Here is a 138,704-nt window from a genome sequence, read left to right on the forward strand (position 1 = left end):
AGTGGGAGCAAAAGGTGAAAGTCTAAAATATATCTTCCCTTGACCCTCATGAGAAATTTAAAAAAGAAAAAAAGAGAAAAACAATCTTGGAGCAAAGGCAGTTCCCATAAACCAAGAGTAAATATTGCATGTCACAGAGAAAATGCTGCAGGGACGTCTTCCAGGCTTGAATTCCTCTCTGTCTCCGATAGGATGGTAGAAGTAACGACAGAGGAATTGCAGTTCCTGTTGACAGCAGACAGTGCGTTTCTGGATATGTAAATATAAATGAATGTCTGCGCCGGACATTAGCCAGATAACTGTGAGTTTCTATCCATAATGTTTACCTAAAAGCCAAAAAGAGCAATGTCTTCCTTGACTACAATCATAATCATATCGAGTTATTAAAATGACTAGATTTGTCCATTATTCTTCCAGTATTTATGTATGCTTGCATGTATCAATATATTTTTAAAGCATTACATTTCTTCTTTGATAATTAAGAAAATTGCATTTAATTAGTATTGTGTCAGTTATGGTTCTAATAATCATATCAGTTTATTTATGTTCTTCCTTTGGCGTGGACTTAAGCATGTATGTCATGGACATTTTAACAATAAACGAACATTTTGAATGAACAACACTTTTTCTAGTGTTACATACATAAGCGCCAATACTAGCTAACAGTCTACGTTTCTTTCGACACTCCTGGTAAATGTACATGCCTTTAACCTGCGTTAATTAACCTAAAATATGGTTGACAGCAACGCATCTCGGTGTCAGCATTAAGGTGCTGCAGTTAACAAGGTGGTCGTTAGGGGGCGGTGTAGCCTTCACATAGACGTCATACGGACGCTCTCCAAAGCGGAAACTGCTTGTCGTTGACTGAAGCAACATGGTGTCACCCTTGAGGCAATGTGAATGTAAACAAGCGGCTCATCTCTGTCACAGTATTTAGTGTTTTATAGTCTACAGTAGGAACGTTTCGGGTTTAGGAGCGTCATGGCTCTTCGGGTGTTCGGCCGTCTGCTCAGAGATGGAGCCGTCATCTCCACGCGGCTGATCGGGTCTGCTCGGCAGGAAAGTGCGTCATGCCTCCTCGCTGCGGGTCAGTGCTAACATTAAGGTTTCTGCTGCTCCTCTATCTGACGCTGTTTAAGTAGGAAGTCATATCTGAGCATTATTAGAGCAAGCCACCAGCTGGAATAATTTGACATTTAGCTAAATAAAAGTACTTTGAGGTTGTTGTTTTTTTTTACGTCGAGTGGGATACTAACACTGTTAGTACCCCAATAATTATATAGGCTAAATATAATTATTAGGGTAATTATATTACTTCTGCTGTTATAAAAATAAAGGCACTATTCTTAAAAATATGTTTTGTGACTATCATGATTATTGCTCGACTAAACTAAGTTTTTTAATGTTAATTTGATTTTATTTTGACCCCAAATGAGCTATTCCTATGTGCAATTGGTTTTTTTTTTTAAAGAGCGGATTTATTGTGATTCAGTTCAAGTGCTTATATATTTATTGGCTTGTTTATTCTTTTCTAAATATTTAAAATATTCACAAATATTTTTTTTTTGTAAAATAAGATGATTTTCTTAAATAATAATAATAATAATAGTAAAATTACTGCAAATTTTCAAAAAGAGTGTTTTTCAATTTCTGTTACACTCTGACCCCACTCTCCCAAGAGAACACAACAAAAATTAGAAAAATTCAGATAAAGTAGAACAATAAAGAAACAATAATATTAAGCTGAGATAAATGCCTTCATGTCAAAGAACCAGTAAAAATGCTTTAAAGTGAAAAAATAAGCATACTAGAGGTAAAAGATATTCCAAAATGTTAAAAAGAAAAAATGTATCGGACCAAACTAGAATTTAAAGACATTAAAATACATTTAAAGGGAAAAAATGTTAAAAACTATATGTTGTTAGACAAAGTTTAGAAAGCTTTTCAACTTTAAAATCCAGACAGATCCCAACTTTTGTCGATGCAAAAATTGGGATCTGTCTGGATTTAATAAACTATCTTGGTTGTTTTTGCTCATTGGATTGCAGCTAAATAATTTTAAAAATGTCAATGTAAAATTTCTCAACTGTCCATTATAGTTTTGCAGTTCTATACATAAGAAATGAACTACCGGTGCTCTTTCTGTAACTGATGCTGAATGAGATGGTGAGGAGGACATATGTGAAGACGGTGCAGGACATTCACCAGGGCAGTGAGACAGTGGTGAGGTGTGCGGTAGGAGTGGCAGATGGCACAAAACTCCTGATCAGTCTTCTTTAAATGGTCAAAGCTAATCCTAACTTTGGGCCAGACATAATAACTGAACTCTAGTGTGGGTCACTTTCACTGGGATAGATGAAAAGTAGCAACTGAAATTCCAAGTGTGCTGAAATGTGGCATTGCTTCTACTGTTTTGTTTTTATTGTAAGCAAACATTGAGTTTCTTCATCTACCTGCTACCCGTAGGATATGGGGGAGTTTTGTAACTAAGCGTGTTTAGAGGGTTGGTGTGACGGAAGAAAATGTCGTGGATAGGATGAAATGGAGGAAGGTGATTCAGAAGACTGATTTTTTTATGCAAAAAGCAACAAAAAAAAAACTGCACGAGACATTGATAACGTCATGTGGTTCCCAGCATCTGCTTCATTAGAATGAGAAGTTTTAGATGAATTTTCAGAGAGACATTTTTGACAAGAACCCTGTGAATAAATCCTAATAATGTTCCAAATCATTCAGCATCCAGGAAGTGCAATCAGTCATCTCGCTCTGGCACGGGCATCAAAGTCACAGAGATGTTGATGTCTTAACAGGAAGCGCTGCCGCCTGCAGCCGAGGCGGGAGGCACGGATTCATCTTCACTCCCGCTTGTTTTATTACATCTGAAGCATTTCTCGGCGGAGTGATGAAAGGCAAAGCAGCGGAGACGGACGGCGACGTTTATCACCTCCCAGCCTCAGTTCCTCCAGACGGCAGTAAGCAGGCCGTTGCCTCGGAGATTTACTGGTCTGACTGTGCAGGCCTGGCGTTATTTTCAAAAAGTGCTGATGATGTCGTCCTGTCACCAATTTGACATGCCGTTGTTTTTCCTCTCTAATTATCTTCCCGTGCGTCATGTCTTTAAAGGTGAACAGGTATCCTTGTTGAAGAGACATCCTGACCAGCCTCCCGACTCAAAGGTGCTGAAGGTGGCTATAATCGGAGCGCCAAACGCCGGGAAGTCCACGCTGTCCAATCAGCTCCTCGGCAGAAAGGTCTTCAACTATCTTTGAAACCTGCTTTAGCTGTCGTTTCATCTTACTGTAGAGGAGGCGATGCTCACAAGTCTTTTATCGTTGCTCAAAGGTGTTTGCTGTATCCAAGAAAGTTCACACAACAAGGTCACGTTCTCTGGGCGTCCTAACAGAGGCCAGCACACAGATTGTAAGAGCTTCACCAGAGATTGAAATAGGGGTGTCTCGATACATCTTGATGATAACGATATCGGATCTTTGAGTATTAGCCGATACCAATATTGGCCCGATACGAAATAAATACTTTTATTATTTATTTTAGAAAAGGCTCGATCAAACAGATCAATAGTCAAGGACAATAAATATGAGAACAACTGACCAATTTATTATTTACCAACCCGTCTGCGTGCGTGAAATACTGGAGCAAATGTTCTTTGGGCATGTTTATATCCCAGATGCTAGATGCAGGCCAATATAATCTGATACACAATTTTTTTTGGCTGTTATCAGACCAATATCCGATATCAATATCGGATCGGGACACCCCTAGATTTAAGCAAATTGTGCAGCTCTAGAGAAAAGACCTGTATCAGTCGGTTTTGTTCTCATTTTGCAGATTTTGCTGGACACCCCCGGCCTCACCACACCGTTGAAGGCTAAAAGGTGCACTTCGTGTTCACTTATTTGTTGCTATTAAATGTCTCTAGTCTGTCTGAGGTCGTAACGGATCCTCTGCTTTCACAGACACCAGCTGGAGAAATCCTTGCTCGTGGATCCCTGGAACACCGTCAAAGAAGCTGACCTGAGTATGAGATGTTCACGTCTAGATCTGAGCTGCGCTTGTGGTTTGAACGTTTCCGAAAGCCGTACGAATCGAACTGTTGTCGATTTCCAGTGGTTGTCATGGTGGACGTGTCAGACAGATGGATGTGCTTCATGCTGGACTTCGAGGTGTTGAAATGTCTAGCCAAGCATCCGCATACCCCAGCAATCCTGGTGCTCAACAAGGTACTCATGTCTCATACTGTCCTCACATTGTGATGCTGCCACCAACACGATGTTCTACTTTTTGTTGATATTGGGGCTGGATCATGTGACTGAAAAACATATCACAACATAAGGGTTTCATATCGGTCGATATCGATAATTATTGATTCGTTTTTTGTTTTAAATATCTGAAATACTGCCAAACTGATGGCGTAACCTTTCCTGTTTTAGTCACAGTTTTCACTCTACGTTGTTGGTTTTTTTAAGCAGTTATAAGGAACTGTGGTAAAACATAAAAATGGTAATGCGAAAGTCACTCAATGGGCTGTTGCTAGGTAACCAAAGAGGGAGTCGGTTAGTTGATGCCACCATCCTAGCTTAGCTGACAGTGACAGGTTGAGCATCTAAAGTCTTTCTTCTGCCTACATCCCCCAGAATGCTTTGTGGTTCTGGATGGGAGTTCAGTGAAATTATTGAATATTTTATCGGACATATTATCCATTGATATTGATCACGTCTATTGCAACATATACATTTTTATTTATTTATTGTTCAGCACTAGTTGTTTAAATTTTGAAATTGTTTTTCATCTCTTGTAATTTTTCAGCTAAAAACAAACAAAGGTTATACAAAACAAGGCTAAAATGACTTAACTACACAAATTTAATAGCAAATGAATATAAATATCCCACAAAAGCATTAAAGTTTGTGGCTGTGGTTCAACAAAATGTGGAAAAGTCAAAGGGAGTGTAGACCTTGTGCTTCAAATTATTAAAGGAAATCTCTTATTATCCATCAAACATCTAAAAGAAGCACTTCCCACTCTCACCACTCTGTGCTTTATGAGCGATGGTAAAAGATCAATCTTTGTCAGTCTGCCATGCTGTCTATTCTAACTTCTCAAATCCAGTTTGTGGCTCTTGGCTTCAAGCCTTTTGGCTCCTGCAGCTCTGCTGCGGTTCCTCTCTCCTCCATTTTCAATCTACATCATATAGAAGAGCCAAGTTTTTCTTGAACATAACCCAAAACTGTAAGGAAAAAAAAAAAAAGCTTGTGCTTCCATGTGCACTTTAAGAAAAGCCTTTTGTGATGTTTTAAGGTGGACCTGTTGAAGGTCAAGAACAGGCTGCTGGACATCACGGCGCAGCTGACGTGTGGCGTGGTGAACGGACGGAGGCTGCGGGTCAGGCCCGTCATCAAGCCTCCCTGGGCTAGAAAGAAACCAGAGAGGAGTTCCGAGTTATCGCCCGACGAGGAAGCGGCAGCGCTTGAGGGCGGTGAAGCGCCAGACTCTGTGCTGAGCAAAGAGAAACTGAAGCAGCTGAAGAGTCAGCAGGGCTGGCCTCACTTTAAGGACGTCTTCATGCTGTCTTCTGTGGACAGAGAGGATGTGGAGACTCTGAAGGTGAGCGGTCACACAAGACAGGGATGCTTGGGGCGTTTAAAACTCGTTACACCGTAGTTACACTCACTGCGCTAACTATCTTGGTAATGTGGAACAAAATTTTTAAAAAGTACGCTAAGGTAATAACATAAAGTTTCCAAAGTATGAGTTATTTGGCTTCTCTTCTAGAATTAAACTAAATAACAAAAGTGGAAAAGCATAATTAATGCTGTAAATATTAGAAGAGTATTTATAAGTAAATTAATATGACAGTTTACATTAAACTTCTGTACTAATGTAGTTGCTGGAGTCAGCAGCAGAAAAAATACATTACCTGCAGAGCCCTGCAAAAGTATTCATGTCTATCTGTCATGACACATTTTGCTGGATGATAAATTGTCATAGTAATTATCGCGATAAAAGATACTATTGTTGTTTTGAGACCATTTTTACATAAATTGATAATGGAATAATAAATCAAGTTTGCCCTCATAAAGAGCAATAAATCTACATATCCCTTAATAAACAGGGTAAGTTTTGAAACTTTGAAAACCATCCCTGCTCCGTCTTCCTCTTCATAAATCTCTTTCGGTTTGTGCCGGTCCGCCACATAAAATCGAAATAAATACGTCAAAGTTTGCGGTTGTCACACGTTCAGACGTGAAAACAACCGCACACGACCGTAAGTTGTGAATGCGTTTTACATACTGTTTGTTCTTGCAGAGCTACTTCCTGGCTGAAGCCAAGCCCGGGCCCTGGAAGTACCACAGCGAGGTTCTGACTGACCAGAGTCCAGAGGACGTCTGCACCAACATCATCAGGGAAAAGCTGCTGGAGTATCTGCCACAGGAAGTGCCCTACTCCATGACCCAGGTGAGGAGAGCCGTCACAGCACTGCGGCCTGTTTAGAGCACAAGTACGCGTTTCATCTTGGCCTGAACCTAATGATTATTTTAGTAATCAATTAATCTGTCAATTATTCTAAAGATTAATCGATTAATAGAAATATTGGTGCACTCTGCAGATTTTTTACTTAACCACTTCAGCCTTTTTCTTTCACACAATATTAGAAATACGTTAAATGATACAATTAAATACATAACTCAGTTCTTTTTCAAAACAACCATTTTAGGCACTTTTTTTGTTGATCTTTTTGCTAAAGCTAAACAAATGCTTCTAACATGAACATGTGAAAAGCTCAGCCTTGCTGCTTTACATACATCAGTGTAGGGCCGGTCTTTTATTTTTATTTTTTGTCTATTAACCAATTAATAATTGGGCAGCAAAAGATGCTTGATAGGATTTTTAACAGAATTTGAACTAAATGAAGCTAAAACCGTTCCACTTGAGGACTTCTGGGTAGAGCATATTTTACAGATAAAGAATTAATCTTAAATGCAAAATGTATATATTATTAGTTCAGTTTTCACTTAATTTCTGCTCCGAACATGTAGTTCTTGTAGGAATTGTTTTAGTTTTTTGTTTTGTTTTAGTCTGAATACTCCAGTTAATTAATCGATTACTAAATTATTTGACAATTATTCAAACAATTGATTAACCACAATTAATCATGATTAATCCAATTAATCGTTTCAGCCCCGGGTTCATTAAAGGAGGTTATTTTCTTCATGTCATCGTAAATTACACTGCCGTTTCTTCTTGTGTTTTGGAATTTTAGTTTCAAAATTTGTTGTGCAAAATTTCTGGTGTACCTTTGACAGCTCAATTCATCTTAAGGGATTTTATTATATAAAAGCAACACGTATGAAATAAGAACTATATTTACAGCCTCTGATCTCCATTCAGGGCTCTTTTCTTAAACTCCCCAGATGTTTATTTGACCTAACATTTAGTTTTGTTAGTAAGTGCAGATAGTTTCTACTCTTAAAATCTGTCTCTGTTTTCAGTCTATTGAACTCTGGCAGGACGGAGAAAACGGGGAGCTGGATATTTCTGTGAAGCTGTACACCAAGAAAGAAACTCACATGGTAAGTACTCCAGCGTTTCTGTCTGGTTGTAAAGCGTCTGGCAGCTTCACGTGCCTGCATGTCCTCTTGATGGTTGGACATTAACGTCCCCTGTGTTTACCTGCAGTTTAGCCCGTATATACACACTGCATCATTTAGCTGCGGCAGCTGTCCAGCAGCTTAACCCAGAAACGTCTCCGCGGAGACAAACGCGCACGTCCCGGTCGGTGTAAACGCCTGAGACTTTGGCTTTCCTCAAGCTCTTCATCCGGTGACATCACGAGGTCAAAATGTGCAGCTGGACGCTGTTTACAGACAAGCGTCACATAAGTATGCTGATGTTAACATTTATCTGCATGTAATCTTTAAGAGAGGCCTCCCAGAGTCATCCTGGTTGACTGTGAATGTGACATTATGTTTAGAATGATTAATTTTATGCTCCATTTTTAGGATAGAAAAGTTAAATTGTTAGTCTGTAACGTGTATTCTGTTTATCTAGCATTCATTGAAACATGAACATTTGACTCGATTTGGATTTTTTTCAACCAAGAAATTTACCCAAAAGAATCCTTTAATATCAAAGTGAAAACTGATTTCTACAAAACAGTGACAATTAAACAAAAATGGGTATCGTAAAATAAGTGACTGCGTAAATATTTACCCCCTTTGAAGCGACTGACCTAATTCAACAGAGGGCCAGCCAAATGGTGCGGTTAGTCTCACAATGAGTGGAGTGGGGCTCCGGGACTGTGTGTCAAGTGATTGTAGCATAAAGACAGCTGGAAGGTCCTTTCAGTCCTCCTGGCTATCACTTATTTTATGTTACTTTTCTTTTTTTTACTTAAATGTCATTATTTTGTAGAAATCAGTTTTCACTTAGATAAAAACGGATTTCTGTTGTATAAAACAAAGCCACATTTTTTTTTATCACGATTGATTTGTAAAAGAACTAAAAGGAGTAAAACACCTTTGTAAAGGCACTGTTTATACATATATTCCCCATTTACCCCTATCTTAAACTTCTTTTCTTTTTTTATCTCATAAATATTTAATCAACCTTTTTGGACTCTGCATATTAGATGAGAAAGAACATTTGTAGATGCCTCTGTGCTGCTGAGTGTTTCGAGGCCACTGCCCTCTTAGAAGAACTTGGTTTTCCAGCTGGGGTAAGGAAAGCAAATTGGAGCTCTGCAAACCGATGACTGACCAACAGCCTCTGAATAATGTTTGCCATTAAGTTATATTTTCTGGCCTTTCTGGTCATTTCATAGAATGGACACAGGGAAATATAGTTTATATGCAGTGTAATTGTTTGTAATTTCCAGCAGGAAAGCAGGTAGTCTTCTAAAACACATCACAAGGTTGGGTCACAGAGAGAGAGGCATCTTTACTCCATCTCTCTTGTCCAGATCATCTGGAGCTCCGGGTCGTCTCTCCTGCTTTAGATCAGTTAGTTTTAGACATGGACTGTATGCAGGTTTTAAAGCATATCCAGGTTTTAAAAAGTCATGGCTTTTCAACCATAACTTGAAAAAGGGCTGAAATGATTTATCGACTTAAGCGTGATATTTGATTGTTGAAATCATCAAAGAATCTAGTAATCGATTCAACGTTAACTGGGATATACAGACTCAAAAACATGCCTTTTACACGCCATCAGAAGAGTAATTGGGCCAAATCTATATTTAAAAATATATTCATTTTGCATTTACGATAAAAAAAACTTCAGTCTGTAAATATGTTCTATCCAGAAACCCTCAGTTTTACCTTCACCTAATTCAAATTTTGAATTATCTTCTATTAAGCACATTTTGCTATCCAGATATTAATCCAAATTGAAGTACTTATTTTTTTATGTATTTCTAATAATGCATAAAATATTCTTAAGTGGTTAAATGAAAAATCTGCAGAATATCCCAATTTTTTTAATCGATTAATCGTCAGAATAATATATTACGTCCGCTGCAGCCTTTGTTACATTTAGGCCAATATGCAATGAAGGTTAAAGATATGGAACAAAATACCAATAATAATAATAATATGTTATGGATCACATATGTCTGGTAATCAAGCCATACCAATTTATCAACCTGAGTAACACAATACACTAAATTGTACTGTAAATAAACCAACATAAAGGAATTTATTTGTTTATTTTACTAAAGCTTTCTGCACATTTTTATACATTCTGCTTTTTTTTCCTGAATCTTATTCTATTTTAAATTCATTTCAGTTCTTTGTCTTCTAACCTGTGTTCCAGTAGTTTTTCCCTCAGATCTGTTTTTATTTTCAGTCATTTAATACCAAGCTCTTCGGTCAAAAATGTATTGTTTTTTTTATCGATAAATCGATCATATCCAGACAGAATGAAACCTGTTGCGTCGCTTCCCGTGTCTGCAGACAATGGTGATCGGCGCGGCCGGCCAGACGGTGGCGCGCATCGCCCGGGAGGCGGGGGAGGACCTCAGCCGGGTCTACCTGAGGGACGTCAGGCTGAAGATCTCTGCTAAGATGAAGAAGAAGAAGTGAAGAAGACCGAGAGCTCCTGGAACCTTTCTGCCTGCTCTATTGTGACTCTTTTTTTTTTTTTCTCTGCCAAAGACAGAACCGGAGCTAAAGAGGTTATGGCCTCATCATGAGTATGACACGGAGCCGGGAGGCAGCATATGCTCCATCTCCAGTCCAAGAACCGCCATGGACCTGGCGCCGGTCTCACAAAAGGACGTTTTACTCCTCCTTTGTTTCATTTCAGGAACCCACTGTGTCTTCGTTTAACCCGTTTGCGGGGACATGTTGCTGTATTTAGAAGTGAGGGTGGGGTGTCCAAACTTTACGCAGACAACAGACGAATCGAAATGTTGCAGCAGAATAAAACCCAGCTTGAAGTGTCGGCGTATTTTTAAGCTCCGGTACCTTTTTGGTAGCAAACATGACACGGCGGCTCATCAAATGGATGTTTTGACACGACTTTGACAGCTCCTTCATGGCTGAGCGGGTTTGGCAGGCTGTGAAAAGGCCGACGTTTTTATCTTTGGCTCTCAGGGCTTTTTCTTCCCTCGGCGGGCACAAACGCTGCGCTGTAGATAAACCGAAGGCGAGAGCTGCACCGTCATGTTCACTCACATGTCCCTGATGTACCGTCCAACCCAGTTCCCTCCACTCCCTTCATCACTTTAGCCGTCTCTGCTGCCCTTTGAAGTGTAGCCATCCATCTCTGCGACCATCACTTTCCCTCTTTTTCTTTTTCTTCTTCTTCTCCTCCGTGTTTTTAACGCTCGCTCCGTTCTTTTGGCTCCTATAAAGCCCATCTCTGCCTCCGAGGGCTACATTGTCTCCCTAATGGATGGGGAAAGTGGAGCACTAACCTGGTGCTAAAGTGGGTCAGATAATGGGGATTAGATTCATTCCCGCTGCCTGTGGGTTAACTCAGCAGTTCAGGGCATCTTGATGAATAACCAGCTAGTAAGTGTCCTGATGTCAGGGAAGGTGGGGGGTGAGAGTTTCCTCACAGACTGAAGCTGTCAGTCCCCGAAGCGCTCCTTGTTCTCTGAACAGCTGCTACCTCCCCTCTTGATTTGACAGAGCAAAAAATCGCTGCCTTAGACAAGCTAACTCCAGCTCAGTCCAGAAAATTAATTTAGATCTAATGCAGGATGTCCGCGCATTCTTAAAAAGCCTACAAGTCATGTAACTGAATTTTTTTAAAACTAAATTAGCCTTAGATAAGTTAATCATAGTGGTAAATTAAAATGTTGTTTCGCCACGTCTATTTAACCCCGTATATTTGTTTTTTTTCTTGCTGAACTTTTCTGTCAGGCAAAAGCTTGAGTCACACTCTTCATTACGATTCTCAAGGCGGTTGAACCTGCCGGTAATTAGCACCAATATGCCCAACACTTGCTATCTGGCTAGCATGTGTTGAATAGTTTTATACAATACTTGTCATGGGGTGGGTGAAAATGTTCTGACGTTTGGACGATATTCATACATTTCACTCATAACTGTCTTAAAAAATATCTTAAACAGTTACAAAGTCTTACATTTGAATTTTTGAAGCCTACAGAAACACAAAACCATTAAGAGCAGATTCTACAAATAAAAGAGGCACTCATGTAAGGGAGACAACCATCATTTTTATTTGACATTATTGGTTTAAATGTGACAATGCTCCAGCTCGTCCTTTCCTTCGTCGTCATTGAGCGAAGGCCGTAGAACCCTTACCATTACTAAAACTCAGTAATGGTAACGGTTTAACTGCCCCCCTCGGCTGTGTGTTCGGCCCCCTGACGTTTCAGTCCGAGTCTCCTCCGGCGCCGGCGGAGGTGGAATGATACCCTGGATAGTACATCATCTATACTGTAGTGTCTCTTTAAAAAACTTACAGTATAAGATGATATCCTGTCCAGGGCACAAGACAGAACAGCCAAGCAGCTCGTCTGGAATCTGCAACAAAAAATTGGGGTGAAAATGACTTAAAAATACAAATAAATTCAGATTAATTGGCCGTAGCCTCCTGTCTGAGCTGTTCTCACCTGTTTGCACCTTGTCATTAGACGTCTTCATTACAAGTGTTCACGTCTGGTCCATGTCTCCTAACTGCTCAGTCTGTTGGGCTCCAGCACTTAAAAGGTTGCCCCCCCTCAGCTCATTAGCATACCGTGATGACTTCTGGGGTGGACCAGAGAGTTGTTTTTTTTTATTTTTCTCCTTATCTTCTCTCAACCTGATTGCCACAGTCCAGTAAAGGTCCACACCCTTGTGCCTCGTCCTGAGGCTGTTACGGAGACGCCACAAATGTGTCCTGACTGCAAGAGTGGCAAGAAGAAAGGGACTGTTGAGAACCCAATGAACCCAGTTAGAAGTTTCCTACATGCCATGAAGGGAGCATGTCGAAGTTGGATTAGACCAAACTGTAATATTTCAGTCTACAGGTGCATTTCCAAATGTAATATTGTCTAAAGGTTCAACAGCTTTTGTCACACATTTCAAAAAGTGAAAATCATACCACGCATAATTACAACACATATAATGAAATGTTTCATTACCTTTCATTTCTTACCATTTTGATGATTATGACTTAAAGATCATGAAAAACCCAAATTGTCTCCGAAAATTTGAACCGCAGTCCAAGAAAGGTTAAAGATTTGGCCAACAAAATAGAAAACGACTGATGACCCCCCAAAAATGTGGCAATTATCTTTTCTGTTTTAATAAGGCACTTTATATTTTGGATCTGTAAAGATTTATATAATCCATTTTTAAATAAATGTGTTTATTATTGAGCAGACTACACTGAAAAAACAAACTATAAACTAATTTTTGCTGTTTAAATTAGCCAAGGGCAAAAGGTTTGGTACTAAAACCTTTAGTACCAAACTAAACAACCTGCTATAGAAGCTGGATGTTCATAGAGTTCATCAAACATATTTGTAGACAGGTGAGTGGAAGGCATGCAGAATAAATTCTGCAAATGTCAATTCTTGTATCGAGTCGCTCCTGAACCGGAAACGATGTCAGAAGCTTGTAGCCGTGGGATAAGGAGAAAAACAGCTGGATTGTTGTTCAGTGGTTAAAATTTCCTCTTTTTATATGAAAGTAAATTCTGCATTTCATCTGGAAGTCAAGGTCCCAGAGTCTGGAGGAAGAGTGAAGACTGAAGTTTAGTTTATTGCTTCATTTAGAGCCATACAAAAAGAAGAAAGAATGCATCTTATGCCTTTTCCTGGGTGTAAAAGGAACAAATAAAATGGCTACTACACTTTAGAGTACATAGGAATCTAACTTGTTTGTTTTCTTGAATTAGAAAAAAGAAAAATGGCTGCATCACTATGCTTCACCAAGAGGGCCTTTAAATTTGACTTCTAAGGCAGGCCACACAGTTCAGACTTTTAGTTTTAAATAATAATAATAGTAATAATTAACTAAATGTTTCCCTTCCATTTCACAGTTATGCACTAATTTGTGTAGGTCTATCATTTAAGGTTTCAGCGTAATACATTGAACTTCGTGGTCGTAATGTTGCTAAATGAATTCCTCTCAGCCACACTGTTTTCCATTTTTCTGTCTTGCTGTGGCCTTTGACCTTTCGTGGCTACACTTTAATCAGAAGAATCCCGACAGTCAGCCAAGACAACGTCCCTTCATAAAGCCACTAAGACCTTTATCTCCCCATGTGGAAATAAATCTAACATTCAGCATCTCTTCGCTCCTCCGGATCTCCTCGCTGCTGGATTTATGCGCAAAGCGTTCACAGTTTGGAATTTAATACCTCTATATGCCAGCTGATGCGGCGTTATCTGACTTATTAAAGCTGCCGTGTTTCTGTCTTTCTTTTTTGTGTGTGTGTGTGTGTGTGTGTGTCCTCAGCCAGGTGGCGGGATGAGGAGGAATGCGTTCTCATCCTCGTCACGTTCGCGGCGTCAAATCACGGCTGAGCTGTGATGGAGTGCGTTTCCTGCTGCGTTTTGTCTTTAATCCCTGACAGTTTGTCCACGTACGTTTAAAAATAAACCGTTTTTTCTTCTTCTTCTTCTTCCTCCTGGAGGAATCAAGTCGTCTGACTTGAAGGTTTTCAGCTCCACTCCGACATCAGGACTCAGGCTGGAGAAAGTTTGTGGAGCTGCTAAAACGGCGTCGGGGCGATTTAGCGGAACAGGGAGGAGGTTTTGTCCAGGTATGCTGACTTTTCAAGCGGCACTGATGAATGCCCCCTCCCCTGAAACCGAGTCATTAATATGGAAATACCCTCCGTATTCTTAATGCGCTCCTCTAAGGTCAGTGTCATTTATCACACTTCCTCTCCTGTACGGTTGAGACAAAAATCCAGTAATTTACTCTGGTAATGATGTGTGTGTTCCTCAGAAAGGGCCCGGGTTAGGTGGGACCCGGTGACTCCTGGTCGGTGTGTGTGTGTGTGTGTGTGTGTGTGTGTTGTCCCTCCTGCTGGGGCCGATAAACACACAGGCCGGATTATCTGGGTGGTTTCCGTGGCGTCCAGAAGCTTTATCTGCAGCAGAGAAGCCGCTGCTCTTCCTGCAGGACAGATAAGTTTTTGCTTGTCTGTGATAATTAGAAGACGCTTTCGTTGAATGCTAAACAACCTTTAAATATGTTAAGTTGAAACTTTTTCCACCAAAGGGTATCAATAATTTTCATTTTTGGAAGTATCAGATCATTAATATCCTCAAACGACCGATTGATATCCAGTCGATAAGTACTTCTTAAAGTGAAATAACACTGAACTTCTTTTCACATTCAAGTAATTTGGCAGTAAATACATAAAAGCTGCTTTGTTTTGATTGGTAAAATAATATATCAGTATCAGCACACAATTGTTGCCTTGAAGATTATATTTATGTAGGTCTAGAAGCTAGTGGGCCTCATAAAAAGCTACGGCAGGCCGGATTTGGCCCCCAACCCTTGAGTTTGACACATATGTACCAACTCAACATAAAACTTAGCAAGCAATACTTTAATTAAACAAATAAAGCAGATTTGTTGTTGGAAAGGGAAGTCATTATAGATGTAAAACATTCATTTCTGAGCAGTAACATTGGGATTTAGGTCAGTCTTTCTTTGAAAACATTAATTTCAAAAGTAGATTTGGATGCAGCACATTCAGCTTCTAAGTATTTGGTCTTTGGAAGAAAAATGCAGAAAATGTGGTTATTTAAAGACAAATAGTTGACGTCTATTGCCAAAAATATTCTATTTTACTGAAGATGCGATAATTTAGTCGTAATCAAACTTCTGATGCAGCCTTAGTTCACCCGTAAAAAGTAAAAACAGCTTTTTGGTGCAAACAGTTTTCCCACACTCATATTGGATCTTTTTTTTTTATTATTATTATTTTAATACAGACTAATTAAGAGTTTGGAGACACATCAACGGATCTCATTAACAAGCAGAGTACCGTCTGAACAGCAGCTGCACACCAGGCTGATGTCCCACGTCAGTTTGTTTCCATACAGAGAGTTTTCACAAGATGAGGTTATTAACTTAAGGCCAGCTCATTACGGTTCTTAAAGCAGATTAGAAAATGTCCTGGACAGTAACAGAAGATTTTTTTTGTGTGTCTGTGCTGAAAAATGAGCTTCTTATCAGCTGAGATAAGACTGAACAGAACTGCGTACAACCAGAGAGGAGGACAGGACATTTTAATCCTGCTCTGAAAGGGAAACTCTGGGTGTTTTCGATATTCCTGGAACAAACGCAAACCGCTTGTGTTTTAAATCCCTGAGTTGGTTTAAAAAAAGGTTCAGTTGAGTAAAACAAACTGTTAGAAAACAGACATTTATTTTATTTTTTTTTATTATTATTTCAAAAAGAGCTCATCCAAGTCAGTGGTTCCCAAGCGTTTCCTCTTCCCAAATTAATATTGTAAAACAGTATTTATTTCACATTTGTTACAGCATCAACAACCAACTTATTGTTTTTAATTCTTTCCAAGTGTAGCCTTTTAATCTGCTGTAAAGCTTATAACATAAATGTTTTAACTGCCATAATTTTTGTCAGCTTGATTTCTGAAGATCTCAAAATATGTTGATTTACGACCCCCAAACTTTGATCTTTTTGTCATTTAGCAGACAGAACAAATTTTCCTGCTTCTAAATTTTCAGAACTATTTCCAGCCTGCACACCTGACCAACAGGCTGAGTAAAAAAATTAAATCCCCACAGTGGTTGGTCTTTTTGCATTTTGTAGTTTTATGATCTTGTCAACATCCACCAGCATGAAATGTGAATATTTTTAATTTCTTCCACAGTTGCTTACTGTACAATGACAATAAATGTAATCTAGAGTTAAGGTTTTAATCCGGAGAGTAATGATGCACACTCTGGTTGGTCCTCAACAAACTGTTAATTTTATAGTTTGATCAAAGTGAAGTTGAGCAACAGTTTATCAAATTTTCAGAACTTTGCTGCTTCATTCTCCTACCATGACACGACTGTTTTGGGTTACATTTATGTTTTCCACCTCAGCGGACAAAACAAAAGTGCCTGATTTCCTTTCTTAGTGTTACAATTATCACAAGAATTGACAATCATAAAACGGCAAAATGCAGCAACAAGATGACTTCAGTTCTAACAAAGGTTTTGGTCAATCCCTCAAAATGCTTGCTTAAAAAGATTCTTTAAGTATTACGTGAGTAAGTTATTAAAGTACATATATATATGATTTTTTTTCTCCACATTTTTGGCTGATGCCACTTTGAGAAATACCAAGTTTGCGTTAAAATTCCATTTCAGTGTGATCCAAGTCTTCTTCTTCTTCTCCAGTAAATTTACTGACGGGGATCGTCTGAGCTCCACTCACATTAAAGTAAGAAGAACTGTCAAAATAAATCGTTTGGTGAGTTAACTTTATAGAAAAAAAACGCGCTTAGAAACTCTTCAAATAGCAGACTAGTGGTTCCATCCTTCCGTTGGCTGGAAAAGTGTTAAAAATGTCCCTGCAGCGACCTCTACTGGCCTGAACTGGCTATGACGGCTCTGTTAGAATCCTGTGAAGGATCAATGTTAGCTTAATCAGCCCATTTTACAAATGATGTAATTCATTTTATTTACGTACATAACAGAAATTGAACACAGAGACGGACTGAAGGTGATATAACTTTATATTAGAGTGACACAACACAGAATAACATGAACACATGCTTCATCCTCCATGCTGCGTGGCTTCTTACAGTCACCGGTACACGAGAAGCCATGAAATAAAACCGAACGAAAACATCAACAGAGAGAAGAGATTGCAACAGACGTGTTTCACACAAAGATGAGAGTTAAGGCATAGGTTGAAAATGTTTTTGGTGGTTTTTTTTTTATTTATTTCTTTCTCAAATGCTAGTCACAAGAAGTTGCATCTGATTAGTCAATAGATTTTGCATTCTTTGGCACAAATATGATGGCCAAAACAACTGATGAGGTCAAAAGTTTCAAAATAAAAACTTTTTACGTATATAGACTTATTTAATAACAATGCAGCTACATATTCAAGTTCATTTTTATCTACAAGATTAGGCGAAAGCACATTTTTAACAAAGATCGTGTCACTACTCTGAGGCGATGACCTGCACAGAGCTCGTTACTTTAACAAAGGCACTAAGGAAATCTAATTTCCCAAATTTAAACAAGTATCACAAAGAGGTTCTGTTTAGTGAAAATGTGCGTCGTTGCTGCACAAAAGTTCAGAATTATGACAAATATAGGTGAGATTATAATATATCTACGTATTTTTTTTTTTTTATACAACCTTTAACATAAAAAGTGTGACTGTTTGAAACCGGTGAGACATAATGTGACCTAAGAATGATAGGGGGAGAGCTGCCAATTATTTAATGAGCAGCCGAGTGACATCAGAGTCTTTGAATGATTCTCACTGACAAGGAAAACGATCTGGTCGGAATGACTCACTTCCTGGGAACGGCTAAAAGTAACCGCACTGGCCGACACAAACGATAGAGGATAACGCGACAAGCTAGCACGCGAATGCAATTCCTGGATCTGTTCAAGAGCATTTTAGAAAACAAATACAAAAGAAAGGGTTTTAAAACTTCACAAAAAATACAAACGGAAAAATTAAAAGTCAGAGGCAGAATGTAAGAAAATGTTTATGGTCACAGACTCGGAAAGTCGTCGTTAAGCTCCTCACAAAGTGGTTTATCAGCTGTTTACTAAAAAAAAAAAATAAACGACAATAATAAAAGGCAGGCCAAACATTCACAGTATGCTGGACAACACAGATGATTACAAAGTTTTAGATTTCTGACATTATGTAACAATTACAAGCAACCCTCCCTTTCAGTTTCAGTCAACCCTTCAGAAAACATCAACCTGACTATAATCTTTACGGTATTAAAACCAGAACATTTATATCACAATCGCTACGGTCCGACATAATAATAAGAACTGGATCGGAGGAGATTCATATTTTGTTTCTTCATACCGAAACTTGTTCTCTACAAATCATTCTTCATAGTTACGGGTCCAGCTGCTCAAACTCTGTCATTCATCAGATCCGTCGAGCAACAAAGCACAGATGTCATGTGAAATATTGCCAAACTGATCACATGCTTGTTTTCCAACTCGTCACATTTCATTTCTGCTTTGTCAGCGTGGACGGAAGAGGATGAGCGCGGGGTTCACGATGTGATTACTCATGATGCAAACGCCGCTTCGAAGCGGGGGGAACAAGGAAGACGAACAGAGAGGAGAAATAAAATGGCAGCCTAACGTTTTGCTACTTGAGGTAATAGAAAAGGTTTCAGCAGCCCCAGCTGAGATCCAGGGTCTCCTTTAAGGCTATGTATGGCTTTCTTCTCGCTTTGCAGGTGCAAATGTGTTCAAACGTGTGATAAAAGTGGAAAAAAAAACCCAAACAAACACCAGATTTACTGTAGCCATTTTTGAAAGAGAATAAACTCCATCCGTGTTCGACAGGCATAAATCCAAATTAGTGCATGAAGGTTTGAACAGGCACTGGACATTGGAAACAGACGGGCAACATGATGAGGAGGATCGTCATACAGCTGATTCTTACAGCTACACTCAGAGGAGGAGGAAGAGATCAGTCAGAGCTAGGAGCTCATCCGTTACGACAGACAGGAAGAGGCAGCAGCTGCATCACTGCACAGCTTCCAGAGGTGAAACAGCGTCACAACGTCCGACTTGGAAAGCCTTTTACTCCAGCAGGAATCTGCCCCTAATCTGGACTGGAATATACAATACATCTCTGGATCTTTAAACAACACACTCTGCTCTGTTTTGGATACCACGTAGAAGTGAATAAACAGCAGCACCTTAGCTGAGGAGAATAAGGACGAACTAAAACCAAGCTTAGGTACAGCTTGATGCGAATATTTCTTTTTCCTATACAAAACTAAAATTCACTTAATAGTTTAAAAAAAAAAAAAAAAAAAACCTCTTGGTTGGTGTCAAGTGTTTCTGGTTGAAGGCAGTTGCAACGAGGGATTATCTGACTGAGAAGCCTCTTCATCCTTGAGGCCTTATTGTCTCATACATCACACAGCCGCTTGGCATTGTGGGCCGGTCATCTTCTGGAGCAGAGGGATCTGTGGGATCAGAAGGATTAATGCAATAAATATGGAGCATGGAAACTGATTTTCTTCTATCATGTCCCACAGTAAAATTCAAGGACTTTGCAAGAATTGTCAAGGTAAGTTTACAAACTTTTTCCAGCACTGCACTTTGGAGATAAAAACCAGGGAATTAACAGTTCCCTATTATACAATATTATTCATTACAGTTATTAATAATGTCTTATTAATGTGAATTGTATTCTATAGTCTAGATAAACAAAGATTTTGAAATGTCTCTCTCACACACCCTATACACCTGACTGGACCGAGGAACAAAATTTAACAAAAATTCCTCACATATAAACTATTATTTCTGTTACACAGATCAATAAGTGATTGAGTCACTAGGAATAATAAATATTTACTAAATTAAAGCAATTCAGAAAAATCCTGTTAAGGTAAATGACTTTCCTGGTCAGATTAAATGATTGAACACAATATACAAAGAATGTTACCAAAGAATCTCTAAAAAAATGTTCTCGCTAAGTTTTCTGGCATTTAGCAAATAGAAACAATTTTGCTAATTCTCCACTGACCTAAAACAAGAGAAATTTAGTCAGATTTAACTTCAGACTGAGCTAAATGTATGTTTATGTGTCTTTTTATTAGGTGTATGAAAATATCTGATTTCATATGTAAATAACATTCTCCAAATTTGGTATTTTAATCAAACATTAGGATTGGACTTTATTACAAAACTGTGCAGTTTGAATATAAAGAGCTCTCTAGGACTTTATACAGAAATCAAGCACTTTCCAAAACTGTAATGTAAATATTTACCAGTTCACGATTTATAGGCTAGAAAGAAATATTCTGAATGGTGCTTAGGATGATTTTGAATAAGAAAACAGAAATTAGATCAATCTGATCAAAGCTTTACAAAAAAAAAAAATATATATCTTGATTTTGAAAATAGGGTCACAAACCTGTATGGCTTTAGCTCATAATGGAACATATTTTCCATAAGAAAAAAAGGTAAATAAATGACTAATCATCAAGACAAACGTTGAGTTAAGGCAGACCTGGCGAAGCGTGAGCTCTGATGGGGAACAGAGGAAGACCGGAGCGCTCACCTTGGTCAGATCTATCCCAGTCAGGGCGTTGACGGAGACGGGGAGTTCAGCTAGAAGTCGATTCACCTCTCCGGTCACGCGGCTGCCTTCGCCACTCAGGATGACGATCTCATTGGTCTTGGCCAGAGGAGCAGCCACCTTACTGGCAATCTGCAAAACACAAGGAAAACATTTAAGCCTCAAGCACTGGACCGGCATCCACTGGATGGTGACTGAATCAGAAGGATATGTTTGAATGGAACAGAATCAGCAACATGTTCCACTCCAATTTAACAAGAAATGCATCCATTCAGGGTCTCATATAATGATTATTTTAGTTACTGATTATTCTGGAGATTATTTTTTTGGATTAACTGATTAATTATTGGACATCAAAAGATGCTTAATGGGATTTTTTTGCTGCAGAATTTGAACAAGGTGAGGCTAAAACTACTTGAGAGCTGGCATTAGTTTGGAATAGAGCTTAATCACAGACAAAAGGCCTTTTTAATCTTAAACTGTATGTATGTTCCAGTTAACGATTAATCGATTAGCAAATTAGTTGATAATTTCTCCAAAATTTAATTGATTATGATTAATTGCTTCAGCCACACATTAAGTGCTGGTTTACATGGCAATCTGTTCGTGCAACATGGAACTGATTGGAGTTCGGATTTAATGCCACATTAGCAGAAATGGCTATGCTATGTGAACAAAACATACTAAACAACAGATTGAGATAAATATAATTTACAAGTCGACTTACTGCAGTGACCAAAAGATACATGAGTAGTACAGAAATGTGGCGAGGGTTAAGACGGACTGAAACCAGACGTGAAAAATCGTGTAGCGCAGACCTTAGGTAGAGCGTCCAGCACCAGCGCCGTCTTGGCAGCTTCTCCGTACTGCTGGTAGGCGTCAGCCTTCAGCCTCATCTTCTCAGCCTCTGCTTTGCCCACAGCTTCAATAGAAGCTGCTTCAGCCTCACCAATGCAGCGGATCTTCTCAGCTTCTGCCTGCGCCGTCAGCACCTTCTTTATCCTGGGATGAGACACCAGAAGCAGAAATGGGTCACGAGTGACTGGTAACGTTGGCAGCCTTCTGCCTTCTGTACATACAACCAAATATAACAGTGTTAGTACAAATGCTTATTCTAGTGTGTAGAGGGAGCCTCCAGTTAGTTTAAGTGTACAAAGATATTAACACTAGAAACTAGACCAAAAAAACTTGGTAAGATTTTGTGTTTTTGCAGTGTAGATGAGCCTAGATCAAGCACAGATTGTTAAACATCATATAAAATTTACATTTTATATGATAAAAAATGATTCCATTAATTTCCGGACTGCATAAAACTAAATGAAACGTACTTCTGTCCCTCGGCCAGCTGTTGCATCTTGTAGGCTTCAGGCCTCTGCAGGTCTCCTCACGGTTGCAATGAGCTCCTTTTCAGTTCGATCGATCTCCTTCTCCTCGATAGTGATCTGCTTCTTCCTCTGCACCACCTCGATCTCAATCTCCTCCAGACGGATCTTCTGCTGCTCCTTGGCCGCCTGCAGCTCATACGCCAGCTGAGCCTCGGCTTTCTGCAAGGAACATTCTTTGTTTTTTGGAACTGCATCTAGAATTTCAGTTGTCCATTTTTGAATTTGACAGAATGTGTCGAACTGGATACCTTTGTGTTCACTTCCTGGTTGAAGGAGGCTTTCTGCATCTCCAGCTCTCGTTTGGAGTCGGCCATCTTTGTGTCTGCGACGAACTTGACGTCCATCATTTCCTTCTTACACTCAGCTTCCTAAAAACAAAAGAATTATTTTAAAAACGGTTAAATTAAGATGATCAGCGGATGGGAAATGCGTCTTCTTCTTGAAGCTCATCTTACCCTGATGCCTGCATCTCTCTCTGCCTCTGCCACACCGATGTCTGCGTCCCTCTGTACTGCAGCTGTCTGCGTTTTCCCCAGGGAGCTCAGGTACTCCACTTTATCGTAAACATCCTGTCAGCAGGGAAAATAAACAGAGAGGTACAAAACGGTAAGTGGTGAAAATATCCTATGGGTATGGCAAGTAGAATTAAAGCCCAACAAAACCAAACAATAAACTTGTTACACACCTTGATGGTGAAGCTGAGGATCTCGATGCCCATTCGGCCAACATCAGGAGCAGCCACCTCCCTCACCAGAGACGCAAACTTGTCTCTGTCCTGGTAAATCTGTTCAACTGTGAGGGTACCTGAAGATTAAAGAGATCGTTAATGTCCTTAATTAAATGCCTTAAAACAAGCTCCGACTTGTAAGTTAGTTTTAATTACTTCAATTGTACTATATTTGCACTAGTAACTAAATCAGAAAACATGTTCTTGCAGCATAAATGATCCTAGATTTAATGTATTTCTTTGTATCTTATTGCCTCTACAGTTGTTTCTTTTTACTATTTTTACTGTGAAACGCTTTGTGACTGCTGTCTGAGAAAGGTCCTATTTAAATAAAATGTACTTACTTACTATTCACCCTTTTACTAGGACATTTAACCATCTGCAATAGAAAGCAGATTATTTCAAGCTAGGAACAAACTGAGTGATGATCTAAAAGACTGAGGAATTTTAAAATATTGCTCCTTCACTCTAACTTAAATGTGATAACTGGCTGGAATCCCCCGTTGAGGGCCTCAATCAGAGAAGCCTCCATTTATCTCCTTTGGTAAACCTCTGTCTACTACAGGTAAGCTATTTACAGCCAATAACTACTGCACAGAACCAAACTTCAAAACTCCAAACTATTCCATTAGCAAAAAATATGACCAAAGATTGTTTTTCTTACTGAACTGCAGAGCCACTGATTCTATTGAGTTTATACACAAAGGAAATGTCAGTGACTATAGCAAATCTTTCTATGTTTTTGCATAGAAGAGTGTAGAGTTTATGCATAAACCCTAAAACAAACATAAAAATACTAATAATTCAACAAACAAAAAAAATCAAAGTAATTTTTTCATTTTTAATTTATTGAATTTTGTGACCTTAAATTAGCGGTCACAGTCCAGATCAAAACCTAATGGAGATTTTGTGACAGTAATCCATCAGATCCTTTTGTCTTTTAATGCGATAAACCGATTAACACACTCCCCAAAAAGTCCTGCAGTCTTTCCTCTGCCTACATTCCCCAGAATGCCGTGCAGTTCTGTGTTGGCCTTCGAAGAATTGATTGAACATTGTATCAGACAATTTATCTTATTATTACTATTATTAATGACGTATCCATCTTCAGCCCTGAGGTACACTACACGTTTTTAACATGTATTTATTAAAAATATATATATATTTTGAAAACCATAAATCATTTTCCATCCATTTCAGAGACAAACATGATTTTGTGCTACCTAACCACGTAAAATCCAGATAAACTACCATGTAGTTTGTGTTTTTAACAGGACTAAACATTAAACAGTTCGGACATTGTCAGCAACAAAACAGAAAACAGCCATCTCAACTTCAGGAAGTACCCACCAAGGATGGCACGCAAGTGACCCTCCAGGGTCTGCAGGATGACGCTCTTGATCTCTATCACGGACTTTCCCAGGAACTGTTCACAGGCGAAACCCAGCAGTTCGTTTTCCGTCATCACCTTCACCTAGTGCCAGCATGGACACAGATTGTCAGCTGAACACACATTCACAAACCCAGGAGCGAGCGGCATGCATGAAAACGTGTTAGCTTTTCTGCTATCTGCGGGCAAACACACGCCGTCCTTCCATATTCACTTTCACATCATCACTGGGGTATTAAAAACAGGTGACTGAACGCAGTGAATCATCACAGAAAAAGTGATAAAACTGGTGACACTATTCAGTTCAGTGACAGGAATGCATAAATGGGGAGTTTTTGAAAGACATTTAAAACTTTTTACAACTGACGGCGGGCTGCAAAAGATCATTCCTCCACATCGTAATGGGTTTGTTAAAAACTATTTTCACATGAATCCCCAAAGTTAATGCATTTTTGGTATATATAAAACCAAACTACATGGCCAGACGTGTAACTTTCTCAATCATAATCCAACTCATTTTTAAATTACGAGCACTTTATAACAAAAATACCATATATAAAGCTACATTTGACTTCAAATCTACTTATCTAATCAATAAAGACAAGAAGAGATTTACTTTAAAATGTCATTTAAATAGGGCATATTTAGTTTTACCTTTGAGTAATAACTGCACTCTGGTCACAAAGCTGCAAACAATGTAAATCATTTAAAAGACAACTAATAAAAAACTGCATTTTGCAACCCGAGATCTACAAAAGGCATTTAAATGTCATCAAAAAGCACTAAGACAATTTTGCCTGATAATGTAGTCCAAAGGAGCTGAAACAATATAAAAGACAGTGAGCTGGGTCCTTAGGCGAGAGGTCTGCACATGGTTTTGCTTTACAACATGCACTCCGCTCCAGAAACGAGGGAAACATAAAGTCAGGAAAGATGGTCGTCATTCCAAGGAAACTGTCTGCAAACAGAGGAGGCCGCAAGCCAACCACATCAACACATACATGCCGGCGCAAACAGACAGCAGGGGGAGCTGTGCCACAACTCAGGCTTACACAAGGACTTGTGAATGATGATGGTGATAGAAACCCTCCTATATGTTGTGCGACAACATCTTTTTGTTCCTCCAACTTATGTCTTATTAAAAACTGACATATTAGGTACTTATTCCCAAACTTAAAATGAACTTCAAAACTGATTTAGGTTATAGGTGAAAATGTCCAATCAGGTGAATATTTGAATTAAAAAAAACACATCTGTAATAAAATAAAAAGTCCAATCTCAACATGAACATTATGTTCTTCTCTGGTTTTATTTGAAAAGCTTCAGCTGAGAGCCACTCCTCAAGTCCAGACATATTTAACTGTGGAGAAACATATGACTTGTTACCATGGAAAAGGCCACAATGGCTCTGGATTAGGCTGGGCCAATCAAATGGTGCCCAGGATGAGCTGCTGGGTTAAACTGTGAGAGTGAGAGGAGTTGTTCAGCAGCAGACAGTGGGCGCATTGTCAGTTACAACTAGGGAAACGGAGAAGGGAACAGTGTCATCGCCGTGGCTAAAACGGAGAACTAATAATCCCACTCTGTCATGCAGACGGGAAAAAAGAAAATGAAACAAAGAGATGGATATCATTTGGAGAAAAAATGCTGCCAACAGTGTTTCACAATTTTAAAGAGAAAATCCACTAGAATCCCTTGGGAAGCTGACAGGTTTGCTTCTTGAACAAAGTAGATTTTTAATCTGTTTCTAAAATCAGAAACCTAGAGCAACAGAGTGGCTATAAAGAATATTTTAGTGCGAATTCAGTTACACATTAACATAATATGTCCTGTTTTAAACGATGCGGTGATGGTTTTCTTCCTGTTTGGCCATGTGGTTTATTTTGACCATTATAGACTAAAGAGAGGCTCTAAGAACAAATCAAAAACATGTCTTTAGTGATGTCACGACATGGATCGCAGGCTCTTGGAAAAAGGAAATTTGATCCTAAACAGAAGTAGTTAAACTGGTTCCTCATAAGCTCAAACACTAAAGATGAGGTTTACCTTTAGATAGTCAAACAGTACGTCTGTCGCCACTGAGATCTTGATGGATTAGACATTTTTTTACAACACACAAAAATAAGGGTGTGCCCACAACATTTCTGAATCTGTCACAGCATGACCTTAAAAAGATAGTGGATTTTGTCTTTGTTTACAAGAACAACAAACATACTTTGGCACTGAACAAGTCTGGGCTGGCGCTGTTTCAAACAAAGTGTGAATGACTTGAGAATCCAATATGAAGACTCAACACAAACTGAATTACAATCCGATATAGTTTAGAGTCTTTATTGCTTTCTGAGCTGGTAAGTAAGTCCTCTGACTGGTTCGTGTTTTAGACTGACAGTGATTTTCCACCACATGGTATGGTTCGACTGTGTTCATAGATCAACATGACAACGATTTCCTGCTTTGCTTCTCACGTATCCTCTTGTTGTTGGCAGGATAAGCTGTTTATTCTCTTAGTGTGCTCAAGGCTTTTTTGTTTTGTTGAGAAAACACACACTTCCCTGAATGTGATAACATTTCACAAACCTCCACTTTGGATGTGCATTTTAAAAATAAGAATTGCGAAGGAGTAGGAAGTAGATACCGAACTGAATCGCTTCGTGAAAAAGCAACAGAGGAGGATTTGAATAACACTTATTAATGTATGACTTTATAAATTAAAAAAGACAAGAGAAAAAAAGTATTTTGGTTGTATAGATGAGGTTTCAATCAAGACATTTTTAAAGGACGAACAGCTGACACTCCTCAGTTGCACTTCCACAAATATATGAAGTTAATTTTTGCACACTGACTGCAAACTTTAACTGATGTAATTTTTTTTATTTTCACCCTCTACAATGATTTTCATAGTGCAATAGAAACTATCCCTGCTGCTGCAGCTTCAGCAGGCATCATGTGACATTCTCTACATGTTACACCCACACTGATGTTGGTGTAGAAAGGAACGCACAGCAAAAAGCAGCAAAAACATAATTTAATTTTATGATGTGCAAAGCAAAGTGCTGCATTTATAAGGAATGAGAAAAATGTTTTTGTAAACTTTCTCCATTAACTGGAATTGAATGAAAATTTTACGAGCTAAATTATCAAACATTGTTCAAGAGTAAAAATGCTAGCAGCATTAGCTCAGCACTTCAGCTAACTGCCTTTGCTCAATAGCAGCTGTATACATCTAATTATCTAGAAACAGAAGATAATCCTGCAGAAACAAATAATACCTGTTGCTACCAAGAAAAACAGAGATTGCAGCACCCATGGCGTCACAGGTGAGTAAATTAAGAACATAATCATAGTACTAACATAGACCACTTAAGGGTGATAAAATGAAGTGTTATCTTTAAGCCTACCGAATTATTAAATGCACTTAATGAGGTGTCGGACTGAATTTCTGTACTGTAAAAGGATTGTGATCGGGGCACACCTGGACATTATAACTGGATTCCTGGTAGGTTTTGCTGGCTACAATAATAAAAAATGGAAGGAAAATAAAAGCTTTTAAAACCTCACAGTTGGTTTTCAGCAGATTACATATAGATTAAAGGCAAACAAAACGGGCCCGTCACAGATTTAGCAAAATGCTTTGAGGGTGCTGTGGTGGCGCAGGTGTTAAGCAGAACCCACATAACCCCCTTAGTCCTCAACGTGGCCGTCGCAGGTTCAAATCCTGGCCCGGTGACCTTTGCTGCATGTTTTCCCTCTTTCTCTTTACCTACTTTCTTGTCTTAGCACTTTATAAAGACTACTAGAGCCAAAAAAATCTTAAAAATAAAAAAAAAGGATTTGTCAAAATGCAGTTGGAGTTTCTAAAACCCTTGCATCTAAAACAGTTGCATCTAAAAAACACTGAACATAATTTAAATTCAGGTAGGTAAGAGTTGTTTGAAGTTCTAGATCTGGACACTGGACTACTGACGACTTATTTCACCAGCTTTGTCTTGACGCATTTTATACTGATGCCCAACAGCCAGCTCACAATAACATGGGCAACGCCACCACATTGCTAAAGAGGAATAATTCAACCGGCAGATGAATTGTGCATTTAAAAGCCGTTAAATGGAAAGATAAAAATGGAATAACAGCATAAAGATGATAAAATGGAGGAAAAAACTGTAAAGTAATTACCGCATTAGTTTTGCTTTATGCTACTTTGGTTTCAATACATAAAGTGTCCACTCTATTTCAAGGTAAAATAGTTGATACCATACCATGTAATGGAAAACTGGCTCATGGCCACACACTGTAGTCAGAAAAATGCTTTTCCTTTGGATGCAAGTTGGGGTGAAAGAAACTTACCAACAATGTGTCTCAGTTTTCTTGCAGCAGCTTATTGATGCAAAGTGTATCACTACCAGATGGCAGAAAAAAACATTGAGAAAAAAGGAAAAGAAACAAAATTCTGCTGCCTCTGTAAGCTTTAAAGCTTTGAATACTTTCACTACGGATCATTTACCTTTGAATAAAACATTACAGCCCTGAAACGAGCAAAACACACAACACTGTCTGCAGCTAATCAGGGGATTTCAGCTCGATGCGTTCTGTTTTAGGATGATACAAAATCATGCAAACAATTTAGCCCAAAGTCTGAGTGAATCTTGAAATCTGTACATAAAACTCCTTGTCTGCTTTGATTTCTGGTTTCTGCCAAAGAAAGGAAGGTATGGGTAGAGGGGTTAGTGGAGTCTGATCTGGCATTCCCAGAAAAGTGTGATGATTTACCTGAGCCACCCCAGTGACAGTTATAGCTACACCCTCCGCTGTCTCTACATCCTCACACTTGGGCTGCAGGGTCATAATCTCAAGCGTTATCCTGTGAAGAATGTGGAAAAATACCAAATAAAAATTGACATGTACGCAGGGAGAGGAAATGAACGGAAGGGACAGATAACACACAACAAAAAAGAACAAAAGTGAAACCATTCACCCAAGGACTCCAGATCACCAGCAGCAGAGCAACAAGACACTTAATCCAGAATTCAGACTCCTTCGAATTCTGATGTAATTCAGGATTACGCATGAGGAAATGCAGCACAACTTTCTTTGGCACTGAACTCCTCAGATCCCCCATTTGTGGCCAAACAGAGATTTTATTGGTTAGTTTGTTAGTGGCACCATTCTCCTTTGCCTGTCTTTGGCCTTTTTGGACCTGTTCAAGTGCGTTACCTGAGCCACCCCTGTCACAGCCAGGGGAACACCCTCCGAGGTTTCGATATTCTCACAGCGACAGAGGATGGTCATAACCTCCAGAGACATTCTATGCAGACAGGCAGGCAGGCAGGCAGGCAGGCAGCGGGAATAGCATAGGCAAAACAGTAAGTTGGACAACAGTTGTTAGGAACGTCAATAACCATCGACAAGTAGAAGAGGAAAGGGAGACGGGGACAAACACACTGCACAACTTTGCCTTTTTCTTACCATATTTAATTCTGATAGTTAAGTTAAAGAGAGCATCATAAATTAAAAATCCAATTTAATATTTCTAGCTGATCCTGTTTTGATTGTATTTTTGTTTAAAGTGTCAGAGCTGGACATAAGAGCCTGTTTGCAGCTCCACCTACAGTGCTTTCCAGAACAGCTGGATCAATGAGTCAAATCCTTGAGCATTAAGATAATTGCTGCATCTGAACAGGAAGTCAGGCTCCCACTGCTTTAGAATGCCGTCTATGTTACTTGTTACAAACAGAACTTTCAGCACATAGTATGGGATGCACATTAAAATAAAATAGAAGCTGTAGACACTGAAGAATCTCTGGGACGGCTTAAATCTGAATGTTGCGTCATCGTTTAGGTTTGGTCTATCCTCAAGTTTCCTAGCAACCACAGACAAGAAGCAGCACTTAATGTGAAACGAGTGACTTCAGGTTTTAATGCTGAGACAGGCTGATCAAAGACAAAGCAAAGCATGTTAGATAAGCACAAACAAGGAGGGAGGCAAAATTATAAAACCAGTTACAACTGGAAACTCCAGAAACATGGAAGATAGAGTCACTTTCATTTTTAGATTATTTCTCAATAGGAAATAAAAGTTTTTTTGTATTTTTTTTATGTAAAAGTAAACTAACTAAGATTAGTTTGTCTTTCCAGTGGAGCTGCACTAAAGGAATAAGATGCTGAGCTGCTCTTTTTACACATGTGAAAAACTCTGGATTTTATGTCTATTCCCTGCTTTGCTAATTTAGCATTTTAGATTAATTTTAGGGAACAAGAATTATAATTCTGATAAGAGCTTATGTTGTTATGACCCCTGATAAAAAAATAAAAAAAAATAAAACCACTCTGAGTGACATTATGTTGGAAAATAATAGTCAATCAAACTATGGCTACATTTCATGGCAATCTTTAAAGAGATTAGAAAATGTTTTGAAATATCTCAAGGCAGGCGGGTTTCTTTTTCAATGGAAAAACTCAAGTAGAAAATGATTAAAGTACAAATTGACAAACCGGTTAAATATCAGATTCCTCTAAAGTCAGCAAATGTTACTAACATCTGTTATAGTTTAGCAATTAAGTCAGCTGGTTTTTCTATAAAACAAAAACATGGCAAACACAGTGCAGAAAAAGGTCTGTTTAATCAAACCAACAATTTACTTCATGTAATAACCAAACCTTCATAAATAAATAAAAATGCAGAGTAGTTCATCCAAATTATGTATTTGCCAACTCCACTGGAGGATTTTTTAATAACGAACTACAAGTTCATGACCCACAACGGCAGCAGTAGATTCATCCTCCCAATGTGCTGCATAAACAGACTCGCCTTTACTCTGATTTTATGTAAATTTAGGAGAATTCAAATAAGAGCGGTCACTGAGAATGGAAAGGTGTAAAGAACACATGTATGGGAGAGAAGAAATCTGATTATTAGAAAACAATTGTGTAATCATATAATCAAATATTTATGTTAATAAAGAGAAAATATAATTTAGCAAAATTTGTAGCACATTATCATAAACCAATACTAAATCAAAATCCATTTGATCTTAAACCTTATTTTTTAGATTTGATGATAAATCTGATTTTACAAGACAAATGATGGTCATTTTAATAAAACCACTTCTCCCAGACATTGATATAAACTAAGTTTTATAATAAAATGACTGAAAGTAGTATGGATACTTCTTTTTACTTGACACCAGAAATAAATAGCCAGTTAAAGCAGTTACTCCTCGTCACAAAACAGGTCTCTGACGTGGACAGTTTATGTCCACCAGCAGGCATCCTGCTCTGACAACACAATTAGGAAATGTGACTCTGTTACGGCCACAGCAGACAGGTTCTTACCTCTGGATGTCAGAGATGAGCCACCAGGCCCAAGCCCAGCCCCCCACGACATACGTCTTCTGATCCGAACCACAGCAGCCACCTTCACACACAGTGAAGAAGGGTCACATGTTATCATAAAAAAAATATCCGAATATGAAACACAGCTGGTATGTTCTAATTTTTTTAGACGGCTACTTCAAAACGATCAAAATTGAAATCCAGAAGAACATTTTTTAAAGAAAAAAGAAAAAATCAGTCAATGCCGTAGGTTTTTTTTCCCCTTTCACTGGAATCAGTTAGCTACTCAAAGAGGAAGTCTGCGTGCAGAAGAGTGTCTCGCGCATCATTCCTTGTTTCGCCCACAGTCCCCACAAGTTCACAAAAGGTAACCATGTTGCCTTTGTTTTTCACAAAGTCGTTTTATCTCGCCTGATGATTTGAGGCTGCACTAGCTGAGGTAAAACAGCCTGCAAAAGTCTTGCACCTTGTGGTTTGATGACAAACATTCCCACGATTGCCTGAGCTTCATGTAATAACCAAACCTTCATAAATAAATTAAAATGCAGTGTAGATCATCCAAATTATGTATTTGCCAACTCCACTGGAGGATTTTTTTTATAACGTTGTTAACAGGAACTACAAGTTCATGACCCACAACGATGCTAAATCAAGACAACATTGACAATAATTGTGGGATCTTTCAAGTTGGGAAACGTGCCAGTAGCAAAACAGGTCACGGCCTTTTAGACTGATTTAATCTGGACTCTTTAGTGCGACATTCCCAGCTGTCACATCTTAACTGACAGGCAAAGGAAAGGGAGATCTATATTTACTGTCTCAAAAAAACACAACCTAACAACTGATAATTGCAGGGCCTACTGACCAACACATCATCAGCTGTCGCACAATGACGAAAGACTCTTAGTAACAGTTCTCGTGACATTTCATGTCTCAAGCGGAAGTGTCACTGTTGGACAAAGGGTCATTTTCAAAAATCTGAACTTTAAAGGCAATTCAGAAATCAAAACTGGCTGTAGTCATAAACATGCAAGGACTCTCTCTTTGACCTTAAATTTTAAGTGTAATGCTAACTGGTCAGGTAACCTATAGAAACACACCGGCTACAGACCGATTTAGACAGCAGCATAGCTGAAATTCCTAAATGCACTCGTTCCACAGACAGGGAAAGGGAGGGTTCCTGGTTAATAACATGGAATTCATAGTGTGATTGACACCACACCAGTGACGTGCGGTCAGGGGAGGCATTCAAATGCTCAGAAGCGCAGCTGGTGAGGCAGCAGCGAGCTGAGCCTCACCTGGGATTGATCAACCTCTCGCTGGCTGCCATTCTATAGAAGCATGCTCCCCCTGTCTGTACGCCGCCAATAAAATGGCTAAAAAACATTTAATGTATGAACTGATTTTCCATAATTTAGCTTATTTATATAATGTAGTGTTTTTTGTCACCGACTGTGTGTGCAACGTGTTTTGTGTGCTGAGGAGCGATCAGAAATGGCAGAGAACAGATTCGAGGTGAGGCAGGCAGTTCTCTTGCCTCATGGCAGGGGGCGCTCATGATCCCTGACATTGTGACTCCACAACTGCAGAGTGAGAGACAGTAACAGCGAGCTAGAAATACAGTAAAGTCAAGTGCAGCGATATATTTATAGTTTTCTCCTCGTACCACAGCAATCACTTAATAATCGCAAAATAAACATTAAGCCTAAAACCACACTACTGCAACAGACTGAATGTTTTGCTTTTTGTGTGGGAAATATTTGAGTGTTTTTTTTTTTGTGGCGTTGTTGTCAGTTGCTATGGGAACGAGTCTTCGCCTAGCTGCGCTGATACAGAGAGCGAGAAAGACGTGGTTTTGAGTTGTACTTTAACGGTTTTTCCCTTTGCTGTGGAGCACAGCAAGAAATTAATAATATCTACATGTCCAAGTTTGATTGAGTTAACGGAATTATTGTACGGCGGCAGCGCGGCTATAGATGCATGTAAAAGAATAGTCTTTTTGCCCTCCAGCAATGTCCGGATGCGCGAAATTTTCTTATGTAAACAATAACCTGCAGGAGGTCTATATTTGTAAATCTGATTATGATTAAGTCGGTGCCTCACCAGCTATAAACATCACCTCACGTCACTGCACCACACATATCTGATATTAAACCATACATCCGCTCCTTTCAAGAAGGTAGAACATTTTTTTAGCTTCTAAATCAACTAGTTCTGGTTTCAAATGTGGAGCTTATGCTGTTACTCAGCTCTGCTCTTAACATTTGCTCCAATGTTTCATGCCGCTCATAAATGTTTTGTTTTCACAATGAAGCTGAAGTGAGTGAGTGAGGAAGAAGCCGTTACAGATTCAGTTAAAGAGGAAGGAAATCTGTACAACAAACCCAAAGATTTCAACAAATCGTGGCTCTGCCACAAGTGTGAAGAAACACAGAGGTATTAAAATATTAGTTTTAAAGATCACAAACTCCCTGATACCCGTTGGTGTTTATACCTTAACGGTAAAATTTTGCTATGAAGAATTTTCTTTCCCACATACATGAATCTAAGACAAGCGCAAGGCAGACTTTAAATTACACCAAACTATTGGCCAATTTTACCACAATACAGAAAGCATTTATTTTCCAATTTACTGAATGCATCAAAACTAAAAGCTCTCTCTATTTCAAGACTATAAAAAGGGTCAATCACCACTATGCACTTTAATGCACGTTTATAAGGATAGCAAATTAGACAAAAATGCAATGCTATGTTTTTTTCCTCTTAAATACTGTATTATAGTCCTTATGGGGGGGAAAAGTCATCAATCAAACTCAGAATTGGTAGTTGAGATCAATTAGAAAAGCGGATATTGGTCTAATTGGTGCACACATTTGTGACATTTTGTTCAGAACAAGTTTTGTGTTTGACTCCAATTTTGTCATGAGCATTTGTGAACATGATACACATATATTTCTCTATAAAGAGAGACATATACAGTATATTGAGCACAATGTCAGGGGTTTAAGAAACATGATCTCTGCAGACCAGAGTCAGTACAGTGTATGTATCCGCCCTTCTAATTTAATTACCTCTGTTTCTTCAGGAGAGCGCCACCATATTCTTTCACCAGTGTTCATGGGAAAACATACAATTATGCTCAACATTTATTGCTCTTAAGTCTACTTGTATGTATACATAGCGTATTAATAAAATAGCTGCTTAATTTTAGCAAAGTAACTCATTCTAAAAGTTAATAATACATATAAAGGAGAATGGCTGCAACCAAACATTATTAAATCTATGAGCCATATACTGTAGGGATGTAATATAGATAAACTTGGTGGTAAAATGAGCTACTTTTTAAACATCTTGAACAGACCACACTGCATAAAAACCAGGCGGGAATATTGCTATGGGAACATACTGTACGTACGCGAAAATATGGCGGATATGATCATTCCAGTCACAAAATTACATTCAAATCATGAGAAAATTAAACCTGCCATTTCTCCTTCAGAGGGAACGGAGGAGAATCTGTCGACTTAAAATAAACCGAAGACATTCATTTGTTGTCATATAATTTATAATACTCGGGATTTTTTTTTTCCCAACAGAAACGCATTTGTTTCTTATTAAAAAATATATAAATAATTTAACTGTTAAGCTTCGATGTTATTTCATAGTTTCTCGCAATGTGCGCTTTAACGAAAGAGTGACGTTCCAGGCATGAAAAACACGGCGTCACAGAAACGTTTACGTTACCTGAAACGACGAGGGCCTCGTTCGGTCCAACGGTGTGGCAATTTCCCATTTTATCGACACAAAAAACGTGAATCCACACCGGCTTAAAACATACAAAAAAAAACCCAAATATTTTTGTTCAGAAACTTCACTCGGTCGCTTAAAGCGCAACCCTCTTCACGCCCCTACCGTAAATTACGGGAGGAGGGGTTTTTTTTTCCCCCCTTCTTACTTTTTTTTCCAAAATGGAGACCGCAGGATACGACTTTCAACACGGAAACACAGTACTTCCGCTGCATACTTTCAAAAATAAAAGTTTTGTAGGTAGCGCTGGTTTGAGGTAGCTTATTCTGAACACCTCAATGTTGTGTTTTTTTGTTTGGTTTCGCGACAACTTGACTGACTGAAACAGCCACCACTCCCCCTCTTCCTCCCTTAGCCCCCCACTCAGGATTACTGGATCGACCAATGTAGGCGTGGTAGTGTAAATATCCGCACAAGGAATTCTAAACAGGATCTCTGTTACTTTACAAGAGGGGGCCTTGTGTTCATGAGTTCTCACATGATATATGTGTCATCCAAGATCAATAGTTTTAACACGGCTGCTGCAGATAAAACTGAAAAATGACATCTAACAAATATTGTGGAGAATTTTGACAACTAGAAAGCTCTTGATTCCTATATTATGAAACTGTTGATAATAGAAACAATGCAAAAATCTATTTAATATCTTAATTTAATGTCTTAAGGCCACATTCAGCATAACACAAATTACCTTCCTAAATGGCTGAAGCATGTGTGTGTTTGAATTTTTTGTGCACTCCAGGTTCTTCTGCTGCAGCATCTGTGGCCCAGCTCCACCGCTCACCATCCTCACTGCCTCTCCTCCATCTATCAAATTACCTTGTTGCACCATTCTCCAGCTTCCACCAGGGTTGGCTGCAGCACAGAGCTTGAGGTCCTGAGAATCTGTGATGTTCCTATCTATGTTCCAGAGGCTTGATTTTTTTCCCCCCCTCTTCTCCGAACTCTGAAAGGTTTTTGTAAAGAGAAAGTAAAACACCAGCATTTTTACAGACTCCAGCATGGTTCTTTAAATATTTGGTTATGCGACTAAAGCCAAATTGTATTCAACATCCCATGAAAAAGCTGAATTTAGATATAAGCCTAATGTTTACTATGAGCTTAAGTTTACTGTAAGGTAATATTCTATTGTACAATCGCAGTATTTACACCCCTTGAATATTTTCACATTTTGTCACATCACAACCACACAATTTAGTGTCTTTTATGGTTTTGTTGTGTGAAAGACCAACACAGAGAGGAACACAATGGTAAAGTAGAATGAAAACAAACGCAAAGGCAACAGATTCAGGCCCTTAACCAATCCTAGTCACCCTTTTGTTGGAAAAGAAATATTTTTTTTTTAAAGCCTGTATAATCTTTAAACTGCTACATGTCATAATACCTTAAAATACACTGAAATTTGTGGCCGTGTGATTATTTTCAAGGCATTTAAATAGTTTTGGAGGCACCACAGAGTAAAAGCATAGACACCAATGTATTCCTGATTGAGATGAACACAAACAAAAAAGGAAGTCAAGCTGATGTGAGCACTTCAGAAAGGCTCTATGTGGTTAATGCTGCCGGTTGTTTATTCCGCTAAAGAGAGGATATCTGCTGACCAGGAACCACATGGATAGAAAAATTATGGTTTGGTTTAATAAGCACATAACTATTCACAGCACAGCATGTTGACAAGTTGTGCGAGTTCAGCTTAATTTCACTAGTGAAAGCATTTAGCATCCAATTGGTGTTAGGCCAATGTTATGAAGAGCTTTTGTCAATTATTTCATGTAGTAATTATAATTACCTCTCTCTGTAAAATGTCACATGCTTTTTCCCCAATGCGTTTCTAAAAAAATGTTAAAGCATAAAAAGATTAGTTTGTTTTTAGGTTGAATTGCACATAATTGTCAAAAAAAAAAGATTTCTAAAATGATTAGCTTTTAAACCGGGGTTTTCACACTTTTGAGAGCTACTGTACAGCAACAGATTTTGAACAGCATTCCTCTGTGCATGAAGGGGTTTCATCATCCTTAGAGAGTCTCACATGCTGGTTGAATCTCTGGCAAAAAAATACTTTATCAGAATAAAAATGTTTTTTTTAAAAAAAGCCCAATTTTTTGCTACCACTTGCAATTTGTGACAACAATCCACAAAACTTCTTCATGCCACCTCTTAACTTTGACCAACTTCTTCTTGGATGCGAGCCTGGGAGCTGCCACATGCCGGAGTGTCTGTGGTAGGCTAATCATTAAGGATAATAAAAAAAGGCAGGTTATATCACCCCAGAGCTGCTTAAATCACCGTCAAGCTCTCCATGGAGTTTGGGTCCAGACCAGCAACCGCGATGAGCAAGGAGGAAGCCACGGGCCAGCAGCCCGGCAGACCGACATGGAGCAGGCAGATAGAGTTCACCCTGGCAGGGATCGGCTGCGCCGTGGGTTTGGGGAATGTTTGGAGGTTCCCTTATCTCTGCTACAGGAGCGGAGGAGGTGAGGAAGCAGGCTGCAAACAGAACAGCATTCTCCATATGTTTAGAAGTCTTGAAATCAGGGGGCAAAGTTTAACCAAACACACTTTGGTTTTCTCGTGAAATGAGCTCGCTGCGTGCCGGAATGTGTTTTGTAAACTTATTTGAAGCCCTTTAATACCACCTGGAGTGGAAGTTGATTGTTTTATAGTCATAAAGATATATTTTATAAAGCTTAACCTGAACTGACTGTTACTTTCACAAAAGTTAAAGATTGAAGAGTTGACTCACCATGCCTGTCCGCCAGGTGCCTTTCTGGTTCCCTACCTGCTCATGCTGGTGGTGTTGGGGATCCCTCTGCTCTACATGGAGCTGACTGTGGGCCAGTACACCCGGAGAGGCCCGGTTCATGCTCTGGCCATTGTTTGCCCACTCTTTAAAGGTACTTTGCACTCGTTCCCCCCTATCCCTAGTCTGTAAACAAACGAAAAAAACTCCACTGATTTTGTTTGGCCCCTGACGAGTTATGAAAATTTGACCCCGCCACCTTAGCACAGATATAAATTTGATATAAATTTGGACTTTCTATTTTTAATTAGGGCAAAGTTATCACAGATCTTCTTAAGACAGAAAACACTGGAAGCAACACTAATTATTTGTCGTTAAATAGCCATACTTTTTATATTCTCTTTCAAGAACCAAATGTATCCAGTGACTTTTATTTAAAATCTGACTGTGCAGCATCCAAATGTGCCTTTGATTTGTTTGTTGAACTTGGCAAAAGCAAGTGTTTTCAAAGAAAGAGTGACATAAATCCTGACTTCATTGCTCAGAAATAAATTTTTTAAAAATCCATTTGGTAGAAAATGTGCTATTGTTTTTAAGGAGGTAAACTTTTTAAGACGTTTTGTATCTATAATGATTTGCACATCCCTTTCTAACAACAAATCTGACTAGTTTAATTACTTACTTTAATCATTTAAATTAAAACTGCGGTAGGTATCTTTTATTAAAAAATAATTATTGATGTTTTTTAAAATGATCATCATGTCATTACAGTAGACAATAAGACAGATAATTGGTGAAAAAAATCAAGCTCCTCTGCCTTCTCTCAGTGTGCTTACTGCAGAAATACACAACTAAGTCAGAAACAACCAATCAGAGCCAGGGGGAGGGCCTATAGCGCCATCAATCACTTTTGCGCTCACACTCTCCTTCTTACTTATTGCTAATACCATCAACAGCTGGTTTACAATTGCTAAGTCTAGTTATCCTGTAGTCCAGTGGTTTTCCTGTAACAGTGAGTTGTTTTTCCACCATTAGCACATTGAGCAGCATACAAGAGAATGATTGACAGCACTAAGACCCTCCTCCTGTGTCTAATTGGTTGTTCTTGACCAGGAGCTGTGCATTTTTTCAGACTGCAATAGCAACTCAGGGAGGAGCAGGAGGACACAATGACAGTTTTAATAAATATGAAAAACAAAAACATAAATTTGTATGACGACTTTGGCTCCAAAGGTTTGGACTCCCTCTTTTAAATACAATAAAAGACTACATCTGACCTTTTTTTTTCTTCTTTTGTCTAACCTCAGGGGTGGGCATAGCATCTGTGGCCATCTCCTTCATCATGTGCACCTACTACAACATCGTCATCACCTGGGCCCTGTATTACCTCTTCAGCTCCTTCCAGGCGCCTCTTCCGTGGCAGAGCTGCAACAACACCTGGAACACGCCCAACTGCACGGACCACGCCACCAACAGCAGCCACTCGTCCACAGCCAGCCAGGAGTTCTTCAGGTGCGTCTGAGAAGGCGTCGGTCGCTGCTCCCCACAACAACCCAACCAAACCTCGCTAATGATTAGTGTGCAGCCGCATTACTAATTAACCTGCCGCTTTCAGGAGGCTCGCACAAGTTAATACTCCTGCAAAAGTGTCGAGAAAGTATAAAAACATAATCATTAGGGGAAAATTTGAAATGAGATAAAAGGCTGATTAAAAACGAGTTATCTGAGTCATGTGAGCGGTATCGGTTAATGTGAAGGTCAGTGATAAGGAGCTATGAGATAAAATATGGCAGTAGAAGTGTGTGAAATGTTGAGTGAGAATTAACCCTTAGCACCGACTCTGAAACGTTTCAACTCTCTTATTGGGAATTTAGAACAAATGGCGTTCTCATTGGAAATGAGATCAGCATATGTAGATCTGGTGCTGTTTTTGTGTACTCGTTGACTTATTAACCCCAGGATCTCTCTGTGCAGAAACAAGGCTTTTGGAAACATAAACACAATGCTTTCCTGCAAACGCTGCCATGCAGAGAAGACTAGCTTCCACATACAGATTATGAATGTAAGGTACTTGGTGCTCTGCAAACATCATGAGTCACACCTCATTTCTTTGTGTTTTTGCATCGAAGGAGTCGGCTTTTGTTTTATGAAAAGAGGTCTTGAGTAGCGCCCCATTTCCTGAGTTGAAACTGCAAAACAAAACAGAAAAAGAAAGCAACTAAATTGTGAGATACACAACCCTGATTTCAGTGCCAGCAGGATGTTTCCCATAGAGATATTAGCTGAAAACCTCGCATAGAGTGGATGAAGCACTGAAGGATGACCTTGTTTCTTAAGACGCGACTTTTTTTTAAAGTGTTTCATAGTTTTTGTGCTTGACTCTTTTTTCCATCCGCCATCGTTTCCCCCCGTTGCTCCTTTGAAGTCCACACTGCTGTCACAATCAGTGACAGGAACTGAACACTAGGCAACAGAAAAAGCAGCCATAAAAGTCTGAAGAAAAACTGTGAGCAACCTTCAGAAAGCCTGGAGAACTGAAAACGGCAAATATAAATACATTAGGTCAGCATAATATTTTTCAACAGGACTCCGTGTTCTTATTTGCAGATCATCAAGACGTTTTAAAAGGCAAATTTATCTGTTGTCTGGTTTAATTGATAAAGAAATGTCAATAAAGTGATCCATCAATTAGCTGTACAGACTCCAATATGGTGCCAATAGGGTAGAAAAAAATACACTTAATCCCAGAGGGAAGTTATATGTTGTTGTAACTCATCCCTCTTTTATTCAAAGATTTATTGTAGATGCTAATGGCTGTGGACAAGAAGGCTCTCCTGTAGCGGCTTATGTTACAGTGGCTCTGACGGAGTATCTCTGACTGACTTTTTTGGTTTTGATGGTCTATTAAAGTAAAAACAGGAACGAAAGTTATCAATCGCAAATTATATACGACCACTTCTATTTCCTTACTTGTGAAGGTATAAAATGCTGGGCCAGACTAGCGGAGTGGAGGAAACGGGAACCCTGCGGTGGGAGCTTTTCCTCATCCTCATCCTGGCTTGGATTCTTATATATCTGTGCATCTTTAAAGGAGTGAAGTCAACAGGCAAGGTGGGTTAACCTAGAGGTGACTGCAGCTCAGGGCCGGCCCAAACCTGTTTGGGGCCCTGAGTTGCCTTTCATGTGGGGCACCCCCATACCGACAGGTCAACACCAGATGCCTCATCGTTCCTAGGCTGCTCTAAGTGTGCAACAGGACATAGCGTTAGCATCATTTGTAATTAGCTTACATCATACCGATCTTGTTGTAGATATTAATTTTAACTTTACAGGAATAGCAAAGTAAAACAATTATTTGGGTTTTGAAATGCAGAGGGATATTTAAACGTGCCGTTTTATTTTAACTACTTGAAAGTGACATCAACCGACAAACACTGAAGTTACAGTGAACAAGTCAAATACCTTATATTTGCCTAAGAGTAGCAGCAGCCATCAGCAGGAAGAGATTGCCGATTGTTAGTGTCCCAACTCTAAAATATAATGTAGAAATAGTTTTTCCATGTGTAGTATCATTTAGTTTGTATAATTTAATGTTATTAAGTATATATATATGCAATATTTAAACATATCACAATATAAGTGTTTCATATCAGTCGATACCGATAATTATTAATTCGGTTTTTTGTTTTAAATATCTGAAATACTGCCAAATTGGTGATGTGACCTTTTCTGTTTCATCCACAGTTTCCGGTTGAATTTGAAAATTTCGCGCTCCTTTCAAGTGTTTACCAGAAGTGAAAACAGGCATGCAAGTTTACTTCCTGTCGCGAGATAGGATTTTTATTTTTTTTTATTTACTCTATATATAAAATCATAAAAAAAACAACTAATGGTTGCAAAATGAGTTGTGTTCTATGAGGGAAATAACACAAGCACACGTTAAAATGTTTAACTTAGATGAGAAAGAAAATAATTTGATATTTTCTACGCAGCCGCTGTCTTGGGTGAGAGATGAAGAAATGAACCTGCTCTCTGTTGGTGCTACTGTGTGTGCAGGTGGTGTACTTCACTGCTCTGTTCCCATACGTCATCCTCATCGCCCTGCTGATCAATAACGTGCAGCTTCCGGGGGCTTCGGACGGGATAGCTTTCTTCATCGTGCCCGAATGGGACAAGCTGCGGTCCGTGGAGGTCAGAGCGGCTAAGTAGAGAGGACCCGGCTGGAGCGCCGGCTGGTGGAGAAAATACTTGAGATGGCGTAACAGACGACGGCGTGTTTTGCAGGTGTGGGTGAACGCTGCGGCTCAAATCTTCAACTCCATTGGGATTGGCTTTGGCTCCCTGCTGGCCATGTCCAGCTACAACTCCTTCAACAACAACGTTCTGAAGTGAGGAGACCCAAATTACTGGTGAAAATGGTTAGAAAGCAATCTGAGCGATATTTTCCTGCCTCTACAGGGACACGCTGTTCATATCCATCACCAACTCCCTGACCAGCATCCTAGCAGGCTTCGTCATTTTCTCTGCCTTTGGCTACATGTCTTATCTGCAGGGCATTCCCGTCAACCAGCTGGCGGTGGATGGTGAGGCAACATCCTCTCACAGTGAAACTATTGTACTTTTATTCAGTCACTACAACTGTCATCGTTGATCTTCTTGGATCTTGGCAGGTCCAGGACTGGTTTACGTTGTTTACCCACAAGCCTTCGCCAACATGCCGGTGTCCCAGCTCTGGGCTGTCCTGTTTTTCTTCATGCTGCTGTGCCTGGGGCTGGACAGTGAGGTAGACAAACTGAAAATTTGCTGTGTTCATACCACTGCAACCTTTTCACAACAACATCCACAAAGTTCTCACTTTTTTTTAATGAATTAATAACTGGTAAAGTGAGGTGGTAATCAGACTAAGTTGAGTTTATTTGTATATATCACATTTCACCAACAATTCGAAGATCAAAGTGCTCACACCATAAAATCATAATACAGTCACCAAATATGAAACAAGCTATAAACATAACTTTACAAATGCCATCATCAGTACACATCCAATATGTTGATCAGTGTTCCAGTTAGCACTAATCAAAGGTAACTGAGTCCAAAACAACAAAAAACAACCCAACAGAGTGGGCGGAGGCACAGGAAGGGCCAACAGTACAAAAACAACCCATCCATAATGGGCGAAGGCACAGGAGGCGGGCTGTCGTGGGAAGTCCGGAGGGCGTCCGCGGCGCCAAAAGCAGGAACCACGGGGGAGGTCCGGTGGGTGTCCCCGGCGCAGAAGGCGGGACCCAGGGAGAAGGTCCGTGGACGTCCTCGGCGCAGGGGCCGAGCCACAGGAGGCGGGTCCGGCGGGCGACGTCGGTGCGGCGTGCGGATCAATGGAGGCGGGGACTCGGGAGGAGCTGTAAGAGGCGGGGACTCATAGGGACCACTGGGGACGCTAGGAGGCTCACTGGGGACACTGGTAAACTCGGAAGAAGCACTGGGAAACAACGAGGGAATACACGACCCACTAACTGGGGCAGATAACCCACTAACTGGGGCAGATAACCCACTAACTGGGGCAGGCCATGCCCGCAGCCGTGCCACCTGTCGGCCAGGTGCCAGGTGGGCTGCCTGGAACCCCATCACCATGGGGACGGTTGCCAGACCAGAGGTTGGAGTGGCAGCTGGAGCGGCTGGAGGCACAGAGACAGCGGCTGCTGGAGGCGCAGAGGCGGCGGCTGCTGGAACTGAATATGGTGCTGGTCCCGGAGACACTGAGGCTGGGCTGGGTGAGCGGACGTCCGGCTCCGGAGGCAGAGGGTCGCCGGCCAAGAAGGCTAGACCTGCCTGGCATTCCCACTCTGCCTCCTGTTTTAGCCTCTCCAATCCCAGGGACTGGAGTTGGTCAGCCCATCCCTCCAGCACCAGGAGTAGCCTGATGGCTGCCCCGATGCATCTGTGTGCGAAGTATGGCTCCGCCACAATCTCTACAAAGTCTCTGACATTAAATAATAATTCATCCGAACGCGCTGGGTCCATGTTGAAAAGAGAAAGAAAAAAAATCTTAACTCGCGTGCCTCACCGTAGATACTTGTGGTCGGGTCCTACTGTCATGATTTGGGTGGTGAGGCAGAGGCAGCAGACCCAGGGTAAGATGAATAAGATGGTTTAATAATGAAAAAAGTCCAGAAATCCAAAAACATACAAAGTCCAGGCAGCACAAAGGAGCGGATGCAGAAGCTTACAGATAGTGACAACAGGTACTGGACAAACACGACGAGGACCCGACGAGGAACACAGAACACAGGTGGGGTTAAATACACAGAGGGTAATCAAGGAGACAAGAAACACCTGGGAACAATCAAGGGGAGACAGGACAACACAGAGACAGAGAAACTCAAAATAAACAGAAAAGGAACAGATCCTGACACCATGTTTGGTTCTTATTCTGGGGATGACCTGAGAGGTCCGGAGGGTTGATACAAACTGCTTTCTACTTCCTCCTGACCTGTCCTGCTGTGTTCGTGATGCTGTTTGTTCCAGTGTATCCTTTGTTTTATGACAGTTTGCGATGGTTGAGGTGATGGTGACCAGTTTCATGGACGAATTCTACCAACAGCTGATCCGAATTTTCAAAAGGAAGGAACTGTTTGTTCTTGCAGTCTGCGGTGTGGCCCTTCTGTTAGGGATCCCGTGTGTGATGCAGGTGAACCTTATAACCTATCAGGCAGTTCTTAACCAAAAAATGACCAAAGAGGACCTCCTTAACCGGTTTTTGTGCTTTCAGGTAGGAATCTACGTCTTCCAGCTGATGGACCACTACACTGCCATCGTCTCCATCATGTTCCTTGCATTTTTTGAGATTATAGCCATCTGTTGGAGTTACGGTGAGCGAAAGTTGGTTCTTGCTGCTTATATACATTCATATCCAACCACAGAGACGATCTACATTTTCTTTGCTCAGGTGTAAAGAGACTTTCAAGCAACATGGAAGAGATGACTGGACAAAAGCCAAACATCTTCTTCAGGTTGTGTTGGCTTGTAGTTGATCCTGTGCTCATCACTGTAGGTCTATCGCATAAAAAAAAGAGAGAAAATCTCGACATCATCTCCTTACACCGAGTTTCACAGTTCTTTTCTTTACCCCTGTCTCTTTGTGCCAGGTCATTCTGATTTTCTCCGTCATCCAGTTCAAACCGGCTCGCTATGGGGACTATGTCTTCCCTCCCTGGGCTCAGGGTGTTGGCTGGGTCATTGCTCTGGCCTCCATTATCTGGATTCCTCTGGGTGCAGTTCACACTTTGTGGGTGCTTCCTGGTTCGCTCATGAAGGTGAGTTCTACCCCAACTGAAATTTAGCGCCTCATTGTAGTGACAGCCTGATTTACTGACAAAAAACAAACAACAGCTGAAATAAATTCAGCTTTGATTATACTCATATAATCTTACACAAAAAAGTGTGTAAGAATGAAAGACGCTTCAGATGCCTATATTCAAAAGGAAATTATAGGAGTACCAATATCTGTGCAAGTTTTGTTTAAAAACATTTATTTACTAGTGTGCAATCTATGTGTCATAAAAAGCGAGGTCAAATTTTTGCTGCATATCTGTTACAGAAACTGAAGCTATCGATCACACCGTATGCCCTGAATGCCACTAAAGGTCTATATAACGAGAGGGGGGGAGGAGCAGGAGAACCGGACATATCCGTCATCAGCACCAGCCTACCTGACAAAAAGCCCGTTGAGACATACTTCTGAGACATTTAGTGTTTTGCTTAAAACACTCTGCTCCCATCGGAGGCAAACTCTGAAAAACTCCAGCTAATCAGAAATGAATGTCTGTCCTTGAATCTTACATGGTCTACTCAGGAAATTAAACAGAGGGATTTTATTAAAATTATATATATTTTTTTAATTTTGTATATCTGCCTTGCAGATGGATGAAAAATGACCAGTTATTGTAATTTGAGTTATTCAATTTGTGGGCTTCTTGTGTATTTTGCTACCACACCAATTTTACCGGCTTTATTTATTGACTACTTTGAACGAGTGCGCCATCTTTTGGTCAAAGCCATGCAACACATTGTATTGGATAATTTTTAAAGCATAATTCCTATATTAGAAAATAGGACAATATAACGGTTTAACATTTGCCAGGGTGTCTGCAGGTTTCAGCAAGTCAAATTTACGACTTTTTAATGCCAACTTGAATGAATTTTGAGATCTAAAAATTGATGACATAAATACAGACGTTGGTGGAGCAATCAGTACTGCATTACAGTCAAGCATAGCAAAAACGGCGACATTTCTGGGGCATGTTTGTGCTTCTGACACTGCCTGTGGCTCTCTACAGCTTAAAAGTTGTTTTCTCCCCTCACAGAATGCAACTTGTTCGTCAACATAAGAGATTCAGTGACAAGTGACGTTGTTTACCCATAACATACGCAAAAAAAAAAAGCTAATTAGCTAGCTAGCAAAGATATTTTAGCTGCTAGCTACAGGTAGCTTCGAGTCACAGATGTCTGCACGTGACTCCAACTTTTGGCTGACAGAAAAATCCTGAGATTAAAAAGTCAAATTAACATATTTAAGGCTATCTTACATGTAGAAGACATTCTAATTTAATTTACTTTTTAAAATTTAATTTTTGATACATGTACAGTATGTAAGAGTTCTTAAAGATGCGCGGACACAATGATTTGCAATCCACTGTGGTACCTCCATTATCTTATTGCTGCTGACTCATTTATTAGGTCAAACACGACAGGGAACTGCAGATATCACTAATTGCTCATGCAACCCTGTCATGTAAGATATAATAAAAAGATCTTTGACCAAAGTCCACTTTGTGTAGTGTTGATTCAATACTAAGATTTTCTTTAAAAGCACACATTACACAACACACAAATACCATGAGGGGAACAGTATTTATTTTGTTTATTAAGTACATGAGAAAATTCCAAGAGAAAGATAACATGCTGCACAGCTAGTTTCCTTTTCTGAACTCCATAGTGCAGAACAGACTCTACACAGGCAAATAGGTGGACAGTATTCAAAACCAGTGTGCGTAAAATAGACATGTCTCCCTAAAAGCACCCTGATCATTTGTAAAGAGTCACCAGATCCAAAACCAGAGCAACTGAATGTGTTTGTGAGATGAGTTAATAATGGAGTGGGATGTACAAACTGTTTCTGGTTACTCACAGTAGGTATGACACAGCATTGTCTAGGATTAGTTTGTGTAAGACCACTGCTATTTCTGCAATTAGATGTCAGAGTATTTATTTTTTTAAAAAGAAGAAAAAAAAAAGAGTTTTTCTATAAACAGCAATTATTTCAATTAAATTTCCAAAAGATATGTCATGTGACCTACAAAAACAAAACAAACAAAACAAAATGTGCAATCAATGACATATTCCCTCTGAGGTGGCAGCCGTGCAGATGACCACACAGCGCAGCAGCAACTCTGTCCCAATTTGTTCCTACTTCACTTTAAAGTTGGCTCAGTTCAGGACTGAGACCAGCAGCTGACAACGATGCTGTTCAGTAGTATTTTTATTTTTTTGTAGTGGTTTACAGAGTCCATGCACGTTATTCCTCGCACAGCCTCTTTAAGGCTCCAGCTCTTCTTGGTTTAGCTCCTATAGACCCCACACACCTTCCTTCCTTCCCACATGGCCAGCAGAGGCCGCTAAGGAGTCATGGTGGCTGCCTTCCAGTGTCACTGCTATAATACCTGCTCCACTGGTCTCATCTGCACATCTCCGATCTGACAGAAGAAAAAGGAAAAAGAAAAAAGGGAGAAATTAACTTTACCACTTCCAGATCAAAATATGAACAAATGACAGATAAACATACCTGAACATGAGGAGGGGAACTGAGGACAAACGTGACTGCATTGGCTACATCATCTGCTTTCAAGCACTAAAAAAGAAAAACAAAGAAGCATCCCTGTTGCAAAAGTAGATGACATTACCAAATCAAACTGTTGTGAGAAACATACACAAACGCTTACCTTTATACTCTCATAGGCAGCTGCTGCTTTCTCTGGATCACTGTTGTGATGTCGGAAGGCAAACTCAGTCTCCACTATTCCAGGAGATATACACTGCAGGGACAGATAAAACATTACTGCTCAAGGTTCACTCCTCTTTCTAGTCAAACCCAGGCTGCCTACAGTGAAAGTTATGACCTTCGTTTGCTACTAACGGCGACCCCCCTTGCCCCATGCCCTCCATCTTAGTGGCGTTGTGATGGCCGCTCACTCACCGTGGCTCTTATGTGTGTCTTTTGTTCCCGGAGCTCTTGCCTTATCCCCTCGGTCAGCGCAGTCACAGCGTATTTAGTGGCACAGTAGAAATGCTCATCGGCACTCGGCACAAGTCGGTGCCCGCCCATGCTTTAACAGGTCAAGAGAGAAAAGTAAGAAGAAACAGGTGAATAATGATATCTCACAGCTTCGCATAAGTTCAGGAACAAATTGGCCACATGAATAGCTAATGTTTTAAAAGCAACTCACTGCTCCGTATATCAACTTTAATTCAATAAAGACACTAAAAAAGGCTTAATCTTTTAGTTATAAATAAGTAAAGGTACAAACTTTATTTATAAATAAAGGTACAAACAGTGTTGTGCAAATGTTATTCCCCCCACATACATTGATTAGGACTTTGTCTGTAAAAACCTTGAGTTACTTTCTGAAACTCCGCCTTCAGGAAGTCATCACGACCTCGCTCCTCTATTAATAACCCTTTAACAATGTTTTTACCAGTGTTTTACTGAAAAGTAGCTTGTATAATGAGCTCAGCAGACGCTCAGTTCCACCAAGTGTTTGCTAATTCCTGCTGACTAGTCTAAAGGAGCTGAGTGGTGAGGGCTGCTCTGTAATGCGGAAGCTCTGAAGCCTGGATACTGCAACTCCAAGGAGGAGTTGCATCTTGAAGGTGGAGCTTGGTCCACCCAGGCGTTTTGCACAGCTGAATGGTTGCCATGGGAGACTGGATTTGCATGAAAGAATCAAAGCCACACTCCTTGTATGTTTTTGATGAGGGAATAAAATTATAACATGAGGTAAAGCTCAAAAATCTATTATAGATGACACTGTCCCTTTAATAAATGAAATTATCTGGAGAATGCATTTTAGATTTGCTCAGGTTAACTTTATCTGGAATCAAAAGCTGGTTAACAAAGTAAAAACAAAACAAATCTGTAAGGGGTCAAATACTTTTGAAAACCACTGTAAGAAGGGAAAATTTTAAATCGATATCTGTCCCTCCCATTTATTTCTGCATGTGCCAGACTTTACCTTTGTTAATCCATAGTTAAAAATCCACCATGAACAAACAGTCCCTTTGTTCCCAGATTGATTGAACAGCTTACCTGTTAATATTGATGATGTGGCCGTCATCCACGTCCCTCTCTCTCATTGATTTGTAGGCCTCACGGGTGCAGATGGACAAGGCTAAGACGTTCACCTGCAGACAAAGTGAACACCTTCTTCAGCTACTTATTCTAAAGCTGCGTGTGAAGTTGTAATGTAAAGCATTCGTACGCAATATGCAATTAAAAGGACTAGATTTAACACAAACATGCTTTGATCAGAACTCGGGTTGTATGTCTGGGGTTGTTGTCCTGCTGGTAGTTGAACCTCCAGCAGGACGACATACATTTTCTTTCAGGATAATTTAGCTCAATCAATATTGCTGAGGAAAAGCCTCCCTATTGGATGATGCCGCCGCCGCCATGTTTCAGGGGATGGTGTGTTCATGCTGATGTATAGTGTTACACTTTGCATCCAGGCCAAAAAGGTCAATTTTGGTCTCGACTGAGAAATGGTTCCTTATGGGAAATATTCAGTTTGACTTCTTGTAACTATCAAGAATATAATTTTTTTTTCAGATAAACTTTTCAGATTTTTATTAAGAAAATAATAATAAAAAATAGAACATTGTGTCATACTTTCTTTTCTTTTTCCCGGTTATGTTCTTATGTTGGTCATTACATAAAATTAGGAGTGCACCGATTGCAGTTTTCTGGCCGATCACCAATATTTAAAAAGCCTGACCTGCCGATTCCAATGGTGATTTATTTTTATTCGGAAATTTGCTAAATATTAGGGATGCACCAATATGAAAATATCAATATCAATATTAAATTTTACTATAGCCATTATGACTAATAATATTTCTTGTATATCTTTACTTCACTGTTGTTTTGACACTTTGAAAAAAGAAAACAGTCACTGCTTCAGTTAAACTACCCACAATCCTGCGCTGCGTCCCTGTCTTTGTCACATGACCAAACAAATACCACATGACCAACCTCATCCAGAAACAAATGGCAACAAACTGGAAATAAATATTGGTTGTTCAATCCAAAAGAAGACCATGACTGATTTCACATGTTAGTTTCGGTCGACTGGCAATCACCCGATTTATCGGTGGACCCCGACTGGCTACGACGAGGTGTGAATACTTTTCCAAGGCGCTGAAACATCCTCAGGTGGCTCGTGTTCAGGTAATGGCCGCAGCGTTAAACCCTGTGAACCGACTGCGCCTGTCCAGCTTCTGTCCTCTAAGCTTTTGTCCCACGGTGACACTGACTGACATCAGTTTATCGCCAGCGTGGTTGTAACATAGGGGGAGGTGATCAAACAAGGTCAGCGTACAGATTAAACACGAGCTAAAAATACACCACTGTACACATTCGTGCGGGCTGCCATGACAACAGATGGGAGAGAGTCACGAATGCTGGACCGTGGAGACAAAGAATTAGAGCGGGAGGGGGGTCTTTGGTGGTCAAGAGCTCGATGAATCAAATTGGCCAGGAGAAATAGTGCCGGCTTTCATTAGTTTGCCTCCGCTGTGGGAGAGCCAGTGAAGCTGCCTGTGTGTGTGTGGTTGGGCGTGTGCGCGCGCGTGTGTGTGGGCGTGTGCGGAAGAGAAGCCGTGGGTGTCCACACGACGAGGCTTCAACTCCCGTTTCTTTAACAGCACAAAGTCTACAAACACAACTCTTTGGTTCACATTGGCTGAGCGTTTCGGCTCCTCCCCTCTCTGCCTGCCTGCTTATGAAGCAACGTGAAAACGATCTCCGACTCTTCCGTTGCGGAAGCCGCGTTTTCGGCTTCATCTCTTACGCTCACTTACGTCAATCATGTTCCTCCAGCCCTCCGTTTTCCCGGACAGCAAGGGTTCATTGTGAGCCAGGCCGGCATTGTTGATGCACACATCCACCCCTTTGTGAAGCGTTTTGATGGCCGAGAACATGGACAGGATCTCCTCTTCGTTGGACAGGTCACATTTGTAAGGGATGAGTGTGCCGCTGAAGCCCGCGCTCTGACATTCGGCTGCCAGTTTCTGAAACACACAAGGTTTGAATTCAGGTTAAGCTCCGTAATCGAGGACAAGAAAACAAAGGATCGAGGGAAGAGCTAGGAATGATTAACTTACAACGGCATGATAAAAACAAAAACAAAAAAACCCCCAAAAACGCCACACCCTTTCAGGCGCCGAGGAAACGGAGAGCGGATAAAAAAAACTGATATCACACCAGCATCACATAAAAAAAAAAACTGATAACGCTTCTAATAAAACCCATTTATGACCCAGAGTCATACTAACAGTTGAGTGAAACTCATTAGGAAGTATGACTAGGAAGCGGATGGGGTCAGGCAGCTTTCCGTTTAGGTCACCATCACGGCGGGCCGTGATAAAACCTGACGCAGATCCTCGAGCGAGGCGCAGCTGCCTTGGTCACCTGGCATCTCGCGCTGCGAGTCGGTTTGACAGGAGGCAGCGCGGGTGACGAAGGTGGAGCTGCTGGTCCACAGAAATGATGTGCAGCGGCTCACCAGACCGCCTGAATTTATCAATTCAGAGAAATAATCTCTAGGAAAATTTCTTACAGTCCATTTAGGCCTGTCACCACAACTAATTTTGCTGGACGATAAATTGCCCCAGAAATGATTGCGATAAGAGATCATTTTATCATTTTGAGACCATTTTCAACTAATAATAGTAATAATGGCATATAAATGCAAGTCCATCCACTAACATAAAGATTAAAAAAACCCTTTAATTTCTAAAGAACACTTAACACCAGAGAGCATTTTTTATATCCAAAATTAACAAACAATTAAAACAACAGTATTTAAGAAGGATTATTAAGCCTCTCTGACCAAAACTGCATTTCAAAAAATAATAAATCATTCAGCTTGTACAGCTGAATGAAAACAGAAAACAGGCAAACATGCAAACTAACTACTTTGTACTGGATGTCAAAAGTTTGCAGTGTTTCTCAAAATAGCTGATATTCAACGATGTTAAAAGGGGAGCATATCTGTAACGACTGTTATCCAAATGAGAATTATCATGCTCATTTCAACTTATCTTGCCATTAAGGGATTTATTGCTTATTGTACCATGCTAAATTACAATAATGATGGGTTTTTATAGAAAATCTAAAGCTGTGACATTTTTCTTGATATACATATTGTGCTCACAGGCCCTTTGTTCTTGGTGTAACCACACCCTTTGTTTTTAATTGTAGCATGTTTTAATCGACAGATTGAGCATGTTGTAAAGATAGGTCTTGGCAATGGTTCTATATTGTAATAAATCAGAAAATGTTTCGGGAATGCTTTGAACTTTATAACATCTAATAATAAGATTAAAACCAAGATAAAATTGGTAGCATGCTTACATGTGGCTTTGACTTTCTGTTAAACATTTGGTCCAAGACTAACGTTTACTAATCTATTGCGACATTAGGGAATTTTTTTTTTCCAATAGTGATTGTTAATAACTACAATTACTTGATTCTTATAAAAATTCTGTATTTATAATCAGGACGGGACAGAATTAAAGGATCATTTCGGTTCCTTCTCCAACAAAACGTGTGATGGTGTGTACATCCTATGTATCCCTTAGTGTGCACCAGTTTCCCTTCTTCCTCTAAGCTGTTTAACTCAGATTATCCACAAAGAAATCATTATCTGAACAAAGCTGTCAAAAGGTCAAAACACTGTAAATAAAGAGCCAGACATAAAGCGCTACGCATCAACTAGATGGGTGGTCGCCTCGCTCACTTCTCACATTAGTTGTCATGTGCGACAACCGACGTGTTCAGCAGCAGAAAACATCCTTAGAAGTTAAATATCCGAGTAGCGGTTAGAACAAAGCTGGTAGCGACACGCATCAGTGAATCTGCGCAGGGACGGACCCTCAGGCTGGACGATGCCTGGTTGAGGAGCTCGGGTTTTATTGAGAGCGGAGGTTAAAGCGATGGGGAAGCGGGGCCAGACTTTTGTTGGAGAGAAGGATTTAGTTGTGTTACCGAGGCTGAAGAGGGAGCAGCAGAGCAAACAGGCTGTGATCAGAGTCCAACTTACAGGAAGTCTCAGGCTGTGAATCTCTGCGTGGTTGGGGATGTGGGTGTGTTCTGGCAATGGCTGTTTTGCTGTGGTCAGTACCAGCCACAGATATGCAACCAGGCCTGAAAGCTCGAACAGCAGCAAACGTATGAATCCCAGGTGGTTGAATTTCACCATTAGATCTTGCAGTCATTTTTTAATTGTTAAAACAGGATGTTTTCAAACGCGATAGTACGGTAGACTCAGTTCGTTTGGGGACCAAAGTTAGAACATTTGTTACATTTCCTCTCTGGTGCGGTTAATTTGACACACTACACTGTGTCACATTAACCAAACCCTTTAAAAAACCGGTTCCCCCCTTCACCTGTGGCGGCACTGCACCAACAAACACTGAATGAAAGGATATGAAAACCTCTCAAGAAGAAATGAGCGCAACTTCCTTCTATATGAAATGTAAACAAAAACGGTGAGATTTTAGTTGGTGTAGGATTTCTTCTGGTAAAGGATCACGAGCCATTTCTCACACTACCGCTAGAGTTGTGCCTTTGTTTAGGCAGAATGCCTTGCTTCCTGTTATAGTTCGCTTCCTGTTTTTGGAGCGGTCTCCAGTCTGCTTGGCATTCACATATGCATTGGAACCGCACCAGAGTCCACTTCAACCAAACAACAACCTAGGTCTTTAGGCGGACCAGAGTTAGATTTTTTTGGTCCGCATCAGAGTTTGATTGCGCATTTATTCTGCCATGAACAAACTGGACTTTCTGGGCAAACAAAATAGAATTCAATGAGTGAATTCTAGCCAATGAACCCACAAAATCCAATACATTGAAGCTTTTGGATGTGTAAAAGTTTCAGTGGTATGCAGGATATTTTCGCAAAACACTGAAATTAAATACCTAGCCTGTAATCCCGGCAAAGTGAAGAACATGTTGCACACCATCAAGTTCTGCATCATGACCATCAATCATTCATCCTTCCAGGTTGGACAGGTGTCGATGGATGAACGAAACACCTTCTCTGAGCGGTGAAAAGAGATAAAAATAGGGATAACGAAGCGCTGCGGGCAGAGAGCTTTAGGGTGTGAGACTGATCGATACCTCAAGGCAGCAGCGACGAGCACAGATAACTGAGAAATTAGATTTGACTCGGGATGGCTGAGTAGCTCTCTCGAACAAATGAGGGATTGTGTTATCAGACACAGTGTCTCCTCTTTGCTCCCTGCAAAGACGGGTGGGTGTCCAAAAGTGATTAAAATGGCAAAAAAAACATGTAGCCACTAGCCACACAGCTACATAGGCAACAGTTCTTCCGTTCTGTTTCCAAAGTCCACGTCTTAAGCAAATGTGGCACATAAAACAATTATGCTGTCATATTACATCTTCATCTTCATTATGGAGGAAGGACGAGAGGAAGGGAGGGAGCGCTGATATCGAAAAGTGAACCAGAATGAGAGCATGAGAAAAAGAATAGAGACTAAGGACTTGTCCACATGTAGCCGAGTCTTTAGAAAAAACAAATATCTGCCACGTCGCTATAAAAGATAATGTCTTACACACGAGATCGTTTTCAAAAAAGATTTCATTCACATGAGTGAGCACAAATACGTCCCGGAGCGTTGCTTTAAACATGCCAAACACATAGGGGGCAGTGTAGCACAAAGCTAAAACCTGTCAGCCAATCAGATTGCTTCAAAACAACCTTGACTTCCTGTTAGGAATTAAACATGGTGCCAGGAGGTTCCTTGGTGTGTACAGTAGTATAGTTAGTATAGTATAGTATAGTTTTAAGTAGCATATTATGGGACTGTCTGCAACTAATGATTATCTTAGTAATCAATTAATCTATTGATTATTCTGATGATTAATACATCAAAAATGGCACTTTTTCATTTAACCACTTCAGCCTTTTTTTTTTTTATACATTTCAACAAATGGCATTGTTTTGAGTCGGTATACTCCAGTTAACGTCTAATCGATTACTAAATTAGTTGATGAGGATTTCAATCATTTCAGCCCTAGCACATTAGAATATAACGTTAATAAAACAAAAGACGTCAATTGTGTCGAAGCAAGCATGTATTTATATACACCATTTGTTGCAGACTACATTGAGTGGAATCCTACATTTCCGTTTTAACATTTACACACGCAAACACAAATATACAGTTTTCTCAAAGCTATACTTTGGTCAGAGTTTTTATAAACAATCGGTTGATATCAAACAGCGTTTTTGTGTAGACGAAAGGCCAAAACACAAATATGTGCTGGTTTTCCAGATATTTGGCTACATGTGGACTAGGCCTAAGAGGTGTAGCGCATAAAGACCAAGTAGCTTCCAGGCTGCTTTAGCTTTGAGACTGGACATATGAAAGCAGGAGAAGCTCAAAATAACACCAAAGAAATCATAAAATCATCTCTCATTTAAACCTGAATTCCTCTAAACATGTTCATTCACTGAAAATGTAGAGAAAATACTTATTTTCTCAACATTTTTATTGACAGAGAGACACAATCAGAGAGGCCACAGGGGACACCAGGCTGTGTAATCAGAAAGGCAGAGGAGTGGATGGGACAGTTGTGCACTTATCTCTTTTCCAAACTGCAACACTAAGCTAAAAGGTCTAAAGGTTGAACAGGGTGGGTTTACGACACTCCCATTAAGACTGTGCAATCATCCAAGGAGATAAGGGGAGTGATCACAATATCTGTTAGTAACTAGACTCGGTGATAAATCGGAGTTCCCTCCCATCAGTGGAGCAAAGTCAAAAGTCTAACAGACCTGTGACACTGTGCGACTTTACATCAAAAATAGCGGTTTTCATGAAGAACTTTTAGCTTAATGTTCAAATAAGAAAATTTAATAAAACTATTGCAGTCACATGTCACCAAAAATACCAAGGCGCTTTACAGACAATCTAAGCTCTCTGGAAAGAAAAAAGTGATCTGAAAAAGTAGCAATCATTTGTAGTCAGCCCCTCTGTACTCCGAGATCCCTAAATGAAATCCAATGCAACTGTTTTCAAAAGGCATCTCAAAGGCTAAGAAGAGTAATGTAAGAGAATATTTATCGTGAACAAATGTTGTCACATTTGTGACAGAGAAACACAACAGATGGGTCAAGGAGGAAGTTATGAAGAAGTTTAAAGTAAGATTAAGTCGTAAAACAATATCAAAAGTTTTGAACATTTCACAGAACTGTCTCCAACCCATTATCAGCAAAATGGAAACCACACAACTACAAAACTAAGACATGGCTTACTATCCTTTTCCTTCTACTTTATGTTAGTCTTTCACATACTATCCTCATAAAACACACTGGAGTTTTAGATGTAATAGACAAAAAAACAGAACCCAAAATGAAGAAGCAGCATTCAGTTTTTATGCTCCTCTAATCTGGAACAAACTTTCAGAAAACTAATAAAAACTCCTGTGAAAGGTAAAAACCCACCTCCTGTGGGTGGTTCATAATAACTGGAACACTGATCAATATATTTGATGTATATTTATTTTCTTAATGATACAAATTCTAATGTTTTTATTGCTTGTGTCATAATTGATTAGCTTACATAATTTAGATCAACATTAGATTCTTCTTTTGCTCTTTCCTTTGGTTTGTTATTTTGTTTGTATTGTCTTTTAAATTCTGTAAAACACTTTGTGTTGCCTTGTTGCTGAAAATGTGCTATATAAATAAAATTACCTTTACCATGTTTTTGTTGTTTCTGAAATGTGCTACGCAAATAACCTTGCCTTGACAAAAGCTGGTTGTGTTTATAATACTACTATTTATATAAGTTTCAAGTTCCAGTTCTAACCTTCTGAAACAAATACTCTCCTGCTTCCAAACCGACAGTAATCCTGCGACACTACTCTCTCAAGCGATAGGCTGCCTGTGCTCCTCATTCATGCCATTCAATCAACAGACTCTGCAGCCTGGATACCAGAAGTGAGTCGCGGCACAGCGCATGCTGAGATGGGAGAAAACAAGGAAAACAGACCCAGGAGGACCCCATGGAGACAAAGTTGATCTGACACAGTCCAAACTGGAACGCCTTTCAAACGCGGCCAACTAAAGGGGGCTCGGTGTATTCAGCCTCAGAGCTTCTAGTAGACATAAAAAGCCTCCCAAAAATCAGACAAACACTCGCTAACAACGACAATTTGGCTGCTGGTGAAGAGAAAAATAAAATCTATTTGCATTCATCCCTTGTTTCTCTGAACACTGAACTTGATGAACTCTACTGTCTCTGTATTTGTATTTGAAAAGATATATATATATATATATATATATATATATATATATATATATATATCGCATACATTATACGTTATATTTCTGTTCATTTTCTGATCAAAATGAACAGAAAATTCGTCCGATAGAATCTTCAATAATTTCACAGAACTTATCCTCTCATGATCAGCTAAGCAAGGTTGGTGGCACCACCCAACTCACTCATTCACTCTTTGGTTACCTAGCAACACCCTGGTGAGTAACTTGCGCAGCAGTAGTTTCATGTTTTTGCCACCGTGCCTCATAACTGCTTATAAGTAAAAAACAATGTGGAGTGAAGGGAGAAAATAAGTAAAACATGTCAAGAGTAAACTGTGGATAAGGCAGGAAAGGTCACGCCACCAGTTTAGCAGTAATTCAGATATTTAAAACAAAAAATGAATCCTTAATTACTGACATCGGCCGATATGAAACGCTAATACCGTGATGTTTTTCTGCCACGTCATCCAGCCCTGTTTAAAGGTTTCCATTCACTCCTCTCGCTCCGCCACACGTGTTCGTTCCATTACGTGTGCTGACCTGCTCCTATAGCTGTACTAAACAAATTAACATTCCTGCAATATATTTCACCCTCGCACATCAGAGCAGCTTCTTGAAACATCGCACATGCTGCTGGCATCTCACAAGTCACACGACTGGAGAAGAGCGTGCAGTGACAGACAGGAAGTGTTTCCATATACGACTGTTGGAGGCTCAAAGAGGAAATATCAGTGGGCGTAAATCTTAAATCCTGAAATATGAAAACAGTGGAGCGGCCATATGTGATTTGAAACAGGTCTCTATATACAATGCTGTCATTTGATTTATCAGGATATGAGAAATTATGTTTGTTTTGTTTTTTTAATTGTGCTGATGCAACTGAAATGTCCCACAAGAGCAGAACCCATGGAAACAAAATGGATTATTCAGGTATATGTTGTTCTTCCAGCCAAAGCGGAAAATGTGCTGCCAGTGGGAAGGCTTTCTGCTTGGGTGAAACAGACGAGGTGAAGACGCTGCAAGGTAACCTGACAAGTTAAAGAAGAAAAAAAAAAAAACAGCAGAAAAAGCTGGAATTGTAACAAACGTTTTTTTTACAAACTCAATATAGGCCTGTCACAATAACAAATTTTGTTGGAGTATAAATTGCCCCTGGAATTATTGCGGTTAACAAAAACACTGTCACTTTGAGACCATTTTCAACTAATAAAGTAATAATAATAATAATGACATATTAAGGCAAATAAACCCTCTCAAACATAAAGGAAACTTAATTACTACAGAACTACTCAACTATAGAACTGGAAAAAATGTTAAATATCATAAAGAAATAAAGAAAGCAACCTGAAACAACAGCAATTAAATAGAATTATGATGTCGATGTAAACAAAATTACATTTCAAGAAATGATAATCATACAAATTAAATCAGGAAACCAGGCAAAAGCTAACTGTTAGGACTCTGTGGAAAAAAAGAAAAGGTGAAAACAAACTACTTCGCACTGGGTGTCAAATGTTTACATCATTTTTCAAAATGTAGTAATTCAGATATTTAAAACAAAAAATGAATACGGAGATCATCTGATTCTCCGAATTCTTATCTAAGCTTAAAAAGCATTTTAATATTGCTTTCTAGCAATATTAAAATGGAGCATATCTTTACCGATTGTTGTCCAAATGGAAATGACCATACTCATTTTAATTTAACATGCAATTATTTATTGCTCATCTTGCCACACCTTTCAGATTCTTATTTGTAAATTTAATGAAAATAATTGTGACTACTTCACAATTACGGACTGCTCTTTGCTGTCCTATACAATACGAACCCCGATAGACTACGTTTCGAAATGCGGAAAAGTTTACTGGGTGTAAGTACTTTTGCAAGAAGCTAAAAAAAAGAGGTTAGCAAAATAAGGCTAAAAGGTATGAAACAAAGGAAGTACAGCTGTCTCATTTGACCCACTTTCATTCCTCTCCAACGGGACGAATTGGTCACTGTGACACTAGAAGACAGGCTGTCTAGACACAACCCACAGGAGATGACTGAGGCAGTCTATGTGTCTGAAAACGTAGATACTTAATGTGTCACCTCAAATTCTGAAGCATGACTGAGCAGCTTCTCCTGCCTCCCTCAGAACGGGCGCAGAGTGGAGCCAGATCAGCCGAGGTCTCCCATCAAGCTTCTAACTCACCTGCCAAGAGCTTTCAGGCTTAATTCAAGATTAACTCCAGGCAAATTAAGGATGCTTAGGCAGAGAAACCAGTGAGAGACCAAACGCCTGCAGAGCTGCAAAGAGGCCCAGAGTCACAGGTATGTTGAAATGAAGTGGGAAGGTATGCGGAAACTTGTAAAGATATCGCGCTTTTCTGCATCTTTCCTCACACAAATGTAGTCTCAAAAGAAAAAGAAAAAACTATTCTGCCTTGTTCTGTTTTTGTCAGATGTCTCCTAAACATATATGATTACGGCTGGTCATTTGGGATTGGTAAACATGATGGCGAAAGAAATTTTGGGAAAAAATAAAATAACTGAGAGAAATTCTGAAACATTTTAGCTACAAAATGGTTCAATATGACATGTTGCAAGAATGTGACTAATCCAGCATAGGCTGTGCTGCAGGTGCAGGCATGGTAAGGCCGACTGGCCTCATTATGTCTCAGAACTTTTTAGTGGAAGTACAGCTGCAAACATTGTGGGACTTTGAAATCAACTTCATGGAAAAGCTCAATGGAATCATGTGTGTTTTTTTAAGTAATTAAATGAAAATGACTGCTAAATATTATTAAAAATCAAATTTAACCTTTCCAGTCTGCCCTGGTTATCTTCACTAGCAAATTTAATGGCTTTCACTTAAATTCATCTAGCGATTTCTCTATATATATATTAAACGTTTTGCTGCAGCTGTGTAGAACCTCTTTACAGCAGAGATTTGATGAAAACATACAAAACAACAACAAAAACAATAAATAGAAATACTCAAAAAAAACAACCTCTGACCAGCTGCCTTGTGTCACCATTGGGATGTGAGCATGAAAGTTTCTTCAGAGAGGAAGATTTAATCTTGATTAAATACAAATTTAGAAGAAAACAGGTAGAAAAAATGACCATGTCATGATTTCATTGGTAACCAACTATAGAGCGAGTTGGACTGATTTCACATAAAAGTCTGAGGTCAACAATCTTTACCATCCAGAGAGCAAATTCTGCTTGGCTGGCAAGTCCAAAATAATAATAATAATAATAAAATCACAACTCTTTAATTCAATTTAATTTTTTTGGTATATTTGTAATCAGGGTTTCCCCCAGTGTATTATAAGCCTGGCGGGCCACAAGGTTTTATTTGTGCCCCCATCAGGCTTAATATTGCTTATTTATTTAAGGTTTTTTTATGTTTGCATGTTTTAATACTTTACAGTTGGTGTTCAGATATTAATCTTATAATATTTCAATAACACATAATTATCAATTGATATTTTCACATTTCCTGTCAACTTTAAACATTTTTTAACTCAAAAACACGACGGGTTTTTGGATGAATGACTGCACTAGCGCCCAACCAACAGGCTTAGCAAGTTTTATGGGGGAAACCTTGTTTAATATTGTATTGAAAACAATTAAGTGGTTAAATGAAAAGAAAAAAAATCTGAAAAATGTGCCAATTTCCTTATCCAATTAATTTATTCTTTTGATTATTTTGAAGTTTTCAAGCGGAAATTACCTAGGAACACACACAAAAAAACACTGCCACAAAAGTCATTTTCATTTGCTTTATATTTAAAACCATATCTTTGAGTGTGATATTATTCTAGCCAAAGTTATAATAGAGGCCCTTAAGAGCCACATGCAGCTCTGAAGCAGCAAGTTAAAGCTTTAAAGACCAGACAGAGAAATGTCATTCGACACCTATGTGCACTAATGGACAGAAAGATCATCTGATTTTCCGTATTCTTATCTGAGCTTGTCTCCTTTGGGAATGCTTTATGCCGAGTCATTCTGCACACATCGGTGTGACAAACAGACGCCCAGAATTATGCGTGCTAAATTTATTTAATCTCAAACTGCAGCAGTGACAGCTCTGAATCTTGCATCTTTAATTTTCATCAAAGCTTCAAATACCAGCTCTAAAAAAGCTGCATCTTTGCAGAGAGGGAAAAGTTATTGTTACATTTGGTTTGGGTTAAAACAAACACGCCCGCCATTTCCATCCTCCATCTTTTAACAAAACGCCACGCTGTCCACCGAAGAGCATCACCGTACGCCAAAAAGGCACAAGCTTTCTTTGGTTTGCCGTCCGTTCACACGGTTCCTGAAAGCGTGCTCAGACAGGGATGCAAAGCGCTACATTCCACACCGAAGCACGACCGCCGGATTTGATTATGTGGCCGACTCCGCCCTGCCTCCACCTTCGGCAGCGCCTCTCAAAAGGCCCGGCCGATCTCCTTAACACGAGCCCTGACCTGCAGGTAAGTATTTGAAACTCAACAACAAACATTGTGATTATTTTAGATTAAAAGCAACACACAAAAACGCTTAAGATGTTATTAGAAATCTGACGAGACGTAAACATGTGAAAGTCTTCGGATTTGTGCAGGACAAAATGATCTATAACCCATTGAGTTTTTGTGTTTTTTTTATTTTGTTTTAAGTGACACAAGAAAACATGAATTTTGAAGCATTTTATAGGAAATTTAAGTGATAAGACAGAAAACAAAGTGGGCGTTTGTCAAGAAAAATTCATCGATACATTTCAGTTATCGATGTTAACTAAAAAAACTAAACGTGATCCGAAATGTTATTTCTGTTATTTTCTACACATTTTGTTTCACGAGAATATCGTTCAATATCAGTAAGTTCCAAAAATATCATTAAATGCAGTAAGTGTTTGCAGTTTAGTGATATAAATCACACTTTTTCTAAAATAAGCCGCGTCCTGAAGAAGCCTACTACTGATGAGTGTTTTTCAAGAATATTTGTGTTGGTGGCCCTATGAATGCTGTGCTATGCAGCCAACATCCTACAAAGCTATGTATTACCTAAAAAAATACGTAAATATGTTTTGTTTTTTTATCTTTATTTTAATCTTTATTGCTATCACAATACCACCGCAAAATATTGCGCTACAATCTTCCAAAATTGTAAAACTTTTTGAACACCTGCATGGTAGAAGATAAAGCTTGCATTTTGAACGACTCGTAAGCGTTCACGTTCACATCCTCATGAAACGAAAGTGTGTTTCCATTACAGCTTCACAATGTGCTGGGTGAGCGGAAAAACGAGAGAACCATGTGGGCTATGTGGGAAGCGATGGTTTAAAAGGCCTGAGAAAGACTTTAGAGGGGATCTAATATGGCAGGAGAATCAATATTCATTTCCACAGCCGGGCTTCTTTCTCCACTCCGGAGAGGATTTCGCAAGCGTTAATGAGAAGCCGAGTCTCTGCCGCCTTGGCTCCCGTCCTGTCCATTCCTGCGCGGAAGCCCATGGTGACCACACATCGCCCTCCAAAAAAAAAAAAAAAAAAAAAACCCGCCCGACCGCTCCCTATTCTCACTGACAACAAAACAGTGCTGCCGCCACGACTCTCCGATCCACTTTTCTTGAGAGTCCTGTTTGTACAGAAAACAGACGACGGTGGCGCTCGGGGCCGCGTTTCTGACACTCCCACCGTCGTTTCATCTGCTGAAGTAAGGAGGTTCGCTTCCAGAGGTGAAGGCAATACAAGCCGGAGGGAGGAAGTTGGTGACAATTTGCTTGGTGATGCATTGGGTACATATGTTACCCGGCGAACAGCATGCCAGGTTTGGCACAACTGCAAGGAAAAGCTTACAAAGCAGGGTTAGCACAGCACTGGCTCAGTCCCACTCTTTGAACAGACACACTATAAAGAAAAAGTATTGAAAGTAAAACAATTCTATATTGTGATTTTGTATTTTTTTTTTTCCCCCCTAAAATGAAGTCTGCTCAACCTATAAAGGAGTAAAATATGGAACTCTTACAAACAGGAAGAACGAAGTACAGTAAAGCCTACATTTTTTGACCTTGTTTAAGCCGACACAGGCTGTCACAGTTAACTATTGACAGGATGCGGCCATGTGACTGGAGTATGAATGGAGGGAGGATGGCTGTTGCACAATTCACACTCACTCTCAGCTGCTGTGGGTAAGGGTGTGTGTTTATAGTCAGGGTAGGAGGAAACGTTTGCCGTGATAAAAACACACTATAGAAACATTAGATTTTTTTCCTAAGTAATCTAAGTACGAAAATAAAATGAAGCAACCCGATCAACACTTCAACTACCTATTTAAGTTTAACATTACACAAAAATACCACAGTTTAAGGCTATTTAAAAAAAAAAACGAAACTAAAATTTTAATTAAATGCTGTAGCTGTTTTAATTTAAAACAAATTTAAATACAATAGCTAGGCCAAAAAAGCATATGGGATGAAAACTCACCAAATTTTTGTAATATTCTGTGCGTTTATTGCACAGAATTACTCTCTCCCCACTTCCGTTCTTCAACAAGTAGCACTAGGAACTCAGAAGGCGGACTTTGCTGGGTTTCTCTGACATTTTCTTTAAAATCAAAGAACAGCATTATGGGAAATTTGAGCAGTTTTGCAACTGTGAAGGCGTACATATATTTAGTGCAAACTGTAAAGAGCGAGGACGCAGAATCTGGTGGAGCTACATTTCCAACATATCTGATTGTATTTCGATGAAAAAGGAACGATGTAAACTAGCCATACTCCATTTCACACCTTCTGTCAGAATGTAGTAACACAGGAATCTTCCCTGGAGGAGACAGGAAGGCTTGTAACTTGGTTACAAACACGCTATCAAAGAGTAGCTTGTCGCATGAAAAGTTGTCAACTGGTTGCAACAACTTGTCACCAGTTGTCACATGACAACTGGTCCATCCAGTTGTCATGCAAATTTTGAGAGAGCTTTTAAAAACATCGCCAAAACAAAATGAAAAAATAAGTAGAGAAAATGCCAATTATGTGTATTACTTAACTAGTTTGGAGCGAATCAATTAGGTTACGTAAAGCATAATTTCATCAGATGTTGACGATATGCATTGCTGTAATAAATAAGAAGTATGTGAGATAAATGTTCGCCACGTCAGAACTTATGTGCAAATGTGTTTCCCTCTCCCCTTCAGCGTGTTAACTCTTTTTGGAAAAATATTACTAATAAAAAAAACAAAACACCTCAAGCGAGCATAGAAACTATTTTTGAGAAACTGAGGAAGTTATTTCAAATTTTGCCACTATTGTCAACAACCTTTTCTAATGCGATAAATCAAAATGCGCATCCCAGAAAACATTAAAGGAAACACGGCTAACGGCAGGTGCAGCAGGGTTTTAAAAAGCTACAGGTACCGCTGCTTTCCCCCCCTCCTCTTCTACTTGTTACTGCACGCTGCTGGTCAGCTGTCATTTTTCCCATGCTCCCACAATACACCAACTTAATGGTGCGGTTAAATATCTGGTCCACTAATTGCATTACATAAAGTTAACACGACTTCTTCAGAAAACAATCTGGCTGGCAAAGTGTTTGAGAAGCGTTTGTGGTTCTGCTGTGTTTTTACTCCAGGTTACTAAACTTCCGAGCTCATACTGATCGTCTATGCAGCTAGGTGAAGCTATCAAATCCAACTGTGATCAGGGTTTCCCCTGTTGTATTATAAGCCTGGTGCCCCTACCAGGCTAAACAATGTTTATATATTTTAGTTTTTTTAATGATTGCCTTTTTTTTAAAGACTTTATAGTTGATGTTTAGGTATTAATCTTCCAGTCTTCCAATAACACATAATTATCAAGTGATATTTCCAAATTTCCTGTCAACTTTAAACATTTTTTAACTCAAAAACCCAGCGAACCGCTGGATGACTGCCCTAGCGCCCTGAGCACCAAGCTTAGCATGTTTTCTGGAGGAAACCCTGGCGATAGCAGCATTCCTCCCGACAGGGTATAAAGGTAAGCATTTAAAAAGCCCTTGAATCAATGAGGCGACACGGGCGAGGCCTAAATATTCGCAGAAAAGATAAGCAAGGCGCAGAACCTTCAGGCTTACGGTTAAGTAAGACTTAAAGGGGCAGGGCGGCAGAAACCTGTCTTGAAAGAGTCCTCTGTCCTCCAGCTGACACAGACTGATCCAACCTGATTTTATTAAGCGGAACCTGAATACTGACTACAAATATCTTTTTTCAAGTTTATGATACCAAGAATTCAACTGTGATCTTTATACACAAAGGTGTTGGTCAGAAATTAAACTAATTTGGCCTTATAGTTTACCAATAAAAAGAAATCTGGGCATGGATTAAATATTAGCCATTACAATTATTTTAGTCAGGCATATTAGTTAGTACAAGTGCGTCTCATTAGAACACCTTTTTTGGTAACAAATCCTACCTGAAAATGTTAGTTGCAATTGAACAGAATATGTTAATTCAGTCAGAGAACGTTAAGCTAGATTTTAAAAAAAAGCTAATTTGAGTTGTATTATGAATACATATCCATATAATAAAAGTTCAGAACTGTAAAAATGTTCATTCTAGCCCAGCAATAGTTTCATAGAGTTGCTGTTGCTAGTGATTTCAGCTGTAAATGGTTTACATACCACCTTAGAAAGGATTTTAAAAGTATACACTACTATGTCAGCGATGTGTCTGCTTTAATCGCACACCTCTGTTTTGTTTTCCTTTCTTTCTAAAATGAGACAACTTCATGAAAGAAACAGCAAAGGTTCTTGCAAGTCATGATTCCCCTGCAAAGGACTCAGTCGTGATCAACTGGATCAACTTCAGACGTAAAACTTGTTGGAGTGCACTAATGGCAGTGTCTGTGAAACTGTATCCTTGAGATTTATTTGGTATTTATCCATCTGAGCTTGTCGTTCTTAAATGTACATTTAGGGAGATGGTTCTGGATTGAGAAATGTTAAATAAACGCCTTTGACTCTTGATTGTGCAGATATGCACATGATTAATAAAACAGAAGTTGCCAAACAGTGCCTGTTGTGTCTGAAGTTTGCCATTATTTGACAAACTCGATCTATTTGAGCGATTAAATTGATCAACTTGAATAGAATGATCTTGAAACAAAATAATTAGAATTTGACTCATTTTGTCCAGTGGGTACATTTGAGTAACTTAGTTGTTGCTAACTCTGATTTCTAGCAACTGAAGGGAAGACACAGAGATTAGAGGTGATTATATTTTAAGGATGGGATGGGCAGCTGTCAGTGATATGAATACAGAAGGATTATTATTGCTCCCTCCGTGTAGAAATGTGCGACACACGCCATCATCACTCTGTAGACAGAACTCTACAGGACAGAAATTATCTCTTATCTCCCATGATTTAACTGTTAATATGTGAAATGGCATATGTAATTATAAACTAACGGCTTGATTTATTTTTTCATTCATTTGCTCAACTTAGCAGGGTATACTTCCAAACAAACCTACAGCGTCTGCTTCACCACCTGGATAACGACTTTGTAACACCGGGGCTAAAGGTCTGTAGCTTCAACAGTAAAGCTAATGTTAGCTAGCCGTTAACGTTAGTTAGCAGGAATGTTGTTGCTCTGACAACACTCAATTTTTCTATCTTTCATTTCCCCCCCCCCTTCTTAATAACATTCCTCTAAACGACACCGCTTACCTCAATTTTGTCGACATTCCTGGCACAGCCGACAACCCGCATGCCCTGCTGGACCAGAGCCCGGGTTACAGCCGCTCCAATCCCCACCGAGGCTCCGGTCACCAGGGCCACTCTGCCTTTCCACCGCTCCATCTCCACCAAGCGTCTTCACCGGGACCGTTTCTGTGACGCGAACCTACAGCTCCCCGGTGCTGCGCTTCTGCCAAGCCCCAAATCAGGCTGCCGCGGTCGAGGATGTCGCGGGGGGTTACGTACGGTATTCGAAATATGGGATGCAGCCGTTCCAGAGTCCCGTATCAGTCTGCGCAGCGTCCAGGACGACGGCGGCAATAAGAGGTCGTAAAGATCGATCCATGCGCCTCTCGGACCGAAATACGAAGAGTCCGGCTGCGTTGAAATGTTTGACTCGCTTCACCTCCCACTTTCATTTCGAGCCGCCGCACTGGACTGGGGAGTGTTGAGAGTAGCTCATTAGCACCACCTAGTGGAGAGGATGGAATAGTAAAAGTCAAAGGTGAAACTGTGGCATAAATACCACCGGTGGGGCTGGATGTGTTTTCAGGGGAACTCCAGAGATGCCCCCAGAAAGTCTTTAAACTTATAAAGTGGGCTGCCCCAAGGTTGTATGGGGTCCTAAGCAGAATTTCATTTGGGGCCCTAAACTTGTATACAAATTTAGTGGATCCAGGAAGGTGGGCCAGATTTATTTAGCTGAGCTTGAAAGCAATCTGATAATTAGTTATTATCTGCTAAAATGTGTTTTGTGAACAAACTGAGTTGAAATGCAAAAAGATTAAAGTCATGGCATCAGATTATAACTCTATTAACACAACAATCAAATAAAAAAAGATTACTATTTGCATTCTTATAGAATACTTGCCAATTCCTTTAAATGTTAAAATAAAATAAAAAATCAATCTTTTATTTCATGTGTACTTAATCTATTACAGAGAAGAAGAGGCGCAACTGGGTCATTCATCCTTCACGTCATGGCTTAGGATACGTTTTTCAAAATAATCCTGCTTGTCAAAACCAAAGTAAGAATATTTAATTAATATAAAACTTTCTGATTACTAGTTTCTCCCACCCAAAATCCTAAAATTTCTACTAAAATGAAATGTAATTTTAAAAAAATGCTCAGTCTGCTTAAATCCAGTGCACAGTGAGGAAGCGCCAGGTACTAACATCAGTACAGACTGTCCAGGAATGTGAGCTACTGTTCACATTCCTGGACAGTCAGTTTTATTTCTTTAACCGAAAATTAAACGTTCAAAGACGTGGGAGTAGAATAGGCTGACAAACTAACCATATGCTTTATTAGGTATTAATCTAACACTGGTCTCTGCTGACATGATGGTCTATGAAGTTCACACTTGATTCAGAAATGCATTACAGCCAAAGAACATTTCATGCTTTAGAAACCCAATAGAAACTTTCTGAAGTTTGCTCACAAACAGTGAGCTGGAGCATAGATTCATGAATTGGTCTATGGAGATAGCTGAGATATTAATAAGTTACTTTATTTACCAAGTTGTTCCCTGTAGGCGTGGAGCTCTCCAACAGAGGGACGTTTGGCACTGATAGTTGGAACTGTATTAAATTTTTTTCTGTCATTTTAATCTGAAACTGGATTTATGTCAGATCACTAATTCTGTTTATCCCTCTCTCAATGCATTTATAAAGTGGAGATCCACAATGCTGCCAATATGTTTTTAACTTTAATCCGTACAGCTGTTTTGACAGAATTAGTAAAAAAAAAAGGCTCAAATGTATGAATAAAGTCCTGAAGGGGATTCATGTGAACATAGATTTTTTTCGGAGCATTCTGTTAGGCACAAGTTTCAAACTTCTGTCCTCAAGGTTTGGTGTTCTGCAACCTCTCAATGCATCCTTGTCTGAACACACCTAAAGGGGCAGTATTATGTAAAATCGACATTTTGAGATTTACATCATGTTATTCCATCATCAAAAAACATATCTGGAATGTTGCTTTGATTCTTTCACAGTTTCAGAAATGCTTTAATCTCCCATGGCAACCATTTAACTGTGCAAAACGCCTGGTTGGACCTAGCTCCGCCTTCGAGGCGCAACTCCTCCCTCATTCAGTTCCTTCAGACTAGCGGCAGCAATTAGCAAACACCGGTTGGAATTGCACATCTACTGAGCTCATTATATGAGCTACTTCTCTAACGCTGGCAAAAATGTTGTTAAAAGGTTAATAGGCGAGTGATGTCATGATGACTTCCTGAGTTTCAGAAAAAGCAGGTGTTTTTAAAGAGACAGAGGACCAATTTGAAGAAGTTACATTTATTTTAAGTCATATTAGATCTATACAGTCTTTTTATAACAACTGAAGTTGGCACTGTGTGCCTGGAAAATACACAATACAGCCCCTTTAAAAACAAGTTATTGAATTGCCTTTCCTGAATGAAATCAAGTTCTACAAAGTCCTGCTAATGACCAAAGTATTTCATTCAGGTTTGTTGAAGCAGACTCACACCTAAAGGTTGGAAGACAAGAGCCTTCAAGTACCGGAGCTTCAGATTCCTGCAATATGGGACATCAGAACTAAGCCACTGTGTAAAATTTGAAGACTGATCGATAAAATAAAATAGGAACTTTGACTTTTCTGTACTTGAAATGAACGACTCCAAAAGGAGTACCAACCAACAGGATATAGTGTACAGTTAAAACAAGTTTCACAAAGCTCACGTCTTAGATTAGACCAATAGGAAACAGTCAGCTGATGTGAAACCTGCTGTGTCTGAGGCAAAACAGAGAAACGCAGAGTAACTGGAAAGTAACAAAATTGTCCTGGGCTGGAACACCTGCTTACAGGTGCCAGAAAATGGTCGACTCCACGCCACACAGATTTGAAGCAGCCCTCAAACATCATTTGTTTAAAAAAAGCTTTAATTCAGTCATTTACAGGAAAACGAAATTTTCCCCAAGTATTTTATGTTTCAGTTCATTTTAAAAATACTTTACTGATACCAAAGGGAAGCTAAATGTAGCTCATTATTCAAGGTTTTTCAGAGTCGTAGAACCTGATTGTTGTCTTTCCAGTTGGAGTTTATACAATAAATGGGTTTGTTGAGAAATTTGGTAGAATTTTGGACACAACTGTACTTAAAAAAAATAGAAAATCATGTTTTTGGTTATAAAAATTGGTTTGCAAAACTGCATACGAGTTTTGTATATTGTGAAGAAAAATTCATATTTAGAGGGGAGGGAAAAAAAACACATTTATAATCCATATTAATAAATACTCTTTATTTAGTAAATTTTCCTTAACATTGCGCTCTTAACACACCCCAAATTTATTACAAATGGATGTTTATTCTCTGTAAAATTGTTATATTTATACTTCTGTACACATTTCAGGGTGCAACCTGTAAGCGCTACACTGAAGTGTCACCATAAAGAAGAGAGAGAGAGAAAAAAATGGAAACAAAAATAAAAACAAGACGACTAAAATTCTTCCCTAATATCACAGCTTGCGAAACTTGATTTCTTATTCCACTGTGCTCTAACCCTGAAACCCTACACATGACCAACAATAAATAGCTAGGTTTGGTCAAAGAGAACAACTAACATGTATGAATGTGGCAAATAGAGATGAACAACTGCATCAGTGTACAAGTGCAAAAGAATCAAAGATGTCAAGGAGAAAGAAAATTAATAACTCACGTTGATTTTAAAGAAATGACCCAACAAGACACAGAAGGATACATCTGAAATGTATCTTTTTATAACAACCTTGCAGCAGTGGTCACGAGTGCTTTTAAATTTTCCAAGGGATTATGATGTTACTTGACGCTGGTCGTGGCGAACCACTTTCCACAGACTCGCTTGCTCCGCTCAGTGGCACGGCAGTAGTTGGTGAATTTCTCCTTGAGGAGCTGTCGGTACTGGTGGCGGTTGGTGTAGAAGGACTGGTTCTGTTCCAGAAATGCCTGGATTTCGTCCTCCGTCAGACCGCTCTCTTCATCGGAAGTTACCTCGGAATCGTCCTGATCGAGGAAAAAAAAGAAAGAAAAGATGGTAATGTATGATATAAATCTTATGGAGTATTAGAACCACGCCAAAAGAATAAAGTCCGAATATTACGACTTCATTCATATAATATGTCTTTATTCTTGTAATTGTATTTTTTTATTTATATGGCCCTAATAATCCTGTTTTGCAATCTGAATAGTAGATTCATAACTAGTTCTTCTGATGTCAAGTATAAAGTTAACTACTATTTTTCTACTGATGATGATCAGAACAGGGCAAAATAATAATGATCTTACCAGGAGTTCCACCAAACTTAAATTTGCCTTTGTAGGCCTCAGGTGAAGGCTGAGGTTGCTTTGATGGACTGCCCATGGCGACCGTAGAGAAATGTTAGCGAGCTTGTCACCACATAAGGAGGAAAAAATGTCTTTGGTTCGACAAGTGTTTGCTGATGTCAGATTGTGGCCTGTGGCGTTCCCGTCCGACGTACAACCTTCGGTTTTTGGCTCCTGAGGGAACATTAGAGTTTTACCTTGAACATGTGGCTGAATTCTCTGCATTCAACAAACTGGCATGTCCTCAGTTTGTCGCCTCACCTGATCATTGCAGCTCTTGCCCTTTTTCTTCTTCTTTTTACTCTTGCACTGACTGTTTTCCTCAGAGTGCGGCCAGCAGTCCACACAGCTGTCTGTCCCGTCCTCCTCTTTGTCTTCGACACAGTGGTGGACGTTTGGGTAATCCCCTTCAGAGGATAAGTAAGAGCAGACTGTGAGATCAGAGGGACAACATTTCGCATACAGGGTAAAATATCTGTGATGAATATCTGTGTGTGTTTAACCTGGACCTGCTTCGTGGTTGCACATGCCCTCAGAGCAGGCGACGTCGGAGCCTTCTCGTGATCCCATCTCGCTGCCCTCCATACTTGATGAGTAGCCGCAGTCGCTGCCATTACTGTTGTGGGACAAATCTGAGGACAATGTTGTGTCCCGAATGATTATACCTCGCTTGGTGTTATCTGAGCAGTTACAGGAGGCGTTTCTGCTGGTGGTCACTGTCTCTTCACACCCAGCCTCTTCCTCTTCCTCATCGTGGCTACCACAGGCCTTACAGCTGCCCTCAACTGAATCAAAGGTACCCTGTGACACCAAAACAAAAACATTGAAATGCAGAACTGTCGGTTTATATTAAAGCCCATCAGTGCTGTGTGAACTCAGAATTTTCACCTCATCCAGGATTTTCTCCTTGTTCTCTGCCTCCTGTTCAGACATATCAAAACCACACTTGTTTTTGCGTCGGTTTTTCCGTTTCTGTCTCTTCTTCTCCAGTTTCAGTTCTTTGGCTCTCTCCTCCTCTGACAGTTCCTCCACAAACTGCTCGAGCCGACTGATGCCCTGCATCTTCTCCACTGCCATCTGGAGGTCAGAAAAACACTCGGTTAAACGCAGAGCGGCAAAACTGTGCGGCGTCCTCAAAGTGAGCGAGGAATACCTCAAAGCTTTTCCGTAGTGCATCGATACCCAGATGGAACAATATCTGCCACGTCTGTTCCTCAGCTCGTAGTTTCTGCCAGAGTCTGTGCAGCCGCTCGTAGAGATGAATGCCCAGACAGGTCAGAACTTCCTCTTGTGCAATATCAATCGTTTTCGCGTGTCTCTCTCTGCGCCTTGGGGGGCGGAGGGGAACACCACAAGCCAAAACAATATATATTAGCTAATTTCCTGAAACTCCTGAATACTTTAATCCTGACAGGATTAAAGTATCCTGACAGGATTAAAGTATATCACACCTTTTATTTACTCATAATTAGGGGTGTAAACAAATAATCCATCAATTTCCAATTAATGCTGCATTAGTCTAAAATTAGTTCCAATTGACTAACTAATACTGTCCACTTAGACCTTCTTTTAGTGTTGTAGTTTGGCCGCCACCCAGGAGAGGGCGTCGCTGGTCATCCTTAAGTGGAGCCAGTTGATACAAAACCAAAGATAAGTTGGTTGCATAAAAATTCCAATAAAAAACAAAAGAAGAAGAAGAAGAAAATCAAAGATGGCGGAGCCATATCGGAACGAGAAAAGAGAAGCGGTCCAAACAAAATCTCAACCAAAAGTTATTGATGTGCTACGAAGGCAAGGATTTGAAGACAGAAGCGGAGAGAAAAACGCAGAAAAATTGTAACATGATGGCAAAAAGAAAGGTTGATTTTTAAGGCTGTCGTGAGTTAACGCACTTCAAAGCGTTCCTTGAAGAACAACTACAGATGGTGCTTCGGTGGGAACATCTCTGCATTCATAGAAAATTAAGCGTTTCACACATTTTATACTTTTCATCTTTTATTTTTCTATCTAGCAACCTAAGAGCTACCCGTTTTGTTATATTTTATATATTTAAGGTTGATAACGTGTGAGAACCACAATTTTCAGTTTTTTCAGCCAGTATTTAATACAGCTGGCACAAAATAATGATAAAATTGTATGATTTTTAAATGATTTTAATTTAGATTATTATGAGGAAACGTCTACATAAAGGAAAGCAGGTTGGAGCTCTTGATACAAGAGAAACTCAAGGTTTTACAAAAAATGGCCACCTAATGATTAATTTGATCGACAAATGAATCATTTGTCAATCAATAAGATCATCCAACTTTAGATTGACTCATAAATCGATAACTTGCATCCGCCAATCATACTGCATTCACCAAACGACAAACGCGAGCATAACTCCAACTTACTCGTAACCTCCTGAGAACTCAGGCTCTGCCCTGCCGAGTAAGTGAGCGATGAAGTCCGTTTCGCAGCACACGTGGATGTGCCGCTCATGGGGGCAACAACAGAGACCCTCGTACAGAGCGGCACAGTATCCCTTCTCCTCACTGGAGTCCACCTCTCCGACCAGGATGTTGTATGCTCTGATCACTTTATTCTTACAGTCTGTGCAAAACCTGTTGGAAGTCGAAAGCTAGTTGGTTTCTCTTCAATCACAAAACCACCGTTTTATGGCGGACGATTAAGTATTTGGTGAGTAAATGGTCTGGTAATGACGGAGTACCTGTGTTTCCGCAAGTACGTCTCCAGCGTCTCAAGTAGACAGGCACTGTCGATGAGGACCACCTCGTCCCTGCATTCTTGAGACATCAGCTCCCACACATCCATCCAGCTTCCCCTGCAGCATTTATAGCAGTGTTATAACATGTAATGCACAGCTCTGTGGCAGCTACAAAGTAAAGTACACCCTCAGTATCCAAACCAAATATCTTAGCTGTTTGTTTTCCACTGAATTACCTATTTAAAATAATAAGAAAAACAACATTTTTGTAAATTGCTAGACATATATTAACCGCATTCTTCATAAAAACAGAAGTGAGTAAAACTTCTAAAACCAAAAATGTGACAATAAGAACATTACTTACCCCAGGGGTTTAGGTTTGTGAGTGTCTAAGGAGTGCAACTGGCAGCGCTTATTCTTTTTACTCTTTGGAATGGCGTCAATCATGTCATTTAACTTTGGCCTGCAAAAGAAAAAAAAAAGAGAAAATACAACCGTTATAGTAATAATTGAACTTTTTCTACATTCTTTCAATATATTTATGACTTCATTGACTTTCTATGCAAAGCAGAAACAAACTGGTACATAATTGTGAACCTGAAGTGAAAAAACATGGTTCTCTTTATTTAAATATGTGGTAAGCATTTGTACTCAGTACTTCCTAGAATCACCTCATGTTGCAATGACAAACGCATCTCCGTTGGAATGCGTTTTTACCAGCTTTCCGACATCTTGTCGTCTTACACTTTCCTTGAAAACTAGCTCAATGCATTCACCAATCAAAGCTTAATGAAAGAGTGGCAATCCACCGTATCAAGGAGACTCCATGGTCAAGTCAAAGAAAGTTAATTGGTTTGATGAGACCAGGATGGAGCTTTTTGGCCATCAAGAAAGACGCCATGTTTGGGATATACCAAACTCTGCACATCACAACAAAAACACCATCCGCACTGAGAAACATGTTCAGCATCCAACTCAAGCTACACAGAAATTGTTTGAAGACAGCAAAGTTCTGGAGTGGCCTAGTCAAAGCCCAGACTTCTGTCTGACAGAGAATTTGTGGTAGGACCTGAAAAGAGCTGTTCCCAGCTGATCCCCAGGTAACCTGACAAACTTTGAACAGTTTTGCAACAAAGAATGGACATCTGCAGCGTCCAGATGTGAAGCCTGATAAAGACTTACCCACATAGACTCCATGCAGCCACAGGTGCATTTGCTAAATATGGACTTGAATGGGGCGAATATTTATGCAATGACTTATGTTATGCTAAACATTTTTATTTGTTATTTTGTAGAAATTAGCTTTCACTATGGCATTCAAGGATTTTTACAAAAAAAATTTTTTTGCCAAAAAAGCCAAATTTTGCTGCTCAGGATTGACTTATAGAGGTAATAAAAGGGTAAAACATCCAAGGGGGTGAAATAAGTTTTATAGACACTGTTCCTAAACACTTGTATCTGCAGCTGTAACTGCAGCAAAAGGCAATTCTATAGTTGTTAAAAAAACAAAAACCAAACACTTAAGCAAGGCCCTGTAATATCAGACCTATGCTTTTTAAGTCTACATATACATGTTTTCTAACAGTTATTAAAAAATAATCAATGTCATCACAATAAAAATAAAGGGGAGAACAGTGAACATTGTGTTTTCTGCTGTACTACAATCAATGTAAAAATAAAGAGAAAAGATTTTTCCTCTCACCCATGGATGTAGAACAGGGTATAAAGCTTCTTCATGTCTGCCAAACAAGCCTTGGTGACAGTGAGCATGCCTTTGGGTTTCACTGTGAGGGGCTCCAGTGCTGGGTTCCCCGTCTCCACTGAGTGAGAAAAGAGGCGCTCCACACTTCGTCTGCAGCCCACGCACGGCACCAGCTGGGATAGTGCGCTGTACACCTCGCTGGACGACACCATAAAGGCGATATTCAGGTCCTGCTGCTTCAGCTTGGAATAATACTACGGAAAAAATAAAATGATACCATGATCTATTTGTCCTCCACACTAGATCCTAGGGACACAAAGATCCATTTTTCCTCACTTCCGATACCGATATCTAAGGTCTATTATCGGCCGATTCAATACAAAAAACCTGTTGCTGAATTAACTTATAACTTTTCTTTTTTCTAAACATAGACATAAATGTACTGAATTGCAAATTGATAATTGTATGCAAGTGTTGTATGTAGTCTTACATACAACAATAGTTTCACAAACTTGGTCAAACACGGAAAAAACAACACAACTTCAATTTGTTCAGTCAGCGCAATTAGCAGGAAAACAGTCAATGTACAATAAATAATAAAGAAACTGACAAAAACAAAAAGCTGACTACCTTGATCAAACGTAAAAATAAACTGAAACAAACTTTCTTTCAAGTGTCTCAGACGGTGCAATTAGAAATTATAATTATAATGTAAAACTAAAACATGACATCACTCAAAGCACAGAATTAGACTTAATAGATCTGCCCATTGTCACCGATACCCGATCTAGAATTTTTAATAATCGGGACAGATACATATATTAGCATAAGTTGAGTGCATCTTTACTAAATACACACAAATAACATCCTTTAGGCTTAGATTTTTGTGTGTGCATGTCTGCCAGATCAGAAGAAATTCTGTGACACAGTGTGTGGAATTACCTCAGAAAATTGCTTCCAATGAGCAATGACTATGTCAGTGCCTTCGGCGTCCATGAAACTGTCAGGAAACTCCATCACCATCTGACAACCATTAAAACACAACAGATAATGACGCATCAGAAACGCCACGGTCACAATTCACCCATACTGACAGAGGCACAAGTAGATAGTTTGGTATTCAGATCAGCAGTTTAATTTCAGACTGTTCGTACTCAGAGTACGGCTGTGTCTTTGTGAAGAACACAATCCGATCTTGTCTTTCCGACGTCAACATCCTTTCAAGCACTGCCTGACCATGAGTAAAAAAAAAAAAAAAAAAGGAATAAAAAAGAAACCACAAAACTGAAACCAAACCCATTTATTTCAGAAAGTCAGGAAAAAATAATCAAGAGTTGTGTTGGGCAGAAACAATGCTGATTCAGCTCCATTTCTGCATGTACTTTACAGGGTGACTCATAAGGATCCATCTTCCTAATTGCTATTTTATGTGTTTTCTGTGATTATGAGGACCTACCGTGAGCGTGTCATTAATATACAGGGGAATCTGTCTCGCCAAAAACGGGTAATCCTCCTCGCCTTCCCTGCAAACTGCTACCAGGCGTGCCATGTCTTCTCTGCGCGGTAGATCAGCTCACCTGCAGGTCACACACACGTACAAAAGACAGAATGATGCGCAGGGAATGAGACAGAATGACTACATCAAACCCTGAGCACAAGCTCCACCAGGCTAATGCTACCCTACCTGCTGCAGATCATTGGGGGCCGATATAATCTTGGAACTAAGAATTTGTCTTTGGGGTTCTTAATCACAAGAGTATGCATTAAAATATAAACAAAATCACCAAACGTTACAAACTACTGTTATAGCCACTTCTAAAGTAGCTAGCATGGTTATCTTGACCCAGATTTGCCCTGCTAAGCTAGCAAACAACCTGGCAAAAGAAAGCTCTGGGGAATTTCTAAGTTTTTAGCTTTACAAAATGCATTTCTAGCATTGTACAGCTTACAAAGCCGCGTTTGGAACGTTCACCTGCATCTGTTGCCTTTTAAACAATTACCTACTGATTTCCAAGTTAGCCTGCTAGCTAACTGCACTTCACAATGCAACTTCCGAAATCAAATATGCCGTTCGGTTGAATTTGAGCGCACTGTTGTTTATCAATTGGTGTCCCTTCCGCGATCAAAGGTAGGTTGGAGTATTATTCCAGCTTGACTTCGCCCTGTCGGTGGTAGCAAACCTGGCTAACCTGCTTGTTAACATCGCTGCTCCACACGGCTAGCGTTAGCGAGCTAATCTAAGCTAATAGAAAGTTGGAACTATGAGTAGCTACTTAGCGACAACCGTGAGTTTCTTTAAAAATATGCCGACAATACTGACAACAGAATAGTGTCTTCGTAAAGAACAAATACGCATAGTTGAACTTTTTAACAATTTCTACTTACCGTCGTCTGGAACTTATCTTGAAAATAAACAAGTGCGACAGTTAGTGAGCCTGGTGCGGTGGCGGAATCTTCATTACTGATTTCACCTTTGCCCCCCCTCTCTTCCCATACACTTGTACGTAACACAAATGAAGTGGTACGCACTGCCTCCAGGGGGCGCAGGTGAACAGAAAAACACCGGCCCGTTGATCAAAGAACAACTTCGATTTAATTTGTTGCCGAATTTTATTGCAAGATGTATTTTGACATTGTTGTGATTCATAGCCCTCTACTGTTTTTGCCAGTAAAAATATCGTATACTAAGTGCAGTATTTAATTGTATATATCAGAAATGGCCAATAAAATGCTAATTATAAATCTATGAAAAAGCACAATTTTAACCTAAGATATATTATAGTTTTTCATAAACACATTCTCACCGGACATTTTCTACATTTTATCACATTACTACCAAAATCTTCAGTTTAAGTTTTCAGGGCATTTTTGTTCCTGCTTGTGGTGCAGAGTAGTGGAAAATGTCAAAATGGAAGGAAAATGATAGTTTCCAAAAAAGTTTTTAGAAAGAAAACATAAGTGTTAACCACTCTATATTTTGATACCCCTAAATAGAGTGTTACCATTGCCTTCCGAAGCCAGCTAATAAGCAAATAGACTCCACCTGAACAAAATTTATGTTCAGTATAAATACAGACATTTGTTAAAATATTAGTAAACAAACAGCTTTGCGGAGACCAAGGAACACACCAGACATGCAAATCAGTTTTGGAGGTGTTTAAAGTTGGGTTAAGTATAAAAATATCCCAAACTTCAGTTATTGTTACATTTCAGGTTTATTTCTGTTCGTTCACAAAAGAATAACAGTTATTTTTCTCACGAGGCTTTATTTTTGCAAGTCCCCCAAATAAACAAACACAAAACATTTAAGACAATATCACCATAAACAAGCACAAATACAAAACTAACTCCATACAGACAACACTTTCTTCCATCTTCAATGTTTGCCAGTGTTCTGAATTTCAGTGCGAGTAACTCGAGCTTCAAATAAACTATGAAAAACAAACCCAAGCAAAATGGTGCGCATACAAACATTACCAGAATTTCATTGTAATTTCACAGATGTGCAAAACATATATAACAAGACAGTTCACAAGCATGTATGACAGTAAAACACACACTGAAAATGAGCTGCTACAGTTGAACGTGTCCACGACAGAGTTGGTCGCTCCGGTCATGACGTTGGAGAGCAGAAAAAACAGAAGCTGATTCCTGCTGACGGCCTGGATGAGGCAGAGTCTCTCCACTTCAACTCTGCTTCTGGAAACCGGAGAATCCGTCTTCTTCTCCAGAAAGTTCATGGACGACGGTAGGAAACGACAGGCGGACGCTCCTTTGGAGAATAGTATGACCATGTCGGCCAGACCTAGGCAAGACATGAAAAACAACGACTGAGCGACGCTCCAGATGACGAAGGGCAAATTCGCCGAGCGGCGAGAGACCGGCTCCACGAGTGTCTGACATGCGAACAAAGCGCCGTACGACAGCAAACTTCCTAGGGAGAGGGTGAAAAGCATCTTGAGGCAATCTTTGACTTGATGTCTTTGTTGCATCACGTAGAGTCCTATCTGAACTCCTGCTAGATAGATGGCAACATAGCCAGGTATGGAGAATATGCCCTCCTTGTTAGCGTGCACTAAATCTTTTCCTCTGTCTTTATTGTGCATCAGGAAGGTCTTTAGTTCGGATGTTTCCAGGGCGAACTGATAACACCCACTGATCAGAATGGCAAAGAGCCACGACAGTCCAGCTGGTAAAACAACCAAAAGAACAGAAGCTAGAACTCTGACGATGGCCAGCGTGAAGAAGAAGTTCCAGTGGATGCCATATTCCGTTACGTGCTCGTGATAGCCCGTCATTTTGATGCTCACCAGCCGCCCCACACCGAGAGCAAGCAGAGGCCAGACAGACAGGATCTGCTTTGCAACATGGCTCATCTTGGATCCCGTGACTTCCCTCCTCCGTGCCTCAGGACTGACAAGTGCATTTGCAAAAACAAACGCCCCGACTCCAAAGTCCATAACTCCTGTCCCGTAGGTCTCTGTCTTCGCATATCGCCTCGGAAAGACGCTGAAGTCAACGGCGAGGATGCTGATGGCTGTTTTCACGTTTACAAATACTCTGAAGAGAGTCACGAAGGGGACCTGGTGGAACTGAACGCTGCACTGAAGAAAGTTGCTGACAATCTTTTGTGGCTGCAGAGCAGAGGATTGCAAGCTGGAACGATAGATGTAGCAGAGCACGCAAGCTAAAATAAAAGTTAGGCACACGATGACCTGCAGAAGAACATCGCTGAGAACTGTGCATGATAATACGAGGGGAAGGACGAGCAGAGAAAAATCAAGGAGTAGATGGGAAATCAGTGGAAGTGGTAGCGGTAGAGTCCCTTTGGCCTGGTAGTAGAGGACTAAGATGAACGCTCGGTGGATCAGACAAACTGGAGCGAGAAACGATCCAAGAATCACCTCTCCCAAACTGGTCCCGTTGAGATTACTCACAAACGCCTCCTTTACTTCCTTTTGAGCCATAACCTGCAAACATTTAAACACAAGCAGTTTATATTACAGGACGCAAGGGGCAGTGTATCCAGAAAACATCAAGACTTTATTGAAACCGTCAAGGAACTGTCCTTTCATGATCTTTCACTACACATCCCTCAGAGAACCTTAGATATAGTCAGAAAGGGATCCTGAAATATTATAGAAATTGATGCAGTACATGAAACCACACAGTGTCGCCTGCTAAGATGATCAGTTCATATCTTAATTTGCTGATTTAGACTTCTCTGTACACAAACCTTAGCTTATTCGCTAAGAAACATACGCAAGGAGCAGTCAATGCGTAGGTTTTCACGTTTAAAATAGGCGCAAATAGTGCTCTGCTCCCTAAAGCAAGCGACAACAGTCAACAAAATTATTAGTTTCATGTTTTTTGGAAACGTCAGAAACAGCAAGGTGTCTATTGACCAGCACTTACCACGACTTCGTCTGTTAAAGACGGAAGATGAGTAAATACCTGTTTAACAGCATTATTATTTTTGCTGGCTGTGCAGAACCTGTTCAGTGATGGCACGTTCACTCACTTCCGTGTTCGCGACCCGTGATGCATTCAAGAACACTGAGTTTTCTGGCACTTCTTGAAGTGTTAGATTTTTACTGCCGTAAAAGAAAGTTAAACGCATTTCTCTTCCTTACAATTTCACAAAATATACAAAAAATTATATTAATACTAAAATAATACTGTAAGCAACCTACTTGTACACAGTAAATCCCGTGGAAGACTTTATATATGGAAAATAAAATAAAAAAAGAAGTTTAAAAGGCCTTCTTTGGATGCTAAATTTAAAATACAGCTCCAAACTGAACCCGTATTCAATTAGAGGGATAATATATTTATGAAGTTGTACAGCATTCAGGTTTGATTTTGCTTCAAACGGGCAGTCCCTGAATGGCTGGGAAGAGGGCGGGAATGACGTGTGGTTCGGGAGTCTGGACTGGAAGGCAGCGGGACAACCAGTAGAAGTCGTCCTTGAGTTGTTGCTGACAGCAGAGGACGTTTTATCTGTCATAGAGTAGTAACTCATTTGAATCAGAAATAAGGCCCAGAGGTTTTATTTTCTCGGTAGAGTTTCAGGCCAGATACAGGGAAAGGTATCAAATAAATGCGTTCTTCCACCGACCGGCGGAACTTTGCTGTGGGACCCAGGAATGGAGGGGCAGCGGTAAGTTAGGACCCGAACACGAGTTTTTCACCGGGAGTTTATTTAGATCTTTTTCTGAGTATATAAACTTATAATATGTTAAGTTTAACCTAAACAACAGAAATCCGTACCTTCTCTTGCTTATGAACGCTACAGTCATAAAGTTTATCTTTTTTTTATTTAATTGAAGGACGTGTATACCTGTGACCGATCTGCGCCTGATTAATAATGAAAATAAATGTACAATGCTTTACGTTGCAGCTCTAGCTGTCAAACAGTGAGTCACAGCAAATGTAAAGTTACTTTCTTTGTGTTGTTCACACTCACTACTAATTTATAATAGACATTTCAAACCTTAGTATACATCCCATGTTATGTATGCTGATAATTACAACCTGTTCTGTTTCCTAAATAAATTACATCATGGTTCTAAAATGGCGGTATTATGGGATGTAGGCGACCTACTAGTGGATTAAGTGTCTCTGAACACCTTGAACAGGTGGCAGTCTTCAAGAAGGGCAGCAGGTTCAGGTCATATGGCAGGCGTCCATTAGTCAGGGCAAATTGTTTGTGACTGAGTAAATGCATTTTTTACTGGCCTTTTTATTCTAAAAAAAAAAAAAAAAGAGGTTACAGGGTGTGCAAATGTAGTAATCACATTGCATTAGAGATTCATGAATCAATCAATCACAGCTTGGATTAAGCAGTGATCAAATGCAGAAGAATACAAGTCTTATTTTCCTGTTAATTAAATTAAATTCATCCACACTCAGCACTGCCACCATGTTTAGATTCTAAACATATCAGCATCCACATGTACAGTATTTTATTATTATTATTATTATTTTTACTTAAAAATCAAATAAAAGGTAGGATGTTAAATGGCCTGAAATGCTTTTCTGACCTCTAGAGTATTTTACATCTGGTTTTAAAATTATTTTTGATATTTAAAATTGTTTCTTTCTAGTTATTTTAGATATGATTAACTTTAGATTCATCCTGATGTAAAAAAAATAAGTTCTCTTTTAGCATAAAGCAAACAACAGCCCTGTTTCCTATACAGATTTCTGCAAGAAAAAGATAATTAAAATCCAATTAATTGAATGTTTTAAAATAACTGATAAAAAGTCATAAATTAACTGATAAAAAGTCCCCTAATATACTCTGAAATGCCTGGATTTTAAAATGGAAAATTTGAAGGAACCCTGAATAACCCTTAATATCATGAAGATGTCACGAGTCGTTTTGTTTCTGCAGAGACGTGTTTGTTTTTTAAATATGTCCCTCATGTTGTGGGAATAACAAGCATAATATGTACAAAACCACATCATCATCCATTTGGCTTCAACTGCATCAATCCTTTTAACATTTTCTCACCTAATCTTTCCACTCAGGTGAAGGGAGTCACCCAGAGAGTCCACTCACCCGACCAAAGCCGAAATGATCCGTTGGAGGATGACGTCCAGGCCTTTCTTATTGACGAGGACCAGCTGCACACTTTTGATGACCTCACCAAAGTGAACCCTGTGACTCCAGCAACAGGTACCAAGTGCAAAATGTCCAAATGCTCCAGCAGAATTCAAAACTTTGTCCTCGTCACGTCTTTCCGTTTAATGCTTAACATTAAACACTCGCCTTCTGCTAGTGCTAAAATGCCTGCAGGCCAGGTACAGTTTGAAGGTGTTTTACACCCACGCCGGCTGCACCTTGGTGGCTCTCAACCCTTTCCAGCCCATTCCAGACCTGTACTCTGTGGATGTGATGAAGGAGTATCACTACGCTACTCAGCCTCAGGTATTCACGTCATCGCTGCTAAAGCGCCATGCCGTCATCGACCTGTTGGCTCTTATTTAAAAATGGACTTTCCGGGTTCTTTTTAATTCCAGGAGTTCAAACCTCACATCTTTATTGTGGCGGAGGAGGCTTACAGGAACGTTCAGGGTCAGCTGGAGCCAGTGAACCAGTCGCTGGTTGTTAGCGGTGAGAGCGGAGCCGGGAAGGTAAATTCACAAATAACGCTAATGCTGTCATGTCAAACAGATGTTTAAAATATCAGTTTAGCTTTTCCTTTTTGATTTTATTATAGGTCTGTGGAGTTCCCCTGCTGTTGCTCAGATTTTTTAAATATGTTTTTGAGTCGCTGTTGGTCTGTCAATGATTCCCTTTGTTCTAGACATGGACGTCTCGCTGCCTGATGAAATACTACGCCACTGTGGCAGCCTCTGCCCAGGCCGTCAGCAGTCAGGACGCGGTGGAGAGGATCGAGAGGAGAGTGTTGGACTCCAATCCTCTGATGGAAGCTTTTGGTACGACAATAAACTATATGTATGTACACTCCCTTTACAAAAGTATTCATTTGTTGCTCTTTCATAGCTCTAATTTTTTAAAAATGTTGTCATGCTCCCACCACAAACTTTAATGTATTTTATTGAGATGTTGAGCATAAATGCACAGCACACTTTTCAGAAAAAAAAAAATTAAAAACCCTATTACAAATTTTCCACCCACTTCACAATAGTTCACTAAAGTGAGATTTGCTGGTGTGACGAGTCATTCATCAGCGCTCTCTGTCTCCAGGCAACGCGTGCACGCTGCGCAACAATAACAGCAGCCGCTTTGGAAAGTACATCCAGCTGCAAATGAACAGGTATCAGTGGCACCTTCCACTTTTCATGACCTCACATCCTGTCAGCGGGTTAGCTCACCCTGTCCGACTCAACTCACATCCAGAGCTCAGCTGCTGGTCGGCGCTTCAGTGCAAACGTACTTGTTGGAGAAGACCAGGGTGGCCTGTCAGCCAGCCAATGAGAGGAACTTCCACATCTTCTACCAAGTGAGCCCCCTACACCTGATGCCCATGTGATTTATTAATTTTTCTACCTATACAGTATTGGTGTGTTTACAAAGCTTTGTGCTGTTTTTATAGATGATGAAAGGAGCCACAGATGAGCAGAGAACAGACTGGAAGATGCCACAGGATCAGTGTTTTGTGTGGCTGCCGAATTGTGAAAAACAAATTGAGGGTTGGTGTTTGTTTTTATATCTATTGAGGCCTCCTAGTAACGTCTGTACAAATAACTTTATTGTTTTCTTTCTTGTTTTTTACAGAGGATGGTTTTCTTGAAACCGCTGAGGCAATGGTTCACCTAGGAATTGATGCAGAAAGGCAAAGACAGATATTTAGAGTAAGAGTTACACCAATGAATCATTTGAATAAGATTCAATGTCAAGTAACTTGTCTTTATAGAAGCTACTTTAGCTGCACATTAATTAGTGATGCACCAATAAATTGGTCCCAATTTTCTTAACTTTGGGAGATCGGCGATTGGCTGATATGTAGATGTGAAAGTGATGTTATCCACTGATTCTGTCTAACTCCACAAAGGTTTGAAAATCAGCCACTGTTCTCCTTTTGGTCTAATGCACGGGTGTCCAAAGAGTGACCCGGGGGCCACTCTTGACTGATTTTGTACGGACGCGACTGCAATTTAATAATAACACAAAATTAGCCCCCAGCACTGTTGGTTGATGCAGATGGAAGCTTTTTTATTCTTAATTGTGGCAGAAAGATTGCAGATAATTTAAAATCTTATTTAAAAATCAAAGTATTCATCTTTAAATAACCATATGTTTTTACATTCTTGTGCAGAGACAAAATCTATCCAGTTCCAAAGACAGAGTGACCTAAATCCAGCTTTTTTAACTGACTACATTTTTAATATATTTCCAATAAAACCCTTGATAAATATTTATTTTAATAAGACAAATCTACTAAACATGTTTACACATCACCTTTCATTAAAACAAATCTGACTGCTTCTTTTGTTTAATTACACTGTTACATTCTTAAGTTGGTAAAAAGAAAAAATCACACGAGTAAACGTTTTTACTAAGAATATTACATTTTTAGGCCCTCAGGATGTTTTGACTTGACAGTTTTGGCCGATGTGACAAAATGTTTGTGAGACTGACAGACTCACCCAGCAGGTTCATGCAGCTGATAGCCATCCCACTGTTGCCAACTTAGTGACTTTGACACTATATGTAGCAACTTTTCAGACTAAAAAAATCAGCACTTAATAATAATAATAATATTGTGTAATGTTTTTTCATCACAGGTTTTAGCGGGGATTCTGCAATTGGGGAATGTGAGTTTCTGCTCTTCAACAAATGAATCCCAACCCTGTGACCTTGACCAAGACTCTGAAGGTAGCTTCGATTCCACAGGTTGATCAGCAAATCGTACAAATACTCAAAGAAAAAGCTACAAATTTGGAAAGCTAAAGCTAGCTCGTGCGTTGATCATCATGAAGCACGACTTTCTAGACTTCTTGCAGAGAGCCGGCGAGCTGCTGGGCGTCCCAGCGGAGGAGCTCTGTAGGTGTCTGAGAGTGAGGACGCTGAAGGCGGGGAAGCAAAACGTCCTGAAGCCCTGTTCCCAAGCAGAGTGCGGAGTGAGGCGGGACTGCCTGGCCAAGGTCATCTACGGCCAGTAAGAGCTGCAAGTTGATCATTAAGTAGCTCAGCAAGTAGTCAGCAAAGTATTCATTGAAATTAGTAACCGTAGCATTTTAGAGCAGCATAAAGTAGGACGTAACTGTGAAGTGAATGATGTCAGACTGGATGCTAAGAGTCTGTGAGGAGAGATTTAAAGGGGCAGTATTATGAAGAATCAACTTTTTTGAGCTTTATGACATGTTATAATGTTATTCCCTCATCAAAAACATATCTGGAGTGTTGCTTTTATTGGTTGAGAAATCCTTTTATCTCCCGTGGTAGCCATTCAGCCTGTGTAGATCTAGCACCGCCGTCAAGGCAGTTTTCAAGTGACCTAACTTCTTCCCTTTCTCGCGATTCCCCCACTCAGCTCCTTCAGACTAGCCAGCAGCAGTTAGCAAACACCTTGTAGAACATCTGCTGAGCTTATTATAGGAGCTACTTCTTCAGTGCAACACTGGCAAAAACGTTAATAAAGGGTTAATAGAGGAGGCATGTTTTGATGACTTCCTGAAAGCGGAGTCTCAGAAAGAGCAGGAGTTTCTTAAAGAGACGGAGGCCCAATTTCAGGTGTTAAATTCTGAACACGAGTACATGTTATCACACTTTTTAGATTAGTGTGCGAAATAGAAAAAATTCACTTAAAAAGTAAGTATTGTTGTACCACATAAAGTCCCATTCTAAAGTTAGTGGTTGTAAGTTGATGAAACGTAAAATAGGAGAAGTGGTATGGCTAAATTCTCATCCCCATTTTAACATATTTAATGCTATATTTCAACGTTTTCCTTTTCCCACCAGATTATTTGAGTGGTTAGTGACGTTCATCAACAGCTGCATATGCGCCGACCAGTCCAAATGGTGCAACTTCATAGGTAAAGCTTTATTCCCTCCGTCGGAGTGGGAATGACCCCCAGCTTCTCCACACCAGCTCTGACAGTCGTCTGTAATCTGCAGGCGTGCTGGATGTGTACGGCTTCGAGTGTTTTCAGATCAACAACTTGGAGCAGCTGTGCATCAACTACGCCAATGAGAAACTGCAGCAGCACTTTGTGGCCCATTACCTCCGAGCTCAGCAGGTAGAGACATTCAGTTTTTTTTTACCACGTCAGTAGGGATGCATTTGGATGTACGTTTGGGTATTTAAACATCAGCGCTATTTGTTGCCTTTCCTCAGGAAGAGTACGTGTCAGAAGGCTTGGAGTGGTCCTTCATTAAATACCAAGACAACCAGAGTTGCCTCGACCTTTTAGAGGGAAGCCCTATCAGTGTGTTTTCTCTTCTTAATGAGGTAAACTTTTATTTATTCTTACTCTACAGCGACTTCCATTGTTTGTAATTAGAGATAACAAACAATTCATTTAATCACTAGATAAAATCTTGAAAAATTGGGATGTTCTTCCCAGTTCATTAGTTCCGTCTGAACGGAGTGTTGCCTCCATCATTCAGTCCCTCCAGAATGTTGCCAGGTTTTTTTGTGATCGTTTCACAAAATAATATCGCAGGAGATTGATTAATTTTTAACCGATAAAGCTTCATTTTTAAGCTTTATTTTTGCAATTGCATGATCTTACAAAAAAGGTGACATTGCTGCTCACGACGAATTTTTTTTAACACAGTTAATATTTACAGTGCAAATAACATTTTTAAGTACTTTCAGGAAATCTCTTTTAGCTAGTTGCAAAGCTAAAGGAAGTGACATGTTAGGAAACCCTCTCAAAGCTAAGGTTAAAGGATATGACACACTAAGGAACGCACTTTCTAGGGCGTAGCTCAGATAGAGGCTAACAAATAGAATGGCATATTGTTGCTTGTTGCCATTCTGTCTGTTAGCTCCTAAATGGGGCATAAGAAATGGACCAGCTGTATTTTGGCATTAATAAATGGAATTCATGAATTCAACTCACTGACTCTTCTTCCTAGCATGGAGAACGGATAATTCTCCACAATTCAAACAAAGTCGTGCCCTGAGGAGTTGTCAAAGTGCAAAGGAAGAATTCCTGGTTATTCAAGTTAACATGAACTCTATGCAGAATAAAAGCAAATTGTACAGAACATCGCAAAATGGTTTTTGCAAAAAAAACCCCCAAAAAAACATGCATTCGTCTCGCTTGTTCGGCTTTCAAAAGACGCCGTGAAACGAGGTTAAATTAGAAGAGGACTAAAGAGGTTGGTCAAAGCTGAGTTTCTGACTGATCAGAAAAGAAGGAAATACAGAAAACATTCAGGCGATTAGTCAGATTTATGGAGAAGTTGCGATTACTTTTGAAAATAGCAAAACCACGCAAAATTTGCGTATAATGAATGAATAGTTGTGATCACAACATCGCATCTTCCTGGAGAATCTGAATTTTGAGACTGTAAATGCGTCAACCAAGAACATGCAGTTCAATCCACTGAATAAAAGTCATATACGGCGTTAAGGACTTTTGTTTTGATTAATAAATGGTAGTTTCTTTCATTTTTGTTGAAAGTACATTGATTAAGGAACCTACAACACACATATTTTCTCTCTTATATGATGTAGACCTTTGAAAAAATCTAAACCTCCAAGTCTAACAAACAAATTGGTATAGGCCAGGAAAAGCCTGATCAGTGCATCTCCAGTTATCACATCCACATTCTTAAAAGCAACGCTGCAGCCGACTCAACGTGTCCCAGTGGACGAATGACCTGTTGGTTTCTATCTCGTCCTGAAGGAGAGTCGTCTGAACCGAGCCTCGGACTCGACAGCGCTGCGGGGTCGCCTGGAGAAGGAGCTGGGAGGCAACGGCAACATCTGCTGGGACAAGTTCAGCAAGGTGCCACACTTCACTGTGGCCCATTACGCGGGCAAAGTTAGCTACCAGTTAGAGGGCATGGTGGAGAAAAACAAGGTAAGAGGCCGTCTTTTAGCTCTCGTTCAAACAGAGTGACCAAACCTCCATCTGGTCGTGTTCACGAAGGTTTTCTCTCTCAGGATCCGGTGCCACCAGAGCTCATTGGCCTGCTTGAGAAATCTGACAATCTCCTTCTTCATGAGATCTTCTCTGACAAGGAAACTGAGATTCCTCATAGCAAGGGACTCAGTAGAGTCACAGTGATCTCCAAGTTTAAGGTAGGAGTAAACGACGAAAGCATTTATCACCAACATGCTTGCTGTGGGTTGTGCTGTTTCTCCTGGAAAGGTTTAACCATAGTCCTGATGTGTGTGTGTGTGTGCGTGTGTTAACACACTGCATCTCAGCACGGTACTCCGGTAGCAATCAGGGCTGAAACAATTAGTCAGATTAATTATGATTGCAGGACATAATCATCAGCTGATTCAGTAATTGGTTAATCGTTTAATCAATTACTGATTGTAATATAAAAAAATCACAATTTATTTATGTAAAACAACCTCAGCTGACTGAAGTGCTTCCCAATAGTTACAACGTCACAGATAAGCAACATGATAAGATAAGACATAAAATTAAGTTTGATTAAAATATATATATATATATATATATATGATGATAAAATTGGCAGTAATACCAACAAAATAAAGAGTATGTAGATTTGAATTTTTTTTCTTTTAGAAAAGAAAGTTAGGGAAAAAAATATTAAAATTTAATCTGGTATAAAAACAATGGAGATTAGAGATGACAAGATTCTAAAATGATGTGATTTGCATGTAGAACTCGCTGGAGAACCTGATGAAGCTCCTCCTCACCACGGCTCCTCACTACACCCGCTGCATCAAACCCAACTCCGACTGCAGGCCGCTCACCTTTAAGAACAGAGAGGTATAGTGATCGGCTCACACGTCTCATCGCCGTCCACGTCCACCGAAGGGACATGTCTGATGCTTTTCCGTCAGGTTATTTTGCAGCTGGAGGCCTGTGGGATCGTGGAGACCATTCACATCAGCGCTGCAGGGTTTCCAATAAGGTGCAGCTTTCCTCCTCACACTCTAGTAGTGCAGTATTTTTCTAAGCTTTAGGGGGATCTAATTTAATTTTTGTTGCACAGAATTCCTTTGAAAAGCTTCGTCCAGCGTTATGGACCAATCGGGAAATGTTCAACGTCAAGTCGACTGGATCCTGGTGAGTTCATATTATTATTGTATCGGTTCCTGGTCGATCGGGGAGGTCTAATGATTTTATTTCCTCTACCTGGATCTGCAGGTTTATTCTCCTTACCTTTCATTTGTCTTCTCAGTAAAATCACTTCTCTACTTTTCTTGGGACTTTTCAGTTTGAAAGACTTTTTAGCATCTTCTAAACTTTACAGGTAAACGCCATCTCTGCATGCCTCACCACTCCGTCTTTGTTTTTGTTGTAAACTTTTATTTAAAGCATTTGTTTTCCTCTAATGTTCTCGCAGCATCAGCTTATTTCTGTGCTTCACATCTAAGCCTGTTGCAATAAGCAGTGAGTCAATTAATGATAAATTGACACAAGCTCAATAATTTCCATTTTGTTGATTAATATTGTTTGAAGGGAAACTTTATTTATAGTTTTATTTATAGTTTTGCATATGTATAGGTTTTTATTCCCATTTTATTGTTTTTGGTTGTATTTTATTTTGGATATTTTGTTTGTTGACATTACTCACTCACCTTTAAAGCTGAAATGATTCATCTGATTAATCGTGACAAATCGATTATTGGAATAATCGTCAACTAATTTAGTAATCGATTAATCGTTAAATGGAGTTTATATTTTTTTGCTATAAATTTGCTCTAAATTATTATTTTTTTCTCTTTCATTAATGTAATGCTCCACACCATGTATAGTCTATTTTGATATTAAATAATTTTTTAAAAAGGTATTTCTAATAAGATTAAGTGGTTAAATAAAAAATCTGAAGAATGTGCCAATTTTTTTCCGTCCGATTAAACATCAAACTAATAACCTTTAATTTCAACCCTAAATCACCTCTAATGAAGCCACAACTCTTCATCTCTGAGTTTGAAGCACTTTAATGTTTTCCATTAGCTCTCAATATTCCTCACACTGACACAGATGCTGTTGGGTTGTTAGGCTTTATTCATCCTCATTCCTGTGTTTCAGATCCCGACGCCGAAAGCACCAACGTTCTGCAGCAGGAGGTGGAGAAGCTCGTCCGGGTGGCGCTCCAGCATAATGTGTCGTGTGACGAACGCAGGTCGTTGGTGCACTGCGGGAAGACTAAGGTCTTCCTGACGCAGCCAATGGTGAGTGGGTAACTACAGTGGTGTGCAAAAGTATTTATTTGATCTGTTTTATTGGGATTTTATGCAACAGACCAACAAAACATTGTGCACAATACATGGTTTTCTAATCTTTTTACAAAGAAAAGCCTGAAATGTATTGTGTCTACCTTTGTGCTGCAACACGTAAATAAAATCTTTTACTTTTTTGCTGAATGCCCTACAAGAACTTCTTATATCTTCCCTTCTGTCTTCTTGCTGCTCTTTCATTAAGGCCAGATATATAACTTTATTAGAAATGACTAAGGACACAAAGAGGAAACAGAAAGAGAAAAATGGGAGTGAGATGGGTCAGTGAAGAGGAAGGTAGGACCAGAAGACAAGAAGAAGAAGAAAAAAAAAACCAAGAAAACACCCTGGAAGTCTGTTTGTACACCTGCAAAAAGAGAGAAAAAAAAGAGAACCAAGAAACCACAGAGACAAACAACATATGTAACCACAACAACAACAATGAAAAGTATACGGTCCTAATTAATACAAGATGTATTTAACTATTACCACAGCCCAATATTTCTATATTAGGGCTGAAACGATTAATCGGATTAATCGTGATTAATTAATTATTGTAATAATCATCAACTAATTTAGTTTTTGATTTATCATTAACTGGAAAATGCTCTGACAAAGGTAATTTGCTGAAAGAACAACATAATCAGAGCAGTAATTAAGCAAAAATGGTACAAAAATTATATACATTTTACATTTGAGATAAAAAGAAAACTATAAATATGTTTTACCTGAACTGCTCAAATGGCTGTTTTAGCTTGACAATTCTGTAAAAAAAAAAAAAAAGTCATATAAAGCACCTTTTGCTGGCCAAGTATTTATCGGTTAATGCAAAAATGTATTAATTACTGCACAAATGATACTGCAAATGAATGCTATGGTATTGCATTTTGGGCAATAACTGTTTATTTTTGTATTTAAAAAAAATAAGAAAATATTTTTTGTATTTTTTATTTCAGAAAATAGACTGTACTACTACTGTGATATTAGAAATAGCACACTATTTCTAATATTGTAGTAGTTAAATGAAGAAAAAAATACAGAATGTGAGGCAAAAAAAAAAATTTGATTAATCATTTGAATAATTGAATACTAAAATAATTAGTTGCAGCTCTAATCTATATTGATCTGTAAACACCCGAAGGCAAAAACGCTGACTTCTTTAATGAAATGTTTGCAGCCGATTTTATTGAGGTGAATGAGAGTCGAGCAGACTGAATAAAAATGCATGCCACATTATTCAGATTTTCATTTCCTTAAACTTTCCAATTATGTGCTACTTTGTTTGCGTCTGTCGCATGAAATCCCAATACAAGATATATTAACTAAAAATAAATAAGTGGTGGGAAAACTATTTTTAAGGCACTGTGACGACAAACACGAGAGATGAATTGACGTTTCGACTCAGTCAGATCTTTCAAACTCTTCACAGCTCGACCTGCTGGAGGATCACAGAGGGAAGATCCTGTCTCGGTGTGCCTTCACCATTCAGTGCTGCTGGCTGCGACACCAGCGGCGCCGACGCCTCGCCCGCCGGCAGTCTGCCACGTTAATCCAAGCAGGTAAACTGGTTGCCGCTCCGAACAGGTGAAGCTGGCAGGAATTAGGCAGAGCCGCCTGGCCTCGATTCCACTGTGAGTGTTGACTCTGACCCGGTGAGTCGGGAACACGCGGTGTCGGCACACGGAGGTCCAGACAGGTTGTCCTCTGAGAAGCAGGACATGCCGCATGTCGTCTTGCTTTCTGATGTTCTTTCGGTGCAAGTCTGAGATAAATACGTGTAGCATTTCTGTCATTTCATGAATCTCAACTAGGGCTGAAACGATTAATTAGATTAATCGTGATTAATCGATTATTGAAATAATTGTCACCGAACTTGGTAATCGATTACTTGTTAACTGGAGTCCATGTGCTGAAAGAATAACACATTCAGAGCAGTAATTGAGCCAAAACTGTCCAAAAATATATACATTTACATTTAAGAATAAAAAAAAAAGTAAATAAATAAGTTTTACCCAAAATCCCACAAGTAGCATAGTTCATCTGGTTCAAATTCTGTAAAAAAAAAAATCCTATTAAGCACTTTTTGCTGCCTAATTATTAATCAGTTAATCCAAAAACGTCGTAATATTATGAGAATAATGTTGTAATATTACCGGAATAAAACCATAGTATTACCAGAAAGAAATTTCAATATTATGACTTCATCTCATAAAACTTAAACTGTATTCTCATATTATTTGCAACGTTATTCTCATAATATTATGATTTCATTCTTTTGTTGTTGTTTTTTTTTGTCATGGCCCAAATGCTCCATTGTAGACTTGCTATAAATTATCGAGCGTATACTAAAAGAATACTGTTATTGCATTTTAGGCAGTAAAATATATTTTAAAAAATCTTTTGTTTGCATCTCTCAATTTGTTTTCTAATATTATATTTTTAAAAAAGTATTAAATAAAACATCTGTAGCATGTGACTTTTAGAATAATCAATAGATGAATCGATTACTGAAACAGTCATTAGCTGCGGCCCTAACCTCGACATGACTCGTGAGCGATCCGGCCTTTTACTGTCGGACGTTTCGGACTGTGTGCAGCTGTGAGGTCCTGGCTGGTCAGGAAGCAGATCCGGAGGTGGAACGGAGCGGCCTCAGTGATCCAAAACACCTGGAAGAAATGGAGGGTGAGAACGAGCGCCACCATTTTTCCTTTTTCTATCATTTTTATTTTTTCTTGGACACGGGACGTAACTTCACGGTGTAAATACTCGGGCAGGCGTTGTTGAAGTCCTTGGCTGAAGCAGAGCTTGACGAAGCGGAGGACCTCGCGGCGGACGACAGCCCGGCGCTGAGCGCTGTCGTCAGGGAGCGGGGCTCCGTGCAGCTCTCGAGCTTCCAGGAGCCCGTCCCGGTGCGCGGCTGGCCCATGGGCCTGGCTCTGGCCTCGGCACCCTCCATCACCGTTTCCCTGACGGCCACGGGCTTCCAGAAGATGATTTCCGTGATGACCTCCCTCAACCTGCCGTCCAGGAGAGGAGAGTACAAGGTGGAGACCAACCAGTACAAGCAGGGGCTCGCCTCCATTCGGGCTCGGCCCAGGGTGAGAACACGATTCCTTCTTTATAAATGGATTTTAGTGTGATTCTTTAATTTTTTTGTTTTGTTTTTCTTCTCCCAACAGGGATCTGTGAAACTGCACTATCAGCGCTCGCCCCTTCTGTATGCCGACATGCAGCCGGACCTGAAGAGCAACGTGACGGGGTTCAACGAGATCCTGCTGGAGAAGACTTTGTAGTAACTTCAGTTGAAACGGTTTAGTTAATCTAAAAAATATATATATATATATATATATATATATATATATATATATAATGCTTCTCTGCATCTATTGTTGAACACTAAATCAGACAATTTTTTTTGCCAAAATACTAATATTTGTAAAAGTTTGCGTGTACAGTTAAGTGGTCCAGATGGATAATGCAGCATCAAATCACAAAAATCTTCTATACATTTGAGATTGTTTATGGAGCAATATTTATATGTGATTCATATCTAAAATATATAAATTATGATTATTTTAATTGTAGCATTTCTTAAAACCACAAAAACCAACCTGGTTGCAGTTCCTAAGATGTACTGAAGATGGCACAATTTTAGCACCGCTGCCTGCATGAGATTATGTCTGAGCCCATTAGGCCTTACTGAGTGCCTTTTGGAAAAGCTACATTTGATTCATTTAAGAAATTACATTCCAAAAGAATAAGCAGTCATGTTGGGAATGAAACGTTTGGAATTTTTTTAAATTTGTGTTTCAAATTAAAGCACATTAACAGATGATTTACAAGGAGACACTTGCATGAAATTCACTTGGACCAAAGTCTTTTTTGTACATTGTACATTTGTGGGCATGTGAGAGCTTAATTCGTCTGACAGTGTAGCTGTTAGGCATTATGAAATTCAGTTTTAATAAAATAAGTGCAATATATTTATATGCTTAACCTCCAGCGTATTTTCCATTACATAACATTGACTGACAGCTTTGGCTCAGAAAACAGGGACTTACATATTTACTATGTAGTTTAGTGCAGTTTGTCACATTAACGCCACAAACATCTATGAGTTTTAAAGTAATAAACCAACACAGTGATATTCTGAAAGCTACACATTTGTTTTCACCCTGGAACAGTACTGTGTAAACTACTTTTTTCACATCTTTACCTGACCTTTTACATGGATCATTATCAACCAAATTCCATATTATGCAGCATATAATGCTGGTCTGTCTTAGAAAATCTCTATGAAATACATAGAACTTTGTGGCTAAATGCAGAAAAGTTATATTCTTCCGATTCACTGCATGCAGGAAATAGATCAACTTGATTTACCATTTGTGGTAATGTTGCTGCTCTTAGAAACAAAGTCTTTCATATACTAACTAGATCAACGAAAGGCCTGTAAATGTAAAACACAATATACCAGAAGTTTCTTTTTTTATGGGTTTCTGTCTGGAAAAGGTAGCTGCTCTGTTCTAAACTTTCCAGTTTTTAGCCTGCATAAAGCACTAATGAACAGCTTTGACTCGGTATATGTAAAAAATGTTGCTTTTCATTTCACTCAGATGCAGATTCATGAAAATGTCATTTATAATTTAGTTCAATCAGCTGTTTTTGTCAGGTACAAAGGGATCCATGTATGCAAACTTGAATCACACAGAGTCACAGTTTAATGTTGATTTGTAAAAAATATTTTATATAACTTTTAAATGTCAATAAATTACTGTGCATATGTGTTTAATCAATAATCTATGAAAACGTGAGCCTTTATTTGAACATTATTTACATACAGTGTCATTAGTGGTAAATATTGCTATACAGTGTGTTTGGAATTGTATGAAGAAATATCAAAAACTACTGTAATTTTTACAAATCAGTCATTAGAAAATAATGCGTTGCCTTCACCTTCAACAACTTTTAAACACTGATCTGCAAACTCAACAAACAGAGGTTCCTGCATGGCGGCCTTCATGGCGGACGCTTTGCTCTCTGCGTCGTCAACGGAGCGCAGTAACTGCCTCAGGTGGGGATTGCAGAGCAGATCTCTGAGCTCTGTTGACTGACCTGTAGCAAAGCAACACGATTGAAATAAAAACGCTGACATATTATCATCGCTCTCCCCGCCCCTCAAACCGCGTAAAAATTTACAGAGAAACGTAAAACTGGTTTGATACCCAATAACTGGAGCCTCTGCGGTGGCACTTTGTCGATGACGTCGTCCTCATGCAGGAGATCGCCCAAACTCAAAGGCTCTGCTGGGGAGTTACACGAACAAAACATAAAACATATATAAATTTGACATTATTACTAACTGGTGCAAAAAACAAAATTATCGTTATTCTGGAAGGATGTTCAGTGGTTTCACTTTTTAGGCATTGAGAACCAGGCCTCAAAAGATACATCGTTCTGTTTGATGACATAGCTTTTTCTTGACGAAAGTATATCAGAAAATTCTGGAATCACAATGTAATTTGCAGTTCTGGTTGAAAAAATTAAATAAATAAAAGCAGCTATTTAAATTACCTTTATACTCAAAAACACAATATCTAATCTTTAGCGGTTCTGGCAAAATTTGATGGAGCCTCTGAAGGAGCCGAAAGGTTTGAGATATCTGAGGTAGACCAAAGACGGCAAAACACCAGGGCGGAAAACTCAAAGCAATATGGTGTAAAAATAGAAAATGAACACCAAAAGGTTAAGAGACATGAAAGAAAAGTGCACTAAATCTGTTCTTTAGTAAAGACAAATAAGTTTAATGAAAGGGTCAGCAGTAGCAATGTAGCACATTTGTTATAATTAAGTGTAAATCAATTTTCCAAAATAGTTTTTTTGTTTTGTTTGTTTTTTTTACAGCAAAACAAATGCTAAATAGGCATTTTAGAGAATAAGAACAATATTAGCGATTTGGAATCATTACCAGATCCAGCAGCATCTTTAGATTCAGGATTTGACGAAGCAGGCTTCTCCACAGGAAGGCAGGAATCTGAAAACAAGATAACTGTCAATATCAGTTGTAAATACACGGTCCGAATAAAATCGTACAGGATTTAAACTTCCATACCTTTGTGTTTCTTGTAACAGCCAAGCGAACAACTGCAAAGATTGCAACACAAAAAGGAAACAATTCAATTAAATTCAAGCGAAACTTTAACAAAGACGCAGTATCCTGGTCCATAGTAGCGATAATAAAAACAGAAAAAAGGGGAAGGAGAGGGAGGAAAAGATAAACAGTTAATTATGAGATAATTGTGGTAAATTATGAGATATTTGAAACATGTTATTCCGAATTATTCCCGAACTTATAATTGTTAACGAATATTAAAAGTATTAAAAAAAAAAAACCTGGCCCATTCACACTTATTTTTATAGTTCAATAGTGGCCAGTAGGTAGACTAATCGCAACTAAGTTTGACCCAAACCGGCTTCTGTAACATGTGTTGAAGTTTTTATGTTCTTTTTTAATGTATTATAGCGATAAAACATTAGTTATCGGGGGAAATAACAGAAACAACGGTGACATAATATGTTAACACCGACAGGTTTTATTATCTACATGCTTTAATTCACTAACTGCTTAGGTTTAGCCTTGTTTTTATCCACAGTATTCTTACATATGTGCCTCTATTTTTATTTAACACAAAAATATAAAGTTGTATTAAAAGAAATATATGGACATTTATAACACAGATTATAATAATAAACTATGCTTCAGTGTTTCTACTTGTGCTAACAAAATCAGCTAACACGTGATAAGCTGTCCCGCAAGCATGTAGACGCGTTTACTTACTATCGTATGTTGCAGGTTGGACATCTGTATTTTGGAGTCTGTTCGCTGCACACACTGCATATTTGCATTTTCCCGGCAGGTACAGAGCTAAACATATAACAAAAAATACTAGTTTTATTGCTTTTAGTTGACCAGGGTAACAGAGTAAGTAGTAGTTCCGGTTGAGAGGATTGTCCTTCACAATAAAAGCATTAGCTTCCGTTGGGAAAAAAAATAACGGTGATTTCAAGTGTTACTGATTCTCGGACTTATTTTTATAAGTCAGAGAATTTGAGCTTCTTACCACTCATATTTAGACCTTTTGTCTCATTTTAATCACTGAGTATTAACACCAGAGCCAGCCTAGGGCTGTAAAAAGAAATTATTTTTCAGTTTCCGTTAAGAGTCATACTAATAACCAAACTTTGTTCACTAATGACTGTATTCAGTGGTGGTGGATTTTTTTGATCCATGCAATCAATGCTGCTTAAACATTCCATTATTTTTGTTGCACATTTAATTATTTACTTAATTAATTATGTTGTACTTTTAATTAAGACTTTGACAACACTTAAAAATTCACAGAAGCTCTTGCTAAGCCTTTTTACAGCACCTTTTAAAAATAAAATAAACAAACCAAAAAAAAAAGTTTAAAATTGAGACATTTTATTTAATTTAAATACAGTGTAGTACCATCTTCACCCACAGACATGGCCATATTTATACAGCAAAGTTAATCAAGCACACAACTGACCTATATAGCTCAACACTAAATATTGTTGCACAGCTGTAACATGAGAGGGGTGGCTCCTGTTACAGGGCAGGTTAGGAGTGGAGCGCTGTCTCCTGACTGATGAATGGCTATGCCCTCAATGTCACAACCTCCATTTGCTGGATCAGGAAAGGCAGAGACTCCTGGCCATGGTCAACACGAGAAATCCAACTGATCTGCAGGGAAACAGTGATAAACAGATGTCTGAATTAGACGTCCAATTCAGCGATAGGTAGAGTTTGTGCATTATAAACACCAATGTTTTTGTATTTTTCAAGCTGTTCAGTTGCCTGAATTTATACATCTGCAGATGTTTCACATTTAACATATAAGAACTATATTTAACCAACAAGCCTCGTCATAAAATAGCCGCGTCAACATAATAACAAATGTTCAAATCCAACGTGGCAAAATGTGATCAAACAAGGGCCTGACATGCGGCCTGTGCAGCTTGACTAGTCAGCAAAATCTCTGCATGGAAAAAAAAAACAACAACAAAAAAAACCACATCGCTTCCCTATTTAGATTATTTCTACTATGATTCTCACCTATAAATATCCAGAAAAACAAACAACTAATGGCATCACGAGGACGCGCTCTTGGTTCTTCTGCGCTTCATTTGGCTGTTGTGATATTTTTCAGCGATCTTCCTCTCGTGTCCAGCGGGGCAATGGCGGTTCGTGTTCAGCTCGATCTCCCTCTTGGTCCTGCCCTTGCCGCCGGCGTGGCAGGAGTATTCGTGCAGGTTGTAGTAGTCGTACTGATCGTAGTAGGCCTCCTCGAAAGAAGCCAGTCTTTCCATATCTGTCGCCATTTGGAGACGCGGAATAGCGGCTGTTTATCCCCGCAGTCTGGTCTGGGAGCAAGTAAACAGATGATGTCACTCTTTGTTTATATTTGCAAAGTCACGTGATAGCGCCACCTTCTCTTTGGTAGTTATTATTATGCTGTTATTATTACTGGTGTGTGCTAATGTGATATCTACGGAAGCCCGTTTCCGCCACTCTGTTAAAAAAAATTAAATAAATTATCTCATTGTAATGAGATAGTGTCTCATTATTTTTGACTTTCCTAATTTTCTTTGGAATACCTTTTCTACATAGTGTTATTATCTTGTTTTCCTTTACTGCATCTTTCTTTGAATTGAAACTCTCAGTTTATTCCTACCTGTGTTTTTCTTACATTTCACAGCAGCCGCCATTGTTTGGATGATGAAGCAGACGCAGGAATGTAAAGAGGAAATTCACAACGCAAGGTGACTTTAAGGTAGCGGAAACGACAGGAAGGAAATAACACTCATAAATAAAACAAAGTATAATTATTTGATTAAAGTACTTTGTAAATAAATAAATGACTGAATTGTGAAATTCATTCATATATTTATTTACAAAGTATTTTAATTTATCATGAAGAGAGACAAACACAATTTCGATTTCATTGCATGTCCTGCGCATGCTTTGAACAGACAAAAAGTATCTTGAGTTGCAAGACATAATAGGGAAATAAAGGTTATTTTAAATTTTAGTAGTCTACACGCAAAAAAAAAATAATTAAAGAACTTTTGTAATATGTAAACCTGAATTTAGTTTTATAATCTCAGTACAAATACGAGCTTTTTCAGAAGACCTTCATATGTCAATATGTCCTTAAATGAAAGGGTGAGCATAGTGAGTGTGACTGGTTGGGGTGAGAGTCTAACAAAGTCCAAATTCTGTTGCACCAAGCTGGGTTGATATTGTGACACTCCAAAAAAAAAAAAACCCCATAGGATTTACAGCACTTATTACAACGTGTTCTAAAGCTACAGCTCTATATTCATGGTTCTCAAGCTATGGTGCTACCAGTGGTGGCGCGACTCAGTGGAAAGTTTAATATTAAAGAGATAAACATGAAAAAATGAACTGTGATAAAATTCCAAGTTTAAAAAGAAGACTGTCCACTATTTGATGTGCTTACTGATCAGGCTAACTATAATGGTTACACTATTAGGGGAAGTATTACTAGCAATACTATGTATTTCTTTGCCTTTTTTAAAAAAATATTGTGGTCACTATATAGTTTAATTGGAGACAAATTGTCTGAAGTGCAGAAATATACATACATATTGTATTTATAGTAGTGTATTTTTTGTGTTGGAAGTCCGAATGGTTAGGGCTGTTTTCATGTGCAGTTCCATCTCAACCTTACACAAACAGACATAAACATGCAGTGAATAAATTGACTTTCAATCAGTTTTTTGGACCAAAGAGTTAATAATAATAAACACATTTTCACTTAGGCTCTCTATATGTGTATATATTTGACATTTGAAATTGACATGTGACTGTATACAAAGTAGACCAGCAAATATTGCAGTAAGCTTACTGTAACGCAAAAGAAAAAAATGTCCCCATATTCCTTAGAGGGCTCCGTAGATTAGTTTCACATGCATGGCAGCCATATTGGATTTTGAGGTCTTAATTATTAAGTTCTGAACTCTAAGAACCTTTCTCTTTTGTTTTCCCAACATTGAAATAAGACTTGTACTTTGGTTTTATTTTATGACATAATTAAACAAAGAAGAAAAAGTCCCATTGGATACTATTTCGAAACGGCTCCCAAAGTGGTGGCACCCGCAGAGCTTTGAGGTACTGAAAGCGGCATTTACACAAAAAAAAAATCAAAACTACTCTGAGCCGTGTTGCTTGCCATAATAAACCGCCAGATAGCTGTTTGGTAGCGGCCCGCCCCTCACGGCGTGGCGCGTCCTGACGCTTTTCCACGTCGCAGCTCTGCCTCATAGGCGAACCAGCTGCGTGTGTATGCGTGTCTCCAGCTAGGCCAGAGAGTGATGGCGGCGCCCGTCTTGAGAGTGTCCACCCCTCGGTGGGAAAGAATAGCCCGGCTCCTCGTCTGCCTGCTGGGCATACTCCTTTCTCTGTATGCGTTTCACGTCGAAAGGGAAAAGGCCCGGGACCCGACTTACAAGGCCATGTGCGACGTCAGCACCTCCATCAGCTGCTCGAAAGTGTTCAGCTCCAGGTAATTTGAATTCAGCAAAGAGCGCCTTCTGTGGCGCTCAATGAAAGCTGGGCTGCTATTGTGGCAATCTGGGAAGGGTTGCGCGCTTTAAACTGTCAAATGCACTCCGCTAATGTTTGACTGCTGCCTTGGACCGCAGAGACTTGACTGTAAAACTGCCTTTTATTACTGCAGGGATGCTGAAAGATATTTGCTAGGCAGAAAACCTCCAGAAAGAAGCTCCCTGCCTGTAGTTGATAAGCACAACATTAGCTTTTTAGCTTGGCAAAGCTAACGTGGCTAACCGCTAGCAAACAGGCTACCGTAAGTTACTTTTAGCCGGCTTTCTTTTAAGTGAATAACGACGGATAAATAATTTATTAATTGTAGTTTTCCAACATATTTAACCCAAACTTTATCTGCTTGGTGAGAGTAAAGAAGAGGTGGTTTGAGCTTATTGAAATGTTGGTATTGTTGGAAGACCCTAGACTAAAACTAGAATTTCTTGTGGTTCAGGCTTTTTTAATATCGCTGTATTTCGTTAAATAGACGGCGCTCACTTGTTCGTTTATCATTTGTCCCCAGCTTTCAGTCTGACCCACGGGTGAAAGCGTTCACCTTGGACAACTGCAGAAACGGAGAGCAGTTTCTGAGCATAATCAGGCTCAGGTGCCAGTTGCACATACAGCCGCAACTCAGCTGATGGTCTGCTGCTACTACTGGACTTTGTGTTGTTTCTGATTGGTTTAAGACTTTTTGACTTTAAACGTTTGGTCCATTGCCCAATTTAGGATTACAGTCTTCAGGTCTAACATGAAGGGGTTTTTGTCCAAATTCTAAAAGAAATGCAACTCGGACGGGGGAAATAAAAAGCAGTTTTAGATAGAATGGTTAAGACAGTAAAATACTCACTAGTAAAATGATTGGGGCATATCATTGATGCAATGTTTCCCCCAGAAAACTTGCTAAGCCCGGTGTTTGAGTGCCAGTGCAGTCATTCATCCAGCAGTCCATTGTGTTTTTGACTTAAAAAATGTTTAATGTTGGCAGGAAATTTTAAAATATCACTTGATAATTATGTGTTATTGAAAGATTGAAGATTGATACCTGAACACCAACTATAAAGTCTTAAAAAAATGCAAACATTTTAAAACTACTTAAATAAGTAAGTAATGCTTTAGCCTGGTGGGGACACAAGTAAAGCCTGGTGGCCCGCCAGGCTTATAATACACTGAGGGAAACCCGTTATTTTAGCGATAGGGCTTGGTTTCAGACTTAGCACGTCACTGTAATTTTTGTCACTAATTAATGATTTCAGTTTCTGAAGTGACCTATATGCACTGATTGATTTAAGAGTTTAAGTTTATGTGCCAAATGTGTATGGTTTTTTTTTTGGTCAACCAAGACAACATTTTCACATACCGTACACCAGAGGTGTCAAACTCCAGTCCTGGAGGGCCGCGGTCCTGCAACCTTTAGATGTGCCTCTGCTGCACCACACCTGAATAGAATAATTAGATCATTAGCAAAGCTCTGGAGAACTGATCTACACAATAAGGAGGCAATTAAGCCATTTGATTCCGGTGTTTTGTACCTGTGGCACATCTAAAAACTGCAGGACAGCGGCCCTTGAGGACTGGAGTTTGACACCCCTGCCGTACACCAAGTATCACTGTTTAATTCAGGATAATGCAATGCAGATTTGCAGGGAAACAATCCCCCACTTAAAAGCCAGATTTAGTCCCTGCCTTCTCAGTTGTTTTGCAGAGCACACACAAATGACAAAACCCAACTTGGCAGAATAAAAGGCCACAATGTCTCTGGAATGCAGACTGTTGAAGACTTGTTGCATATTTGTTTGATGATGAGTCTAGTTAGTCCTGCCCTCTTCAAACCTGAATAAGTTACCAGCTGTAGGTATTTCCTCGTCAGCCAAACATTTATTAAAAACTTTCTCAGTGTAAATACGTAGTTCCCATGGCATGGTTACCTCAAATTAATGAATATAAAAAATATTGATACCTGGTCCTGCCTATGATGTATACAAGCATTTGCTGTACTTTCCAGGTGCTTATGAGATGGAATATTATTACTTTTTGTCATTTTACACTTTATAGAATAGCAGTGGAAGTCTGATGAGCTGACATTGGCCTGTGAAATCGTTGCCTTATCTACTATCCTGCAGGCAGCTGGTTGACAGACATGACATTCATTGCTTGTAGTTTTAAAAAAAATATATATATATTATTTTTACCTTCAATAAAGTGATGGGTTGCTCCTCTTTAGGGACATTCCCTTGACTGTCCCTAACAAATAGCAAAATGTAATGTTTTTTTATAAGCAAAGGATAAGTGTTATAGGCTTATTTCAGACAGCCAACACTATGCAGTCGAACTCCCCTAAAATCCTGCAAAAACTTCTGGTTTCTCCAGGACTTTCATAGGAATGCTGTGATTGAAAATTTGAATATTTTTAAAATGGTGGTATTTGTTGGTTCTGGAAGCCTGCCCATGAATCACAGTATTTTACACAAGGGAATTTCTTGATGTTATCAGGGTCTGTATTATTAAAGTGACTACCCATCAGGTGATGATGTAAAACATGTATTCACAATAACAGGTTATTTTTCTTTTAATGGTAGAAATCTTTCTTTCAGTTCAGTTTATTTATATAGCGCCCATTTACAACAAATGTCAAAGCACTTTACAAAAAATTATTTCAGTCCAATTACTATTAATTATCAAACTACAGTAAGCTCAATTAATTATTCAAAGTAGCTTAAAAAGTTTTTATCTAAGGAAACTCAGCAGATTGCATCGAGGCACCGACTTACAGAATTCTCTCCTCCTGGACTTGTGTTGTCGTTGACTTTACAGCAATCCCTTGTAATGGTCATGTATGTAGCAACAGTGGAAAGGAGAAACTGCTGTTAACATGAAGAAATCTCCAGCAGAACCAGAACCTGACTCAGCACAAGCAACCATTTACCACGACCAACTAGTGGTCTGCCACAACCGATGGCCGCAGCTAAACAGGATTAAAACTGGCAAACTCGTGTCGCTGTAGTTTATTTTATACATTTAAAACGGTAGGTTTTAAATAAACTTTTATTTTGTAAGTATTTCCTCGTCATCTAAGTGTTTATTTAAAAACTTGGCTGACAAGGAAATACTTGTCAGCCATTCATTGTAACACCTGTCACAATGAATGTAATAGATGAAACTGAAATGGCTGACGTAAACTGATGAGCTAAAATACAGGAATTAGCTTGAGTTGTTCAGCAGTAAAAACGTGCTTTGATGAGGATTTGGCTTTTTAAACTGTTACATGTCACATTAGTGGTACTCGGACTCAGTTTGGTGCTGAAAGGTAAATATTAAGCAAAATAAGATTGAAATTCTGACTTGAGCACCAATGAAATGCAAAGTTAAGAGTCGGCAACTTTTACTGACACACCCTTTGAAGTCGAATTTTTGACTTTTGACTTGTAAGGTTGAAGCTAGCTGCACTAGTGATTTTTTTTTATTTCAATAAAATGCACAAAAAACATTCAATAAATAAATTTATTGAAATTTATTTCAATAAATCAGTATCTACGGCCGCTGATTGAATTCGATTACTGACTAATCGTAGGTGGTATCATGGGTAATCCCAACAATTAGCAAAACTTTCTGGTTTTCTGACTAGTAGCTGATATGAAGCTGAGTTTGTCTGAATGCCGTTCTGTGATCCAAAGCTGGCTCTCACAGTTGAACTGATTCTAGCTACTTCTGATCTTGGATTCAGATGGAAACCTCTTAAGAGAAGTACAATGGCGAATATTTCGAGAACCCCCGTGGGAACTGTGAATTTGAAAACAAGTGTTTGTGACTTCAGCAAACGCCTCTGTAGAACCTGCGAGCAACGGAAGGGAGATGGGGAATTTGATTTAAGTCATTTCTAATTTATAAACAGTAGATTTGGGTAGAGGACAAGTACTAGGTGCCGGCATCGTTGGATGTTTCAACCAGTTACGCTGCTACTTAAGGAGCCTTTTATCACCAAAGGTGTTGCATTTGAACCTAATTTCTGGTTCAGAACAGTCATTAAGATTCCATCCGCCTCGTTAAGCTTGGATGTTGGAGAAAATTAGCGCACGCACAAGGTTTTGTAGCATTGAGTAACTTTCTGTGCTGTGTGAAGGACACAATGTCACCATGTGTTTACTATTGAACATCTTCACTGAGTTGAACTCTGATCTCTGTGCCAGACGTTTTAAATTGGCTGTTAATGGAATCCTTATGAGAGTACACACACTCTTTCTGGATGCCTGCTGTTTCTTTGTTTTTTTTCTACAAACCTTTTCTGACTGCAACTTTGTAAATTGGAACAAAAATTTTAGTGAAGCTAAAACTGACTGAGGTGTTTCTATCTCAAATGCAAAATGTATATTTTTTTGTAAAGTTTTGGCTTAATTACTTACTGCTCTGAAGTTTCTCTTTTCACAAAATACCCCTTTTTTTGAGTCTGTGTATCCATGTTAATGATTAATCGATAACTAAATTAGTGGGCAATTATTTAAGCAATTGATTAATTGCGATTTATCCAATAAATTGTTTCAGACCTAATTCAAATCTGTCACAAATGGACCTGGTGAACTCTAATGTGCAAGTTTTAATTCATGTTGTGATAAACATGACGGTGATCATATGAGGTGGTCAAATAGTCTTAGCTGATGTTTTAAAGATTATAAAGCTTTCCAGGCTCAAGTTGGAAGCATGTTTTAGCACAGCTCCACTTTGAAAATCGCATTGTTGCTCAAAGGTAGTATTCCCAGTTTTCCAGGAAATGATGTCTACCTGAAATTCCTTGAAAAGGAGGTGGAAACCCCCCCTTAAAGAAGAAAACAAGTTTTTTGTTTTTAACTGTAACATCAATGATGGGCAAACCACCGGTTAACAAACCACTAATTCTGTCAAGTTTGCTCTCTAAGAATTCCAGGAAGTTGCATCATTCCCCGACTGCAAGGACATGTTTTATCATTGTTACCTGCAGTACTCGACTTTGTTTTGTTGGATTTCCTGAAATAAAATTGTCCTCTTTGGTGTTTTTTTTGTTTTGTTTTGTTTCCTGGTCTAGGTGGGGTCGAGGATTTGGACTCCTGGGCTCAATTTTTGGGAACGATAGTGCGCTGAACCAACCCAACAGTGTCTACGGGATACTCTTTTATGCCTTTCAGCTCTTATTAGGTAAGATGCAATTTTAGTTGACGCAACCTGTTGCGAGCACCGCAGATTCAGGAGACTTTTCCTCTCGCTTCAGGCGCTGCCTCTGCTGAATCTCCCCTCTTACGTTGCAGCTAAATTTGACCAAACTTGACCCAGATGCCCCCTGGAATAATATCAGACCACCATATGGAAATGATATTTGTCCTTTTAAATCTAGGGTATCTAATGAAATGAAGGCAGCATCAAGTGGGTTGACCCCTAGAGGTAAACATTGCTGTTGCTGAGCAATAACTATGAACATTCCTCCTCAAGTTCAGCTTGTTTGAACTTGAACGCTTCTTTGTCACAGACACGTTGTCTTCCCATTAACACACGGTGTGTTGATGGGAGTTATGCTGGTAGACTCGCTCGGCAACCTGGGCTCAACGCCGAACGAGAGTTTCTTTTTAAAGCCACATCGGTTATCGCATATGTGACTGAAACAGCAGCTCAGTTCAACTAAGAAACATGGGAAACACTGGAGGCTGCTTTGAAAACTTTGATTTCTCCCATTTCCTTTGACCTGTCCAAAAGTTAGCACCCCTCTAACTTTTAAACTGTTTGTCATGTAACGACTGTAAACTTCACTTTTTTTCCACTGCAGTAGTGGATAAGGGTGGGCAATTATAATAATAAAAATGATTATTAAGAAATGTATTCTTGTTAACATTCCTATTTAAAAGAAGCCTCTACAGGATGCCACTTACTTAAATAAGTGTGATTTAAATCGTTAAATGACACATATTTTTGAATTTTCTGCTATTTATTGGTGTTCTTGTTGCAAAAACAGTGCAGAAAACCGTAAAAATTTCTGCTTTTCTTTAAACATTAACTGAAGTTTATAGTGACACGATAAATAAAAATTCTCATCATGAAAATAAATTTTTCACCATAAATGCATGCTTGTGATTAGAGAAAATGACGCACAACTTTCATAAGAAAATATTAATCTGAAAGTCTTGTGGGATATGTTTTTTTTTTACCAGCTCTGCAGTAAAAACGTATTTTTGTGTCTATTGAAAAGGAGAGCATTTGCAAACAGCAAGCATTGCCACAGAATTCTAATTAGATGGACGTCTGGGCTTTGACTACACCATTATTACAAAGGAATGTGCTAATAAACCCTTCCATTGTAGCCCTGTTGACATGTTTTCCTCTGGTGTTGCCCTGTTTTAGCTTCAGCCATTTTCCCACAAACACTGACCTGCTTCCCTGTCCCTGCTGAACGAAAAGCATCACTCCTTCATGTACACCGTTTTCTACCTCAGATGGAGGGAATCTGCATGTTGCCAAGAACCTTTAATTCTGGCCTCATCCTATTGGCTCCGACTACGCATCCTTACAGACCTCTGCACAGAAGTTGCAGTCGATACTCCACAAAAGTCTGTCACTATTCGTTTTGCTTTCTTTTTATTAGCTTCCTTTGTGTCGTTATGACCTTTAAAAACGATCCATAAAGGCTCCATCCATTATCACTTCTGTAAACAGTGTGATGCTGTGTGACGTCGGCTTTCTTCTTCTGCACATGCATATTGTACTCGGGATGTAAACTGTTCAAACAGAAGTTTGAATGGCCATGCAAAAAAAAAAATAATAATCTGATTTCATCAAAAACAATCGTAATTGAGCATCAAGATCTGCTGTTTGAGTGTAGCCTAGCCAAGCTTTGAGGCCTCTGTAGAACAGCTGGATTTATACTGAAGTTAAATCACATCTTTTTAGTTGTGATTGCTTGTTCTGGATTTTATTTAGGGGAATCCAATTAAAGTGGGTTGCATAGAAATGCACACCACACTTTTAAAATTCACAATTAAGTCCATCATATAAGCTTACAATAATCCTCATTTTTCAAGGGCTGCGAATATGTTTACATGTTCAACGTTGTGAATCCAGAATATGCAGAGCGCGGCTTTAAACGCGCATCATGTTCAGTTATGGACCTCAGTGTTGGTCAGAACACATAACAAATGGTGTTTATTTCAGGGATAAGTAGCAAAATACCCTAAATGTCAGCTCATTTTTATTCTATAATTATTAAGGCTTACTTTGTTCATACCTGCTAATGTGTTGGCCCCCTACTCAACCTGTCTATGTGCAACTAACGTTTATTTTAGTAATCGAATAATCATCTAAAAAAAATGACAACAGATTTTTCATTTAATCCTTTATACATTAGAAATGCATTAAAAGATTCAAATAAACAAATTCTTTAAAAAAAAGAATTGAATTAAGAAATTAAAGCTAAGTGAAGCTAAATCTATGTCAGTTGGAGTTTTTCTAAAACCTACTTACAGACAAAGGGGTTTTTTTTTTTTTTACCTTAAATTGCAAAATGTATATATTTTTTGTACAGTTTTGGCTAAGTACTACTCTGAATGTTTGTTGTTGTTTTTTCTTTTCAGCAAATAGCCTTTTTTAAGTTCCAATTAACAATTGATTACTAAATTAGTTGACGATCATTTCAATAATCGATGAATTATGAATAATCTGATGAATTGCTTCAGCCCTAACATGGACCCTTCAGGTTTAGGTGGATTCTTGTAAATGTGAATTGAACAAAAGCAATAATTCCCAACTGTTGCAATGCACTGAAGAGACCCGGACTTCAAAGTCTGTGACCGCACTTCACGTGACAACACAAAATGACCAGTCAGCTGAGCTTTTAAAGGTGAATGTCATCACGAGGAGGCGCTCAGTACAAAAGGAGAACTGTCTGAGTCCCAACGCCTCGGCGGAAAGCGCAGACTCATCAGCTTTGGTTTCTTTTCTTTTTTTTTTTTTTTGTCCCTCTCTGCTCAGCTAAGCTTCCGTTTGTGTTTCTTGCCGCAGGAATGACCGTCAGCGCAATGGCCGCCCTTTTCCTCATGACGACGTCCATCTTGTCGGTGGTGGGTTCGCTTTACCTGGGCTACATTCTCTACTTTGTCCTAAAGGACTTCTGCTTCATCTGCATCACCACATACGCGCTGAACTTCATTCTGTTTATCCTCAACTACAAGCGACTGGTTTACTTGAATGAAGCCTGGAAGCAGCAGCTTCAGGTCAAACAGGACTGAGCTTCCGAGAGGGGGCACGACTTCAAAGTCAAAAAGAAAAAAGAAAAGCAACCTGATAACAAAATATTAAATAAAAAAAAAAGAAAAAGTAACGCAACCTCTGAACATTTGACTTGCCACCAGGAGACCTTGCTTCCAAACAATGTTTATTCTGCTGTGTGTTAGAAAAAAATGAAGAAATTTAACTTAAATGTTGGGCCTGACATCTCAATATTGATTGCAAAATCTGAAGGATTTGTAAGTGAAAGATGGCTTTTGTTCCATTTGATCTCCCTTCCTCCCCTCCATTTAACCTCTCACTTATGGGCCCAGCTGCCTGGGTGTGTGGGTGTGGGCGGAAAACACAACGCTGCTGAGGTGGAAGTACCCGCACAAGACGCACCTATAGGACAGCTCTGGTCTGAACTAAAAAACGGATCGCAGACTGGAAGAAGAGGAGGAGACGGGACATTAAACAGTGAAATTGACAGATCATCTGTACTCAGAGCTGAGCAAAAGTCCCCAAGTCAAAACAAAACGCCCATTTGGTTACCGTGTAAGTCTGCAGATAAGGTTTTTACAGCAGGTTGAGAAGAGGACGATGCAACAATTACCATTTATAAAGGATGATTTGTTTTTTTTTCTTCCATGTTTACACTTTGTAGTACATTTTTTGTTTTGATTTTTTTGATGAGGACCACTAAATAAAACATGGGACAATGTGAGATACTGTGTGTAGATCAGTCAGATGTTTCTTTTTTTTTTTTTCCTCAATTCTGTACATAGCTGCTGAGCAATACACCGGGCTAGATCGTGGCATAAATGACACAAAACCCCAACCAACAAAGCTTAAACAGTAAGAAGCTGACAGGAGATCTGTAAGGTTGCGTCCGGGTGGGTGAGTCCGAGGATGCGCTCGGGACGTCTTCCTGCCTGGTCGGGCTTGCCGTTCAGAAGGCTCTTTGTTTTAGAAGTGGAAGTAATTACATCAGAAACAGATCTGCAGGTTCGTCACTCTTTGCTCAAAAGCACCCTCACTCTTATTCTCGTCGTGTGTAAAGCATTCCTGACCACCACACAAGTGGGATTCTTTGAGACTTATGTGCCTAAAGGAGTGTCAATGTGAATTACCTTTTTGGGTTTTTTTGTTAAATATTTTAGTTTTGGTGAAAATCGGGAGGGAGTTGATGTCGACACCAATTTTTCCTCATTGTTTTATCGTCACGGGACATTTTGTTGTTGTAAATGAAGAGCATTGGCATGGGCCGGTGTGGGACTCTCCCGGTAAAACTACAGTATCACAAATTTCAGTGTTTATGAAGCAGAATATGATCCCTTTTTTGCAGTTCTGTTTTTTTTTTTATAGAGTAACAATGCTACTAAACAAGCTGGCGCTAGCTGGGGAATCAGTCAGCCTATCTGCAGTTAATTTCCAAACAGAAAAGCCACTTGTAGTTTGCCAACTTGTAAGAAATAAGCAGTGTTAAGCAGTAGTTTATGGACAGAGCTACTTTAGTACACTTCTTTCAGCCTGCTGGCTGGCGGTGTGTAGCAACAGTTGCGAACATCCAAGGAAAACTGGTCAACTAAACACTTTCTTTGGTTTGAGTTGAGGTAGGCTAGCATTAGCTGGTTAGTCAGGCTACCTGCTCAGGCAGCTCACCAATTTCTCCTTTGAATAAGTTCCAAACAACCCAATTTGTCTTTTTAACCCTCCATGCAACGCTCAGGAGGAGTGTGCCAGATGTCATAGTTGGACAGCGGGCAAGTGGGGGGTCCCGTCAGACCATCAGTTCCCGAAACCACACACACACACAAAACTGGTAAAAACACACCCCACGGTATAAAAGATAATTGGACCCAGTCTCTTAAGACCGTGTTAGGGTTAAGGTAGCTGACTGGCTTTGATCAGCAGCACGTGTGGGAGGGGAAGCGTTGCATTCTTTCTACGCTCCATGGAGTCACAGACAAAGAATAGTTTTGTCTTTTTTTCTTTCTTTGGCATCTCGTTAAATTCATCTGAATCAGGGACACTATAACAAGAAATTTTATTTTTTTGTGTGGTGTTTTGTTTTTAAACCTTTGATCCCGGTAACTGGTCCATGCCAGGAAGATGCCGCTGAAGTGTTTGTCCCTCTCGTCGTCTCACGAGGTAGCAATAGGCTGCTATACTGTGACCGTCTGCGCATGGGGCGAAGTGGCCCACTGGCAGAGGCGTCTTTAGCCTCGCGGTTACACTAAAATTGCCTGGCTTTCGCATACGGTTGGTGGGGTGTTGGTTGAACGGTCCCATGAAAAACAAAAACTAGTGCACTGTTGATGTGAACTGCACATGTGAACCAAGGAGTTAGATTTACTAAAGAACTAAATGTTGCGTTTAAGCCATATGTGGATTTTGTGTTTTTTTTTTTTTGTTCTGATAGGACAACCAAGTCCCTCACTGTTGTTTTAAATTGCACCAAGTTTTAGATCTAACATAGTCAGGTGAAAGCAGAACTAGACTGCTCTACGGAGAAAGCAGATGTAGCTTCTAGAGATTCATTTTTCTTCCATCCAGAGGTCATCGTTTTTTTCTTTTCTTTTTCCTTCACATGGCCATAACACAGTCTTACACTTTCAAAGATCTGTAACAGTCACTGTAATAAATGTAATGGTGTGATTCATCTGTGGTAATAAACCATCTCGCCTATGGTTCCCTTAGTACAATTTGCATCCTTCCTGTTGTAAATGAAGGGAGTGTTGAGGTGCTAATTAATGTCTAGCTGTGCTTTCAGTGACGTGCTTCTCGAGACGAATTGTGAAACCATTGGAAATAATGAATCTATCCTGGCATATTGTAACCTGTGTCACTGCTTGTTTCAGTTGACCATTTTCCGAGGCCAACACCGTGTTTTAGCCCGAATTATTTTCCCCCTTTACATTCCAGGGACACCTTCTTTTCTCTGCAGACCATAATCCTGTCATTACTTATGAAAAAGGCATGGGCTGCTCTGGATTTCTCATGGTATAAGCTGATGTAAAAAGGCCACAATATCAGTACATATACCAAGATTTTCACAATGTGTAACAATTTTAAACAGAAAAGCAATGATTATTATTAGTTTTAGTATAATTTAATCAGTTGTCTTGTGCTGTTTTGACAAGTATGGAAGGATTTTTATTTTTTCTCCAAGTAAGGATGAATATTTAAGTATTTAATGTTGAGAATTTCTGGATTTTATTGCTTATTCCATTTTTAAAGTTATTAGAAATTCTGGAAAAATAAAGTTACATGGATTTACTTTTATATGACATCGGGTTTGTGACAATTTGAGGATTTTTTTCTTCTTTTTCTTATTGCCAGATGAAACTCATTCAAATATAAAAAGAGCAATTTCACCGTATTTTTTTTGGCCTCTGCCATCTTTTTTAACTAGACCAACATTTATGATTTAAGTTAATCTTACAATTGAAAATGCTTCATTTTTCCAAGATTTTTCTGAAATTACGGTATTACTATTCACAAACAGATTTTAAAAGATTTAAATTCAGGATCCTTCAGTCCAGACTTTTCAGTGTTATGCATTTTAAACTGCCTAGATGCCATAAAAATAGTGAAATGGCCCTTTACCACACTGCCAATTCACCGTGTTTCATGATCGCTGAGGGGTACAAACGGAGCATATAAGTGAATTACAAGGGGATGACGATGTAAAAAATCTGAAATGTAAATGTCATGGGAACTCTGAGTAATTATTTCGATACAAACTCAAGTAAAAATACTTAAATATATACATTGGAAGTAAAACAAGTTATTAGCTGGCTAGCTGCTCTGCTAGCTAGCCTGACGTTAGCAGACATACCACGCCAACTGTTTTAAAGTCTTTTAAGAAGAATTGTTAGTTTCTACATGAGTGCTTGTGTTATTTTGCAACTGGAAACTGTTTCAAACTGACCAATTTATTTTTTATCTTCTCTTTTCGTTCTTAAATAGCACAGCTGGTTAAGCTAACTAACGGTGCGGGAGGCGGAACTGATGCGGGAGAAACGTTCAATCTGGCGCATTCTGTGGTATTAAACGATTCTTAAAGTGTAGGAATGGTGCGACCATCAAATTTTAACATAACGGAATTATGCCTTTTTAAACCTGAACAGTGATAACCAGCCCCGGCTAATGACCATTTTATTTTGCATTGTACCAGTCTGGGTGGGACTTCTTATGGTCTATATGTAGCTTTTTTAAAATGTCAATGGGAACCAATGGCTGCTTGGACAAGATTCTGTGTTGACATCCGTTTGGTTTTCGTTGCCCGTTTTGGGAACATTGTATGTAAAACCAATTTCCATCTTCATAAGGAATGAACTTATAAAGAGTATGGCTTTTTATTTATTTTTCTCAACGCAAAACAAACTGACATTAAGCTGCCAGGCTCTTCCTGGAACTAAATATGGGTCTGGTCGTGTTTACGTAGACCAGTGTGTAGCCACTCATGCAAGCCTACTTACACTAATTCTTAAAAGTGACTTTGAGGAAAACGCAGTTAGGAATGTTGGGCATAAAGGATCACTTTGTTGTTGGATTATTTGATGTGAGAGCGATCAATTTTCCATTCTTAGTATTATTTAGGCCTAGAGGTATAACTGCCATGTTAGTTGCATCACTAATGCCAACAAAAGTGCCTTCTGTTTGATCACCCGGCCTCGAGCCAAAGACGAGCAACAGTAACAGCCTTGTAAGAAGAAATGCACCAGGCACGTCTGCTTGCCTTCCTAAGGATGGAATCACAGAAATTGGAAATTCCCAAAGATTTAACATCCAGTAACGTTACAGTGCAGAAACGTGTTCGCCAATTACCAGACGGAAGACCCTGTCAAACCCTGTCGTTCATTGTTTTATTGTTCCTAAACCCCACCATGTAATTCTCCTCTTTATGTCTAGATAAGAATGGTTTGTTTCAAAACAGTACACTGTTCAAATGAGATTGTAATTTTCTTTGATCAATTTTGCCCTTTAGCTGTTTAGACTGTTAACACCGAGTTATTTTAGTATATAAAAAAACAACCAAAAAAAAAAAAACTAAAGTTGAGAGGCTGGAGGGCTTGGAATTCATGTGTCAGTGAAAATTGTTTATTAAAATTCTTTGTGGAGGAAAACTTACTGGGTTTGCTTCTGTATTGCCACAAATGTTTTAAAATGCTGTATTTTCTTACATGGACAAGTGTTACACTAATGGTAAAAATGTGTGGAGAAAAAAAATAAAAAATCTAATTCATTTATCCTAAAACATTAAGAAAGCCGGGTAAAGTGGAGCTGATTTGAACCTGTTATCTTGAAATGATATACCATTAAAACATTCCCCCTGTAAGTGTCATTTTTAGTCATTTAAACAAACAGCAGTATTGGCAACATAATTTATCAGTATATTATATCATTCAGCACAAAACAGTTTCACAGTACTAAACAAAAACCTTCAATGTTTATTTAAAAACAGAGAAAGCAACAACTATTCCTACAATTAGCAACATATGGTTTTATACTTTTGTAATTCTATAACATTTAATAATGGACTTGATGTAGAATGATGTCACGCTTTAAGTAAATGTACCTCTTGCGCAGAATATTAGCTGCCTACCTAGTCAGGCTACCTGCTGTGAAACCCCAACCTACAGTCAGCTGGTTACCAAATATGCCGTTAATAAAGCCACAAATGTAGCTTTAGAAGCATTTTAGATCATTTAAAAGTATTTTTTACTTTTTGAAAAGACATTTCAAATCCACAAATTTTCAAAAATCTCTACATTTCTAATTTTTGTCAGTAGCGCCCCCCAGGAAATACATTTTTAACTTTACGTTTTATTTTATAAATCAGTTTGATTTGTACATCTATGCTGTGGGCAACATTTTCCAACAATGGGCCATGCCCCCCCCCCGGCCCACCCCTTGAGGATGCCACTGTCATGTGAGTAAAATGTGTTGTATCCACATCACATTTCAGCCATCTGACCAGCAGTTTGGAGTAAAAGGTAGAAAAGGCGTCACACTGCGTCATTGCATTCCGAAGGCGAGAAAAACAAATATTCTCTAGCATTCAAAAAAAAAAACTTGGCAAAGGAGGAACATATGGAACATTTCAAATGTTTTGAAACTTTTACCATGTTGCTGGTTGATCAACATTATTCTACCTTAATTTTCATTCACTTATTTAGAAATGTTAGTCAACTCTAATATGTACATCCATCTTTCACCACTAAAAAAATAAAACTGGGAGAGAAACCTGCTAAATTTGGCCGTGCCTTGTAAGAAGGTTGAGCCTCGAGTTTGTCATTTCTTTGGAAAAATCTTCATTTTCAAAAAGTATATATCTTTAAGATTGATGATACTGTTTTAACCAGGTTCCTACTTGTTGACATGACTGTATTCCAACTTGAGATTTTGTTCATTTCTTCTATTTTTAATTCAACTTTGGAAACATTTAACATTCGTTTCAGGGTGTTATTGGGTTTGTGAAAGAAACAAATGTTTCCCGTTATTTGATGCAATGTAGCAAAACTTCAGCTGTGTGAAACATCACTGTGGACTTAGGAAAAAAAAATGTTACATGGAATGATTTGGAAATAGTTTCATAAGCAAAACGTACGAGTTTAAACGGCTGCTGTCAAAGTTAGAAAGGAATAATATTTGCTCTGCATTGGTGGAACTTTTAACACAAAGGTCAGAGATCAGATGAGGGTAGATACACTGATAATGACCGTGATCACGCCACTATCAACAGTCACGTCACTCTTGTTAAGCATCATGCAAACATTTAGCCAGACTTCAGCATTTTAGCTGTAGAAGAAAACAAAGGACAGAACCTGAGAGATAAATGTAGTGTCATTATATCGTCTTTATTGCAGTGATTCAGATATAAACTTCTTTCCCCTCAATTTGTTGAAAAACATCACATTCAGATTTTCCCTTAGATAGTAACATGACATTGGTTGTATAAAGTCAGACTGGCATATTCCAACAGAAATCATGTCCCACCTTTTATCATCGTTACACATCAGAATACCTAAAAAGGAACCAATAATTCATTTGTCCAGCAATAAAACCGATTAGAAAAATATTGATGGAAATGATCTGATAGTTTATTCCCTGAATACAGACAGATGAAAAATAAGCAAAGCTACAGTCAGATCATGAAACTGACCTATGGTTGATGTAGGAAAAAAAAAAAACTACAAAAAAAACCCCCACAACTGAATCTCAATTTGAAGAAGGTTTTAGTACAAATGGAATGGGAACAACAACAAAGCCGAAGACATTTTTCTTAGATCCTTAAAAAAAACAAATTGAAGTGTAACTAATAAGAGCAATTTAGACCCATTGAATCTAGTCTGCATGATTCAGAGTAACATGTCTAAACTCAGCCTTGATTTGCTTAGGCAACTGTGACTTGTGCTTCTCCAAATACGTTGCTACTTCACAACATTTTCTTAGATTTGCAAAGCAAACACGGTTTGAGTCATGTGACAATACTGTGAAGAACTCTAGACCAAATACGCCAGGTATTTTCCCGTTCATTTCATTTCAGATTAAGTTCTTGATCCCGTCCATCCTATGTATAAGTTTTTGTTCTAGTTTACATGAGCTAAAATGACCTGCAAAATGTAATATTAGTGAACACACTCTTTTCAGAAGCTCATTAGAAGAAACGCTTAACAGGCGCTTAAATGCTCTTGGAGCGGCAGCTTCTGCTGGATTTAAATGTGAATTTTCCAAGGAGTTTTGTCAAACTTTTGTTCTGGTTTACTCAACCTTCAGAAAACAAAATCCTTCCAAGTTTACAGGAGGGAATACCAATCCCTCTCTAAAGCTGAAAAAAGTGAAAGTGCTGCAATTATTGTATTTTATTCAGACCCAGTTAATTAAGCCAAAATAGAAAAAAAATAAAATAAAAATCCCTTTTCAAAAATCTATACACTGAGGGGAGTAAATACTGGCCAGCATTATCATTGAGGACCAGATTGCCTTCAGTGAACTTCTGGGTCTAAATGTCAGTCATTTGCATCAGAGTAGTGGAGAGCCAGTTGTTGTTTCTTTATGCTGAAGACGGTTTAATGGTCCCATCTGTTTTACACACACGTAAGGTTTGATCTTAGCGCTACAAAGCTAAAATTATCTCCAGCTGATATTTGATAGACAGCTCAACAACTCTGGCAACAATAAATTAATTGTACAGCCCCAATTACATATAGAAAATGCTTTATTTCTGTTTTATACAAAGTCTCAACTTTTACCCAATAATGTACAAAGCACTGAAATTTGAGAGAAATCTTATATCAGCACTGATGACTCAGACTGGGGTAAATCTGGACCAACGCCATGACTACTTCCTTCTGTAATTGAGCCACCTCTGTTCTATATAAAAATCCTGCGTCGCTTGCATATTACAAAACCCAAGCCGTGACTGCAAGCGTGAAGCTGTCGATTAAGTTTTTTAATACAGCACCAAATTGCAACAAATTTACATGAATATAATCAGGATAATATTGCATCACATTTACATGGTGCAATATTTGCATATTGCGTCATGTAAATGTCATTACATGGTGCAATATTTTATATGTAATAAAATGTTGCATCAAGTCACAGACTTTCATTTTTTCTGGATATGTGTGAAAACACAGCGTTACTGGCTGAGCATGTTGGAGGATCTGTCCAGTGTCTTCAATGTCTTTGGACGTAAACATGAAGGCAGCTTTGCCTGTTCTACTCTCCTCTGAAAATGTTCTAATCAAATCTTATTTAAAGCACATTTTAAGGCTTTCCTATGTTTTTGTGATTACTGTCACTGTTTATTTTTCTCCCTCATAATTCCTGCCTGCAAGTCAGTCTAGTGCCAGCAGCTAATAAGGGGAACTGAAAACTGTCTTATTGTCGTATCTGGCATTTCTTTGTTTCTGTTCTTGTTTTGTTTTCTTTAAAGAAAACTCAATAAAGATATTCAGAAATACAACAGTTTATATAATCACAGACATGCTGGTGAAAAAAAACACAAAAAGGATGGTTTAATTAGAAGCAGACCTTGATGTCATTTTGATTAGACATAATTTTCCATACAGCTCCAGTTGTCCTGAGGGGCTAAACGCTTGCGTTGGTCACTCACAGTGGGCAGGGATACTTAGTCCAGAGGGGCAGGGCGCCAGTTTCATTTGCCAGTCTCCAGTATCTCTCCTTGAGGATGAATGCAGCAGCTTTGGGTTGCCTTTGCCGAGTAAAGACCCCCTTTTTGTTCCCCACCACACGCGTGATCCCTGCAAACACAAAGGTCAGAAATATTGGACAAGACTTTAATAAAAATATTAGCATTCGTGTGTATGAAGCAAATAGCATGCATAAAAACTTCAACTATAGCCTCTGTATCAAGGCTACAAGCCCAGATCCTCATTTGTAGAAATGTATCTTTAAAATGACAAAAATAAAAAAATTGGAGATGCACCTTGAACTCATCTGAACAAAATTCTTCAGATGACCCTCCAACTACAACGTAATCTTAACAGTAACGCTCTTCAGTGTGGATGTTATTGAGTGGAGACTCCAGGTTAGCTACTTTCAGTATTGGTAAAATCCAAGGAAGAACCAAAAATTGAAACGGTTGTCTACGTCATAACGAGACGCGTCTGCACTTCAATCAAGCAGACAAAAAGAAGGCTGGACAGAAAAAACGCTCTGAACTGCCAACACTCATCCATCCAAGAACAGGATGGATTTAGAAATGTTGGCACCCGTTGGAGACTAAACTAAAGTACAAACAAACCTTGTTTTACAGCAGCTGCTCTTGCACAATGTTCCCTTTGCTCCCAATATAAATAATGGCCACACATGGCAGACAGGCAAGGAGAAAAAGTTTTAAAAGCCATTATATTTTGCTAAAATCTAATTAAAAATCAGTATTGGCAAGTAAAAATTTTACGAAAAACAAAGTGGCCTCAAATAATTCTGGCTGGGGCTTTTCTGATCAACAGGATATGAACAATGCCGAGAGAGAAAGCGAGCAGCTCTGGTTCACCTTGTGTAGTCATGAAGTCAGCGAAGTTCCAGATGAGCTCGCCAATGACGTACTTCTTCCTTTTCTGGTCGAACACACTGTGGTACTGCTGCAGGACCACTTTCTGATACTCCTCAGTGAACATCACCGGGGGATCCTGAACAGAAATATGACCGCATGACTCAAATATCATCATACTATGGTGATGAAAAAGGCCAAATCCTTAGCAGACCTCTCAAAAATACGAAAGATTACATATTTAATGGGTAGGAATGGCATAATACAGTTGGGCTTTTAATTATGTGCTTACGCTTGTTTTTCAGATCAAATTAGTTGTGCCTAATTTAAAATAAAAAAAACCAAAGTAAAGTCTGGAAAAAGTTTCTAATCCGCAGGATCCAACTTGTACTGGGTCAAATATGTTTAAATGTGTTGGTTTTCAAGCATCGAAGCCTTTAAGAATTCCACATTATTTTTAATAGGGTTGCAGTAAAAAAACAAACAAAAAAAAGGACTAAAAGTGTTAAAATGCATAAATAAAAAGGTCAGAAAAGATGCCATTAATGCCCTGTGGGTGTAGCTCCTCACATTATGAAGCCCTGGCACGACATCAGCTCCATACTCGCTCTGGATGATGGGCTTCTTGTACTTTCCGTACCAGTCCTCAAACTGAGTGTTGAGCTGGACAGGGATGACCTCCAAGTGGCCGGGGTCGTGGTACCAGGAGAAGTAGCTGTTCACACAGATGACGTCCACAAAGGGAGCCTAGAGGCGGAGCAAATTAATGTTTAATAAAATAAATACAAAAATAAAATAACCTCACACACAGTCAGGATTCTTAAATTAAAAGTATATATTTTTCTACGTACTTCCATAGAATTCAATCATTGATTGTTCTGGAATAACAGCACTAAGGGTTGGTTGATCCTAAGGAGGTTGATCTAACTAATCTAATGTCACAATTATAAACTTTGCTGGATGATAAATTGTCCCACAAATTATTGAGATGAACGATAATCAAATGCAAACATATTTATACTTGAAATAAGATGAAACTAACTTGCAAGTAACGTTTCAGCAAGGTATCCAAGCTTTTTTTAAATCAATATTTGACATAAAAAGTTTTTAAAAAGCATTAGTGCCACTGGCAGATTATTTCTAAGTATGGGCTAAGTAAAATAATCTGCCAGTGAAAGTAGGACTTCTTCCATTAATTTTATAGCTGCAATATACAACTTTTATAAGGAGGAGGGTCTTAGTGCTGTCAATCCCCAACCCCTTTGCTAAGCTGAGCTACAACTGGTCCACCACAGCATAGCCTGTCAAGAATGCTAATGCTAATTAGCATAGCCACAGATTATGGCAGGAAACCTCTTCCTGTAATGGAGAGTTGGATTTCCATCATTAGCACTTTGCGCAGCGTACAGGAGGTTGATTTACGGCGCCAAGACGTTCCTCTGGTTGGTTGTTTTAAACTGGGAGTGGTGCAATTTTTCAGACTGCCATAGTAGCACTGGGAAAAGGTGGAGGAGCTCAATTTTTCACAGATTTTTTGTCTCTACTATATTGTCAAAACATTGTGACAGCTTTAATAAATATGGAAAAACACTTTGTAAGAGTTACATACTGAAGCTTTAAGGAATTATTGACTTTAAACAAGCTCCTATATATTGCTGAAAAGTTACTTTTAAGTTCATTTTGTCTTATTTCAAGTGCACTCAGATATTTGCATGAGAAACTAGACCAAAAATACTTGGTAAGGTTTTGTCTTTTTGCATTGAAAGTTGCCAGACTTCACATAAACAAAGTGTATTAACTTTTTTTTTTTTTTTTTTTTTAATACTGTCAGCAGTGAGATGAAGACGGACTCACTCCTTTGTCCCGTGAGAAGTTACTGTCTGTGATGTAGGTTACGGGACGGGTAGGGTCCAGAACTTTGGTGTGCATTATCAGCGTCCTGCAGGGGGAAAAAAAAACAAACTGGAGTGAGCCATTTTGCAAGCGAGTCGTCAGGGGATTGAGCCACATCGCAGATGGATGATTACATCATCACACTGAGGGACAGAAATCTGCTGAAGTCAGCTTTAAACTTTATAGTAATCATGCATGCCTGTGCCAGTAGAAGCGTGAGACGATTTTGTTCCTCCTACATCACAGTTCGTCTGATGGAGGCAGTGATTGGATGGGTGGGTCTCCGCGGTCTCAGGTGAGCCCTGAGCTCCAGCTGTTTGCGGCGGCTTCGTAACCAGCCTGACAGGATTCCCCACATTACAGCTCAAGGGCAAACCGACAGTTCTCCACTAGTCGAGGCCAAACTAATACACCTTAATTTTCTGCTTAATTTTTCCCGCATTTCATACTTCTTGACAAACTCAGGGACTTCTCTCTATGTTCATCAAGTAGTGTTAGAAAACGTGGCATCAGTAAATGTTTCAATCATTTTTCCCCATCAACTCCTTTTCTGGTTTACACCTTCCAGTCAAGTTTCTTTAACTGATGCACTTAGCACCTCCACAAGGAGCTATGAAGTAGTGCAACCAAAAAGGAAATCCGTTAAGGCAAAATTCAAACAACTCTTATATTAAAAAATATATATATACAGATGAAGCAATATTTACATTTTTATTTATAGCAGCAGTAAATATTCTCTACAAACCAAAGACCCACTGTTGCCCTCGCTTCCCCATCTGCCCTTTGGAATACATTTTGCCCTCTTTTAGTGCATTTTTAATGATATATTATTTGCAACTCACAGTTAATCAAATGTGTATGGCCATGAACATATATTTTGTAGTTATTGTCAATGGGGCAAGTTTATACAATACGCTTTTCTTCTTCCTGCTTCATTTTCACATGTGTAGAGTAAGCGCTAAGAGAATAAATTAATTCTGAATTAATTTGAAACTTGTAAAAATTGAGTGAATAAAGTAAAGTAAAAGTTCAGAGTAAAACAAAACCATAACGCCACAATAACTTACTTGAAGTAGTTCTCAGCAGGGGGCATCTCTGCAGCGGGCTCATTGGCTACAGACCACATGACCACGGAGGGATGGTTCTTGTCCCGCCGTACCAGCTCATCCATAACAGCGAGGTGGTGGGTCAGGGAGGCGTTTCCAAAACTGCGACTGTGGTGGAAAAAGCATAGGAGCAACATTTGAGGGATCACAAATGTGCGGAAAACTATCAAAAGTCCACTAAGGTCAGGGAGAAAAAAATAAAAATAAAAAATTGCATTTATGGTGTTTCCATAAAATAAGGTCACTTTTCTATGTGGTCACAAGAAAACCTTTGCTAAAGTGTGCAATTCAACGTTTTCCTCTCCTTTTGTACACCAAAAAGACAAAAAATAAAAATAAAAACCCTGAATGTCAGATTAAACACATTTTGTAATGATAAAGAAACATGACAGAGATCTGGTTGATATACTCACAATAGAAGAAATAAATCATGATCATTTTTAAGCAGACATTTCTACAGACGTCAAAGTTTGTCATTTTAGCTAGCTGGGGCAGTTGAAATTAAAATCAGAAGCAGCACAAAATCTGTGGACAATAAGAAGTATTTTCTATAGAATTATGTCAGCTGTTCATTTTGTTTTCTTCCCAACAAAGGACAGTGGAGGCGACATTCTATAGTTTTAATACTAACTGCACTTCCTGCTACTGTACAGCCATCTTAAAATGTAAACATAACCATTTTTGTTTGAAAAACAAAACACTAGAACCTCATTTTTCTGTGCCACAACTTTCACGACAACAGGGTGAAATGTGACCTTTAAACTGGGACTGGACGATACGGCTGAAAAACATGACGATACAACCGTTTCATATCAGTCAATATCAATAATTGATTCGTTTTTTGTATCAAAAATCTGAAATGCTGCCAAACTGGTGGTGAAACCTTTTCTCTTTTCCAGTTTTTTGTTTTTAAGCAACCAAAAAGTGAGTGAGTTGGTTGATGCCACTAACCTAGCTTAGCTAGCCGTGAAAGGTTGAGCGCCCAAAGCCTTTCCTCTGCCTACATCCCCCAGAATGCCATGTGGCTCTGGATCAGAGTTCAATGAAATTATTGAAAATTCTATCAGACATCTACGCATGTTGATCACGTGTCTATATATCGTTATTTATTGCCAAGTCCTACTTTAAACCCAACATAAATACCTGCTCACATCATTGTGTAACTCCATTAGAAAGGTGGACCCTCCATTTGAAGACATAAGTCCCACACATTGAACCAACCAACTAAAAACTAACTAGCTGGTTTTTGATTGGATGAAACAACATCCTGTCAGATCTTACATGTCTTTAATGCCGACCCCTGGGCTCTCATCGATCACCACAATGCCATGGCGGTCACACATCTGCAGAATCTCCTCGGCGTAGGGGTAGTGGCTGGTGCGGAACGAGTTGGCCCCCAACCACTTCATCAGGTTAAAGTCCTTGACGATTAGGGGCCAGTCCAAACCTTTCCCTCGGATCTACAACACAAGGCAGGACCGGCTCAAAATGATTTGATCTGACATTCCCAGTCCATGAAAATGTAGCAAGGTATACATTTGATGTTCTGTAATGTTACAACTAGGGGTTGAACGACTACATATTTTTTAAGGTCGACTACATCATGATAATAGTCGAGTCAATGTCGACTAGTCGCGGTGACGTCATAGTGACGTAAGCGCAAAAACCCTTCACAACTACTTGGAGGCTTTATTAGCTATTTTCACTGCAAATATTGCAGATAATAAAAATAAACTTATTTTTCTTGTGTCTTGTGACGTATACTGTGCTGTCAGATCAGCACAGGCTGTCACCAGCGGCAATCACATGACTGCGACTAGTCGACATGAAATGTAAAAACTCGCGAGACGTCCTAGAGTCGACTAGTCGACTAATTGGTTCAACCCCTAGTTACAACCACAACTTTCTGAACAGAGCTCCAAGACAACGGTTCTCAACCCCGGTCCTCAGTGCTCACCGTCCTCACCCAGTTCAATAAACAGATCTATAGAACCTGATGGCATGCTTAGGAGATAATGCAATCATTAAAATCAGATGTGCTGCAGCAGAGAAACGGCTACGACATGAAAGACAGAGGAAATAGGTCGAGTACTATGGGTCTATGAGCTGTTCAGAGTTTGGACAGCGGTGTCATTTTTATTTTGGGCCACATCAAGATCATTAATGTTCTCCAAAGGCCTCAGTTTTCTCGGAATTTGATTTGTACTCCTTAAGATTAAGCAGATATAAAATCTCGGTTGTGATAAAAAGTAATTTGGTCCTATAAAAATAAACTGATCTGACTGATCAATATTTAAGCCCAACTGTTTTCTTAAAGCTCCTGTGAGGTCTAGATGGCCACAGAAATGGATATGGCGGGCCGGATTTGGCCCACAGGCCTTGAATTTGACACTGTCGTTTGCCTTCTAAAATAAAGTTATGAGCCATATTCTGTTGGTCTGTCACATACAAAACGAGTTCTTCTACCAAATATGAAAGTTCAAGGCAATGCATTTAAACTCAACACCAACTGAGAGAATAAGTCCTCAGTCAGTATTTAGCTTCTCTCTGGTACTTACGTCAGCATCTTCATGCTTATTGACTCCATGGAAATAGAACGGCTTGTTGTTGATGAAGAATTGGGTGCTGCTGACGTTAACTGTGCGGATGCCAACTGGTAGAGTATAAACATCCTCATACGTTGAGCTCTCATCAGTAGCCTTCAGGCGAACCTGGACAGGAAAGTGATCCAGAGATGGCTGCCATTATCTCATCAAATATAATCTGTAGATTTTATTTTATGAAAATCTTTCATTTTAATTCCTAAAAAGGAGCAGAGTGCTCCACAGCACTTCCTTGACTTACATTTTGACCTTATTGACCAAAACTGGCTTTAAAATAACCCCAAAACACGTAGTCTCGATCATTTCAGAAGGAAACACTGGAAAATGCATCAACTCAGATGCCCTTCACGGCAATAACGGATTTTAAAAAAGAGATTCTTTACTAATCCGCTTACTTTCCAAGTTTCACTTCCCTGGTGGCATCCCTCATGTGATCCACATCGGAAAGTAAATAATTTAGATTGAAGCATGACTCACCTCTAACGAGTAAAGATAACCCGGGTTTTGGTGCATCAAGTACGGCCACCACAGGTTGACATTTGGCACTTTGAGCACTCCAGAAGCCTCATTGGAGGAAACAACGCAGTGGCCTCCTTTGTCAATTAAAGTCACCTTCATAGCAGCGGAGGTTGTTCCTTTGACTGACACACCATATCTGACCAACCCTGGAATCCAGAGGAAACACCACAAAGATAACGTCATAAACTTGTTGCTTTTATTACAGCTCTCTGTCATTTGATGTTGATAATATCCACAGCATCACACGTGAAGTCGACTCAGTTCAATTGGGGACCAAAATTGCGATATTTGCTACATTTTCAGCTGCTGCAGTTTGTTTTCACACTGCACTGCGTCAAAAGAACCTCAACTGTGAAAAACCAGCTCCACCCCGCCCTCACCTGTGGTGGCGCTGCACCAAGAACCACCAAGGAAACCACATGAAAATCTCTGAAGACGACACTGAGCGCAACTTCCTTCTTTAGAAAGTGTAAAACAAAGATGAAGTAGCAAGATTTTAGTGGTTGCACACTGCAAAAACAAAATCTTACCAGGTATTTTTGTTATAGTTTCTAGGGCAAATATCTTGAACTTGAAGACAAAACTAGCTTACACACGTTTACCAAGATACAGGAGCTTGTTTTAAGTCATTAACTGCTTGATATTGATAAAAAAAGAACTAGTTCTGCTAACAGACGTTTTTTTACTTCCAAAATGGGAAAAATGTCTCATTTTAAGTGAAAAACTTTACCAGTGTAACTAGTACTTTTAAAATTATTGTTAAGGATTTTTTTACTTAAGCGTCTACTACTTAATCTTGCTGAATAGTTACATGTAAGTTAGTTTTGTCTCATTTCAAGTGTATTAATATACTTGCACTAAAAACTAGACCATAAAAACTTGGTAAGATTTTGTGTTTTTTGCAGTGTAAAAATCCTGGTCTTTTTGTCTTTGGTAAGAGACCATTTTTATGTTTGTTTTGTTTGCATTTACCCAGGAAACCTTGCGCTGTAGTTCGCTTCCTGGTTTTGGAGTGGTCACTGGTCTGAATGGTATTCAAATATGCATTCAAACCGCACCAGAGTTCACTTCAACCAAACCAAGATCTAGATTTTAAAGGAGGCCAGAGTTTGTGCATTTCTATCTCCCCAAATAAACCAGACTTTCTAGGTAAACCAACTCGACTTTTATTAAAGTGGACTAAAAAAGGATGGTGTGAGTGAATCCCAAGACTCTCGACCCGCAGCTTACCTGTGTTGTCCAAGAAATCTGTAACAACGGTGATGTCATCCACATAGGCTTTAGGAGTGGTATACAACAGAACAGGACGATGTATTCCGGCATAGTTGAAGAAATCAAAATTGTAGTTCTGAACAAAGAACCCAGCAGGATACCTGTGGATCAAAGAGTCTTATTAGCAAAACCATTCAAGGTGATTCATAAGAGAAACCGAAGTTTGGCGTTAACCAAGGATTTGAATGTGAAAGATCACTGCAGAGATGAGAGGCTAACAACAGAGGAGAGACAGAGGAGTTTACCTCGTACGGTCAGTCATGTACTGGATGGTGCCTGGCGGTAGTGTGTGCAGATTCAGAGTGTTGTTCACAGCGATGGTGATCCTGCAGGGCATGGTTGGGTCTTTACGGAGTAAGGTGCCTATTTCTGCCTCAAACGGCAGATGGCCGCCTTCGTGTTCAGTCACCTTCACACCATTCACCCACTGGTGGATATATAGAAGCTAGTTAAAAACTAATCTAAAAACTTCCAATGCAAATTCATTGCCCCTGTTTTTCTAAGTCCCTGGCTCTTTGTTGCTGAGAAAGACTCACCACTACGGAGTAATAGTGAGCGCTCCCCACTCTGAGGACCACTCGCAGGCCGTCATCAGTGATCCAGCGGGTGGGCACTGTCACCTCGCGCTCATACCACACCCAGCCAATGAAATCTCTCAGTGTGGGGTCTTGAGTGATGTCATTGTAGCTGGCAGGAACCGGCATGTCGATCACAGGGCCAGTCTGGAACAACATACACGGCAAATGTTGCTTTTAGTGGATTTCTAAAAAGTACATTTGCACCGATCAAAATTAGATTCAAATAATTTTGGTGCCAATATTAAATATTTTCACCTCTAGTGCAGTGGGTGAGTCAAACTGCTTGGAATCTGTGATTCACTGGACTTTATGGAAGAAACTATAAGTCAAGAAAACCACAATCTGACAAGACCTGCATTTTTAGGGTTGTGAACTATGATCCTACCATCAGTGGTATATTTGTGTCCTTTTGAAATAATCTGATTAAGCATGTCACTGATCAGAATAGCCCTCAACACTACGCACAACTGCAACAATCCTATAAATATTGACAAAGAATATATATATATATATAAAAACAGAACAGTTTCCTGTATTTCCTAATAACCTATTTTTACTCCATGAATGCCCACCTGATTTCTCACGCTCTAACACAGGAACCATCAAAGTTTCAACTTTAAAAAGTTAAATACTTATATTGGCATTACTCTTTTGTGCACCCTTAAGCTTTAAAAGTGGAAATCAAGAGGCAGAAAACTGAAAGGTTTTTAGTAGCCTATTTGTAACTAGTGGTACCTTTTGTCGCTCCATCCCACTGACTATTCATACATTCCAAGCTTGTGGGATGTATGAATAGTGTTGCCTTAAATGCAATATTTATCCTCAAATACATTTTCAATATTGACTTGTTTGAGTGTCCCACCTTTTATTATTTATATTATTAGGAATAAAGGCTTTTTAAAAAATTATTATTTTATTGTCATTTATTTGACAGATTCCAGTTTCTTCGTGTGTATAACATCTTTTGTATAAATACCAATACAGTTCTTGTGTTCCAAAGGGTTTTGGACTTGGACCAGTTTTGTTTGCTTTACATGCTTCCCCAGACCTGCTTGTTGTATGAATATCAACTTTGAGAAATTTATAATTTTCAAAAGAGCTCTTTTTAAAAAAAAAAATACATTTTTAGGTTTTAAAGTGAAGAAAAACTTAAAATATTTGCAGAAGAGAGGATGAATGCGTTTAGTGTAGCGTTTCCCCAACCCTGGCCCTCACCCTGCACACTGACCTGCATGTTTTAGATGTTCCTTTGCTTCAACACGCCCCAGTCAGATGATTGCAGTTCAGCAAAAAGACTGTTAATAAGCCATCAATTGAATTCATGTGTGCTGAAGCAGGGAAGTGCCTAAAACAAGGCAGTGTGCATTGAGCTCTAGGATAAACAAAACCCACACTGGTTTTGTGGATTGTTAAAATTATGGGAATAAATAAATAAAATTTTTAGTGTCATTCTGTAGTGGAAAATCAATTTGACGTGAAAAATAAAATCAGGTAAAACCAGCATTTAAAAAAAATAAATCAATCAATATATATTTAAAAACTAGTTGGCTATCATTTTAAGCCGCAAAATGCAGTAGGCGCATGGAAGACAGGCGACATTTTCCAAACTAAATTTTATGGACGTGGACGCAAAAGTTGTGCAACATTTACCACAATTCGTAATAAACGCTGTGATTGGTTGGGTTAGTTTATGGTATGCAGAGTATTTCAGTATCTTACACTTATACTTGTACCTTATTACGGTCAGTTTGACTCGCTTCGCTTCTGCAAGCCCACTCACCTCAGCCAGTCGACTTTTGTACCAAGCGCTCTCGAAGCCCTGGTTCCTGTTGGGTGACCCGTCAGCCCTGAAAGCCCAAAGCCCGTTCAGCTCCTTCCGCTCTCTGGAGGAGGACTCCCGCGGAAACAGCATGCCTGTGTCCAGCGGTAGCGCCGCGTCCAGGGCGGCGAACAGCCATAAAACGCGGAGCATCCTGAGCTTCACAGGTCGCTCCACCGCTGGCAACTTCAACTTCTCAAACGGCCGTTTCCCATTTCCTTTTGTCACGTGACCTGGTCTAGAATCACGTGACTTCCCAGCCGCGTAAGTTCACGTTCCGTCAGAAATATCAACGCCGATGCGATTCAGGCAATAAAGCTGTTTAAATTGCACCAATGCAGCTTGTAATAAATAAATGATTAATTTATTTCAGTAGTTAAAAAGAAACTGTAGCTAATATTACACTGACTCAAAACACACGGTGATATATTTCTAGTGTTTATTTCCAGTTTGCTGATTATGCATATGATTATGCCAATGAAAAGCCAACAGAAGCAGTATGTTACATATTTGTTCAAAAACAAAAACTGAAAAATATAGTACAGTGCAAATATCAGCTCTCGATATTTGACTGCTTTGGCTTGAATTTAGATTAAAAAATATTTTGTTGATCCCAAAGGGCAAATAAATAATTGAATTCTCCAGCAATGAAGCATGAAGGCAGTCTGTCTGTAGCCTGTTCATTGTCTACCTACACAATTCCTTCTATAATCTTTCTTCTGTGCTCTATCTGGGTTTTCCCCCATTGAAATGGATTTCTCCAGTACAGGGGTGTCCAAACTTTTTGCAAAGAGGGCCAGATTTGATCAAGTGAAGATGCCCGGGGGCCAATAGTTTGTTCGGACATTTTTTAACTACAAAAGTTTCATGCAAATACACTCTGTTATAAAACTATTTTCATTGTCACAATTATCTTTATCTTTCAAATGACAAAAAAACCAAATATAAGCCACTCAGGCAGATGAGAACAACTCTAAAAACACAAATTCTGCTTTTCTTTCATATCTGGAGAGTCAGATAACATTGAACAAACTGTGTGAAATACCTTAAATTTACATGAGTTTAAAAATATCTTTGCCTCAAGAACATCTTAAACAGGAGTTATAAGTAATGCAAAGTTGTCTGTTATTATTAAATCTTAAAACAAGTTAATTTTGCTCTTGTCATTTAGAATATCTTTCAGAAAGTAATAGTTTGTGTCACATCTACAGGTTCATAACATCAACAGTAATAACCAAATCTTACTCAAGAGTTTAATAAAAATAAGGGCCATAAATCCAAGTGCATAAATGTTCTTTTGGCTCTTCACTGTTGATAGTGACAGACGGTTATCGTTCAAAATACTCAATTTCATGTCCTCAACTCTCCGTGCCACACTATTACGTGTGGCACGGAGACATTCGCAAATTCTTGCTTCTTCTCAGGGCAAATGTTCTCCACCATTTTCATAACACAGTCTTTGATAAAAGTATCTTCAGTAAAAGGTTTGCCATGTTTAGCTATTAACATGGCCACTTCGTAGCTTGCTTTGGTGGTATTTTCTTTTGACTCAGGCCTGCGTGAAGAATTGCTGTTGTGATGCCAGTGCAGCTTGGAGCTGCTTCACTTTTTCAGCACGGTCACTTCCTGTTAGCTTGTTGTATGCGTTAGCATGTTTAGTCTGCTAGTGTCTCTTTACGTTGAAATCCTTAAACAAGGCAACCGTCTCACAAATTAGACAAGCACAATTGCCTTGATTTTCAGTGAAGAAGTATTGTAATTCCCATCTCTCTTGAAAGCGGCGGCCCTCACTGTTAACTTGTTTTCTTTGCAGTGGCAGAAATGAGTGGAGAGGGGTTCGCTGCACGAAGGCAGACTGATAGTATTAAAGTGGTGCTGCCACCATTTGGTGAAAGGAGGAATTACAGTTTCAAGTTTTATGATTTATTTATTCTGTTTGACAGTGCAGGCGGGCCATAAATAATACATTATAAGACCGAAGCTACGGGCCGTATGAAATCTGACCGCGGGCCATGATTGGCCCCCGGGCCGGACTTTGGACATGCCTGCTCCAGTAGAATTTCAAATGGGCCAATCAGCAAACAGACAGAGAAGTTGTGAACTATGGCATCTGTCTGCCTGTAGTTTTAGCAATGGCGACAGAGGAAGTGTGAAGCCGTTCATTCCGGGTTGGTCACGTTCCCATTGCTGGTTCAGCTCTGCATTTCTCTCTTTGAAGTGGGGGATGGTTGTTTACAGTGCAGGCAATTTCCGGTAAGCTTCATAGCCTCCACCTGGCGCATTACGTACATCCTGGGCAAACGTTAGCCATTGGGTAAAGTTTAAAGCTTAAACACTGTCCACACCTCCAGCGAAACAATATTGAGAAATGTTTAAACGTTTCTCAATATCGTTTCTCATACGATATCGAGAGTTATCTTTCTCAATGGCCAAGGGCTTACCTAAGGATTGATTGTACTGGTTGTAAAAAAAAATAAAAATAAAATAAAAAAAATAAACTGAACCAACAGCAAAATAGCAATCCAAGTTATCATTGATGGTGTAAACTCCACGCATAGTTGAAGCAACCCGGATTCTGCACCTCTCTTCTCTTGCTCCAGTCTCTAGGACTTTGATTTTAAATGAAATGTAAACTTTAATTTGAAAGAAGATTTGGGACCACTGAGTAATGGTCCAGACCGCAGGTAAGAAATATCCCTGATGTTGCAGTTGGTGATATGAACTTTCATGCCTCATAGAAACATATAATACTGTATTCATGGTATTATGGCTGGGCCCTTTTTAGCACTTGAAGTTCATTCCATTTGTTTGCTAAAAATCTCATTTTACCCTTTATGGACAACGAAAGGAATGGTTTAACTTTCCTCCTTCTCTGTGCTGTACATTCATGACGCCTCCTACTCAACTTATCTGAGAATACAAGGTTTAATGGTATTTGAAATTTTGTGATATTAATCAAACATTTAAAAATATAGAATTCAAATTCAAAAATACTATATTGATCCCAAAGGGAAATTAAATGCTGTTGTAACTCATTAATTCAGATTCTTCAAAAAGTTATTGTAGATAGTGATGACTGTTTTACAGTGAATCTGAAGAAGCCTCTGACTGAAGACGCTCTGTTTTCCCAAGACAGCCTGAAGACGAGGTTGATCAGTGTTGTCCATAATTTTCTTGCTTTGATGAAGAATACTTCTTGGCATCATCATCTCCACGGTTCCACAGTCGTCCCTAGAACAGAACCAGCCTTCTTTATCAGGTTGTGGAGCCTTTTTAGGTCTGTGGCTCTGATGCTGCTGCCCCAGCAGATGATGGATGAAGAGATGATGCTCTCAACAACAGACTTATAGAAGATCTGCAGCATCTTGCTGCAAACCTTTCAGCTTCCTGAAGATGTACAGTCTGCTCTGTCCCTTCTTATAGATGGCTTCACTGTTGCATCTCCAAATGCCAAATGGTCTGTTGTCCAAATCCTTGGAGAGAAAAAAAAAATAGTTGCTATAGTTACGCATCATAACAACTTGTCAAATGTAAAAACTATTAACAAAAATCTTCCCAGCTCCCCACTAACCAAAAGCAGAGGGAATGATTTTCCAAAAACCTGATGAGTCTGAGGGACGTGGATCATCTGGGTGGGACTACTGAGCATAAAAACTGAGAAACGCAGAGGGAACAGAACTAAGCCCAAAAGAATCTAGGAAATGGTTGCCCTGTTGAATGTTGCCTAGCAACCGTTTTATTCATGCTGCTTGTAAACAATTCAGACTCGCTGTAATGCAAACTGCTACAAGAGACCTTTCCTGCCAACAACCATCACAATCTACAAGAACACTTTTGAAGAACCTGGATTAATAACATTTAATTTCCATTTGGGACCAATCCAGTATTTTTGAATTTGAATTACAAGGAAAACAACATGATGTCACAGTGTCACAGTAGTTGATCGGATTAATTATGGTGAAAATACTAGAGACCAAGATTCTTCATTGTTCACAGAAATTGAACTGGATGAGCTAGGAGAGATAATGCCACCTAGGATGGGTAAGAAGAAGAAGCAATCGCTTCAGCTTCTTCGTTTCTGGTTGGCGACACGCCACCCCGCTGATGAAGAGATTTCTGTTGAAGATGCCGAATCGTCAATCTGTTCAAGATCTGAGCCACCCACTGAAACTGTCACTGAAAAACGTCACAGTTCTGTGATGGAAACGCAATGTGATCAGGCGGACTGCTTAGAAAATGACACCAAGGAAACTGTGGTTTCTACTCCTCCATTGGTCACCGATAAGCAATCAATCTGTAATCTACAGGAGACGCTGAGCCAACAAGGGAAGCAACAAAATTCAAAGACCAAGCAGGTGAAAAAGAAACCAATACTGTGGAAAACGTTCCCTGCACCAGGCGCTTTAGTGGACCTAACATTTTTCACTGGAAACCTTGAAAATTATGACAGTTCTCTACCAGCGTCAGGTAACTGTGTGAAGAAAACATTCTGGAATCTCTTCCTGAGGCAGAACCTCAATTGGATATACATTTTTTAGATGAAGATTTTAAATGCCAAGATGTTTCAAAGTGATCAAAAGAAGAGTCGATCCCTGAAACATTGGATACACAAATTGAGATTCCTGACAGACAAACCACTGGTCAGGAAGAGATTGTACCTGATGTCTCTCACTGTCAAACACCAGAAACTGCAGGCCACAGGAATCAAACTTACAGCAACTCCCAAATCCACGTCCCTTGGCTTTATCCATGTCCAACACAACAAGAAAATTTACTGGATCGATTATCGACCTTCAGCAACATACACATCTTCTTCTTCAACATCCATGTTCATCCATTGCAGTCTTTGTATCTAATTTAAAAAATTGTCACCAATATATGAAACGAACCGTTCATTGATCATTGGATAAGACAAACCACCCGCTTTAAATTCACATTTTAGTATTGTGCTGCAGTTGCGTGTAACTTACACGAGATGGCGCCAAACACTAGCACATTTGCTACTTTATCAAATGGCGCCTCCACATCCGCTGACGCATTGAGATCAGTAATCAGAGATGAGTTGCCACCAATGAATTGAGGGTTCAAGAGTCAGTTGGATTTGTATAGACCATTGATGATTATGAAAAAAAATTGCATTCAAGACATTACTGTTGCAAATGCATCCTATAGAAGCATGCAGAAATTTCACAGAAAATGAACTTTTTATTATTTCCATTCTATTTTTCATAAGAGGTTAAGAACAATGGATGGTTTGATATGCAGTGAGAGCCAGAATTATAAATTTACACAGATGAATGTTTGAAAACCTTTATTTCTGTCAATTATGATGATTTTCCCACTTACAGCTAACAAAAACAACAAATCTTGTATAAACCTGACACTTTCTCAATAATTACAAAATAAATGTTCAGAGCTGCATACATTGTTATAATATTATACAATATTACATCAGACCAATGAAAATAACTTATTTTGAAATCAGACATGTGGGCTTAATATGTTTAATACCTGCTTAGATGTTATTTTCGAAAGGTACATTTAATTTGACAAATGAGACTCATTTGGACGCGTTTTCTAATTTATTGAATATGACTACAATTCTGATTTGTGTGGGTTAGAAAAACCCCCACAATAAATTATTAAAACTCTTGATCCCAGTTGCTTTTAAAATGTTTTTCTTGCATTATTAGCTCACCCTAGGGGAAAAAAAAATAAATTTAAAGTGCTTTAAACCTCAATATTAACATAACATGCATGATGAGAATATGCATGTCTTATGAGTGATGGAAAATATTGCTTAGAATGAAGTGAACTCCAAAAGCTATCCAATGTTTTGAAGAGGAAAACCACATACTTCAGAGAGGCTGTGTTGCCATGGCGATGGCAGTAAAAAAATTACTGACTCTAAAAATGAAATACAGCTGCATATATCAACCAAATATCTTATTAATGATTGAGAACAGCTCTATAGTGTCCTTCAGACTGAGAAAGTAATGAACTTCACATCTACTAACTTTATTATTAGTTATTTATTTCTTTTAGTGCCTGATTCCCAGATTCCCCTTCAAATAACAAAACTCTAATAGATTTCTTCCATGTTTGTAATAAAGAAACGTTCAGAGTGACAAGCTCTTCCAAACAGTCCATAATGCTGCCATCTGCCTGAAATGAATGTGAGGTTAATGGAGAGTTCAGTCCTAATTTCCTGCATTATGTCTGTCAGCCATTTTCCCACAGATTCATTAGGAATGTTTCAAAGTAAAAGTTTAACTTCTGGATCCATCTATCATGATTTGGTTCCCAACATGCGTCAGAAAGGATTTAATTCAGGCTTAGCCATTCTTGGAATAATTTCTGTACGTAAAATTGCGTTTATCTTAAATAAAGAGTCTTTAGACGATGTTTGCTGTGTTGATGCAACATAAACAAATCAGATTTTAAATGAATTCATTTCAATTCAAAGTCCTACTAAGCGTGGTCGGACCAGAAAGACGATCAAGCAACTCGTTCTGTGGCAGTATATAACAGAAACTACTGTTGCTTTAAAGTTTGAAAGATTTAGCATCACAAGAGCGGAAGAAGAAGAACAGAGAGGGATCTTTGAGTCCTCTTCTGTTCTTCTGCTAACCTGATAGGATTAAAGCCTGGACACAGAGACGGGAATGAAAACAGGCTGACTACCGGAAAACCGTTTTTGTCCTGATTTGTGTTGCATCATTATGCAGTAGAAAGACCCAGCGATGATTCATTCTCTCTTTATTCCCAGTGGCCGCCAGAATTTTTTTATGTTTCATGGTCCCATGCAGTCTAACAAATCCTCCAGGCTGACAGCACTCCTGTGCCGAGCTGGATATCCAGCGTACCTTACCTTGGAGAACAATAAAATCTGGCTTTCCCAGAGGTTTATCAGACAAGCCCAGAATCCAACAAAAGTCAGCCTACATTCCCGATCACATAGACAGGCCTACTACTACTAATACTTGTACTTAGCCCTGGTAGATGCTAAATAAATTATAAAAATGGAAGAAGCTAAACTACTAAACCTGCAGATTTAAAAGACAACAGTCTTTGAAATATTTGAAACAGATTTAGTCCCACAAATATTATCTGACCTTTTGGGGGGGAAAAAGACAGCTACAGAAAATCTGGTGTAATTCTTAAAGGGCAACTGCTTTTACTTATTTATAGGTTTTAGTATAAAGAGTATAAACGTAAGTCTGACTGCTACATTTTCTTACGTCGGATGTTATTTGTACAGTTTCCATCCTAAAATCAAGAAAACAGGTCTGAAAAAATGACTGAAACATTTCTAAGATCTGGATTTGTTTTTTATTATGCAGTTATAAAGCTTCAGTCGTTTACCATTTTTAGTCAGAGTTGTTAAGAGCCGTTGTGGACAGTCCAAAGAGTGAGCAACAGACGGTTTCCCACATGTTCAGCTTTTGTTTCCTGAAAAGTTTGACCTTAGTCTCGTCTGACCAAAGCAGGCAGTGCAAGAAGTCCTTGTGGGGTTTAGTAGAATTAAAACATTTATATTAGTGATGGTACGACAAAAAAAAAAGTTTCTTATTCACAAAACTCTGGTTGACATGAAGTCTGTGTCTAATGGTTGCTATAGAGACAACCATAGCAACCCCGTGACCCCATGGCGCTACTTTTTGTTGCAGTTCTAGATAAATGCAGATCCTCTTCCAGTTTGGAGGCCAGTGAAGAAACTGGTCTCGTCGTGTGATGTAGTAGTTTATAGAAACTCTAAGCAACTTAAAATGCTGCTTAATCTGCGCTTGACTTATAACAAATTGGTAGATGTGGTAATTTTTGTTCCGTTTTGTATTATTTTTCTACCACTGGACAAATTTATTAAAATAACAAGCTGGATTTTTCAGAATATCTTAGCGTAAAGGTAGGCTAAGATTTATTTGAACGGTTTTGCACGTCTTTATTAAGTTTGAGGACGACGACACGGCTCGATATCGTCACCT

The 138,704-nt window shown here is 39.2% G+C and overlaps 11 protein-coding genes and 1 long non-coding RNA gene across 20 annotated transcripts; 4 read left to right on the forward strand and 8 right to left on the reverse strand.

Moving 5' to 3' along the window:
• The first annotated feature begins 834 nt into the window (after nucleotides 1–834).
• On the forward strand, nucleotides 835–11,270 carry eral1 (Era-like 12S mitochondrial rRNA chaperone 1). Its single transcript, XM_032576587.1, has 11 exons — nucleotides 835–1,087; nucleotides 2,811–2,972; nucleotides 3,124–3,251; nucleotides 3,343–3,420; nucleotides 3,847–3,893; nucleotides 3,975–4,036; nucleotides 4,126–4,238; nucleotides 5,317–5,622; nucleotides 6,325–6,474; nucleotides 7,509–7,589; nucleotides 9,969–11,270. The coding sequence occupies exons 1-11, from the start codon at nucleotides 982–984 to the stop codon at nucleotides 10,095–10,097; spliced, it is 1,362 nt and encodes a 453-aa protein (XP_032432478.1). The 5' UTR covers nucleotides 835–981; the 3' UTR covers nucleotides 10,098–11,270.
• A 411-nt stretch (nucleotides 11,271–11,681) lies between these two features.
• On the reverse strand, nucleotides 11,682–12,350 carry LOC116728462 (uncharacterized). The gene is made up of 2 exons (XR_004340991.1): nucleotides 12,101–12,350; nucleotides 11,682–12,011 (listed from the first exon to the last, which is right to left on the reverse strand). It is a non-coding gene; the product is annotated as an uncharacterized LOC116728462 (long non-coding RNA).
• A 4,816-nt stretch (nucleotides 12,351–17,166) lies between these two features.
• On the reverse strand, nucleotides 17,167–35,575 carry LOC116728460 (flotillin-2a). The gene is given in 12 exon segments (XM_032576588.1): nucleotides 17,167–19,638; nucleotides 20,739–20,888; nucleotides 21,575–21,758; nucleotides 22,085–22,122; nucleotides 22,124–22,300; nucleotides 22,390–22,509; nucleotides 22,597–22,710; nucleotides 22,827–22,945; nucleotides 24,219–24,342; nucleotides 29,470–29,560; nucleotides 31,588–31,669; nucleotides 35,332–35,575. Coding segments are annotated over 12 exon segments (1,299 nt in total). The 5' UTR covers nucleotides 35,381–35,575; the 3' UTR covers nucleotides 17,167–19,587.
• A 1,732-nt stretch (nucleotides 35,576–37,307) lies between these two features.
• Nucleotides 37,308–46,956, forward strand: LOC116728458 (sodium- and chloride-dependent GABA transporter ine). The gene is made up of 13 exons (XM_032576586.1): nucleotides 37,308–37,868; nucleotides 38,154–38,288; nucleotides 39,442–39,646; nucleotides 41,113–41,245; nucleotides 42,191–42,325; nucleotides 42,419–42,522; nucleotides 42,593–42,717; nucleotides 42,805–42,917; nucleotides 44,682–44,822; nucleotides 44,904–45,003; nucleotides 45,081–45,181; nucleotides 45,280–45,447; nucleotides 45,732–46,956. Exons 1-13 carry the CDS (start codon nucleotides 37,694–37,696, stop codon nucleotides 45,873–45,875), a joined length of 1,779 nt encoding a protein of 592 aa, XP_032432477.1. The 5' UTR covers nucleotides 37,308–37,693; the 3' UTR covers nucleotides 45,876–46,956.
• A 74-nt stretch (nucleotides 46,957–47,030) lies between these two features.
• Nucleotides 47,031–67,880, reverse strand: dhrs11a (dehydrogenase/reductase 11a). Its single transcript, XM_032576589.1, has 7 exons — nucleotides 67,432–67,880; nucleotides 51,266–51,475; nucleotides 49,497–49,591; nucleotides 48,387–48,516; nucleotides 48,133–48,225; nucleotides 47,976–48,041; nucleotides 47,031–47,886 (listed from the first exon to the last, which is right to left on the reverse strand). Exons 1-7 carry the CDS (start codon nucleotides 67,561–67,563, stop codon nucleotides 47,845–47,847), a joined length of 768 nt encoding a protein of 255 aa, XP_032432480.1. The 5' UTR covers nucleotides 67,564–67,880; the 3' UTR covers nucleotides 47,031–47,844.
• A 2,803-nt stretch (nucleotides 67,881–70,683) lies between these two features.
• ggnbp2 (gametogenetin binding protein 2) lies at nucleotides 70,684–78,686 on the reverse strand. Of its 2 annotated transcripts, none has more exons than XM_032576615.1 (13): nucleotides 78,560–78,686; nucleotides 77,631–77,751; nucleotides 77,117–77,197; nucleotides 76,175–76,428; nucleotides 74,837–74,935; nucleotides 74,476–74,589; nucleotides 74,159–74,368; nucleotides 72,919–73,093; nucleotides 72,654–72,842; nucleotides 72,275–72,566; nucleotides 72,027–72,172; nucleotides 71,727–71,939; nucleotides 70,684–71,444 (listed from the first exon to the last, which is right to left on the reverse strand). In XM_032576615.1, exons 2-13 carry the CDS (start codon nucleotides 77,721–77,723, stop codon nucleotides 71,241–71,243), a joined length of 2,070 nt encoding a protein of 689 aa, XP_032432506.1. In that variant the 5' UTR covers nucleotides 77,724–77,751; nucleotides 78,560–78,686; the 3' UTR covers nucleotides 70,684–71,240. The 2 variants fall into 2 exon arrangements, with proteins under 2 accessions (XP_032432506.1, XP_032432505.1); XM_032576614.1 differs by having other exon boundaries at nucleotides 72,269–72,566.
• Nucleotides 78,687–79,370: 684 nt separating this feature from the next.
• pigw (phosphatidylinositol glycan anchor biosynthesis, class W) lies at nucleotides 79,371–81,710 on the reverse strand. Of its 2 annotated transcripts, none has more exons than XM_032576617.1 (2): nucleotides 81,629–81,710; nucleotides 79,371–81,144 (listed from the first exon to the last, which is right to left on the reverse strand). In XM_032576617.1, exon 2 carries the CDS (start codon nucleotides 81,139–81,141, stop codon nucleotides 79,648–79,650), a length of 1,494 nt encoding a protein of 497 aa, XP_032432508.1. In that variant the 5' UTR covers nucleotides 81,142–81,144; nucleotides 81,629–81,710; the 3' UTR covers nucleotides 79,371–79,647. The 2 variants fall into 2 exon arrangements, with proteins under 2 accessions (XP_032432508.1, XP_032432507.1); XM_032576616.1 differs by having other exon boundaries at nucleotides 81,590–81,702.
• Nucleotides 81,711–82,082: 372 nt separating this feature from the next.
• Nucleotides 82,083–96,622, forward strand: myo19 (myosin XIX). 2 transcript variants are annotated; one of them, XM_032576824.1, is made up of 24 exons: nucleotides 82,083–82,334; nucleotides 83,708–83,855; nucleotides 83,959–84,107; nucleotides 84,200–84,313; nucleotides 84,487–84,619; nucleotides 84,891–84,960; nucleotides 85,044–85,146; nucleotides 85,240–85,336; nucleotides 85,422–85,498; nucleotides 86,432–86,540; nucleotides 86,640–86,805; nucleotides 87,609–87,682; nucleotides 87,765–87,886; nucleotides 87,985–88,098; nucleotides 89,507–89,683; nucleotides 89,767–89,904; nucleotides 90,464–90,571; nucleotides 90,646–90,716; nucleotides 90,798–90,871; nucleotides 91,841–91,983; nucleotides 93,458–93,587; nucleotides 94,625–94,710; nucleotides 94,803–95,126; nucleotides 95,208–96,622. In XM_032576824.1, exons 1-24 carry the CDS (start codon nucleotides 82,275–82,277, stop codon nucleotides 95,319–95,321), a joined length of 2,901 nt encoding a protein of 966 aa, XP_032432715.1. In that variant the 5' UTR covers nucleotides 82,083–82,274; the 3' UTR covers nucleotides 95,322–96,622. The 2 variants fall into 2 exon arrangements, with proteins under 2 accessions (XP_032432715.1, XP_032432716.1); XM_032576825.1 differs by having other exon boundaries at nucleotides 86,432–86,522.
• On the reverse strand, nucleotides 94,937–99,391 carry znhit3 (zinc finger, HIT-type containing 3). 5 transcript variants are annotated; one of them, XR_004341005.1, is made up of 7 exons: nucleotides 98,867–99,391; nucleotides 98,141–98,172; nucleotides 97,997–98,062; nucleotides 97,254–97,334; nucleotides 96,985–97,143; nucleotides 96,412–96,478; nucleotides 95,000–95,045 (listed from the first exon to the last, which is right to left on the reverse strand). XR_004341005.1 is itself a non-coding variant. In XM_032576832.1 (6 exons), exons 1-6 carry the CDS (start codon nucleotides 98,959–98,961, stop codon nucleotides 95,041–95,043), a joined length of 438 nt encoding a protein of 145 aa, XP_032432723.1. In that variant the 5' UTR covers nucleotides 98,962–99,391; the 3' UTR covers nucleotides 94,937–95,040. The 5 variants fall into 5 exon arrangements, 4 of the variants coding, with proteins under 4 accessions (XP_032432723.1, XP_032432722.1, XP_032432721.1 ...); XM_032576832.1 differs by lacking the exon at nucleotides 96,412–96,478 and having other exon boundaries at nucleotides 94,937–95,045; XM_032576831.1 differs by lacking the exon at nucleotides 95,000–95,045 and having other exon boundaries at nucleotides 96,377–96,478.
• A 103-nt stretch (nucleotides 99,392–99,494) lies between these two features.
• On the reverse strand, nucleotides 99,495–100,509 carry LOC116728599 (nuclear protein 2-like). The gene is made up of 2 exons (XM_032576833.1): nucleotides 100,166–100,509; nucleotides 99,495–99,793 (listed from the first exon to the last, which is right to left on the reverse strand). The coding sequence occupies exon 1, from the start codon at nucleotides 100,429–100,431 to the stop codon at nucleotides 100,201–100,203; it is 231 nt and encodes a 76-aa protein (XP_032432724.1). The 5' UTR covers nucleotides 100,432–100,509; the 3' UTR covers nucleotides 99,495–99,793; nucleotides 100,166–100,200.
• A 1,867-nt stretch (nucleotides 100,510–102,376) lies between these two features.
• On the forward strand, nucleotides 102,377–116,243 carry vkorc1l1 (vitamin K epoxide reductase complex, subunit 1-like 1). Of its 2 annotated transcripts, XR_004341004.1 has the most exons (4): nucleotides 102,377–102,638; nucleotides 107,736–107,845; nucleotides 110,693–111,834; nucleotides 115,601–116,243. XR_004341004.1 is itself a non-coding variant. In XM_032576828.1 (3 exons), exons 1-3 carry the CDS (start codon nucleotides 102,448–102,450, stop codon nucleotides 110,917–110,919), a joined length of 528 nt encoding a protein of 175 aa, XP_032432719.1. In that variant the 5' UTR covers nucleotides 102,377–102,447; the 3' UTR covers nucleotides 110,920–116,035. The 2 variants fall into 2 exon arrangements, 1 of the variants encoding a protein (XP_032432719.1); XM_032576828.1 differs by having other exon boundaries at nucleotides 110,693–116,035.
• Nucleotides 116,244–117,744: 1,501 nt separating this feature from the next.
• Nucleotides 117,745–130,949, reverse strand: gusb (glucuronidase, beta). Its single transcript, XM_032576826.1, has 13 exons — nucleotides 130,681–130,949; nucleotides 128,859–129,044; nucleotides 128,568–128,749; nucleotides 128,281–128,423; nucleotides 127,009–127,196; nucleotides 126,487–126,639; nucleotides 125,210–125,388; nucleotides 123,890–124,036; nucleotides 122,784–122,868; nucleotides 121,500–121,676; nucleotides 120,933–121,068; nucleotides 119,948–120,177; nucleotides 117,745–119,727 (listed from the first exon to the last, which is right to left on the reverse strand). Exons 1-12 carry the CDS (start codon nucleotides 130,870–130,872, stop codon nucleotides 120,026–120,028), a joined length of 1,920 nt encoding a protein of 639 aa, XP_032432717.1. The 5' UTR covers nucleotides 130,873–130,949; the 3' UTR covers nucleotides 117,745–119,727; nucleotides 119,948–120,025.
• Between the last annotated feature and the right edge of the window lie 7,755 nt (nucleotides 130,950–138,704).

This window comes from Xiphophorus hellerii, chromosome 11, assembly GCF_003331165.1.
Source record: "Xiphophorus hellerii strain 12219 chromosome 11, Xiphophorus_hellerii-4.1, whole genome shotgun sequence".
Classification (NCBI taxonomy): Eukaryota; Metazoa; Chordata; class Actinopteri; order Cyprinodontiformes; family Poeciliidae; genus Xiphophorus; species Xiphophorus hellerii.

Excerpts from the sequence above, each read along its gene's own strand:
- LOC116728458 (XM_032576586.1), top strand. The coding sequence starts at position 37,694 with ATGGAGTTTGGGTCCAGACCAGCAACCGCGATGAGCAAGGAGGAAGCC. Across the intron at positions 38,289-39,441 it reads TGTTTGCCCACTCTTTAAAG|GGGTGGGCATAGCATCTGTG; the intron begins GTACTTTGCACT and ends GTCTAACCTCAG. Across the intron at positions 42,718-42,804 it reads CAACCAGCTGGCGGTGGATG|GTCCAGGACTGGTTTACGTT; the intron begins GTGAGGCAACAT and ends GGATCTTGGCAG.
- eral1 (XM_032576587.1), top strand. The coding sequence starts at position 982 with ATGGCTCTTCGGGTGTTCGGCCGTCTGCTCAGAGATGGAGCCGTCATC. Across the intron at positions 3,252-3,342 it reads ATCAGCTCCTCGGCAGAAAG|GTGTTTGCTGTATCCAAGAA; the intron begins GTCTTCAACTAT and ends CGTTGCTCAAAG. Across the intron at positions 5,623-6,324 it reads AGGATGTGGAGACTCTGAAG|AGCTACTTCCTGGCTGAAGC; the intron begins GTGAGCGGTCAC and ends TTGTTCTTGCAG.
- myo19 (XM_032576824.1), top strand. The coding sequence starts at position 82,275 with ATGCGTTCTTCCACCGACCGGCGGAACTTTGCTGTGGGACCCAGGAAT. Across the intron at positions 89,684-89,766 it reads GCATGGTGGAGAAAAACAAG|GATCCGGTGCCACCAGAGCT; the intron begins GTAAGAGGCCGT and ends TTTCTCTCTCAG. Across the intron at positions 90,872-91,840 it reads GTCAAGTCGACTGGATCCTG|ATCCCGACGCCGAAAGCACC; the intron begins GTGAGTTCATAT and ends CCTGTGTTTCAG.
- pigw (XM_032576617.1), bottom strand. The coding sequence starts at position 81,141 with ATGGCTCAAAAGGAAGTAAAGGAGGCGTTTGTGAGTAATCTCAACGGG.
- dhrs11a (XM_032576589.1), bottom strand. The coding sequence starts at position 67,563 with ATGGAGCGGTGGAAAGGCAGAGTGGCCCTGGTGACCGGAGCCTCGGTG. Across the intron at positions 49,592-51,265 it reads GCTGGAGGAACATGATTGAC|GTGAACGTCTTAGCCTTGTC; the intron begins GTAAGTGAGCGT and ends CTTTGTCTGCAG. Across the intron at positions 47,887-47,975 it reads GTTCCCCTCCTCATGTTCAG|ATCGGAGATGTGCAGATGAG; the intron begins GTATGTTTATCT and ends TTCTTCTGTCAG.
- vkorc1l1 (XM_032576828.1), top strand. The coding sequence starts at position 102,448 with ATGGCGGCGCCCGTCTTGAGAGTGTCCACCCCTCGGTGGGAAAGAATA. Across the intron at positions 102,639-107,735 it reads TCGAAAGTGTTCAGCTCCAG|GTGGGGTCGAGGATTTGGAC; the intron begins GTAATTTGAATT and ends TTCCTGGTCTAG. Across the intron at positions 107,846-110,692 it reads TGCCTTTCAGCTCTTATTAG|GAATGACCGTCAGCGCAATG; the intron begins GTAAGATGCAAT and ends TTCTTGCCGCAG.
- LOC116728599 (XM_032576833.1), bottom strand. The coding sequence starts at position 100,431 with ATGGCGACAGATATGGAAAGACTGGCTTCTTTCGAGGAGGCCTACTAC.
- znhit3 (XM_032576829.1), bottom strand. The coding sequence starts at position 98,961 with ATGTTTAGCTCTGTACCTGCCGGGAAAATGCAAATATGCAGTGTGTGC. Across the intron at positions 97,335-97,996 it reads TAAAGATGCTGCTGGATCTG|CAGAGCCTTTGAGTTTGGGC; the intron begins GTAATGATTCCA and ends GTAACTCCCCAG. Across the intron at positions 97,144-97,253 it reads GCAGAGGCTCCAGTTATTGG|GTCAGTCAACAGAGCTCAGA; the intron begins GTATCAAACCAG and ends GCTTTGCTACAG.
- ggnbp2 (XM_032576614.1), bottom strand. The coding sequence starts at position 77,723 with ATGGCACGCCTGGTAGCAGTTTGCAGGGAAGGCGAGGAGGATTACCCG. Across the intron at positions 72,843-72,918 it reads CACTACGGAAAAGCTTTGAG|ATGGCAGTGGAGAAGATGCA; the intron begins GTATTCCTCGCT and ends TCTGACCTCCAG. Across the intron at positions 72,567-72,653 it reads AGGAGAAAATCCTGGATGAG|GGTACCTTTGATTCAGTTGA; the intron begins GTGAAAATTCTG and ends TTGGTGTCACAG.
- gusb (XM_032576826.1), bottom strand. The coding sequence starts at position 130,872 with ATGCTCCGCGTTTTATGGCTGTTCGCCGCCCTGGACGCGGCGCTACCG. Across the intron at positions 127,197-128,280 it reads AGATTTCTTGGACAACACAG|GGTTGGTCAGATATGGTGTG; the intron begins GTAAGCTGCGGG and ends TCTGGATTCCAG. Across the intron at positions 122,869-123,889 it reads CCTGCTGAGAACTACTTCAA|GACGCTGATAATGCACACCA; the intron begins GTAAGTTATTGT and ends TTCCCCCTGCAG.